Source organism: Lissotriton vulgaris, chromosome 2_2 (assembly GCF_964263255.1).
Source record: "Lissotriton vulgaris chromosome 2_2, aLisVul1.2, whole genome shotgun sequence".
NCBI lineage: Eukaryota > Metazoa > Chordata > Amphibia > Caudata > Salamandridae > Lissotriton > Lissotriton vulgaris.
The window spans coordinates 244,139,458-244,283,636 of NC_141688.1; positions in this window are offsets into that span (position 1 = coordinate 244,139,458).

Here is a 144,179-nt window from a genome sequence, read left to right on the forward strand (position 1 = left end):
TTTTTCAGGAATCCACTCGCTGGAACCTAAAACTAATTTTTTAAAAACATCTTTCTAGGCATCCACTGTCCCTAATCTTGCAAGAAAATTTCAATTAACTTGTTGAAATATTGCAATCACACTTATCCAAAAACGAAATTTAAATCAACTTTTTTGCAGTAACACACTCACATTTTTCAAAAAGAAACACATTTTTGTTCAGGAATCTGCTCTCTGAAACCTAAAACTAATTTTTTAAAAACATCTTTCTAGGCATCCACTCTCCCTAATCTTGCAAGAAAATTTCAATTAACTTGTTGAAATATTGCAATCACCCTTATCCAAAAACGACATTTAAATCAACTTTTTTGCAGTAACACACTCACATTTTTCATAAAACAAACACATTTTTTTTCAGGAATCCACTCTCTGAATCCTTCTACTCATTTTTTAAAAATTTCTTTCTAGGCATCCACTCTCCCTAATCTTGCAAGAAAATTTCAATTAACTTGTTCAAATATTGCAATCACCCTTATCCAAAAACGACATTTAAATCAACTTTTTTGCAGTAACACACTCACATTTTTCATAAAACAAACACATTTTTTTTCAGGAATCTACTCTCTGAAACCTAAAACTAATTTTAAATAAACTTTTTTCTAGGCATCCCTTCTCCCTAATCTTGCAAGAAAATTTCAATTAACTTGTTGAAATATTGCAATCACCCTTATCCAAAAACGAAATTTAAATCAACTTTTTTGCAGTAACACACTCACATTTTTCATAAAACAAACACATTTTTTTCAGGAATCAACTCTCTGAAACCTAAAACTAATTTTTTAAAAACATCTTTCTAGGCATCCACTCTCCCTAATCTTGCAAGAAAATGTCAATGAACTTGTTGAAATATAGCAATCACCCTTATCCAAAAACAAAATTTAAATCAACTTTTTTGCAGTAACACACTCACATTTTTCATAAAACAAATACATTTTTGTTCAGGAATCTACTCTCTGAAACCTAAAACTAATTTTTTAAAAACATCTTTCTAGGCATCCACTCTCCCTAATCTTGCAAGAAAATTTCAATTAACTTGTTGAAATATTGCAATCACACTTATCCAAAAACGAAATTTAAATCAAATTTTTTGCGGTAACACACTCACATTTTTCAAAAAGAAACACATTTTTGTTCAGGAATCTGCTCTCTGAAACCTAAAACTAATTTTTTAAAAACATCTTTCTAGGCATCCACTCTCCCTAATCTTGCAAGAAAATTTCAATTAACTTGTTGAAATATTGCAATCACCCTTATCCAAAAATGACATTTAAATCAACTTTTTTGCATTAACACACTCACATTTTTCATAAAACAAACACATTTTTTTCAGGAATCCACTCTCTGAATCCTTCTACTCATTTTTAAAAAACTTCTTTTTAGGCATCCACTCTCCCTAATCTTGCAAGAAAATTTCAATTAACTTGTTCAAATATTGCAATCACGCTTATCCAAAAACGACATTTAAATCAACTTTTTTGCAGTAACACACTCACATTTTTCATAAAACAAACACATTTTTTTTCAGGAATCTTCTCTCTGAAACCTAAAACTAATTTTAAATAATCTTCTTTCTAGGCATCCCTTCTCCCTAATCTTGCAAGAAAATTTCAATTAACTTGTTGAAATATTGCAATCACCCTTATCCAAAAACGAAATTTAAATCAACTTTTTTGCAGTAACACACTCACATTTTTTATAAAACAAACACATTTTTTTCAGGAATCCACTCTCTGAATCCTTCTACTCATTTTTTTAAAATTTCTTTCTAGGCATCCACTCTCCTTAATCTTGCAAGAAAATTTCAATTAACTTGTTGAAATATTGCAATCACCCTTATCCAAAAACGACATTTAAATCAACTTTTTTGCAGTAACACACTCACATTTTTCATAAAACAAACACATTTTTTTTCAGGAATCCACTCTCTGAATCCTTCTACTAATTTTTTAAAAATGTCTTTCTAGGCATCCACTCTCCCTAATCTTGCAAGAAAATTTCAATTAACTTGTTCAAATATTGCAATCACCCTTATCCAAAAACGAAATTTAAATCAACTTTTTAGCAGTAACACACTCACATTTTTCATAAAACAAACACATTTTTTTCAGGAATCTACTCTCTGAAACCTAAAACTAATTTTAAAAAAACATCTTTCTAGGCATCCACTCTCCCTAATCTTGCAAGAAAATTTCAATTAACTTGTTGAAATGATGCATTCACTCCTATCCTGAAACTAAATTAAAATCAACTTTTTTGCAGTAACACACTCACAATTTTCATAAAACAAACACATTTTTTTCAGGAATCTACTCTCTGAAACCTAAAACTAATTTAAAAAAACATCAATCTAGGCATCCGCTGTCACTAATCGTGCAAGAAAATTTCAATTGACTTGTTGAAATGATGCATTCACTCCTATCCTGAAACTAAATTAAAATCAACTTTTTTGCAGTAACACACTCACATTTTTCATAAAACAAACAATTATTTTTTCAGGAATCCACTCTCTGGAACCTAAAACTAATTTTTAAAATACATCTTTGTAGGCATCCACTCTCCCTAATTTTGCAAGAAAATTTCAATTAACTTGTTGAAATATTGCAATCACCCTTATCCGAAAACGAAATTTAAATCAACTTTTTTGCAGTAACACACTCACATTTGTCATGAAAAAAACACATTTTTTAATCAACTCTCTGGAACCTAAAACAAATTAAAAAAAACATCTTTCTATGTATCCACTCTCCCTAATCGTGCAAGAAAATTTCAATTAACTAGTTGAAATATTGCAATCACCCTTATCCAAAAACGAAATTTAAATCAACTTTTTGCAGTAACACACTCACATTTTTCATAAAACAAACACATTTTTTTCAGGAATCTACTCTCTGAAACCTAAAATTAATTTTTAAAAAAATTCTTTCTAGGCATCCACTCTCCCTAATCAATTAACTTGTTGAAATATTGCAATCACCCTTATTCAAAAACAAAATTTAAATTAACTTTTTTGCAGTAACACACTCACATTTTTTATAAAACAAACACATTTTTTTTCAGGAATCTACTCTCTGAAACCTAAAACTAATTATCCAAAAACAAAATTTAAATCAACTTTTTGCAGTAACACACTCACATTTTTCATAAAACAAACACATTTTTTTTCAGGAATCTACTCTCTGAAACCTAAAACTAATTTTAAATAAACTTCTTTCTAGGCATCCACTCTCCTTAATCTTGCAAGAAAATTTCAATTAACTTGTTGAAATGATGCATTCACGCCTATCCTGAAACTAAATTTAAATCAACTTTTTTGCAGAAACACACTCACATTTTTTTATAAAACAAAAATTTTTTTTTCAGGAATCCACTCTCTGGAACCTAAAACTAATTTTTAAAAAACATCTTTCTAGGCATCCACTGTCCCTATTCTTGCAATAAAATTTCAATTAACTTGTTGAAATATTGCAATCACCCCTATCCTGAAACTAAATTTAAATCAAATTTTTTGCAGTAACACACTCACCTTTTTTTATAAAACAAGCACATTTTTGTTCAGGAATCTACTCTCTGAAACCTAAAACTAATTTGTAAAAAACATCTTTCTAGGCATCCAATCTCCCTAATCTTGCAAGAAAATTTCAATTAACTTGTTGAAATGATGCATTCACGCCTATCCTGAAACTAAATTTAAATCAGCTTTTTTGCAGTAACACACTCAGATTTTTCATGAAACAAACAATTTTTTTTTCAGGAATCCACTCTCTGGAACCTAAAACAAATTTGTAAAAAACATCTTTCTAGGCATCCACTCTCCCTAATCTTGCAAGAAAATTTCAATTAACTTGTTGAAATATTGCAATCCCCCTTTTCCAAAAACGAAATTTAAATCAACTTTTTTGCAGTAACACACTCCCATTTTTCATAAAACAAACATATTTTTTTCAGGAATCTACTCTCTGAAACCTAAAACTAATTTAAAAAAACATCTTTCTAGGCATCCACTGTTCCTGATCGTGCAAGAAAATTTCAATTGACTTGTTGAAATGATGCATTCACTCCTATCCTGAAACTAAATTAAAATCAACTTTTTTGCAGTAACACACTCACATTTTTCATAAAACAAACAATTATTTTTTCAGGAATCCACTCTCTGGAACCTAAAACTAATTTTTAAAATACATCTTTGTAGGCATCCACTCTCCCTAATTTTGCAAGAAAATTTCAATTAACTTGTTGAAATATTGCAATCACCCTTATCCGAAAACGAAATTTAAATCAACTTTTTTGCAGTAACACACTCACATTTGTCATGAAAAAAACACATTTTTTTTAATCAACTCTCTGGAACCTAAAACGAATTAAAAAAAACATCGTTCTATGTATCCACTCTCCCTAATCGTGCAAGAAAATTTCAATTAACTAGTTGAAATATTGCAATCACCCTTATCCAAAAACGAAATTTAAATCAACTTTTTGCAGTAACACACTCACATTTTTCATAAAACAAACACATTTTTTTTCAGGAATCTACTCTCTGAAACCTAAAACTAATTTTAAATAAACTTCTTTCTAGGCATCCATTCTCCCTAATCAATTAACTTGTTGAAATATTGCAATCACCCTTATTCAAAAACAAAATTTAAATCAACTTTTTTGCAGTAACACACTTACATTTTTTATAAACCAAACACATTTTTTTTCAGGAATCTACTCTCTGAAACCTAAAACTAATTATCCAAAAACGAAATTTAAATCAACTTTTTGCAGTAACACACTCACATTTTTCATAAAACAAACACATTTTTTTTCAGGAATCTACTCTCTGAAACCTAAAACTAATTTTAAGTAAACTTCTTTCTAGGCATCCACTCTCCCTAATCTTGCAAGAAAATGTCAATTAACTTGTTGAAATGATGCAATCACCCTTATCCTGAAACTAAATTTAAATCAACATTTTTGCAGTAACACATTCACATTTTTTATAAAACAAACAACATTTTTTTCAGGAATCCACTCTCTGAAACCTTCTACTCATTTTTTTAAAATTTCTTTCTAGGCATCCACTCTCCCTAATCTTGCAAGAAAATTTCAATTAACTTGTTGAAATGATGCATTCACGCCTATCCTGAAACTAAATTTAAATCAACTTTTTTGCAGTAACACACTCACATTTTTCATGAAACAAATAATTTTTTTTTCAGGAATTCACTCTCTGGAACCTATAACGAATTTGTAAAAAACATCTTTCAAGGCATCCACTCTCCCTAATCTTGCAAGAAAATTTCAATTAACTTGTTGAAATATTGCAATCACCCTTATCCAAAAACGAAATTTAAATCAACTTTTTGCAGTAACACACTCACATTTTTCATAAAACAAACACATTTTTTTCAGGAATCTACTCTCTGAAACCTAAAACTAATTTTAAAAAAACATCTTTCTAGGCATCCACTGTCCCTAATCGTGCAAGAAAATTTCAATTGACTTGTTGAAATATTGCAATCACCCTTATCCAAAAACGAAATTTAAATCAACTTTTTAGCAGTAACACACTCACATTTTTCATAAAATGACCAGATTTTATTTCAGGAATACACTCTCTGAAACCTGAAACTAATTTTAAATAAACTTCTTTCTAGGCATCCACTCTCCCTAATCTTGCAAAAAAATGTCAATTAACTTGTTGAAATAATGCATTCATGCCTATCCTGAAACTAAATTTAAATCAACATTTTTGCAGTAACACACTCACATTTTTCATAAAACAAACACATTTTTTTCAGGAATCCACTCTCTGAAACCTTCTACTCATTTTTAAAAAATTTCTTTCTACGCATCCACTCTCCCTAATCTTGCAAGAACATTTCAATTAACTTGTTGAAATGAATCATTCATGCCTATCCTGAAACTAAATTTAAATCAACTTTTTTGCAGTAACACACTCACATTTTTCATACAACAAACAATTTTTTTTCAGGAATCCACTCGCTGGAACCTAAACTAATTTTTAAAAAACATCTTTCTAGCCATCCACTCTCCCTAATCTTGCAAGAAAATTTTTATTAACTTGTTGAAATAATGCAATCACCCTTATCCAAAAACGAAATTTAAATCAAATTTTTTGCATTAACAAACTCACATTTTTCATAAAACAAACACATTTTTTTCAGGAATCAACTCTCTGAAACCTAAAACTAATTTTTTTAAAACATCTTTCTAGGCATCCACTCTCCCTAATCTTGCAAGAAAATTTTAATGAACTTGTTGAAATACTGCAATCACCCTTATCCAAAAACAAAATTTAAATCAACTTTTTTGCAGTAACACACTCACATTTTTCATAAAACAAATACATTTTTGTTCAGGAATCTACTCTCTGAAACCTAAAACTAATTTTTTAAAAACATCTTTCTAGGCATCCACTCTCCCTAATCTTGCAAGAAAATTTCAATGAACTTGTTGAAATATTACATTCACGCCTATCCTGAAACTATATTTAAATCAACTTTTTTGCATTAACACACTCACAATTTTCATAAAACAAACACATTTTTTTTCAGGAATCCACTCTCTGAATCCTTCTACTAATTTTTTAAAAATTGCTTTCTAGGTATCCACTCTCCCTAATCTTGCAAGAAAATTTCAATTAACTTGTTGAAATGATGCATTCACGCCTATCCTGAAACTAAATTTAAATCAACTTTTTTGCACAGTAACACACTCACATTTTTCGTAAAACAAACAATTTTTTTTCAGGAATCCACTCGCTGGAACCTAAAACTAATTTTTTAAAAACATCTTTCTAGGCATCCACTGTCCCTAATCTTGCAAGAAAATTTCAATTAACTTGTTGAAATATTGCAATCACACTTATCCAAAAACGAAATTTAAATCAACTTTTTTGCAGTAACACACTCACATTTTTCAAAAAGAAACACATTTTTGTTCAGGAATCTGCTCTCTGAAACCTAAAACTAATTTTTTAAAAACATCTTTCTAGGCATCCACTCTCCCTAATCTTGCAAGAAAATTTCAATTAACTTGTTGAAATATTGCAATCACCCTTATCCAAAAACGACATTTAAATCAACTTTTTTGCAGTAACACACTCACATTTTTCATAAAACAAACACATTTTTTTTCAGGAATCCACTCTCTGAATCCTTCTACTCATTTTTTAAAAATTTCTTTCTAGGCATCCACTCTCCCTAATCTTGCAAGAAAATTTCAATTAACTTGTTCAAATATTGCAATCACCCTTATCCAAAAACGACATTTAAATCAACTTTTTTGCAGTAACACACTCACATTTTTCATAAAACAAACACATTTTTTTTCAGGAATCTACTCTCTGAAACCTAAAACTAATTTTAAATAAACTTTTTTCTAGGCATCCCTTCTCCCTAATCTTGCAAGAAAATTTCAATTAACTTGTTGAAATATTGCAATCACCCTTATCCAAAAACGAAATTTAAATCAACTTTTTTGCAGTAACACACTCACATTTTTCATAAAACAAACACATTTTTTTCAGGAATCAACTCTCTGAAACCTAAAACTAATTTTTTAAAAACATCTTTCTAGGCATCCACTCTCCCTAATCTTGCAAGAAAATGTCAATGAACTTGTTGAAATATAGCAATCACCCTTATCCAAAAACAAAATTTAAATCAACTTTTTTGCAGTAACACACTCACATTTTTCATAAAACAAATACATTTTTGTTCAGGAATCTACTCTCTGAAACCTAAAACTAATTTTTTAAAAACATCTTTCTAGGCATCCACTCTCCCTAATCTTGCAAGAAAATTTCAATGAACTTGTTGAAATATTGCATTCACGCCTATCCTGAAACTATATTTAAATCAACTTTTTTGCATTAACACACTCACAATTTTCATAAAACAAACACATTGTTTTTCAGGAATCCACTCTCTGAATCCTTCTACTAATTTTTTAAAAATTGCTTTCTAGGCATCCACTCTCCCTAATCTTACAAGAAAATTTCAATTAACTTGTTGAAATGATGCATTCACGCCTATCCTGAAACTAAATTTAAATCAACTTTTTTGCAGTAACACACTCACATTTTTCATAAAACAAACAATTTTTTTTCAGGAATCCACTCGCTGGAACCTAAAACTAATTTTTAAAAAACATCTTTCTAGGCATCCACTGTCCCTAATCTTGCAAGAAAATTTCAATTAACTTGTTGAAATATTGCAATCACACTTATCCAAAAACGAAATTTAAATCAAATTTTTTGCGGTAACACACTCACATTTTTCAAAAAGAAACACATTTTTGTTCAGGAATCTGCTCTCTGAAACCTAAAACTAATTTTTTAAAAACATCTTTCTAGGCATCCACTCTCCCTAATCTTGCAAGAAAATTTCAATTAACTTGTTGAAATATTGCAATCACCCTTATCCAAAAATGACATTTAAATCAACTTTTTTGCATTAACACACTCACATTTTTCATAAAACAAACACATTTTTTTCAGGAATCCACTCTCTGAATCCTTCTACTCATTTTTAAAAAACTTCTTTTTAGGCATCCACTCTCCCTAATCTTGCAAGAAAATTTCAATTAACTTGTTCAAATATTGCAATCACGCTTATCCAAAAACGACATTTAAATCAACTTTTTTGCAGTAACACACTCACATTTTTCATAAAACAAACACATTTTTTTTCAGGAATCTACTCTCTGAAACCTAAAACTAATTTTAAATAATCTTCTTTCTAGGCATCCCTTCTCCCTAATCTTGCAAGAAAATTTCAATTAACTTGTTGAAATATTGCAATCACCCTTATCCAAAAACGAAATTTAAATCAACTTTTTTGCAGTAACACACTCACATTTTTTATAAAACAAACACATTTTTTTCAGGAATCCACTCTCTGAATCCTTCTACTCATTTTTTTAAAATTTCTTTCTAGGCATCCACTCTCCTTAATCTTGCAAGAAAATTTCAATTAACTTGTTGAAATATTGCAATCACCCTTATCCAAAAACGACATTTAAATCAACTTTTTTGCAGTAACACACTCACATTTTTCATAAAACAAACACATTTTTTTTCAGGAATCCACTCTCTGAATCCTTCTACTAATTTTTTAAAAATGTCTTTCTAGGCATCCACTCTCCCTAATCTTGCAAGAAAATTTCAATTAACTTGTTCAAATATTGCAATCACCCTTATCCAAAAACGAAATTTAAATCAACTTTTTAGCAGTAACACACTCACATTTTTCATAAAACAAACACATTTTTTTCAGGAATCTACTCTCTGAAACCTAAAACTAATTTTAAAAAAACATCTTTCTAGGCATCCACTCTCCCTAATCTTGCAAGAAAATTTCAATTAACTTGTTGAAATGATGCATTCACTCCTATCCTGAAACTAAATTAAAATCAACTTTTTTGCAGTAACACACTCACAATTTTCATAAAACAAACACATTTTTTTCAGGAATCTACTCTCTGAAACCTAAAACTAATTTAAAAAAACATCAATCTAGGCATCCGCTGTCACTAATCGTGCAAGAAAATTTCAATTGACTTGTTGAAATGATGCATTCACTCCTATCCTGAAACTAAATTAAAATCAACTTTTTTGCAGTAACACACTCACATTTTTCATAAAACAAACAATTATTTTTTCAGGAATCCACTCTCTGGAACCTAAAACTAATTTTTAAAATACATCTTTGTAGGCATCCACTCTCCCTAATTTTGCAAGAAAATTTCAATTAACTTGTTGAAATATTGCAATCACCCTTATCCGAAAACGAAATTTAAATCAACTTTTTTGCAGTAACACACTCACATTTGTCATGAAAAAAACACATTTTTTAATCAACTCTCTGGAACCTAAAACAAATTAAAAAAAACATCTTTCTATGTATCCACTCTCCCTAATCGTGCAAGAAAATTTCAATTAACTAGTTGAAATATTGCAATCACCCTTATCCAAAAACGAAATTTAAATCAACTTTTTGCAGTAACACACTCACATTTTTCATAAAACAAACACATTTTTTTCAGGAATCTACTCTCTGAAACCTAAAATTAATTTTAAAAAAAATTCTTTCTAGGCATCCACTCTCCCTAATCAATTAACTTGTTGAAATATTGCAATCACCCTTATTCAAAAACAAAATTTAAATCAACTTTTTTGCAGTAACACACTCACATTTTTTATAAAACAAACACATTTTTTTTCAGGAATCTACTCTCTGAAACCTAAAACTAATTATCCAAAAACAAAATTTAAATCAACTTTTTGCAGTAACACACTCACATTTTTCATAAAACAAACACATTTTTTTTCAGGAATCTACTCTCTGAAACCTAAAACTAATTTTAAATAAACTTCTTTCTAGGCATCCACTCTCCTTAATCTTGCAAGAAAATTTCAATTAACTTGTTGAAATGATGCATTCACGCCTATCCTGAAACTAAATTTAAATCAACTTTTTTGCAGAAACACACTCACATTTTTTTATAAAACAAAAATTTTTTTTTCAGGAATCCACTCTCTGGAACCTAAAACTAATTTTTTAAAAACATCTTTCTAGGCATCCACTGTCCCTATTCTTGCAATAAAATTTCAATTAACTTGTTGAAATATTGCAATCACCCCTATCCTGAAACTAAATTTAAATCAAATTTTTTGCAGTAACACACTCACCTTTTTTTATAAAACAAGCACATTTTTGTTCAGGAATCTACTCTCTGAAACCTAAAACTAATTTGTAAAAAACATCTTTCTAGGCATCCAATCTCCCTAATCTTGCAAGAAAATTTCAATTAACTTGTTGAAATGATGCATTCACGCCTATCCTGAAACTAAATTTAAATCAGCTTTTTTGCAGTAACACACTCAGATTTTTCATGAAACAAACAATTTTTTTTTCAGGAATCCACTCTCTGGAACCTAAAACAAATTTGTAAAAAACATCTTTCTAGGCATCCACTCTCCCTAATCTTGCAAGAAAATTTCAATTAACTTGTTGAAATATTGCAATCCCCCTTTTCCAAAAACGAAATTTAAATCAACTTTTTTGCAGTAACACACTCCCATTTTTCATAAAACAAACATATTTTTTTCAGGAATCTACTCTCTGAAACCTAAAACTAATTTAAAAAAACATCTTTCTAGGCATCCACTGTTCCTGATCGTGCAAGAAAATTTCAATTGACTTGTTGAAATGATGCATTCACTCCTATCCTGAAACTAAATTAAAATCAACTTTTTTGCAGTAACACATTCACATTTTTCATAAAACAAACAATTATTTTTTCAGGAATCCACTCTCTGGAACCTAAAACTAATTTTTAAAATACATCTTTGTAGGCATCCACTCTCCCTAATTTTGCAAGAAAATTTCAATTAACTTGTTGAAATATTGCAATCACCCTTATCCGAAAACGAAATTTAAATCAACTTTTTTGCAGTAACACACTCACATTTGTCATGAAAAAAACACATTTTTTTTAATCAACTCTCTGGAACCTAAAACGAATTAAAAAAAACATCGTTCTATGTATCCACTCTCCCTAATCGTGCAAGAAAATTTCAATTAACTAGTTGAAATATTGCAATCACCCTTATCCAAAAACGAAATTTAAATCAACTTTTTGCAGTAACACACTCACATTTTTCATAAAACAAACACATTTTTTTTCAGGAATCTACTCTCTGAAACCTAAAACTAATTTTAAATAAACTTCTTTCTAGGCATCCATTCTCCCTAATCAATTAACTTGTTGAAATATTGCAATCACCCTTATTCAAAAACAAAATTTAAATCAATTTTTTTGCAGTAACACACTTACATTTTTTATAAACCAAACACATTTTTTTTCAGGAATCTACTCTCTGAAACCTAAAACTAATTATCCAAAAACGAAATTTAAATCAACTTTTTGCAGTAACACACTCACATTTTTCATAAAACAAACACATTTTTTTTCAGGAATCTACTCTCTGAAACCTAAAACTAATTTTTAAAAAACATCTTTCTAGGCATCCACTCTCCCTTATCTTGCAAGAAAATTTCAATTAACTTGTTGAAATATTGCATTCACGCCTATCCTGAAACTAAATTTAAATCAAATTTTTTGCAGTAACACACTCACATTTTTCATAAAACAAACACATTTTTGTTCAGGAATCTACTCTCTGAAACCTAAAACTAATTTTTAAAAAACATCTTTCTAGGCATCCACTCTCCCTTATCTTGCAAGAAAATTTCAATTAACTTGTTGAAATATTGCATTCACGCCTATCCTGAAACTAAATTTAAATCAAATTTTTTGCAGTAACACACTCACATTTTTCATAAAACAAACACATTTTTGTTCAGGAATCTACTCTCTGAAACCTAAAACTAATTTTTAAAAAACATCTTTCTAGGCATCCACTCTCCCTAATCTTGCAAGAAAATTTCAATTAACTTGTTGAAATGATGCATTCATGCCTATCCTGAAACTAAATTTAAATCAGCTTTTTTGCAGTAACACACTCAGATTTTTCATGAAACAAACAATTTTTTTTCAGGAATCCACTCTCTGGAACCTAAAACGAATTTGTAAAAAACATCTTTCTAGGCATTCACTCTCCCTAATCTTGCAAGAAAATTTCAATTAACTTGTTGAAATATTGCAATCACCCTTATCCAAAAAGGAAATTTAAATCAACTTTTTTCAGTAACACACTCACATTTTTCATAAAACAAACACATTTTTTTCAGGAATCTACTGTCTGAAACCTAAAACTAATTTTAAATAAACTTCTTTCTAGGCATCCACTCTCCCTAATCTTGCAAGAAAATGTCAATTAACTTGTTGAAATAATGCATTCACGCCTATCCTAAAACTAAATTTAAATCAACTTTTTTGCAGTAACATACTCACATTTCTCATAAAACAAAATATTTTTTTTCAGGAATCCACTCTCTGGAACCTAAAACTAATTTTTTAAAAACATCTTTCTAGGCCTCCACTCTCCCTAATCTTGCAAGAAAATTTCAATTAACTTGTTGAAATATTGCAATCCCCTTATCCAAAAACGAAATTTAAATCAACTTTTTTGCAGTAACACACTCACATTTTTCATAAAACAAACACATTTTTTTTCAGGAATCTACTCTCTGAAACCTAAAACTAATTTTAAATAAACTTCTTTCTAGGCATCCACTCTCCCTAATCTTGCAAGAAAAATTCAATTAACTTGTTGAAATGATGCATTCACGCCTATCCTGAAACTAAATTTAAATCAACTTCTTTTGCAGAAACACACTCAAATTTTTTTATAAAACAAACAATTTTTTTTTCAGGAATCCACTCTCTGGAACCTAAAACTAATTTTTAAAAAACATCTTTCTAGGCATCCACTGTCCCTATTCTTGCAAGAAAATTTCAATTAACTTGTTGAAATATTGCAATCACCCTTATCCAAAAACGAAATTTAAATCAAATTTTTTGCAGTAACACACTCACATTTTACATAAAACAAACACATTTTTGTTCAGGAATCTACTCTCTGAAACCTAAAACTAATTTTTAAAAAACATCTTTCTAGGCATCCACTCTCCCTCATCTTGCAAGAAAATTTCAATTAACTTGTTGAAATATTGCATTCACGCCTATCCTGAAACTAAATCTAAATCAAATTTTTTGCAGTAACACACTCACATTTTTCATAAAACAAACACATTTTTGTTCAGGAATCTACTCTCTGAAACCTAAAACTAATTTTTAAAAAACATCTTTCTAGGCATCCACTCTCCCTAATCTTGCAAGAAAATTTCAATTAACTTGTTGAAATGATGCATTCACGCCTATCCTGAAACTAAATTTAAATCAGCTTTTTTGCAGTAACACATTCAGATTTTTCATGAAACAAACAATTTTTTTTCAGGAATCCACTCTCTGGAACCTAAAACGAATTTGTAAAAAACATCTTTCTAGGCATCCACTCTCCCTAATCTTGCAAGAAAATTTCAATTAACTTGTTGAAATATTGCAATCACCCTTATCCAAAAATGAAATTTAAATCAACTTTTTTCAGTAACACACTCACATTTTTCATAAAACAAACACATTTTTTTCAGGAATCTACTCTCTGAAACCTAAAACTAATTTTAAATAAATTTTTTCTAGGCATCCACTCTCCCTAATCTTGCAAGAAAATGTCAAATAATGCATTCACGCCTATCCTGAAACTAAATTTAAATCAACTTTTTTGCAGTAACATACTCACATTTCTCATAAAACAAAATAATTATTTTCAGGAATCCACTCTCTGGAACCTAAAACTAATTTTTTTAAAACATCTTTCTAGGCCTCCACTCTCCCTAATCTTGAAAGAAAATTTCAATTAACTTGTTGAAATATTGCAATCACCCTTATCCAAAAACGAAATTTAAATCAACTTTTTTGTAGTAACACACTCACATTTTTCATAAAACAAACACACTTTTTTCAGGAATCCACTGTATGAAACCTTCTACTAATTTTTAAAACAACATCTTTCTAGGCATCCACTCTCCCTAATCTTGCAAGAAAATTTCAATTAACTTGTTGAAATATTGCAATCACCCTTATCCAAAAAGGAAATTTAAATCATCTTTTTTCAGTAACACACTCACATTTTTCATAAAACAAACACATTTTTTTCAGGAATCTACTCTCTGAAACCTAAAACTAATTTTAAATAAACTTCTTTCTAGGCATCCACTCTCCCTAATCTTGCAAGAAAATGTCAATTAACTTGTTGAAATAATGCATTCACGCCTATCCTGAAACTAAATTTAAATCAACTTTTTTGCAGTAACATACTCACATTTCTCATAAAACAAAATAATTTTTTTCAGGAATCCACTCTCTGGAACCTAAAACTAATTTTTTAAAAACATCTTTCTAGGCCTGCACTCTCCCTAATCTTGCAAGAAAATTTCAATTAACTTGTTGAAATATTGCAATCCCCTTATCCAAAAACGAAATTTAAATCAACTTTTTTTGCAGTAACACACTCACATTTTTCATAAAACAAACACATTTTTTTCAGGAATCTACTCTCTGGAACCTAAAACGAATTTGTAAAAAACATCTTTCTAGGCATTCACTCTCCCTAATCTTGCAAGAAAATTTCAATTAACTTGTTGAAATATTGCAATCACCCTTATCCAAAAAGGAAATTTAAATCAACTTTTTTCAGTAACACACTCACATTTTTCATAAAACAAACACATTTTTTTCAGGAATCTACTCTCTGAAACCTAAAACTAATTTTAAATAAACTTCTTTCTAGGCATCCACTCTCCCTAATCTTGCAAGAAAATGTCAATTAACTTGTTGAAATAATGCATTCACGCCTATCCTAAAACTAAATTTAAATCAACTTTTTTGCAGTAACATACTCACATTTCTCATAAAACAAAATAATTTTTTTCAGGAATCCACTCTCTGGAACCTAAAACTAATTTTTTAAAAACATCTTTCTAGGCCTCCACTCTCCCTAATCTTGCAAGAAAATTTCAATTAACTTGTTGAAATATTGCAATCCCCTTATCCAAAAACGAAATTTAAATCAACTTTTTTGCAGTAACACACTCACATTTTTCATAAAACAAACACATTTTTTTCAGGAACCTACTCTCTGAAACCTAAAACTAATTTAAAAAAACATCTTTCTAAGCATCCACTGTCCCTAATCATGCAAGAAAATTTCAATTGACTTGTTGAAATATTGCAATCCCCTTATCCAAAAACGAAATTTAAATCAACTTTTTTGCAGTAACACACTCACATTTTTCATAAAACAAACACATTTTTTTCAGGAACCTACTCTCTGAAACCTAAAACTAATTTAAAAAAACATCTTTCTAAGCATCCACTGTCCCTAATCATGCAAGAAAATTTCAATTGACTTGTTGAAATGATGCATTCACTCCTATCCTGAAACTAAATTAAAATCAACTTTTTTGCAGTAACACACTCACATTTTTCATAAAACAAACAATTATTTTTTCAGGAATCCACTCTCTGGAACCTAAAACTAATTTTTAAAATACATCTTTGTAGGCATCCACTCTCCCTAATTTTGCAAGAAAATTTCAATTAACTTGTTGAAATATTGCAATCACCCTTATCCGAAAACGAAATTTAAATCAACTTTTTTGCAGTAACACACTCACATTTGTCATGAAAAAAACACATTTTTTTAACAACTCTCTGGAACCTAAAACGAATTAAAAAAAACATCTTTCTATGTATCCACTCTCCCTAATCGTGCAAGAAAATTTCAATTAACTAGTTGAAATATTGCAATCACCCTTATCCAAAAACGAAATTTAAATCAACTTTTTGTAGTAACACACTCACATTTTTCATAAAACAAAAACATTTTTTTTCAGGAATCTACTCTCTGAAACCTAAAACTAATTTTAAATAAACTTCTTTCTAGGCATCCACTCTCCCTAATCAATTAACTTGTTGAATTATTGCAATCACCCTTATTCAAAAACAAAATTTAAATCAACTTTTTTGCAGTAACACACTCACATTTTTTATAAAACAAACACATTTTTTTTCAGGAATCTACTCTCTGAAACCTAAAACTAATTATCCAAAAACGAAATTTAAATCAACTTTTTGCAGTAACACACTCACATTTTTCATAAAACAAACACATTTTTTTTCAGGAATCTACTCTCTGAAACCTAAAACTAATTTTAAATAAACTTCTTTCTAGGCATCCACTCTCCTTAATCTTGCAAGAAAATTTCAATTAACTTGTTGAAATGATGCATTCACGCCTATCCTGAAACTAAATTTAAATCAACTTTTTTGCAGAAACACACTCACATTTTTTTATAAAACAAACAATTTTTTTTCAGGAATCCACTCTCTGGAACCTAAAACTAATTTTTAAAAAACATCTTTATAGGCATCGACTGTCCCTATTCTTGCAAGAAAATTTCAATTAACTTGTTGAAATATTGCAATCACCCTTATCCAAAAACAAAATTTAAATCAAATTTTTTGCAGTAACACACTCACATTTTACATGAAACAAACACATTTTTGTTCAGGAATCTACTCTCTGAAACCTAAAACTAATTTTTAAAAAACATCTTTCTAGGCATCCACTCTCCCTCATCTTGCAAGAAAATTTCAATTAACTTGTTGAAATGATGCATTCACGCCTATCCTGAAACTAAATTTAAATCAGCTTTTTTGCAGTAACACACTCAGATTTTTCATGAAACAAACAATTTTTTTTCAGGAATCCACTCTCTGGAACCTAAAACGAATTTGTAAAAAACATCTTTCTAGGCATCCACTCTCCCTAATCTTGCAAGAAAATTTCAATTAACTTGTTGAAATATTGCAATCACCCTTATCCAAATACGAAATTTAAATCAACTTTTTTGTAGTAACACACTCAAATTTTTCATAAAACAAACACACTTTTTTCAGGAATCCACTGTATGAAACCTTCTACTAATTTTTAAAAAAAACATCTTTCTAGGCATCCACTCTCCCTAATCGTGCAAGAAAATTTCAATTAACTTGTTGAAATATTGCATTCACGCCTATCCTGAAACTAAATTTAAATCAAATTTTTTGCAGTAACACACTCACATTTTTCATAAAACAAACACATTTTTGTTCAGGAATCTACTCTCTGAAACCTAAAACTAATTTTTAAAAAACATCTTTCTAGGCATCCACTCTCCCTAATCTTGCAAGAAAATTTCAATTAACTTGTTGAAATGATGCATTCACTCCTATCCTGAAACTAAATTAAAATCAACTTTTTTGCAGTAACACACTCACATTTTTCATAAAACAAACACATTTTTTTCAGGAATCTACTCTCTGAAACCTAAAACTAATTTAAAAAAAATCAATCTAGGCATCCGCTGTCACTAATCGTGCAAGAAAATTTCAATTGACTTGTTGAAATGATGCATTCACTCCTATCCTGAAACTAAATTAAAATCAACTTTTTTGCAGTAACACACTCACATTTTTCAGAAAACAAAGACATTTTTTTCAGGAATCTACTCTCTGAAACCTAAAACTAATTTTAAATAAACTTCTTTCTAGGCATCCACTCTCCCTAATCTTGCAAGAAAATGTCAAATAATGCATTCACGCCTATCCTGAAACTAAATTTAAATGAACTTTTTTGCAGTAACATACTCACATTTCTCATAAAACAAAATAATTATTTTCAGGAATCCACTCTCTGGAACCTAAAACTAATTTTTTTAAAACATCTTTCTAGGCCTCCACTCTCCCTAATCTTGAAAGAAAATTTCAATTAACTTGTTGAAATATTGCAATCACCCTTATCCAAAAACGAAATTTAAATCAACTTTTTTGTAGTAACACACTCAAATTTTTCATAAAACAAACACACTTTTTTCAGGAATCCACTGTATGAAACCTTCTACTAATTTTTTAAAAAAACATCTTTCTAGGCATCCACTCTCCCTAATCGTGCAAGAAAATTTCAATTAACTTGTTGAAATATTGCATTCACGCCTATCCTGAAACTAAATTTAAATCAAATTTTTTGCAGTAACACACTCTCATTTTTCATAAAACAAACACATTTTTGTTCAGGAATCTACTCTCTGAAACCTAAAACTAATTTTTAAAAAACATCTTTCTAGGCATCCACTCTCCCTAATCTTGCAAGAAAATTTCAATTAACTTGTTGAAATGATGCATTCACTCCTATCCTGAAACGAAATTAAAATCAACTTTTTTGCAGTAACACACTCACATTTTTCATAAAACAAACACATTTTTTTCAGGAATCTACTCTCTGAAACCTAAAACTAATTTAAAAAAACATCAATCTAGGCATCTGCTGTCACTAATCGTGCAAGAAAATTTCAATTGACTTGTTGAAATGATGCATTCACTCCTATCCTGAAACTAAATTAAAATCAACTTTTTTGCAGTAACACACTCACATTTTTCAGAAAACAAACAATTATTTTTTCAGGAATCCACTCTCTGGAACCTAAAACTAATTTTTAAAATACATCTTTGTAGGCATCCACTCTCCCTAATTTTGCAAGAAAATTTCAATTAACTTGTTGAAATATTGCAATCACCCTTATCCGAAAACAAAATTTAAATCAACTTTTTTGCAGTAACACACTCACATTTGTCATGAAAAAAACACATTTTTTTAATCAACTCTCTGGAACCTAAAACGAATAAAAAAAAACATCTTTCTATGTATCCCCTCTCCCTAATCGTGCAAGAAAATTTCAATTAACTAGTTGAAATATTGCAATCACCCTTATCCAAAAACGAAATTTAAATCAACTTTTTGCAGTAACACACTCACATTTTTCATAAAACAAACACATTTTTTTCAGGAATCTACTCTCTGAAACCTAAAACTAATTTTTACAAAAATTCTTTCTAGGCATCCACTCTCCCTAATCAATTAACTTGTTGAAATATTGCAATCACCCTTATTCAAAAACAAAATTTAAATCAACTTTTTTGCAGTAACACACTCACATTTTTTATAAAACAAACACATTTTTTTTCAGGAATCTACTCTCTGAAACCTAAAACTAATTATCCAAAAACAAAATTTAAATCAACTTTTTGCAGTAACACTCACATTTTTCATAAAACAAACACATTTTTTTTCAGGAATCTACTCTCTGAAACCTAAAACTAATTTTAAATAAACTTCTTTCTAGGCATCCACTCTCCTTAATCTTGCCAGAAAATTTCAATTAATTTGTTGAAATGATGCATTCACGCCTATCCTGAAACTAAATTTAAATCAACTTTTTTGCAGAAACACACTCACATTTTTTTATAAAAGAAAATTTTTTTTTTCAGGAATCCACTCTCTGGAACCTAAAACTAATTTTTAAAAAACATCTTTCTAGGCATCCACTGTCCCTATTCTTGCAATAAAATTTCAATTAACTTGTTGAAATATTGCAATCACCCTTATCCAAAAACGAAATTTAATTCAAATTTTTTGCAGTAACACACTCACATTTTTCATTAAACAAACACATTTTTGTTCAGAAATCTACTCTCTGAAACCTAAAACTAATTTTTAAAAACATCTTTCTAGGCATCCACTCTCCCTTATCTTGCAAGAAAATTTCAATTGTTGAAATATTGCATTCACGCCTATCCTGAAACTAAATTTAAATCAAATTTTTTGCAGTAACACACTCACATTTTTCATAAAACAAACACATTTTTGTTCAGGAATCTACTCTCTGAAACCTAAAACTAATTTTTAAAAAACATCTTTCTAGGCATCCAATCTCCCTAATCTTGCAAGAAAATTTCAATTAACTTGTTGAAATGATGCATTCACGCCTATCCTGAAACTAAATTTAAATCAACTTTTTTGCAGTAACACACTCAGATTTTTCATGAAACAAACAATTTTTTTTCAGGAATGCACTCTCTGGAACCTAAAACGAATTTGTAAAAAACATCTTTCTAGGCATCCACTCTCCCTAATCTTGCAAGAAAATTTCAATTAACTTGTTGAAATATTGCAATCCCCCTTATCCAAAAACGAAATTTAAATCAACTTTTTTGCAGTAACACACTCACATTTTTCATAAAACAAACACATTTTTTTTCAGGAATCTACTCTCTGAAACCTAAAACTAATTTAAAAAAACATCTTTCTAGGCATCCACTGTCCCTGATCGTGCAAGAAAATTTCAATTGACTTGTTGAAATGATGCATTCACTCCTATCCTGAAACTAAATTAAAATCAACTTTTTTGCAGTAACACACTCACATTTTTCATAAAACAAACAATTATTTTTTCAGGAATCCACTCTCTGGAACCTAAAACTAATTTTTAAAATACATCTTTGTAGGCATCCACTCTCCCTAATTTTGCAAGAAAATTTCAATTAACTTGTTGAAATATTGCAATCACCCTTATCCGAAAACGAAATTTAAATCAACTTTTTTGCAGTAACACACTCACATTTGTCATGAAAAAAAAACATTTTTTTTAATCAACTCTCTGGAACCTAAAACAAATTAAAAAAAACATCTTTCTATGTATCCACTCTCCCTAATTGTGCAAGAAAATTTCAATTAACTAGTTGAAATATTGCAATCACCCTTATCCAAAAACGAAATTTAAATCAACTTTTTGCAGTAACACACTCACATTTTTCATAAAACAAACACATTTTTTTCAGGAATCTACTCTCTGAAACCTAAAACTAATTTTAAATAAACTTCTTTCTAGGCATCCACTCTCCCTAATCAATTAACTTGTTGAAATATTGCAATCACCCTTATTCAAAAACAAAATTTAAATCAACTTTTTTGCAGTAACACACTTACATTTTTTATAAAACAAACACATTTTTTTTTCAGGAATCTACTCTCTGAAACCTAAAACTAATTATCCAAAAACGAAATTTAAATCAACTTTTTGCAGTAACACACTCACATTTTTCATAAAACAAACACATTTTTTTTCAGGAATCTACTCTCTGAAACCTAAAACTAATTTTAAATAAACTTCTTTCTAGGCATCCACTCTACCTAATCTTGCAAGAAAATTTCAATTAACTTGTTGAAATGATGCATTCACGCCTATCCTGAAACTAAATTTAAATCAACTTTTTTACAGAAAGACACTCACATTTTTTTATAAAACAAACAATTTTTTTTCCGGAATCCACTCTCTGGAACCTAAAACTAATTTTTTAAAAACATCTTTCTAGGCATCCACTGTCCCTATTCTTGCAAGAAAATTTCAATTAACTTGTTGAAATATTGCAATCACCCTTATCCAAAAACGAAATTTAAATCAAATTTTTTGCAGTAACACACTCAGATTTTTCATAAAACAAACACATTTTAGTTCAGGAATCTACTCTCTGAAACCTAAAACTAATTTTTAAAAAACATCTTTCTAGGCATCCACTCTCCCTTATCTTGCAAGAAAATTTCAATTCACTTGTTGAAATATTGCATTCACGCCTATCCTGAAACTAAATTTAAATCAAATTTTTTGCAGTAACACACTCACATTTTTCATAAAACAAACACATTTTTGTTCAGGAATCTACTCTCTGAAACCTAAAACTAATTTTTAAAAAACATCTTTCTAGGCATCCACTCTCCCTAATCTTGCAAGAAAATGTCAATTAACTTGTTGAAATGATGCATTCATGCCTATCCTGAAACTAAATTTAAATCAGCTTTTTTGCAGTAACACACTCAGATTTTTCATGAAACAAACAATTTTTTTTCAGGAATCCACTCTCTGGAACCTAAAACGAATTTGTAAAAAACATCTTTCTAGGCATTCACTCTCCCTAATCTTGCAAGAAAATTTCAATTAACTTGTTGAAATATTGCAATCATCCTTATCCAAAAAGGAAATTTAAATCAACTTTTTTCAGTAACACACTCACATTTTTCATAAAACAAACACATTTTTTTCAGGAATCTACTCTCTGAAACCTAAAACTAATTTTTTAAAAACATCTTTCTAGGCCTCCACTCTCCCTAATTTTGCAAGAAAATTTCAATTAACTTGTTGAAATATTGCAATCCCCTTATCCAAAAACGAAATTTAAATCAACTTTTTTGCAGTAACACACTCACATTTTTCATAAAACAAACACATTTTTTTCAGGAACCTACTCTCTGAAACCTAAAACTAATTTAAAAAAACATCTTTCTAAGCATCCACTGTCCCTAATCGTGCAAGAAAATTTCAATTGACTTGTTGAAATGATGCATTCACTCCTATCCTGAAACTAAATTAAAATCAACTTTTTTGCAGTAACACACTCACATTTTTCATAAAACAAACAATTATTTTTTCAGGAATCCACTCTCTGAAACCTAAAACTAATTTTTAAAATACATCTTTGTAGGCATCCACTCTCCCTAATTTTGCAAGAAAATTTCAATTAACTTGTTGAAATATTGCAATCACCCTTATCCGAAAACGAAATTTAAATCAACTTTTTTGCAGTAACACACTCACATTTGTCATGAAAAAAACACATTTTTTTAATCAACTCTCTGGAACCTAAAACGAATTAAAAAAACATCTTTCTATGTATCCACTCTCCCTAATCGTGCAAGAAAATTTCAATTAACTAGTTGAAATATTGCAATCACCCTTATCCAAAAACGAAATTTAAATCAACTTTTTGCAGTAACACACTCACATTTTTCATAAAACAAACACATTTTTTTCAGGAATCTACTCTCTGAAACCTAAAACTAATTTTAAATAAACTTCTTTCTAGGCATCCACTCTCCCTAATCAATTAACTTGTTGAAATATTGCAATCACCCTTATTCAAAAACAAAATTTAAATCAACTTTTTTGCAGTAACACACTCACATTTTTTATAAAACAAACACATTTTTTTTTTCAGGAATCTACTCTCTGAAACCTAAAACTAATTATCCAAAAACGAAATTTAAATCAACTTTTTGCAGTAGCACACTCACATTTTTTTATAAAACAAACAATTTTTTTTTCAGGAATCCACTCTCTGGAACCTAAAACTAATTTTTAAAAAACATCTTTCTAGGCATCCACTGTCCCTATTCTTGCAAGAAAATTTCAATTAACTTGTTGAAATATTGCAATCACCCTTATCCAAAAACGAAATTTAAATCAAATTTTTTGCAGTAACACACTCACATTTTACATAAAACAAACACATTTTTGTTCAGGAATCTACTCTCTGAAACCTAAAACTAATTTTTTAAAAACATCTTTCTAGGCATCCACTCTCCCTCATCTTGCAAGAAAATTTCAATTAACTTGTTGAAATATTGCATTCACGCCTATCCTGAAACTAAATCTAAATCAAATTTTTTGCAGTAACACACTCACATTTTTCATAAAACGAACACATTTTTGTTCAGGAATCTACTCTCTGAAACCTAAAACTAATTTTTAAAAAACATCTTTCTAGGCATCCACTCTCCCTAATCTTGCAAGAAAATTTCAATTAACTTGTTGAAATGATGCATTCACGCCTATCCTGAAACTAAATTTAAATCAGCTTTTTTGCAGTAACACACTCAGATTTTTCATGAAACAAACAATTTTTTTTCAGGAATCCACTCTCTGGAACCTAAAACGAATTTAAAAAAAACATCTTTCTAGGCATCCACTCTCCCTAATCTTGCAAGAAAATTTCAATTAACTTGTTGAAATATTGCAATCACCCTTATCCAAAAAGGAAATTTAAATCAACTTTTTTCAGTAACACACTCACATTTTTCATAAAACAAACACATTTTTTTCAGGAATCTACTCTCTGAAACCTAAAACTAATTTTAAATAAACTTCTTTCTAGGCATCCACCCTCCCTAATCTTGCAAGAAAATGTCAAATAATGCATTCACGCCTATCCTGAAACTAAATTTAAATCAACTTTTTTGCAGTAACATACTCACATTTCTCATAAAACAAAATAATTATTTTCAGGAATCCACTCTCTGGAACCTAAAACTAATTTTTTTAAAACATCTTTCTAGGCCTCCACTCTCCCTAATCTTGAAAGAAAATTTCAATTAACTTGTTGAAATATTGCAATCACCCTTATCCAAAAACGAAATTTAAATCAACTTTTTTGTAGTAACACACTCAAATTTTTCATAAAACAAACACACTTTTTTCAGGAATCCACTGTATGAAACCTTCTACTAATTTTTTAAAAAAAATCTTTCTAGGCATCCACTCTCCCTAATCTTGCAAGAAAATTTCAATTAACTTGTTGAAATATTGCATTCACGCCTATCCTGAAACTAAATTTAAATCACATTTTTTGCAGTAACACACTCACATTTTTTATAAAACAAACACATTTTTGTTCAGGAATCTACTCTCTGAAACCTAAAACTAATTTTTAAAAAACATCTTTCTAGGCATCCACTCTCCCTAATCTTGCAAGAAAATTTCAATTAACTTGTTGAAATGATGCATTCACTCCTATCCTGAAACTAAATTAAAATCAACTTTTTTGCAGTAACACACTCACATTTTTCATAAAACAAACACATTTTTTTCAGGAATCTACTCTCTGAAACCTAAAACTAATTTAAAAAAACATCAATCTAGGCATCCGCTGTCATAATCGTGCAAGAAAATTTCAATTGACTTGTTGAAATGATGCATTCACTCCTATCCTGAAACTAAATTAAAATTAACTTTTTTGCAGTAACACACTCACATTTTTGATAAAACAAACAATTATTTTTTCAGGAATCCACTCTCTGGAACCTAAAACTAATTTTTAAAATACATCTTTGTAGGCATCCACTCTCCCTAATTTTGCAAGAAAATTTCAATTAACTTGTTGAAATATTGCAATCACCCTTATCCGAAAACAAAATTTAAATCAACTTTTTTGCAGTAACACACTCACATTTGTCATGAAAAAAACACATTTTTTTAATCAACTCTCTGGAACCTTAAACGAATTAAAAAAACATCTTTCTATGTATCCCCTCTCCCTAATCGTGCAAGAAAATTTCAATTAACTAGTTGAAATATTGCAATCACCCTTATCCAAAAACGAAATTTAAATCAACTTTTTGCAGTAACACACTCACATTTTTCATAAAACAAACACATTTTTTTCAGGAATCTACTCTCTGAAACCTAAAACTAATTTTTAAAAAAATTCTTTCTAGGCATCCACTCTCCCTAATCAATTAACTTGTTGAAATATTGCAATCACCCTTATTCAAAAACAAAATTTAAATCAACTTTTTTGCAGTAACACACTCACATTTTTTATAAAACAAACACATTTTTTTTTCAGGAATCTACTCTCTGAAACCTAAAACTAATTATCCAAAAACAAAATTTAAATCAACTTTTTGCAGTAACACACTCACATTTTTCATAAAACAAACACATTTTTTTTCAGGAATCTACTCTCTGAAACCTAAAACTAATTTTAAATAAACTTCTTTCTAGGCATCCACTCTCCTTAATCTTGCAAGAAAATTTCAATTAACTTGTTGAAATGATGCATTCACGCCTATCCTGAAACTAAATTTAAATCAACTTTTTTGCAGAAACACACTCACATTTTTTTATAAAAGAAATTTTTTTTTTTCAGGAATCCACTCTCTGGAACCTAAAACTAATTTTTAAAAAACATCTTTCTAGGCATCCACTGTCCCTATTCTTGCAATAAAATTTCAATTAACTTGTTGAAATATTGCAATCACCCTTATCCAAAAACGAAATTTAATTCAAATTTTTTGCAGTAACACACTCACATTTTTCATTAAACAAACACATTTTTGTTCAGGAATCTACTCTCTGAAACCTAAAACTAATTTTTAAAAACATCTTTCTAGGCATCCACTCTCCCTTATCTTGCAAGAAAATTTCAATTGTTGAAATATTGCATTCACGCCTATCCTGAAACTAAATTTAAATCAAATTTTTTGCAGTAACACACTCACATTTTTCATAAAACAAACACATTTTTGTTCAGGAATCTACTCTCTGAAACCTAAAACTAATTTTTAAAAAACATCTTTCTAGGCATCCAATCTCCCTAATCTTGCAAGAAAATTTCAATTAACTTGTTGAAATGATGCATTCACGCCTATCCTGAAACTAAATTTAAATCAGCTTTTTTGCAGTAACACACTCAGATTTTTCATGAAACAAACAATTTTTTTTCAGGAATCCACTCTCTGGAACCTAAAACGAATTTGTAAAAAACATCTTTCTAGGCATCCACTCTCCCTAATCTTGCAAGAAAATTTCAATTAACTTGTTGAAATATTGCAATCCCCCTTATCCAAAAACGAAATTTAAATCAACTTTTTTGCAGTATTACACTCACATTTTTCATAAAACAAACACATTTTTTTTCAGGAATCTACTCTCTGAAACCTAAAACTAATTTATAAAAACATCTTTCTAGGCATCCACTGAACCCTGATCGTGCAAGAAAATTTCAATTGACTTGTTGAAATGATGCATTCACTCCTATCCTGAAACTAAATTAAAATCAACTTTTTTGCAGTAACAAACTCACATTTTTCATAAAACAAACAATTATTTTTTCAGGAATCCACTCTCTGGAACCTAAAACTAATTTTTAAAATACATCTTTGTAGGCATCCACTCTCTCTAATTTTGTAAGAAAATTTCAATTAACTTGTTGAAATATTGCAATCACCCTTATCCGAAAACGAAATTTAAATCAACTTTTTTGCAGTAACACACTCACATTTGTCATGAAAAAAACACTTTTTTTTTAATCAACTCTCTGGAACCTAAAACGAATAAAAAAAACATCTTTCTATGTATCCACTCTCCCTAATCGTGCAAGAAAATTTCAATTAACTAGTTGAAATATTGCAATCACCCTTATCCAAAAACGAAATTTAAATCAACTTTTTGCAGTAACACACTCACATTTTTCATTAAACAAACACATTTTTTTTCAGGAATCTACTCTCTGAAACCTAAAACTAATTTTAAATAAACTTCTTTCTAGGCATCCACTCTCCCTAATCAATTAACTTGTTGAAATATTGCAATCACCCTTATTCAAAAACAAAATTTAAATCAACTTTTTTGCAGTAACACACTTACATTTTTTATAAAACAAACACATTTTTTTTCAGGAATCTACTCTCTGAAACCTAAAACTAATTATCCAAAAACGAAATTCAAATCAACTTTTTGCAGTAACACACTCACATTTTTCATAAAACAAACACATTTTTTTTCAGGAATCTACTCTCTGAAACCTAAAACTAATTTTAAATAAACTTCTTTCTAGGCATCCACTCTCCCTAATCTTGCAAGAAAATTTCAATTAACTTGTTGAATTGATGCATTCACGCCTATCCTGAAACTAAATTTAAATCAACTTTTTTGCAGAAAGACACTCACATTTTTTTATAAAACAAACAATTTTTTTTTCCGGAATCCACTCTCTGGAACCTAATACTAATTTTTTAAAAACATCTTTCTAGGCATCCACTGTCCCTATTCTTGCAAGAAAATTTCAATTAACTTGTTGAAATATTGCAATCACCCTTATCCAAAAACGAAATTTAAATCAAATTTTTTGCAGTAACACACTCAGATTTTTCATAAAACAAACACATTTTTGTTCAGGAATCTACTCTCTGAAACCTAAAACTAATTTTTAAAAAACATCTTTCTAGGCATCCACTCTCCCTTATCTTGCAAGAAAATTTCAATTAACTTGTTGAAATATTGCATTCACGCCTATCCTGAAACTAAATTTAAATCAAATTTTTTGCAGCAACACACTCACATTTTTCATAAAACAAACACATTTTTGTTCAGGAATCTACTCTCTGAAACCTAAAACTAATTTTTTAAAAACATCTTTCTAGGCATCCACTCTCCCTAATCTTGCAAGAAAATTTCAATTAACTTGTTGAAATGATGCATTCACGCCTATCCTGAAACTAAATTTAAATCAGCTTTTTTGCAGTAACACACTCAGATTTTTCATGAAACAAACAATTTTTTTTCAGGAATCCACTCTCTGGAACCTAAAACGAATTTGTAAAAAACATCTTTCTAGGCATCCACTCTCCCTAATCTTGCAAGAAAATTTCAATTAACTTGTTGAAATATTGCAATCACCCTTATTCAAAAAGGAAATTTAAATCAACTTTTTTCAGTAACACACTCACATTTTTCATAAAACAAACACATTTTTTTCAGGAATCTACTCTCTGAAACCTAAAACTAATTTAAAAAAACATCTTTCTAGGCATCCACTGTCCCTGATCGTGCAAGAAAATTTCAATTGACTTGTTGAAATGATGCATTCACTCCTATCCTGAAACTAAATTAAAATCAACTTTTTTGCAGTAACACACTCACATTTTTCATAAAACAAACATTTTTTTTAATCAACTCTCTGGAACCTAAAACGAATTAAAAAAAACATATTTCTATGTATCCACTCTCCCTAATCGTGCAAGAAAATTTCAATTAACTAGTTGAAATATTGCAATCACCCTTATCCAAAAACGAAATTTAAATCAACTTTTTGCAGTAACACACTCACATTTTTCATAAAACAAACACATTTTTTTTCAGGAATCTACTCTCTGAAACCTAAAACTAATTTTAAATAAACTTCTTTCTAGGCATCCACTCTCCCTAATCAATTAACTTGTTGAAATATTGCAATCACCCTTATTCAAAAACAAAATTTAAATCAACTTTTTTGCAGTAACACACTTACATTTTTTATAAAACAAACACATTTTTTTTTCAGGAATCTACTCTCTGAAACCTAAAACTAATTATCCAAAAACGAAATTTAAATCAACTTTTTGCAGTAACACACTCACATTTTTCATAAAACAAACACATTTTTTTTCAGGAATCTACTCTCTGAAACCTAAAACTAATTTTAAATAAACTTCTTTCTAGGCATCCACTCTCCCTAATCTTGCAAGAAAATTTCAATTAACTTGTTGAAATGATGCATTCACGCCTATCCTGAAACTAAATTTAAATCAACTTTTTTACAGAAAGACACTCACATTTTTTTATAAAACAAACAATTTTTTTTCCGGAATCCACTCTCTGGAACCTAAAACTAATTTTTTAAAAACATCTTTCTAGGCATCCACTGTCCCTATTCTTGCAAGAAAATTTCAATTAACTTGTTGAAATATTGCAATCACCCTTATCCAAAAACGAAATTTAAATCAAATTTTTTGCAGTAACACACTCAGATTTTTCATAAAACAAACACATTTTTGTTCAGGAATCTACTCTCGGAAACCTAAAACTAATTTTTAAAAAACATCTTTCTAGGCATCCACTCTCCCTTATCTTGCAAGAAAATTTCAATTAACTTGTTGAAATATTGCATTCACGCCTATCCTGAAACTAAATTTAAATAAAAATTTTTGCAGTAACACACTCACATTTTTCATAAAACAAACACATTTTTGTTCAGGAATCTACTCTCTGAAACCTAAAACTAATTTTTAAAAAACATCTTTCTAGGCATCCACTCTCCCTAATCTTGCAAGAAAATTTCAATTAACTTGTTGAAATGATGCATTCATGCCTATCCTGAAACTAAATTTAAATCAGCTTTTTTGCAGTAACACACTCAGATTTTTCATGAAACAAACAATTTTTTTTCAGGAATCCAGTCTCTGGAACCTAAAACGAATTTGTAAAAAACATCTTTCTAGGCATTCACTCTCCCTAATCTTGCAAGAAAATTTCAATTAACTTGTTGAAATATTGCAATCACCCTTATCCAAAAAGGAAATTTAAATCAACTTTTTTCAGTAACACACTCACATTTTTCATAAAACAAACACATTTTTTTCAGGAATCTACTCTCTGAAACCTAAAACTAATTTTAAATAAACTTCTTTCTAGGCATCCACTCTCCCTAATCTTGCAAGAAAATGTCAATTAACTTGTTGAAATAATGCATTCACGCCTATCCTAAAACTAAATTTAAATCAACTTTTTTGCAGTAACATACTCACATTTCTCATAAAACAAAATAATTTTTTTCAGGAATCCACTCTCTGGAACCTAAAACTAATTTTTTTAAAACATCTTTCTAGGCCTCCACTCTCCCTAATCTTGCAAGAAAATTTCAATTAACTTGTTGAAATATTGCAATCCCCTTATCCAAAAACGAAATTTGAATCAACTTTTTTGCAGTAACACACTCACATTTTTCATAAAACAAACACATTTTTTTTCAGGAACCTACTCTCTGAAACCTAAAACTAATTTAAAAAAACATCTTTCTAAGCATCCACTGTCCCTAATCGTGCAAGAAAATTTCAATTGACTTGTTGAAATGATGCATTCACTCCTATCCTGAAACTAAATTAAAATCAACTTTTTTGCAGTAACACACACATTTTTCATAAAACAAACAATTATTTTTTCAGGAATCCACTCTCTGGAACCTAAAACTAATTTTTAAAATACATCTTTTTAGGCATCCACTCTCCCTAATTTTGCAAGAAAATTTCAATTAACTTGTTGAAATATTGCAATCACCCTTATCCGAAAACGAAATTTAAATCAACTTTTTTGCAGTAACACACTCACATTTGTCATGAAAAAAACACATTTTTTAATCAACTCTCTGGAACCTAAAACGAATTAAAAAAAACATCTTTCTATGTATCCACTCTCCCTAATCGTGCAAGAAAATTTCAATTAACTAGTTGAAATATTGCAATCACCCTTATCCAAAAACGAAATTTAAATCAACTTTTTGCAGTAACACACTCACATTTTTCATAAAACAAACACATTTCTTTTCAGGAATCTACTCTCTGAAACCTAAAACTAATTTTAAATAAACTTCTTTCTAGGCATCCACTCTCCCTAATCAATTAACTTGTTGAAATATTGCAATCACCCTTATTCAAAAACAAAATTTAAATCAACTTTTTTGCAGTAACACACTCACATTTTTTATAAAACAAACACATTTTTTTTCAGGAATCTACTCTCTGAAACCTAAAACTAATTATCCAAAAACGAAATTTAAATCAACTTTTTGCAGTAGCACACTCACATTTTTCATAAAACAAACTAATTTTTTTTCAGGAATCTACTCTCTGAAACCTAAAACTAATTTTAAATAAACTTCTTTCTAGGCATCCACTCTCCCTAATCTTGCAAGAAAATTTCAATTAAATTGTTGAAATGATGCATTCACGCCTATCCTGAAACTAAATTTAAATCAACTTTTTTGCAGAAACACACTCACATTTTTTTATAAAACAAACAATTTTTTTTTCAGGAATCCACTCTCTGGAACCTAAAACTAATTTTTAAAAAACATCTTTCTAGGCATCCACTGTCCCTATTCTTGCAAGAAAATTTCAATTAACTTGTTGAAATATTGCAATCACCCTTATCCAAAAACGAAATTTAAATCAAATTTTTTGCAGTAACACACTCACATTTTACATAAAACAAACACATTTTTGTTCAGGAATCTACTCTCTGAAACCTAAAACTAATTTTTAAAAAACATCTTTCTAGGCATCCACTCTCCCTCATCTTGCAAGAAAATTTCAATTAACTTGTTGAAATATTGCATTCACGCCTATCCTGAAACTAAATCTAAATCAAATTTTTTGCAGTAACACACTCACATTTTTCATAAAACAAACACATTTTTGTTCAGGAATCTACTCTCTGAAACCTAAAACTAATTTTTAAAAAACATCTTTCTAGGCATCCACTCTCCCTAATCTTGCAAGAAAATTTCAATTAACTTGTTGAAATGATGCATTCACGCCTATCCTGAAACTAAATTTAAATCAGCTTTTTTGCAGTAACACACTCAGATTTTTCATGAAACAAACAATTTTTTTTCAGGAATCCACTCTCTGGAACCTTAAACGAATTTGTAAAAAACATCTTTCTAGGCATCCACTCTCCCTAATCTTGCAAGAAAATTTCAATTAACTTGTTGAAATATTGCAATCACCCTTATCCAAAAATGAAATTTAAATCAACTTTTTTCAGTAACACACTCACATTTTTCATAAAACAAACACATTTTTTTCAGGAATCTACTCTCTGAAACCTAAAACTAATTTTAAATAAACTTCTTTCTAGACATCCACTCTCCCTAATCTTGCAAGAAAATGTCAAATAATGCATTCACGCCTATCCTGAAACTAAATTTAAATCAACTTTTTTGCAGTAACATACTCACATTTCTCATAAAACAAAATAATTATTTTCAGGAATCCACTCTCTGGAACCTAAAACTAATTTTTTTAAAACATCTTTCTAGGCCTCCACTCTCCCTAATCTTGAAAGAAAATTTCAATTAACTTGTTGAAATATTGCAATCACCCTTATCCAAAAACGAAATTTAAATCAACTTTTTTGTAGTAACACACTCACATTTTTCATAAAACAAACACACTTTTTTCAGGAATCCACTGTATGAAACCTTCTACTAATTTTTAAAAAAACATCTTTCTAGGCATCCACTTTCCCTAATCTTGCAAGAAAATTTCAATTAACTTGTTGAAATATTGCAATCACCCTTATCCAAAAAGGAAACTTAAATCATCTTTTTTCAGTAACACACTCACATTTTTCATAAAACAAACACATTTTTTTCAGGAATCTACTCTCTGAAACCTAAAACTAATTTTAAATAAACTTCTTTCTAGGCATCCACTCTCCCTAATCTTGCAAGAAAATGTCAATTAACTTGTTGAAATAATGCATTCACGCCTATCCTGAAACTAAATTTAAATCAACTTTTTTGCAGTAACATACTCACATTTCTCATAAAACAAAATAATTTTTTTCAGGAATCCACTCTCTGGAACCTAAAACTAATTTTTTAAAAACATCTTTCTAGGCCTCCACTCTCCCTAATCTTGCAAGAAAATTTCAATTAACTTGTTGAAATATTGTAATCCCCTTATCCAAAAACGAAATTTAAATCAACTTTTTTGCAGTAACACACTCACATTTTTCATAAAACAAACACATTTTTTTCAGGAATCTACTCTCTGAAACCTAAAACTAATTTAAAAAAACATCTTTCTAAGCATCCACTGTCCCTAATCGTGCAAGAAAATTTCAATTGACTTGTTGAAATGATGCATTCACTCCTATCCTGAAACTAAATTAAAATCAACTTTTTTGCAGTAACACACTCACATTTTTCATAAAACAAACAATTATTTTTTCAGGAATCCACTCTCTGGAACCTAAAACTAATTTTTAAAATACATCTTTGTAGGCATCCACTCTCCCTAATTTTGCAAGAAAATTTCAATTAACTTGTTGAAATATTGCAATCACCCTTATCCGAAAACGAAATTTAAATCAACTTTTTTGCAGTAACACACTCACATTTGTCATGAAAAAAACCCATTTTTTTAATCAACTCTCTGGAACCTAAAACGAATTAAAAAAAACATCTTTCCATGTATCCACTCTCCCTAATCGTGCAAGAAAATTTCAATTAACTAGTTGAAATATTGCAATCACCCTTATCCAAAAACGAAATTTAAATCAACTTTTTGCAGTAACACACTCACATTTTTCATAAAACAAAAACATTTTTTTTCAGGAATCTACTCTCTGAAACCTAAAACTAATTTTAAATAAACTTCTTTCTAGGCATCCACTCTCCCTAATCAATTAACTTGTTGAAATATTGCAATCACCCTTATTCAAAAACAAAATTTAAATCAACTTTTTTGCAGTAACACACTCACATTTTTTATAAAACAAACACATTTTTTTTCAGGAATCTACTCTCTGAAACCTAAAACTAATTATCCAAAAACGAAATTTAAATCAACTTTTTGCAGTAACACACTCACATTTTTCATAAAACAAACACATTTTTTTTCAGGAATCTACTCTCTGAAACCTAAAACTAATTTTAAATAAACTTCTTTCTAGGCATCCACTCTCCCTAATCAATTAACTTGTTGAAATATTGCAATCACCCTTATTCAAAAACAAAATTTAAATCAACTTTTTTGCAGTAACACACTCACATTTTTTATAAAACAAACACATTTTTTTTCAGGAATCTACTCTCTGAAACCTAAAACTAATTATCCAAAAACGAAATTTAAATCAACTTTTTGCAGTAACACACTCACATTTTTCATAAAACAAACACATTTTTTTCAGGAATCTACTCTCTGAAACCTAAAACTAATTTTAAATAAACTTCTTTCTAGGCATCCACTCTCCCTAATCTTGCAAGAAAATTTCAATTAACTTGTTGAAATGATGCATTCACGCCTATCCTGAAACTAAATTTAAATCAACTTTTTTGCAGAAACACACTCACATTTTTTTATAAAACAAACAATTTTTTTTCAGGAATCCACTCTCTGGAACCTAAAACTAATTTTTAAAAAACATCTTTCTAGGCATCCACTGTCCCTATTCTTGCAAGAAAATTTCAATTAACTTGTTGAAATATTGCAATCACCCTTATCCAAAAACAAAATTTAAATCAAATTTTTTGCGGTAACACACTCACATTTTACATAAAACAAACACATTTTTGTTCAGGAATCTACTCTCTGAAACCTAAAACTAATTTTTAAAAAACATCTTTCTAGGCATCCACTCTCCCTCATCTTGCAAGAAAATTTCAATTAACTTGTTGAAATATTGCATTCACGCCTATCCTGAAACTAAATCTAAATCAAATTTTTTGCAGTAACACACTCACATTTTTCATAAAACGAACACATTTTTGTTCAGGAATCTACTCTCTGAAACCTAAAACTAATTTTTAAAAAACATCTTTCTAGGCATCCACTCTCCCTAATCTTGCAAGAAAATTTCAATTAACTTGTTGAAATGATGCATTCACGCCTATCCTGAAACTAAATTTAAATCAGCTTTTTTGCAGTAACACACTCAGATTTTTCATGAAACAAACAATTTTTTTTCAGGAATCCACTCTCTGGAACCTAAAACGAATTTGTAAAAAACATCTTTCTAGGCATCCACTCTCCCTAATCTTGCAAGAAAATTTCAATTAACTTGTTGAAATATTGCAATCACCCTTATCCAAAAAGGAAATTTAAATCAACTTTTTTCAGTAACACACTCACATTTTTCATAAAACAAACACATTTTTTTCAGGAATCTACTCTCTGAAACCTAAAACTAATTTTAAATAAACTTCTTTCTAGGCATCCACTCTCCCTAATCTTGCAAGAAAATGTCAAATAATGCATTCACGCCTATCCTGAAACTAAATTTAAATCAACTTTTTTGCAGTAACATACTCACATTTCTCATAAAACAAAATAATTATTTTCAGGAATCCACTCTCTGGAACCTAAAACAATTTTTTTTAAAACATCTTTCTAGGCCTCCACTCTCCCTAATCTTGAAAGAAAATTTCAATTAACTTGTTGAAATATTGCAATCACCCTTATCCAAAAACGAAATTTAAATCAACTTTTTTGTAGTAACACACTCAAATTTTTCATAAAACAAACACACTTTTTTCAGGAATCCACTGTATGAAACCTTCTACTAATTTTTAAAAAAAACATCTTTCTAGGCATCCACTCTCCCTAATCTTGCAAGAAAATTTCAATTAACTTGTTGAAATATTGGATTCACGCCTATCCTGAAACTAAATTTAAATCAAATTTTTTGCAGTAACACACTCACATTTTTCATAAAACAAACACATTTTTGTTCAGGAATCTACTCTCTGAAACCTAAAACTAATTTTTAAAAAACATCTTTCTAGGCATCCACTCTCCCTAATCTTGCAAGAAAATTTCAATTAACTTGTTGAAATGATGCATTCACTCCTATCCTGAAACTAAATTAAAATCAACTTTTTTGCAGTAACACACTCACATTTTTCATAAAACAAACACATTTTTTTCAGGAATCTACTCTCTGAAACCTAAAACTAATTTAAAAAAACATCAATCTAGGCATCCGCTGTCACTAATCGTGCAAGAAAATTTCAATTGACTTGTTGAAATGATGCATTCACTCCTATCCTGAAACTAAATTAAAATCAACTTTTTTGCAGTAACACACTCACATTTTTCAGAAAACAAACAATTATTTTTTCAGGAATCCACTCTCTGGAACCTAAAACTAATTTTTAAAATACATCTTTGTAGACATCCACTCTCCCTAATTTTGCAAGAAAATTTCAATTAACTTGTTGAAATATTGCAATCACCCTTATCCGAAAACAAAATTTAAATCAACTTTTTGCAGTAACACACTCACATTTGTCATGAAAAAAACACATTTTTTTAATCAACTCTCTGGAACCTAAAACGAATTAAAAAAAACATCTTTCTATGTATCCCCTCTCCCAAATCGTGCAAGAAAATTTCAATTAACTAGTTGAAATATTGCAATCACCCTTATCCAAAAACGAAATTTAAATCAACTTTTTGCAGTAACACACTCACATTTTTCATAAAACAAACACATTTTTTTCAGGAATCTACTCTCTGAAACCTAAAACTAATTTTTAAAAAAATTCTTTCTAGGCATCCACTCTCCCTAATCAATTAACTTGTTGAAATATTGCAACCACCCTTATTCAAAAACAAAATTTAAATCAACTTTTTTGCAGTAACACACTCACATTTTTTATAAAACAAACACATTTTTTTTCAGGAATCTACTCTCTGAAACCTAAAACTAATTATCCAAAAACAAAATTTAAATCAACTTTTTGCAGTAACACACTCACATTTTTCATAAAACAAACACATTTTTTTCAGGAATCTACTCTCTGAAACCTAAAACTAATTTTAAATAAACTTCTTTCTAGGCATCCACTCTCCTTAATCTTGCAAGAAAATTTCAATTAACTTGTTGAAATGATGCATTCACGCCTATCCTGAAACTAAATTTAAATCAACTTTTTTGCAGAAACACACTCACATTTTTTTATAAAAAATTTTTTTTTCTTTTTTCAGGAATCCACTCTCTGGAACCTAAAACTAATTTTTAAAAAACATCTTTCTAGGCATCCACTCTCCCTTATCTTGCAAGAAAATTTCAATTAACTTGTTGAAATATTGCATTCACGCCTATCCTGAAACTAAATTTAAATCAAATTTTTTGCAGTAACACACTCACATTTTTCATAAAACAAACACATTTTTGTTCAGGAATCTACTCTCTGAAACCTAAAACTAATTTTTAAAAACATCTTTCTAGGCATCCACTCTCCCTTATCTTGCAAGAAAATTTCAATTAACTTGTTGAAATATTGAAATTCACGCCTATCCTGAAACTAAATTTAAATCAAATTTTTTGCAGTAACACACTCACATTTTTCATAAAACAAACACATTTTTGTTCAGGAATCTACTCTCTGAAACCTAAAACTAATTTTTAAAAAACATCTTTCTAGGCATCCAATCTCCCTAATCTTGCAGGAAAATTTCAATTAACTTGTTGAAATGATGCATTCACGCCTATCCTGAAACTAAATTTAAATCAGCTTTTTTGCAGTAACACACTCAGATTTTTCATGAAACAAACAATTTTTTTTCAGGAATCCACTCTCTGGAACCTAAAACGAATTTGTAAAAAACATCTTTCTAGGCATCCACTCTCCCTAATCTTGCAAGAAAATTTCAATTAACTTGTTGAAATATTGCAATCCCCCTTATCCAAAAACGAAATTTAAATCAACTTTTTTGCAGTAACACACTCACATTTTTCATAAAACAAACACATTTTTTTTCAGGAATCTACTCTCTGAAACCTAAAACTAATTTAAAAAAACATCTTTCTAGGCATCCACTGAACCCTGATCGTGCAAGAAAATTTCAATTGACTTGTTGAAATGATGCATTCACTCCTATCCTGAAACTAAATTAAAATCAACTTTTTTGCAGTAACATACTCACATTTTTCATAAAACAAACAATTATTTTTTCAGGAATCCACTCTCTGGAACCTAAAACTAATTTTTAAAATACATCTTTGTAGGCATCCACTCTCTCTAATTTTGTAAGAAAATTTCAATTAACTTGTTGAAATATTGCAATCACCCTTATCCGAAAACGAAATTTAAATCAACTTTTTTGCAGTAACACACTCACATTTGTCATGAAAAAAACACATTTTTTTTAATCAACTCTCTGGAACCTAAAACGAATTAAAAAAAACATCTTTCTATGTATCCACTCTTCCTAATCGTGCAAGAAAATTTCAATTAACTAGTTGAAATATTGCAATCACCCTTATCCAAAAACGAAATTTAAATCAACTTTTTGCAGTAACACACTCACATTTTTCATAAAACACATTTATTTTCAGGAATCTACTCTCTGAAACCTAAAACTAATTTTAAATAAACTTCTTTCTAGGCATCCACTCTCCCTAATCAATTAACTTGTTGAAATATTGCAATCACCCTTATTCAAAAACAAAATTTAAATCAACTTTTTTGCAGTAACACACTTACATTTTTTATAAAACAAACACATTTTTTTTCAGGAATCTACTCTCTGAAACCTAAAACTAATTATCCAAAAACGAAATTTAAATCAACTTTTTGCAGTAACACACTCACATTTTTCATAAAACAAACACATTTTTTTTCAGGAATCTACTCTCTGAAACCTAAAACTAATTTTAAATAAACTTCTTTCTAGGCATCCACTCTCCCTAATCTTGCAAGAAAATTTCAATTAACTTGTTGAATTGATGCATTCACGCCTATCCTGAAACTAAATTTAAATCAACTTTTTTGCAGAAAGACACTCACATTTTTTTTATAAAACAAACAATTTTTTTTTCCGGAATCCACTCTCTGGAACCTAATACTAATTTTTTAAAAACATCTTTCTAGGCATCCACTGTCCCTATTCTTGCAAGAAAATTTCAATTAACTTGTTGAAATATTGCAATCACCCTTATCCAAAAACGAAATTTAAATCAAATTTTTTGCAGTAACATACTCACATTTCTCATAAAACAAAATAATTATTTTCAGGAATCCACTCTCTGGAACCTAAAACTAATTTTTTTAAAACATCTTTCTAGGCCTCCACTCTCCCTAATCTTGAAAGAAAATTTCAATTAACTTGTTGAAATATTGCAATCACCCTTATCCAAAAACGAAATTTAAATCAACTTTTTTGTAGTAACACACTCACATTTTTCATAAAACAAACACACTTTTTTCAGGAATCCACTGTATAAAACCTTCTACTAATTTTTAAAAAAACATCTTTCTAGGCATCCACTTTCCCTAATCTTGCAAGAAAATTTCAATTAACTTGTTGAAATATTGCAATCACCCTTATCCAAAAAGGAAATTTAAATCATCTTTTTTCAGTAACACACTCACATTTTTCATAAAACAAACACATTTTTTTCAGGAATCTACTCTCTGAAACCTAAAACTAATTTTAAATAAACTTCTTTCTAGGCATCCACTCTCCCTAATCTTGCAAGAAAATGTCAATTAACTTGTTGAAATAATGCATTCACGCCTATCCTGAAACTAAATTTAAATCAACTTTTTTGCAGTAACATACTCACATTTCTCATAAAACAAAATAATTTTTTTCAGGAATCCACTCTCTGGAACCTAAAACTAATTTTTTAAAAACATCTTTCTAGGCCTCCACTCTCCCTAATCTTGCAAGAAAATTTCAATTAACTTGTTGAAATATTGCAATCCCCTTATCCAAAAACGAAATTTAAATCAACTTTTTTGCAGTAACACACTCACATTTTTCATAAAACAAACACATTTTTTTTCAGGAATCTACTCTCTGAAACCTAAAACTAATTTAAAAAAACATCTTTCTAAGCATCCACTGTCCCTAATCGTGCAAGAAAATTTCAATTGACTTGTTGAAATGATGCATTCACTCCTATCCTGAAACTAAATTAAAATCAACTTTTTTGCAGTAACACACTCACATTTTTCATAAAACAAACAATTATTTTTTCAGGAATCCACTCTCTGGAACCTAAAACTAATTTTTAAAATACATCTTTGTAGGCATCCACTCTCCCTAATTTTGCAAGAAAATTTCAATTAACTTGTTGAAATATTGCAATCACCCTTATCCGAAAACGAAATTTAAATCAACTTTTTTGCAGTAACACACTCACATTTGTCATGAAAAAAACACATTTTTTTAATCAACTCTCTGGAACCTAAAAAGAATTAAAAAAAACCTCTTTCTATGTATCCACTCTCCCTAATCGTGCAAGAAAATTTCAATTAACTAGTTGAAATATTGCAATCACCCTTATCCAAAAACGAAATTTAAATCAACTTTTTGCAGTAACACACTCACATTTTTCATAAAACAAAAACATTTTTTTTCAGGAATCTACTCTCTGAAACCTAAAACTAATTTTAAATAAACTTCTTTCTAGGCATCCACTCTCCCTAATCAATTAACTTGTTGAAATATTGCAATCACCCTTATTCAAAAACAAAATTTAAATCAACTTTTTTGCAGTAACACACTCACATTTTTTATAAAACAAACACATTTTTTTTCAGGAATCTACTCTCTGAAACCTAAAACTAATTATCCAAAAACGAAATTTAAATCAACTTTTTGCAGTAACACACTCACATTTTTCATAAAACAAACATTTTTTTTTTCAGGAATCTACTCTCTGAAACCTAAAACTAATTTTAAATAAACTTCTTTCTAGGCATCCACTCTCCCTAATCTTGCAAGAAAATTTCAATTAACTTGTTGAAATGATGCATTCACGCCTATCCTGAAACTAAATTTAAATCAACTTTTTTGCAGAAACACACTCACGTTTTTTTATAAAACAAACAATTTTTTTTCAGGAATCCACTCTCTGGAACCTAAAACTAATTTTTAAAAAACATCTTTCTAGGCATCCACTGTCCCTATTCTTGCAAGAAAATTTCAATTAACTTGTTGAAATATTGCAATCACCCTTATCCAAAAACAAAATTTAAATCAAATTTTTTGCAGTAACACACTCACATTTTACATAAAACAAACACATTTTTGTTCAGGAATCTACTCTCTGAAACCCAAAACTAATTTTTTAAAAACATCTTTCTAGGCATCCACTCTCCCTAATCTTGCAAGAAAATTTCAATTAACTTGTTGAAATGATGCATTCACGCCTATCCTGAAACTAAATTTAAATCAGCTTTTTTGCAGTAACACACTCAGATTTTTCATGAAACAAACAATTTTTTTTCAGGAATCCACTCTCTGGAACCTAAAACGAATTTGTAAAAAACATCTTTCTAGGCATCCACTCTCCCTAATCTTGCAAGAAAATTTCAATTAACTTGTTGAAATATTGCAATCACCCTTATCCAAAAAGGAAATTTAAATCAACTTTTTTCAGTAACACACTCACATTTTTCATAAAACAAACACATTTTTTTCAGGAATCTACTCTCTGAAACCTAAAACTAATTTTAAATAAACTTCTTTCTAGGCATCCACTCTCCCTAATCTTGCAAGAAAATTTCAATTAACTTGTTGAAATATTGCAATCACCCTTATCCAAAAACGAAATTTAAATCAACTTTTTTGTAGTAACACACTCAAATTTTTCATAAAACAAACACACTTTTTTCAGGAATCCACTGTATGAAACCTTCTACTAATTTTTTAAAAAAACATCTTTCTAGGCATCCACTCTCCCTAATCTTGCAAGAAAATTTCAATTAACTTGTTGAAATATTGCATTCACGCCTATCCTGAAACTAAATTAAAATCAACTTTTTTGCAGTAACACACTCACATTTTTCAGAAAACAAACAATTATTTTTTCAGGAATCCACTCTCTGGAACCTAAAACTAATTTTTAAAATACATCTTTGTAGGCATCCACTCTCCCTAATTTTGCAAGAAAATTTCAATTAACTTGTTGAAATATTGCAATCACCCTTATCCGAAAACAACATTTAAATCAACTTTTTTGCAGTAACACACTCACATTTGTCATGAAAAAAACACATTTTTTTAATCAACTCTCTGGAACCTAAAACGAATTAAAAAAAACATCTTTCTATGTATCCCCTCTCCCTAATCGTGCAAGAAAATTTCAATTAACTAGTTGAAATATTGCAATCACCCTTATCCAAAAACGAAATTTAAATCAACTTTTTGCAGTAACACACTCACATTTTTCATAAAACAAACACATTTTTTTCAGGAATCTATTCTCTGAAACCTAAAACTAATTTTTAAAAAAATTCTTTCTAGGCATCCACTCTCCCTAATCAATTAACTTGTTGAAATATTGCAATCACCCTTATTCAAAAACAAAATTTAAATCAACTTTTTTGCAGTAACACACTCACATTTTTTATAAAACAAACACATTTTTTTTCAGGAATCTACTCTCTGAAACCTAAAACTAATTATCCAAAAACAAAATTTAAATCAACTTTTTGCAGTAACACACTCACATTTTTCATAAAACAAACACATTTTTTTTCAGGAATCTACTCTCTGAAACCTAAAACTAATTTTAAATAAACTTCTTTCTAGGCATCCACTCTCCTTAATCTTGCAAGAAAATTTCAATTAACTTGTTGAAATGATGCATTCACGCCTATCCTGAAACTAAATTTAAATCAACTTTTTTGCAGAAACACACTCACATTTTTTTATAAAAGAAAATTTTTTTTTTCAGGAATCCACTCTCTGGAACCTAAAACTAATTTTTAAAAAACATCTTTCTAGGCATCCACTGTCCCTATTCTTGCAATAAAATTTCAATTAACTTGTTGAAATATTGCAATCACCCTTATCCAAAAACGAAATTTAATTCAAATTTTTTGCAGTAACACACTCACATTTTTCATAAAACAAACACATTTTTTTTCAGGAATCTACTCTCTGAAACCTAAAACTAATTTAAAAAAACATCTTTCTGGGCATCCACTGAACCCTGATCGTGCAAGAAAATTTCAATTGTTGAAATATTGCATTCACGCCTATCCTGAAACTAAATTTAAATCAAATTTTTTGCAGTAACACACTCACATTTTTCATAAAACAAACACATTTTTGTTCAGGAATCTACTCTCTGAAACCTAAAACTAATTTTTAAAAAACATCTTTCTAGGCATCCAATCTCCCTAATCTTGCAAGAAAATTTCAATTAACTTGTTGAAATGATGCATTCACGCCTATCCTGAAACTAAATTTAAATCAGCTTTTTTGCAGTAACACACTCAGATTTTTCATGAAACAAACAATTTTTTTTCAGGAATCCACTCTCTGGAACCTAAAACGAATTTGTAAAAAACATCTTTCTAGGCATCCACTCTCCCTAATCTTGCAAGAAAATTTCAATTAACTTGTTGAAATATTGCAATCCCCCTTATCCAAAAACGAAATTTAAATCAACTTTTTTGCAGTATTACACTCACATTTTTCATAAAACAAACACATTTTTTTTCAGGAATCTACTCTCTGAAACCTAAAACTAATTTATAAAAACATCTTTCTAGGCATCCACTGAACCCTGATCGTGCAAGAAAATTTCAATTGACTTGTTGAAATGATGCATTCACTCCTATCCTGAAACTAAATTAAAATCAACTTTTTTGCAGTAACAAACTCACATTTTTCATAAAACAAACAATTATTTTTTCAGGAATCCACTCTCTGGAACCTAAAACTAATTTTTAAAATACATCTTTGTAGGCATCCACTCTCTCTAATTTTGTAAGAAAATTTCAATTAACTTGTTGAAATATTGCAATCACCCTTATCCGAAAACGAAATTTAAATCAACTTTTTTGCAGTAACACACTCACATTTGTCATGAAAAAAACACTTTTTTTTTAATCAACTCTCTGGAACCTAAAACGAATAAAAAAAACATCTTTCTATGTATCCACTCTCCCTAATCGTGCAAGAAAATTTCAATTAACTAGTTGAAATATTGCAATCACCCTTATCCAAAAACGAAATTTAAATCAACTTTTTGCAGTAACACACTCACATTTTTCATTAAACAAACACATTTTTTTTCAGGAATCTACTCTCTGAAACCTAAAACTAATTTTAAATAAACTTCTTTCTAGGCATCCACTCTCCCTAATCAATTAACTTGTTGAAATATTGCAATCACCCTTATTCAAAAACAAAATGTAAATCAACTTTTTTGCAGTAACACACTTACATTTTTTATAAAACAAACACATTTTTTTTCAGGAATCTACTCTCTGAAACCTAAAACTAATTATCCAAAAACGAAATTCAAATCAACTTTTTGCAGTAACACACTCACATTTTTCATAAAACAAACACATTTTTTTTTCAGGAATCTCCTCTCTGAAACCTAAAACTAATTTTAAATAAACTTCTTTCTAGGCATCCACTCTCCCTAATCTTGCAAGAAAATTTCAATTAACTTGTTGAATTGATGCATTCACGCCTATCCTGAAACTAAATTTAAATCAACTTTTTTGCAGAAAGACACTCACATTTTTTTATAAAACAAACAATTTTTTTTGCCGGAATCCACTCTCTGGAACCTAATACTAATTTTTTAAAAACATCTTTCTAGGCATCCACTGTCCCTATTCTTGCAAGAAAATTTCAATTAACTTGTTGAAATATTGCAATCACCCTTATCCAAAAACGAAATTTAAATCAAATTTTTTGCAGTAACACACTCAGATTTTTCATAAAACAAACACATTTTTGTTCAGGAATCTACTCTCTGAAACCTAAAACTAATTTTTAAAAAACATCTTTCTAGGCATCCACTCTCCCTTATCTTGCAAGAAAATTTCAATTAACTTGTTGAAATATTGCATTCACGCCTATCCTGAAACTAAATTTAAATCAAATTTTTTGCAGCAACACACTCACATTTTTCATAAAACAAACACATGTTTGTTCAGGAATCTACTCTCTGAAACCTAAAACTAATTTTTTAAAAACATCTTTCTAGGCATCCACTCTCCCTAATCTTGCAAGAAAATTTCAATTAACTTGTTGAAATGATGCATTCACGCCTATCCTGAAACTAAATTTAAATCAGCTTTTTTGCAGTAACACACTCAGATTTTTCATGAAACAAACAATTTTTTTTCAGGAATCCACTCTCTGGAACCTAAAACGAATTTGTAAAAAACATCTTTCTAGGCATCCACTCTCCCTAATCTTGCAAGAAAATTTCAATTAACTTGTTGAAATATTGCAATCACCCTTATCCAAAAAGGAAATTTAAATCAACTTTTTTCAGTAACACACTCACATTTTTCATAAAACAAACACATTTTTTTCAGGAATCTACTCTCTGAAACCTAAAACTAATTTTAAATAAACTTCTTTCTAGGCATCCACTCTCCCTAACCTTGCAAGAAAATGTCAATTAACTTGTTGAAATAATGCATTCACGCCTATCCTGAAACTAAATTTAAATCAACTTTTTTGCAGTAACATACTCACATTTCTCATAAAACAAAATAATTTTTTTCAGGAATCCACTCTCTGGAACCTAAAACTAATTTTTTAAAAACATCTTTCTAGGCCTCCACTCTCCCTAATCTTGCAAGAAAATTTCAATTAACTTGTTGAAATATTGCAATCCCCTTATCCAAAAACGAAATTTAAATCAACTTTTTTGCAGTAACACACTCACATTTTTCATAAAACAAACACATTTTTTTTCAGGAATCTACTCTCTGAAACCTAAAACTAATTTAAAAAAACATCTTTCTAGGCATCCACTGTCCCTGATCGTGCAAGAAAATTTCAATTGACTTGTTGAAATGATGCATTCACTCCTATCCTGAAACTAAATTAAAATCAACTTTTTTGCAGTAACACACTCACATTTTTCATAAAACAAACATTTTTTTTAATCAACTCTCTGGAACCTAAAACGAATTAAAAAAAACATATTTCTATGTATCCACTCTCCCTAATCGTGCAAGAAAATTTCAATTAACTAGTTGAAATATTGCAATCACCCTTATCCAAAAACGAAATTTAAATCAACTTTTTGCAGTAACACACTCACATTTTTCATAAAACAAACACATTTTTTTCAGGAATCTACTCTCTGAAACCTAAAACTAATTTTAAATAAACTTCTTTCTAGGCATCCACTCTCCCTAATCAATTAACTTGTTGAAATATTGCAATCACCCTTATTCAAAAACAAAATTTAAATCAACTTTTTTGCAGTAACACACTTCCTTTTTTTATCAAACAAACACATTTTTTTTTCAGGAATCTACTCTCTGAAACCTAAAACTAATTATCCAAAAACGAAATTTAAATCAACTTTTTGCAGTAACACACTCACATTTTTCATAAAACAAACACATTTTTTTTCAGGAATCTACTCTCTGAAACCTAAAACTAATTTTAAATAAACTTCTTTCTAGGCATCTACTCTCCCTAATCTTGCAAGAATATTTCAATTAACTTGTTGAAATGATGCATTCACGCCTATCCTGAAACTAAATTTAAATCAACTTTTTTACAGAAAGACACTCACATTTTTTTATAAAACAAACAATTTTTTTTCCGGAATCCACTCTCTGGAACCTAAAACTAATTTTTTAAAAACATCTTTCTAGGCATCCACTGTCCCTATTCTTGCAAGAAAATTTCAATTAACTTGTTGAAATATTGCAATCACCCTTATCCAAAAACGAAATTTAAATCAACTTTTTTGCAGTAACACACTCACATTTGTCATGAAAAAAACACATTTTTTAATCAACTCTCTGGAACCTAAAACGAATTAAAAAAAACATCTTTCTATGTATCCACTCTCCCTAATCGTGCAAGAAAATTTCAATTAACTAGTTGAAATATTGCAATCACCCTTATCCAAAAACGAAATTTAAATCAACTTTTTGCAGTAACACACTCACATTTTTCATAAAACAAACACATTTCTTTTCAGGAATCTACTCTCTGAAACCTAAAACTAATTTTAAATAAACTTCTTTCTAGGCATCCACTCTCCCTAATCAATTAACTTGTTGAAATATTGCAATCACCCTTATTCAAAAACAAAATTTAAATCAACTTTTTTGCAGTAACACACTCACATTTTTTATAAAACAAACACATTTTTTTTCAGGAATCTACTCTCTGAAACCTAAAACTAATTATCCAAAAACGAAATTTAAATCAACTTTTTGCAGTAGCACACTCACATTTTTCATAAAACAAACTAATTTTTTTTCAGGAATCTACTCTCTGAAACCTAAAACTAATTTTAAATAAACTTCTTTCTAGGCATCCACTCTCCCTAATCTTGCAAGAAAATTTCAATTAAATTGTTGAAATGATGCATTCACGCCTATCCTGAAACTAAATTTAAATCAACTTTTTTGCAGAAACACACTCACATTTTTTTATAAAACAAACAATTTTTTTTTCAGGAATCCACTCTCTGGAACCTAAAACTAATTTTTAAAAAACATCTTTCTAGGCATCCACTGTCCCTATTCTTGCAAGAAAATTTCAATTAACTTGTTGAAATATTGCAATCACCCTTATCCAAAAACGAAATTTAAATCAAATTTTTTGCAGTAACACACTCACATTTTACATAAAACAAACACATTTTTGTTCAGGAATCTACTCTCTGAAACCTAAAACTAATTTTTAAAAAACATCTTTCTAGGCATCCACTCTCCCTCATCTTGCAAGAAAATTTCAATTAACTTGTTGAAATATTGCATTCACGCCTATCCTGAAACTAAATCTAAATCAAATTTTTTGCAGTAACACACTCACATTTTTCATAAAACGAACACATTTTTGTTCAGGAATCTACTCTCTGAAACCTAAAACTAATTTTAAATAAACTTCTTTCTAGGCATCCACTCTCCCTAATCTTGCAAGAAAATGTCAAATAATGCATTCACGCCTATCCTGAAACTAAATTTAAATCAACTTTTTTGCAGTAACATACTCACATTTCTCATAAAACAAAATAATTATTTTCAGGAATCCACTCTCTGGAACCTAAAACAATTTTTTTTAAAACATCTTTCTAGGCCTCCACTCTCCCTAATCTTGAAAGAAAATTTCAATTAACTTGTTGAAATATTGCAATCACCCTTATCCAAAAACGAAATTTAAATCAACTTTTTTGTAGTAACACACTCAAATTTTTCATAAAACAAACACACTTTTTTCAGGAATCCACTGTATGAAACCTTCTACTAATTTTTAAAAAAAACATCTTTCTAGGCATCCACTCTCCCTAATCTTGCAAGAAAATTTCAATTAACTTGTTGAAATATTGGATTCACGCCTATCCTGAAACTAAATTTAAATCAAATTTTTTGCAGTAACACACTCACATTTTTCATAAAACAAACACATTTTTGTTCAGGAATCTACTCTCTGAAACCTAAAACTAATTTTTAAAAAACATCTTTCTAGGCATCCACTCTCCCTAATCTTGCAAGAAAATTTCAATTAACTTGTTGAAATGATGCATTCACTCCTATCCTGAAACTAAATTAAAATCAACTTTTTTGCAGTAACACACTCACATTTTTCATAAAACAAACACATTTTTTTCAGGAATCTACTCTCTGAAACCTAAAACTAATTTAAAAAAACATCAATCTAGGCATCCGCTGTCACTAATCGTGCAAGAAAATTTCAATTGACTTGTTGAAATGATGCATTCACTCCTATCCTGAAACTAAATTAAAATCAACTTTTTTGCAGTAACACACTCACATTTTTCAGAAAACAAACAATTATTTTTTCAGGAATCCACTCTCTGGAACCTAAAACTAATTTTTAAAATACATCTTTGTAGACATCCACTCTCCCTAATTTTGCAAGAAAATTTCAATTAACTTGTTGAAATATTGCAATCACCCTTATCCGAAAACAAAATTTAAATCAACTTTTTGCAGTAACACACTCACATTTGTCATGAAAAAAACACATTTTTTTAATCAACTCTCTGGAACCTAAAACGAATTAAAAAAAACATCTTTCTATGTATCCCCTCTCCCAAATCGTGCAAGAAAATTTCAATTAACTAGTTGAAATATTGCAATCACCCTTATCCAAAAACGAAATTTAAATCAACTTTTTGCAGTAACACACTCACATTTTTCATAAAACAAACACATTTTTTTCAGGAATCTACTCTCTGAAACCTAAAACTAATTTTTAAAAAAATTCTTTCTAGGCATCCACTCTCCCTAATCAATTAACTTGTTGAAATATTGCAACCACCCTTATTCAAAAACAAAATTTAAATCAACTTTTTTGCAGTAACACACTCACATTTTTTATAAAACAAACACATTTTTTTTCAGGAATCTACTCTCTGAAACCTAAAACTAATTATCCAAAAACAAAATTTAAATCAACTTTTTGCAGTAACACACTCACATTTTTCATAAAACAAACACATTTTTTTCAGGAATCTACTCTCTGAAACCTAAAACTAATTTTAAATAAACTTCTTTCTAGGCATCCACTCTCCTTAATCTTGCAAGAAAATTTCAATTAACTTGTTGAAATGATGCATTCACGCCTATCCTGAAACTAAATTTAAATCAACTTTTTTGCAGAAACACACTCACATTTTTTTATAAAAAATTTTTTTTTCTTTTTTCAGGAATCCACTCTCTGGAACCTAAAACTAATTTTTAAAAAACATCTTTCTAGGCATCCACTCTCCCTTATCTTGCAAGAAAATTTCAATTAACTTGTTGAAATATTGCATTCACGCCTATCCTGAAACTAAATTTAAATCAAATTTTTTGCAGTAACACACTCACATTTTTCATAAAACAAACACATTTTTGTTCAGGAATCTACTCTCTGAAACCTAAAACTAATTTTTAAAAACATCTTTCTAGGCATCCACTCTCCCTTATCTTGCAAGAAAATTTCAATTAACTTGTTGAAATATTGAAATTCACGCCTATCCTGAAACTAAATTTAAATCAAATTTTTTGCAGTAACACACTCACATTTTTCATAAAACAAACACATTTTTGTTCAGGAATCTACTCTCTGAAACCTAAAACTAATTTTTAAAAAACATCTTTCTAGGCATCCAATCTCCCTAATCTTGCAGGAAAATTTCAATTAACTTGTTGAAATGATGCATTCACGCCTATCCTGAAACTAAATTTAAATCAGCTTTTTTGCAGTAACACACTCAGATTTTTCATGAAACAAACAATTTTTTTTCAGGAATCCACTCTCTGGAACCTAAAACGAATTTGTAAAAAACATCTTTCTAGGCATCCACTCTCCCTAATCTTGCAAGAAAATTTCAATTAACTTGTTGAAATATTGCAATCCCCCTTATCCAAAAACGAAATTTAAATCAACTTTTTTGCAGTAACACACTCACATTTTTCATAAAACAAACACATTTTTTTTCAGGAATCTACTCTCTGAAACCTAAAACTAATTTAAAAAAACATCTTTCTAGGCATCCACTGAACCCTGATCGTGCAAGAAAATTTCAATTGACTTGTTGAAATGATGCATTCACTCCTATCCTGAAACTAAATTAAAATCAACTTTTTTGCAGTAACATACTCACATTTTTCATAAAACAAACAATTATTTTTTCAGGAATCCACTCTCTGGAACCTAAAACTAATTTTTAAAATACATCTTTGTAGGCATCCACTCTCTCTAATTTTGTAAGAAAATTTCAATTAACTTGTTGAAATATTGCAATCATCCTTATCCGAAAACGAAATTTAAATCAACTTTTTTGCAGTAACACACTCACATTTGTCATGAAAAAAACACATTTTTTTTAATCAACTCTCTGGAACCTAAAACGAATTAAAAAAAACATCTTTCTATGTATCCACTCTTCCTAATCGTGCAAGAAAATTTCAATTAACTAGTTGAAATATTGCAATCACCCTTATCCAAAAACGAAATTTAAATCAACTTTTTGCAGTAACACACTCACATTTTTCATAAAACACATTTATTTTCAGGAATCTACTCTCTGAAACCTAAAACTAATTTTAAATAAACTTCTTTCTAGGCATCCACTCTCCCTAATCAATTAACTTGTTGAAATATTGCAATCACCCTTATTCAAAAACAAAATTTAAATCAACTTTTTTGCAGTAACACACTTACATTTTTTATAAAACAAACACATTTTTTTTCAGGAATCTACTCTCTGAAACCTAAAACTAATTATCCAAAAACGAAATTTAAATCAACTTTTTGCAGTAACACACTCACATTTTTCATAAAACAAACACATTTTTTTTCAGGAATCTACTCTCTGAAACCTAAAACTAATTTTAAATAAACTTCTTTCTAGGCATCCACTCTCCCTAATCTTGCAAGAAAATTTCAATTAACTTGTTGAATTGATGCATTCACGCCTATCCTGAAACTAAATTTAAATCAACTTTTTTGCAGAAAGACACTCACATTTTTTTTATAAAACAAACAATTTTTTTTTCCGGAATCCACTCTCTGGAACCTAATACTAATTTTTTAAAAACATCTTTCTAGGCATCCACTGTCCCTATTCTTGCAAGAAAATTTCAATTAACTTGTTGAAATATTGCAATCACCCTTATCCAAAAACGAAATTTAAATCAAATTTTTTGCAGTAACATACTCACATTTCTCATAAAACAAAATAATTATTTTCAGGAATCCACTCTCTGGAACCTAAAACTAATTTTTTTAAAACATCTTTCTAGGCCTCCACTCTCCCTAATCTTGAAAGAAAATTTCAATTAACTTGTTGAAATATTGCAATCACCCTTATCCAAAAACGAAATTTAAATCAACTTTTTTGTAGTAACACACTCACATTTTTCATAAAACAAACACACTTTTTTCAGGAATCCACTGTATAAAACCTTCTACTAATTTTTAAAAAAACATCTTTCTAGGCATCCACTTTCCCTAATCTTGCAAGAAAATTTCAATTAACTTGTTGAAATATTGCAATCACCCTTATCCAAAAAGGAAATTTAAATCATCTTTTTTCAGTAACACACTCACATTTTTCATAAAACAAACACATTTTTGTTCAGGAATCTACTCTCTGAAACCTAAAACTAATTTTTAAAAAACATCTTTCTAGGCATCCACTCTCCCTCATCTTGCAAGAAAATTTCAATTAACTTGTTGAAATATTGCATTCACGCCTATCCTGAAACTAAATCTAAATCAAATTTTTTGCAGTAACACACTCACATTTTTCATAAAACAAACACATTTTTGTTCAGGAATCTACTCTCTGAAACCTAAAACTAATTTTTAAAAAACATCTTTCTAGGCATCCACTCTCCCTAATCTTGCAAGAAAATTTCAATTAACTTGTTGAAATGATGCATTCACGCCTATCCTGAAACTAAATTTAAATCAGCTTTTTTGCAGTAACACACTCAGATTTTTCATGAAACAAACAATTTTTTTTCAGGAATCCACTCTCTGGAACCTTAAACGAATTTGTAAAAAACATCTTTCTAGGCATCCACTCTCCCTAATCTTGCAAGAAAATTTCAATTAACTTGTTGAAATATTGCAATCACCCTTATCCAAAAATGAAATTTAAATCAACTTTTTTCAGTAACACACTCACATTTTTCATAAAACAAACACATTTTTTTCAGGAATCTACTCTCTGAAACCTAAAACTAATTTTAAATAAACTTCTTTCTAGAAATCCACTCTCCCTAATCTTGCAAGAAAATGTCAAATAATGCATTCACGCCTATCCTGAAACTAAATTTAAATCAACTTTTTTGCAGTAACATACTCACATTTCTCATAAAACAAAATAATTATTTTCAGGAATCCACTCTCTGGAACCTAAAACTAATTTTTTTAAAACATCTTTCTAGGCCTCCACTCTCCCTAATCTTGAAAGAAAATTTCAATTAACTTGTTGAAATATTGCAATCACCCTTATCCAAAAACGAAATTTAAATCAACTTTTTTGTAGTAACACACTCACATTTTTCATAAAACAAACACACTTTTTTCAGGAATCCACTGTATGAAACCTTCTACTAATTTTTAAAAAAACATCTTTCTAGGCATCCACTTTCCCTAATCTTGCAAGAAAATTTCAATTAACTTGTTGAAATATTGCAATCACCCTTATCCAAAAAGGAAACTTAAATCATCTTTTTTCAGTAACACACTCACATTTTTCATAAAACAAACACATTTTTTTCAGGAATCTACTCTCTGAAACCTAAAACTAATTTTAAATAAACTTCTTTCTAGGCATCCACTCTCCCTAATCTTGCAAGAAAATGTCAATTAACTTGTTGAAATAATGCATTCACGCCTATCCTGAAACTAAATTTAAATCAACTTTTTTGCAGTAACATACTCACATTTCTCATAAAACAAAATAATTTTTTTCAGGAATCCACTCTCTGGAACCTAAAACTAATTTTTTAAAAACATCTTTCTAGGCCTCCACTCTCCCTAATCTTGCAAGAAAATTTCAATTAACTTGTTGAAATATTGTAATCCCCTTATCCAAAAACGAAATTTAAATCAACTTTTTTGCAGTAACACACTCACATTTTTCATAAAACAAACACATTTTTTTTCAGGAATCTACTCTCTGAAACCTAAAACTAATTTAAAAAAACATCTTTCTAAGCATCCACTGTCCCTAATCGTGCAAGAAAATTTCAATTGACTTGTTGAAATGATGCATTCACTCCTATCCTGAAACTAAATTAAAATCAACTTTTTTGCAGTAACACACTCACATTTTTCATAAAACAAACAATTATTTTTTCAGGAATCCACTCTCTGGAACCTAAAACTAATTTTTAAAATACATCTTTGTAGGCATCCACTCTCCCTAATTTTGCAAGAAAATTTCAATTAACTTGTTGAAATATTGCAATCCCCCTTATCCGAAAACGAAATTTAAATCAACTTTTTTGCAGTAACACACTCACATTTGTCATGAAAAAAACACATTTTTTTAATCAACTCTCTGGAACCTAAAACGAATTAAAAAAAACATCTTTCCATGTATCCACTCTCCCTAATCGTGCAAGAAAATTTCAATTAACTAGTTGAAATATTGCAATCACCCTTATCCAAAAACGAAATTTAAATCAACTTTTTGCAGTAACACACTCACATTTTTCATAAAACAAAAACATTTTTTTTCAGGAATCTACTCTCTGAAACCTAAAACTAATTTTAAATAAACTTCTTTCTAGGCATCCACTCTCCCTAATCAATTAACTTGTTGAAATATTGCAATCACCCTTATTCAAAAACAAAATTTAAATCAACTTTTTTGCAGTAACACACTCACATTTTTTATAAAACAAACACATTTTTTTTCAGGAATCTACTCTCTGAAACCTAAAACTAATTATCCAAAAACGAAATTTAAATCAACTTTTTGCAGTAACACACTCACATTTTTCATAAAACAAACACATTTTTTTTCAGGAATCTACTCTCTGAAACCTAAAACTAATTTTAAATAAACTTCTTTCTAGGCATCCACTCTCCCTAATCAATTAACTTGTTGAAATATTGCAATCACCCTTATTCAAAAACAAAATTTAAATCAACTTTTTTGCAGTAACACACTCACATTTTTTATAAAACAAACACATTTTTTTTCAGGAATCTACTCTCTGAAACCTAAAACTAATTATCCAAAAACGAAATTTAAATCAACTTTTTGCAGTAACACACTCACATTTTTCATAAAACAAACACATTTTTTTCAGGAATCTACTCTCTGAAACCTAAAACTAATTTTAAATAAACTTCTTTCTAGGCATCCACTCTCCCTAATCTTGCAAGAAAATTTCAATTAACTTGTTGAAATGATGCATTCACGCCTATCCTGAAACTAAATTTAAATCAACTTTTTTGCAGAAACACACTCACATTTTTTTATAAAACAAACAATTTTTTTTCAGGAATCCACTCTCTGGAACCTAAAACTAATTTTTAAAAAACATCTTTCTAGGCATCCACTGTCCCTATTCTTGCAAGAAAATTTCAATTAACTTGTTGAAATATTGCAATCACCCTTATCCAAAAACAAAATTTAAATCAAATTTTTTGCGGTAACACACTCACATTTTACATAAAACAAACACATTTTTGTTCAGGAATCTACTCTCTGAAACCTAAAACTAATTTTTAAAAAACATCTTTCTAGGCATCCACTCTCCCTCATCTTGCAAGAAAATTTCAATTAACTTGTTGAAATATTGCATTCACGCCTATCCTGAAACTAAATCTAAATCAAATTTTTTGCAGTAACACACTCACATTTTTCATAAAACGAACACATTTTTGTTCAGGAATCTACTCTCTGAAACCTAAAACTAATTTTTAAAAAACATCTTTCTAGGCATCCACTCTCCCTAATCTTGCAAGAAAATTTCAATTAACTTGTTGAAATGATGCATTCACGCCTATCCTGAAACTAAATTTAAATCAGCTTTTTTGCAGTAACACACTCAGATTTTTCATGAAACAAACAATTTTTTTTCAGGAATCCACTCTCTGGAACCTAAAACGAATTTGTAAAAAACATCTTTCTAGGCATCCACTCTCCCTAATCTTGCAAGAAAATTTCAATTAACTTGTTGAAATATTGCAATCACCCTTATCCAAAAAGGAAATTTAAATCAACTTTTTTCAGTAACACACTCACATTTTTCATAAAACAAACACATTTTTTTCAGGAATCTACTCTCTGAAACCTAAAACTAATTTTAAATAAACTTCTTTCTAGGCATCCACTCTCCCTAATCTTGCAAGAAAATGTCAAATAATGCATTCACGCCTATCCTGAAACTAAATTTAAATCAACTTTTTTGCAGTAACATACTCACATTTCTCATAAAACAAAATAATTATTTTCAGGAATCCACTCTCTGGAACCTAAAACAAATTTTTTTAAAACATCTTTCTAGGCCTCCACTCTCCCTAATCTTGAAAGAAAATTTCAATTAACTTGTTGAAATATTGCAATCACCCTTATCCAAAAACGAAATTTAAATCAACTTTTTTGTAGTAACACACTCAAATTTTTCATAAAACAAACACACTTTTTTCAGGAATCCACTGTATGAAACCTTCTACTAATTTTTAAAAAAAACATCTTTCTAGGCATCCACTCTCCCTAATCTTGCAAGAAAATTTCAATTAACTTGTTGAAATATTGGATTCACGCCTATCCTGAAACTAAATTTAAATCAAATTTTTTGCAGTAACACACTCACATTTTTCATAAAACAAACACATTTTTGTTCAGGAATCTACTCTCTGAAACCTAAAACTAATTTTTAAAAAACATCTTTCTAGGCATCCACTCTCCCTAATCTTGCAAGAAAATTTCAATTAACTTGTTGAAATGATGCATTCACTCCTATCCTGAAACTAAATTAAAATCAACTTTTTTGCAGTAACACACTCACATTTTTCATAAAACAAACACATTTTTTTCAGGAATCTACTCTCTGAAACCTAAAACTAATTTAAAAAAACATCAATCTAGGCATCCGCTGTCACTAATCGTGCAAGAAAATTTCAATTGACTTGTTGAAATGATGCATTCACTCCTATCCTGAAACTAAATTAAAATCAACTTTTTTGCAGTAACACACTCACATTTTTCAGAAAACAAACAATTATTTTTTCAGGAATCCACTCTCTGGAACCTAAAACTAATTTTTAAAATACATCTTTGTAGACATCCACTCTCCCTAATTTTGCAAGAAAATTTCAATTAACTTGTTGAAATATTGCAATCACCCTTATCCGAAAACAAAATTTAAATCAACTTTTTGCAGTAACACACTCACATTTGTCATGAAAAAAACACATTTTTTTAATCAACTCTCTGGAACCTAAAACGAATTAAAAAAAACATCTTTCTATGTATCCCCTCTCCCAAATCGTGCAAGAAAATTTCAATTAACTAGTTGAAATATTGCAATCACCCTTATCCAAAAACGAAATTTAAATCAACTTTTTGCAGTAACACACTCACATTTTTCATAAAACAAACACATTTTTTTCAGGAATCTACTCTCTGAAACCTAAAACTAATTTTTAAAAAAATTCTTTCTAGGCATCCACTCTCCCTAATCAATTAACTTGTTGAAATATTGCAACCACCCTTATTCAAAAACAAAATTTAAATCAACTTTTTTGCAGTAACACACTCACATTTTTTATAAAACAAACACATTTTTTTTCAGGAATCTACTCTCTGAAACCTAAAACTAATTATCCAAAAACAAAATTTAAATCAACTTTTTGCAGTAACACACTCACATTTTTCATAAAACAAACACATTTTTTTCAGGAATCTACTCTCTGAAACCTAAAACTAATTTTAAATAAACTTCTTTCTAGGCATCCACTCTCCTTAATCTTGCAAGAAAATTTCAATTAACTTGTTGAAATGATGCATTCACGCCTATCCTGAAACTAAATTTAAATCAACTTTTTTGCAGAAACACACTCACATTTTTTTATAAAAATTTTTTTTTTCTTTTTTCAGGAATCCACTCTCTGGAACCTAAAACTAATTTTTAAAAAACATCTTTCTAGGCATCCACTCTCCCTTATCTTGCAAGAAAATTTCAATTAACTTGTTGAAATATTGCATTCACGCCTATCCTGAAACTAAATTTAAATCAAATTTTTTGCAGTAACACACTCACATTTTTCATAAAACAAACACATTTTTGTTCAGGAATCTACTCTCTGAAACCTAAAACTAATTTTTAAAAACATCTTTCTAGGCATCCACTCTCCCTTATCTTGCAAGAAAATTTCAATTAACTTGTTGAAATATTGAAATTCACGCCTATCCTGAAACTAAATTTAAATCAAATTTTTTGCAGTAACACACTCACATTTTTCATAAAACAAACACATTTTTGTTCAGGAATCTACTCTCTGAAACCTAAAACTAATTTTTAAAAAACATCTTTCTAGGCATCCAATCTCCCTAATCTTGCAGGAAAATTTCAATTAACTTGTTGAAATGATGCATTCACGCCTATCCTGAAACTAAATTTAAATCAGCTTTTTTGCAGTAACACACTCAGATTTTTCATGAAACAAACAATTTTTTTTCAGGAATCCACTCTCTGGAACCTAAAACGAATTTGTAAAAAACATCTTTCTAGGCATCCACTCTCCCTAATCTTGCAAGAAAATTTCAATTAACTTGTTGAAATATTGCAATCCCCCTTATCCAAAAACGAAATTTAAATCAACTTTTTTGCAGTAACACACTCACATTTTTCATAAAACAAACACATTTTTTTTCAGGAATTTACTCTCTGAAACCTAAAACTAATTTAAAAAAACATCTTTCTAGGCATCCACTGAACCCTGATCGTGCAAAAAAATTTCAATTGACTTGTTGAAATGATGCATTCACTCCTATCCTGAAACTAAATTAAAATCAACTTTTTTGCAGTAACATACTCACATTTTTCATAAAACAAACAATTATTTTTTCAGGAATCCACTCTCTGGAACCTAAAACTAATTTTTAAAATACATCTTTGTAGGCATCCACTCTCTCTAATTTTGTAAGAAAATTTCAATTAACTTGTTGAAATATTGCAATCACCCTTATCCGAAAACGAAATTTAAATCAACTTTTTTGCAGTAACACACTCACATTTGTCATGAAAAAAACACATTTTTTTTAATCAACTCTCTGGAACCTAAAACGAATTAAAAAAAACATCTTTCTATGTATCCACTCTTCCTAATCGTGCAAGAAAATTTCAATTAACTAGTTGAAATATTGCAATCACCCTTATCCAAAAACGAAATTTAAATCAACTTTTTGCAGTAACACACTCACATTTTTCATAAAACACATTTATTTTCAGGAATCTACTCTCTGAAACCTAAAACTAATTTTAAATAAACTTCTTTCTAGGCATCCACTCTCCCTAATCAATTAACTTGTTGAAATATTGCAATCACCCTTATTCAAAAACAAAATTTAAATCAACTTTTTTGCAGTAACACACTTACATTTTTTATAAAACAAACACATTTTTTTTCAGGAATCTACTCTCTGAAACCTAAAACTAATTATCCAAAAACGAAATTTAAATCAACTTTTTGCAGTAACACACTCACATTTTTCATAAAACAAACACATTTTTTTTCAGGAATCTACTCTCTGAAACCTAAAACTAATTTTAAATAAACTTCTTTCTAGGCATCCACTCTCCCTAATCTTGCAAGAAAATTTCAATTAACTTGTTGAATTGATGCATTCACGCCTATCCTGAAACTAAATTTAAATCAACTTTTTTGCAGAAAGACACTCACATTTTTTTTATAAAACAAACAATTTTTTTTTCCGGAATCCACTCTCTGGAACCTAATACTAATTTTTTAAAAACATCTTTCTAGGCATCCACTGTCCCTATTCTTGCAAGAAAATTTCAATTAACTTGTTGAAATATTGCAATCACCCTTATCCAAAAACGAAATTTAAATCAAATTTTTTGCAGTAACATACTCACATTTCTCATAAAACAAAATAATTATTTTCAGGAATCCACTCTCTGGAACCTAAAACTAATTTTTTTAAAACATCTTTCTAGGCCTCCACTCTCCCTAATCTTGAAAGAAAATTTCAATTAACTTGTTGAAATATTGCAATCACCCTTATCCAAAAACGAAATTTAAATCAACTTTTTTGTAGTAACACACTCACATTTTTCATAAAACAAACACACTTTTTTCAGGAATCCACTGTATAAAACCTTCTACTAATTTTTAAAAAAACATCTTTCTAGGCATCCACTTTCCCTAATCTTGCAAGAAAATTTCAATTAACTTGTTGAAATATTGCAATCACCCTTATCCAAAAAGGAAATTTAAATCATCTTTTTTCAGTAACACACTCACATTTTTCATAAAACAAACACATTTTTTTCAGGAATCTACTCTCTGAAACCTAAAACTAATTTTAAATAAACTTCTTTCTAGGCATCCACTCTCCCTAATCTTGCAAGAAAATGTCAATTAACTTGTTGAAATAATGCATTCACGCCTATCCTGAAACTAAATTTAAATCAACTTTTTTGCAGTAACATACTCACATTTCTCATAAAACAAAATAATTTTTTTCAGGAATCCACTCTCTGGAACCTAAAACTAATTTTTTAAAAACATCTTTCTAGGCCTCCACTCTCCCTAATCTTGCAAGAAAATTTCAATTAACTTGTTGAAATATTGCAATCCCCTTATCCAAAAACGAAATTTAAATCAACTTTTTTGCAGTAACACACTCACATTTTTCATAAAACAAACACATTTTTTTTCAGGAATCTACTCTCTGAAACCTAAAACTAATTTAAAAAAACATCTTTCTAAGCATCCACTGTCCCTAATCGTGCAAGAAAATTTCAATTGACTTGTTGAAATGATGCATTCACTCCTATCCTGAAACTAAATTAAAATCAACTTTTTTGCAGTAACACACTCACATTTTTCATAAAACAAACAATTATTTTTTCAGGAATCCACTCTCTGGAACCTAAAACTAATTTTTAAAATACATCTTTGTAGGCATCCACTCTCCCTAATTTTGCAAGAAAATTTCAATTAACTTGTTGAAATATTGCAATCACCCTTATCCGAAAACGAAATTTAAATCAACTTTTTTGCAGTAACACACTCACATTTGTCATGAAAAAAACACATTTTTTTAATCAACTCTCTGGAACCTAAAAAGAATTAAAAAAAACCTCTTTCTATGTATCCACTCTCCCTAATCGTGCAAGAAAATTTCAATTAACTAGTTGAAATATTGCAATCACCCTTATCCAAAAACGAAATTTAAATCAACTTTTTGCAGTAACACACTCACATTTTTCATAAAACAAAAACATTTTTTTTCAGGAATCTACTCTCTGAAACCTAAAACTAATTTTAAATAAACTTCTTTCTAGGCATCCACTCTCCCTAATCAATTAACTTGTTGAAATATTGCAATCACCCTTATTCAAAAACAAAATTTAAATCAACTTTTTTGCAGTAACACACTCACATTTTTTATAAAACAAACACATTTTTTTTCAGGAATCTACTCTCTGAAACCTAAAACTAATTATCCAAAAACGAAATTTAAATCAACTTTTTGCAGTAACACACTCACATTTTTCATAAAACAAACATTTTTTTTTTCAGGAATCTACTCTCTGAAACCTAAAACTAATTTTAAATAAACTTCTTTCTAGGCATCCACTCTCCCTAATCTTGCAAGAAAATTTCAATTAACTTGTTGAAATGATGCATTCACGCCTATCCTGAAACTAAATTTAAATCAACTTTTTTGCAGAAACACACTCACGTTTTTTTATAAAACAAACAATTTTTTTTCAGGAATCCACTCTCTGGAACCTAAAACTAATTTTTAAAAAACATCTTTCTAGGCATCCACTGTCCCTATTCTTGCAAGAAAATTTCAATTAACTTGTTGAAATATTGCAATCACCCTTATCCAAAAACAAAATTTAAATCAAATTTTTTGCAGTAACACACTCACATTTTACATAAAACAAACACATTTTTGTTCAGGAATCTACTCTCTGAAACCCAAAACTAATTTTTTAAAAACATCTTTCTAGGCATCCACTCTCCCTAATCTTGCAAGAAAATTTCAATTAACTTGTTGAAATGATGCATTCACGCCTATCCTGAAACTAAATTTAAATCAGCTTTTTTGCAGTAACACACTCAGATTTTTCATGAAACAAACAATTTTTTTTCAGGAATCCACTCTCTGGAACCTAAAACGAATTTGTAAAAAACATCTTTCTAGGCATCCACTCTCCCTAATCTTGCAAGAAAATTTCAATTAACTTGTTGAAATATTGCAATCACCCTTATCCAAAAAGGAAATTTAAATCAACTTTTTTCAGTAACACACTCACATTTTTCATAAAACAAACACATTTTTTTCAGGAATCTACTCTCTGAAACCTAAAACTAATTTTAAATAAACTTCTTTCTAGGCATCCACTCTCCCTAATCTTGCAAGAAAATGTCAAATAATGCATTCACGCCTATCCTGAAACTAAATTTAAATCAACTTTTTTGCAGTAACATACTCACATTTCTCATAAAACAAAATAATTATTTTCAGGAATCCACTCTCTGGAACCTAAAACTAATTTTTTTAAAACATCTTTCTAGGCCTCCACTCTCCCTAATCTTGAAAGAAAATTTCAATTAACTTGTTGAAATATTGCAATCACCCTTATCCAAAAACGAAATTTAAATCAACTTTTTTGTAGTAACACACTCAAATTTTTCATAAAACAAACACACTTTTTTCAGGAATCCACTGTATGAAACCTTCTACTAATTTTTTAAAAAAACATCTTTCTAGGCATCCACTCTCCCTAATCTTGCAAGAAAATTTCAATTAACTTGTTGAAATATTGCATTCACGCCTATCCTGAAACTAAATTAAAATCAACTTTTTTGCAGTAACACACTCACATTTTTCAGAAAACAAACAATTATTTTTTCAGGAATCCACTCTCTGGAACCTAAAACTAATTTTTAAAATACATCTTTGTAGGCATCCACTCTCCCTAATTTTGCAAGAAAATTTCAATTAACTTGTTGAAATATTGCAATCACCCTTATCCGAAAACAAAATTTAAATCAACTTTTTTGCAGTAACACACTCACATTTGTCATGAAAAAAACACATTTTTTTAATCAACTCTCTGGAACCTAAAACGAATTAAAAAAAACATCTTTCTATGTATCCCCTCTCCCTAATCGTGCAAGAAAATTTCAATTAACTAGTTGAAATATTGCAATCACCCTTATCCAAAAACGAAATTTAAATCAACTTTTTGCAGTAACACACTCACATTTTTCATAAAACAAACACATTTTTTTCAGGAATCTACTCTCTGAAACCTAAAACTAATTTTTAAAAAAATTCTTTCTAGGCATCCACTCTCCCTAATCAATTAACTTGTTGAAATATTGCAATCACCCTTATTCAAAAACAAAATTTAAATCAACTTTTTTGCAGTAACACACTCACATTTTTTATAAAACAAACACATTTTTTTTCAGGAATCTACTCTCTGAAACCTAAAACTAATTATCCAAAAACAAAATTTAAATCAACTTTTTGCAGTAACACACTCACATTTTTCATAAAACAAACACATTTTTTTTCAGGAATCTACTCTCTGAAACCTAAAACTAATTTTAAATAAACTTCTTTCTAGGCATCCACTCTCCTTAATCTTGCAAGAAAATTTCAATTAACTTGTTGAAATGATGCATTCACGCCTATCCTGAAACTAAATTTAAATCAACTTTTTTGCAGAAACACACTCACATTTTTTTATAAAAGAAAATTTTTTTTTTCAGGAATCCACTCTCTGGAACCTAAAACTAATTTTTAAAAAACATCTTTCTAGGCATCCACTGTCCCTATTCTTGCAATAAAATTTCAATTAACTTGTTGAAATATTGCAATCACCCTTATCCAAAAACGAAATTTAATTCAAATTTTTTGCAGTAACACACTCACATTTTTCATAAAACAAACACATTTTTTTTCAGGAATCTACTCTCTGAAACCTAAAACTAATTTAAAAAAACATCTTTCTGGGCATCCACTGAACCCTGATCGTGCAAGAAAATTTCAATTGTTGAAATATTGCATTCACGCCTATCCTGAAACTAAATTTAAATCAAATTTTTTGCAGTAACACACTCACATTTTTCATAAAACAAACACATTTTTGTTCAGGAATCTACTCTCTGAAACCTAAAACTAATTTTTAAAAAACATCTTTCTAGGCATCCAATCTCCCTAATCTTGCAAGAAAATTTCAATTAACTTGTTGAAATGATGCATTCACGCCTATCCTGAAACTAAATTTAAATCAGCTTTTTTGCAGTAACACACTCAGATTTTTCATGAAACAAACAATTTTTTTTCAGGAATCCACTCTCTGGAACCTAAAACGAATTTGTAAAAAACATCTTTCTAGGCATCCACTCTCCCTAATCTTGCAAGAAAATTTCAATTAACTTGTTGAAATATTGCAATCCCCCTTATCCAAAAACGAAATTTAAATCAACTTTTTTGCAGTATTACACTCACATTTTTCATAAAACAAACACATTTTTTTTCAGGAATCTACTCTCTGAAACCTAAAACTAATTTATAAAAACATCTTTCTAGGCATCCACTGAACCCTGATCGTGCAAGAAAATTTCAATTGACTTGTTGAAATGATGCATTCACTCCTATCCTGAAACTAAATTAAAATCAACATTTTTGCAGTAACAAACTCACATTTTTCATAAAACAAACAATTATTTTTTCAGGAATCCACTCTCTGGAACCTAAAACTAATTTTTAAAATACATCTTTGTAGGCATCCACTCTCTCTAATTTTGTAAGAAAATTTCAATTAACTTGTTGAAATATTGCAATCACCCTTATCCGAAAACGAAATTTAAATCAACTTTTTTGCAGTAACACACTCACATTTGTCATGAAAAAAACACTTTTTTTTTAATCAACTCTCTGGAACCTAAAACGAATAAAAAAAACATCTTTCTATGTATCCACTCTCCCTAATCGTGCAAGAAAATTTCAATTAACTAGTTGAAATATTGCAATCACCCTTATCCAAAAACGAAATTTAAATCAACTTTTTGCAGTAACACACTCACATTTTTCATTAAACAAACACATTTTTTTTCAGGAATCTACTCTCTGAAACCTAAAACTAATTTTAAATAAACTTCTTTCTAGGCATCCACTCTCCCTAATCAATTAACTTGTTGAAATATTGCAATCACCCTTATTCAAAAACAAAATGTAAATCAACTTTTTTGCAGTAACACACTTACATTTTTTATAAAACAAACACATTTTTTTTCAGGAATCTACTCTCTGAAACCTAAAACTAATTATCCAAAAACGAAATTCAAATCAACTTTTTGCAGTAACACACTCACATTTTTCATAAAACAAACACATTTTTTTTTCAGGAATCTACTCTCTGAAACCTAAAACTAATTTTAAATAAACTTCTTTCTAGGCATCCACTCTCCCTAATCTTGCAAGAAAATTTCAATTAACTTGTTGAATTGATGCATTCACGCCTATCCTGAAACTAAATTTAAATCAACTTTTTTGCAGAAAGACACTCACATTTTTTTATAAAACAAACAATTTTTTTTGCCGGAATCCACTCTCTGGAACCTAATACTAATTTTTTAAAAACATCTTTCTAGGCATCCACTGTCCCTATTCTTGCAAGAAAATTTCAATTAACTTGTTGAAATATTGCAATCACCCTTATCCAAAAACGAAATTTAAATCAAATTTTTTGCAGTAACACACTCACAATTTTCATAAAACAAACACATTTTTGTCAGGAATCTACTCTCTGAAACCTAAAACTAATTTTTAAAAAACATCTTTCTAGGCATCCACTCTCCCTTATCTTGCAAGAAAATTTCAATTAACTTGTTGAAATATTGCATTCACGCCTATCCTGAAACTAAATTTAAATCAAATTTTTTGCAGCAACACACTCACATTTTTCATAAAACAAACACATTTTTGTTCAGGAATCTACTCTCTGAAACCTAAAACTAATTTTTTAAAAACATCTTTCTAGGCATCCACTCTCCCTAATCTTGCAAGAAAATTTCAATTAACTTGTTGAAATGATGCATTCACGCCTATCCTGAAACTAAATTTAAATCAGCTTTTTTGCAGTAACACACTCAGATTTTTCATGAAACAAACAATTTTTTTTCAGGAATCCACTCTCTGGAACCTAAAACGAATTTGTAAAAAACATCTTTCTAGGCATCCACTCTCCCTAATCTTGCAAGAAAATTTCAATTAACTTGTTGAAATATTGCAATCACCCTTATCCAAAAAGGAAATTTAAATCAACTTTTTTCAGTAACACACTCACATTTTTCATAAAACAAACACATTTTTTTCAGGAATCTACTCTCTGAAACCTAAAACTAATTTTAAATAAACTTCTTTCTAGGCATCCACTCTCCCTAACCTTGCAAGAAAATGTCAATTAACTTGTTGAAATAATGCATTCACGCCTATCCTGAAACTAAATTTAAATCAACTTTTTTGCAGTAACATACTCACATTTCTCATAAAACAAAATAATTTTTTTCAGGAATCCACTCTCTGGAACCTAAAACTAATTTTTTAAAAACATCTTTCTAGGCCTCCACTCTCCCTAATCTTGCAAGAAAATTTCAATTAACTTGTTGAAATATTGCAATCCCCTTATCCAAAAACGAAATTTAAATCAACTTTTTTGCAGTAACACACTCACATTTTTCATAAAACAAACACATTTTTTTTCAGGAATCTACTCTCTGAAACCTAAAACTAATTTAAAAAAACATCTTTCTAGGCATCCACTGTCCCTGATCGTGCAAGAAAATTTCAATTGACTTGTTGAAATGATGCATTCACTCCTATCCTGAAACTAAATTAAAATCAACTTTTTTGCAGTAACACACTCACATTTTTCATAAAACAAACATTTTTTTTAATCAACTCTCTGGAACCTAAAACGAATTAAAAAAAACATATTTCTATGTATCCACTCTCCCTAATCGTGCAAGAAAATTTCAATTAACTAGTTGAAATATTGCAATCACCCTTATCCAAAAACGAAATTTAAATCAACTTTTTGCAGTAACACACTCACATTTTTCATAAAACAAACACATTTTTTTTCAGGAATCTACTCTCTGAAACCTAAAACTAATTTTAAATAAACTTCTTTCTAGGCATCCACTCTCCCTAATCAATTAACTTGTTGAAATATTGCAATCACCCTTATTCAAAAACAAAATTTAAATCAACTTTTTTGCAGTAACACACTTCCTTTTTTTATCAAACAAACACATTTTTTTTTCAGGAATCTACTCTCTGAAACCTAAAACTAATTATCCAAAAACGAAATTTAAATCAACTTTTTGCAGTAACACACTCACATTTTTCATAAAACAAACACATTTTTTTTCAGGAATCTACTCTCTGAAACCTAAAACTAATTTTAAATAAACTTCTTTCTAGGCATCCACTCTCCCTAATCTTGCAAGAAAATTTCAATTAACTTGTTGAAATGATGCATTCACGCCTATCCTGAAACTAAATTTAAATCAACTTTTTTACAGAAAGACACTCACATTTTTTTATAAAACAAACAATTTTTTTTCCGGAATCCACTCTCTGGAACCTAAAACTAATTTTTTAAAAACATCTTTCTAGGCATCCACTGTCCCTATTCTTGCAAGAAAATTTCAATTAACTTGTTGAAATATTGCAATCACCCTTATCCAAAAACGAAATTTAAATCAACTTTTTTGCAGTAACACACTCACATTTGTCATGAAAAAAACACATTTTTTAATCAACTCTCTGGAACCTAAAACGAATTAAAAAAAACATCTTTCTATGTATCCACTCTCCCTAATCGTGCAAGAAAATTTCAATTAACTAGTTGAAATATTGCAATCACCCTTATCCAAAAACGAAATTTAAATCAACTTTTTGCAGTAACACACTCACATTTTTCATAAAACAAACACATTTCTTTTCAGGAATCTACTCTCTGAAACCTAAAACTAATTTTAAATAAACTTCTTTCTAGGCATCCACTCTCCCTAATCAATTAACTTGTTGAAATATTGCAATCACCCTTATTCAAAAACAAAATTTAAATCAACTTTTTTGCAGTAACACACTCACATTTTTTATAAAACAAACACATTTTTTTTCAGGAATCTACTCTCTGAAACCTAAAACTAATTATCCAAAAACGAAATTTAAATCAACTTTTTGCAGTAGCACACTCACATTTTTCATAAAACAAACTAATTTTTTTTCAGGAATCTACTCTCTGAAACCTAAAACTAATTTTAAATAAACTTCTTTCTAGGCATCCACTCTCCCTAATCTTGCAAGAAAATTTCAATTAAATTGTTGAAATGATGCATTCACGCCTATCCTGAAACTAAATTTAAATCAACTTTTTTGCAGAAACACACTCACATTTTTTTATAAAACAAACAATTTTTTTTTCAGGAATCCACTCTCTGGAACCTAAAACTAATTTTTAAAAAACATCTTTCTAGGCATCCACTGTCCCTATTCTTGCAAGAAAATTTCAATTAACTTGTTGAAATATTGCAATCACCCTTATCCAAAAACGAAATTTAAATCAAATTTTTTGCAGTAACACACTCACATTTTACATAAAACAAACACATTTTTGTTCAGGAATCTACTCTCTGAAACCTAAAACTAATTTTTAAAAAACATCTTTCTAGGCATCCACTCTCCCTCATCTTGCAAGAAAATTTCAATTAACTTGTTGAAATATTGCATTCACGCCTATCCTGAAACTAAATTTAAATCAGCTTTTTTGCAGTAACACACTCAGATTTTTCATGAAACAAACAATTTTTTTTCAGGAATCCACTCTCTGGAACCTTAAACGAATTTGTAAAAAACATCTTTCTAGGCATCCACTCTCCCTAATCTTGCAAGAAAATTTCAATTAACTTGTTGAAATATTGCAATCACCCTGAAACTAAATCTAAATCAAATTTTTTGCAGTAACACACTCACATTTTTCATAAAACAAACACATTTTTGTTCAGGAATCTACTCTCTGAAACCTAAAACTAATTTTTAAAAAACATCTTTCTAGGCATCCACTCTCCCTAATCTTGCAAGAAAATTTCAATTAACTTGTTGAAATGATGCATTCACGCCTATCCTGAAACTAAATTTAAATCAGCTTTTTTGCAGTAACACACTCAGATTTTTCATGAAACAAACAATTTTTTTTCAGGAATCCACTCTCTGGAACCTTAAACGAATTTGTAAAAAACATCTTTCTAGGCATCCACTCTCCCTAATCTTGCAAGAAAATTTCAATTAACTTGTTGAAATATTGCAATCACCCTTATCCAAAAATGAAATTTAAATCAACTTTTTTCAGTAACACACTCACATTTTTCATAAAACAAACACATTTTTTTCAGGAATCTACTCTCTGAAACCTAAAACTAATTTTAAATAAACTTCTTTCTAGACATCCACTCTCCCTAATCTTGCAAGAAAATGTCAAATAATGCATTCACGCCTATCCTGAAACTAAATTTAAATCAACTTTTTTGCAGTAACATACTCACATTTCTCATAAAACAAAATAATTATTTTCAGGAATCCACTCTCTGGAACCTAAAACTAATTTTTTTAAAACATCTTTCTAGGCCTCCACTCTCCCTAATCTTGAAAGAAAATTTCAATTAACTTGTTGAAATATTGCAATCACCCTTATCCAAAAACGAAATTTAAATCAACTTTTTTGTAGTAACACACTCACATTTTTCATAAAACAAACACACTTTTTTCAGGAATCCACTGTATGAAACCTTCTACTAATTTTTAAAAAAACATCTTTCTAGGCATCCACTTTCCCTAATCTTGCAAGAAAATTTCAATTAACTTGTTGAAATATTGCAATCACCCTTATCCAAAAAGGAAACTTAAATCATCTTTTTTCAGTAACACACTCACATTTTTCATAAAACAAACACATTTTTTTCAGGAATCTACTCTCTGAAACCTAAAACTAATTTTAAATAAACTTCTTTCTAGGCATCCACTCTCCCTAATCTTGCAAGAAAATGTCAATTAACTTGTTGAAATAATGCATTCACGCCTATCCTGAAACTAAATTTAAATCAACTTTTTTGCAGTAACATACTCACATTTCTCATAAAACAAAATAATTTTTTTCAGGAATCCACTCTCTGGAACCTAAAACTAATTTTTTAAAAACATCTTTCTAGGCCTCCACTCTCCCTAATCTTGCAAGAAAATTTCAATTAACTTGTTGAAATATTGTAATCCCCTTATCCAAAAACGAAATTTAAATCAACTTTTTTGCAGTAACACACTCACATTTTTCATAAAACAAACACATTTTTTTTCAGGAATCTACTCTCTGAAACCTAAAACTAATTTAAAAAAACATCTTTCTAAGCATCCACTGTCCCTAATCGTGCAAGAAAATTTCAATTGACTTGTTGAAATGATGCATTCACTCCTATCCTGAAACTAAATTAAAATCAACTTTTTTGCAGTAACACACTCACATTTTTCATAAAACAAACAATTATTTTTTCAGGAATCCACTCTCTGGAACCTAAAACTAATTTTTAAAATACATCTTTGTAGGCATCCACTCTCCCTAATTTTGCAAGAAAATTTCAATTAACTTGTTGAAATATTGCAATCACCCTTATCCGAAAACGAAATTTAAATCAACTTTTTTGCAGTAACACACTCACATTTATCATGAAAAAAACACATTTTTTTAATCAACTCTCTGGAACCTAAAACGAATTAAAAAAAACATCTTTCCATGTATCCACTCTCCCTAATCGTGCAAGAAAATTTCAATTAACTAGTTGAAATATTGCAATCACCCTTATCCAAAAACGAAATTTAAATCAACTTTTTGCAGTAACACACTCACATTTTTCATAAAACAAAAACATTTTTTTTCAGGAATCTACTCTCTGAAACCTAAAACTAATTTTAAATAAACTTCTTTCTAGGCATCCACTCTCCCTAATCAATTAACTTGTTGAAATATTGCAATCACCCTTATTCAAAAACAAAATTTAAATCAACTTTTTTGCAGTAACACACTCACATTTTTTATAAAACAAACACATTTTTTTTCAGGAATCTACTCTCTGAAACCTAAAACTAATTATCCAAAAACGAAATTTAAATCAACTTTTTGCAGTAACACACTCACATTTTTCATAAAACAAACACATTTTTTTTCAGGAATCTACTCTCTGAAACCTAAAACTAATTTTAAATAAACTTCTTTCTAGGCATCCACTCTCCCTAATCAATTAACTTGTTGAAATATTGCAATCACCCTTATTCAAAAACAAAATTTAAATCAACTTTTTTGCAGTAACACACTCACATTTTTTATAAAACAAACACATTTTTTTTCAGGAATCTACTCTCTGAAACCTAAAACTAATTATCCAAAAACGAAATTTAAATCAACTTTTTGCAGTAACACACTCACATTTTTCATAAAACAAACACATTTTTTTCAGGAATCTACTCTCTGAAACCTAAAACTAATTTTAAATAAACTTCTTTCTAGGCATCCACTCTCCCTAATCTTGCAAGAAAATTTCAATTAACTTGTTGAAATGATGCATTCACGCCTATCCTGAAACTAAATTTAAATCAACTTTTTTGCAGAAACACACTCACATTTTTTTATAAAACAAACAATTTTTTTTCAGGAATCCACTCTCTGGAACCTAAAACTAATTTTTAAAAAACATCTTTCTAGGCATCCACTGTCCCTATTCTTGCAAGAAAATTTCAATTAACTTGTTGAAATATTGCAATCACCCTTATCCAAAAACAAAATTTAAATCAAATTTTTTGCAGTAACACACTCACATTTTACATAAAACAAACACATTTTTGTTCAGGAATCTACTCTCTGAAACCTAAAACTAATTTTTAAAAAACATCTTTCTAGGCATCCACTCTCCCTCATCTTGCAAGAAAATTTCAATTAACTTGTTGAAATATTGCATTCACGCCTATCCTGAAACTAAATCTAAATCTAATTTTTTGCAGTAACACACTCACATTTTTCATAAAACGAACACATTTTTGTTCAGGAATCTACTCTCTGAAACCTAAAACTAATTTTTAAAAAACATCTTTCTAGGCATCCACTCTCCCTAATCTTGCAAGAAAATTTCAATTAACTTGTTGAAATGAGGCATTCACGCCTATCCTGAAACTAAATTTAAATCAGCTTTTTTGCAGTAACACACTCAGATTTTTCATGAAACAAACAATTTTTTTTCAGGAATCCACTCTCTGGAACCTAAAACGAATTTGTAAAAAACATCTTTCTAGGCATCCACTCTCCCTAATCTTGCAAGAAAATTTCAATTAACTTGTTGAAATATTGCAATCACCCTTATCCAAAAAGGAAATTTAAATCAACTTTTTTCAGTAACACACTCACATTTTTCATAAAACAAACACATTTTTTTCAGGAATCTACTCTCTGAAACCTAAAACTAATTTTAAATAAACTTCTTTCTAGGCATCCACTCTCCCTAATCTTGCAAGAAAATGTCAAATAATGCATTCACGCCTATCCTGAAACTAAATTTAAATCAACTTTTTTGCAGTAACATACTCACATTTCTCATAAAACAAAATAATTATTTTCAGGAATCCACTCTCTGGAACCTAAAACAAATTTTTTTAAAACATCTTTCTAGGCCTCCACTCTCCCTAATCTTGAAAGAAAATTTCAATTAACTTGTTGAAATATTGCAATCACCCTTATCCAAAAACGAAATTTAAATCAACTTTTTTGTAGTAACACACTCAAATTTTTCATAAAACAAACACACTTTTTTCAGGAATCCACTGTATGAAACCTTCTACTAATTTTTAAAAAAAACATCTTTCTAGGCATCCACTCTCCCTAATCTTGCAAGAAAATTTCAATTAACTTGTTGAAATATTGGATTCACGCCTATCCTGAAACTAAATTTAAATCAAATTTTTTGCAGTAACACACTCACATTTTTCATAAAACAAACACATTTTTGTTCAGGAATCTACTCTCTGAAACCTAAAACTAATTTTTAAAAAACATCTTTCTAGGCATCCACTCTCCCTAATCTTGCAAGAAAATTTCAATTAACTTGTTGAAATGATGCATTCACGCCTATCCTGAAACTAAATTTAAATCAACTTTTTTGCAGAAACACACTCACGTTTTTTTATAAAACAAACAATTTTTTTTCAGGAATCCACTCTCTGGAACCTAAAACTAATTTTTAAAAAACATCTTTCTAGGCATCCACTGTCCCTATTCTTGCAAGAAAATTTCAATTAACTTGTTGAAATATTGCAATCACCCTTATCCAAAAACAAAATTTAAATCAAATTTTTTGCAGTAACACACTCACATTTTACATAAAACAAACACATTTTTGTTCAGGAATCTACTCTCTGAAACCCAAAACTAATTTTTTAAAAACATCTTTCTAGGCATCCACTCTCCCTAATCTTGCAAGAAAATTTCAATTAACTTGTTGAAATGATGCATTCACGCCTATCCTGAAACTAAATTTAAATCAGCTTTTTTGCAGTAACACACTCAGATTTTTCATGAAACAAACAATTTTTTTTCAGGAATCCACTCTCTGGAACCTAAAACGAATTTGTAAAAAACATCTTTCTAGGCATCCACTCTCCCTAATCTTGCAAGAAAATTTCAATTAACTTGTTGAAATATTGCAATCACCCTTATCCAAAAAGGAAATTTAAATCAACTTTTTTCAGTAACACACTCACATTTTTCATAAAATAAACACATTTTTTTCAGGAATCTACTCTCTGAAACCTAAAACTAATTTTAAATAAACTTCTTTCTAGGCATCCACTCTCCCTAATCTTGCAAGAAAATGTCAAATAATGCATTCACGCCTATCCTGAAACTAAATTTAAATCAACTTTTTTGCAGTAACATACTCACATTTCTCATAAAACAAAATAATTATTTTCAGGAATCCACTCTCTGGAACCTAAAACTAATTTTTTTAAAACATCTTTCTAGGCCTCCACTCTCCCTAATCTTGAAAGAAAATTTCAATTAACTTGTTGAAATATTGCAATCACCCTTATCCAAAAACGAAATTTAAATCAACTTTTTTGTAGTAACACACTCAAATTTTTCATAAAACAAACACACTTTTTTCAGGAATCCACTGTATGAAACCTTCTACTAATTTTTTAAAAAAACATCTTTCTAGGCATCCACTCTCCCTAATCTTGCAAGAAAATTTCAATTAACTTGTTGAAATATTGCATTCACGCCTATCCTGAAACTAAATTAAAATCAACTTTTTTGCAGTAACACACTCACATTTTTCAGAAAACAAACAATTATTTTTTCAGGAATCCACTCTCTGGAACCTAAAACTAATTTTTAAAATACATCTTTGTAGGCACCCACTCTCCCTAATTTTGCAAGAAAATTTCAATTAACTTGTTGAAATATTGCAATCACCCTTATCCGAAAACAAAATTTAAATCAACTTTTTTGCAGTAACACACTCACATTTGTCATGAAAAAAACACATTTTTTTAATCAACTCTCTGGAACCTAAAACGAATTAAAAAAAACATCTTTCTATGTATCCCCTCTCCCTAATCGTGCAAGAAAATTTCAATTAACTAGTTGAAATATTGCAATCACCCTTATCCAAAAACGAAATTTAAATCAACTTTTTGCAGTAACACACTCACATTTTTCATAAAACAAACACATTTTTTTCAGGAATCTACTCTCTGAAACCTAAAACTAATTTTTAAAAAAATTCTTTCTAGGCATCCACTCTCCCTAATCAATTAACTTGTTGAAATATTGCAATCACCCTTATTCAAAAACAAAATTTAAATCAACTTTTTTGCAGTAACACACTCACATTTTTTATAAAACAAACACATTTTTTTTCAGGAATCTACTCTCTGAAACCTAAAACTAATTATCCAAAAACAAAATTTAAATCAACTTTTTGCAGTAACACACTCACATTTTTCATAAAACAAACACATTTTTTTTCAGGAATCTACTCTCTGAAACCTAAAACTAATTTTAAATAAACTTCTTTCTAGGCATCCACTCTCCTTAATCTTGCAAGAAAATTTCAATTAACTTGTTGAAATGATGCATTCACGCCTATCCTGAAACTAAATTTAAATCAACTTTTTTGCAGAAACACACTCACATTTTTTTATAAAAGAAAATTTTTTTTTTCAGGAATCCACTCTCTGGAACCTAAAACTAATTTTTAAAAAACATCTTTCTAGGCATCCACTGTCCCTATTCTTGCAATAAAATTTCAATTAACTTGTTGAAATATTGCAATCACCCTTATCCAAAAACGAAATTTAATTCAAATTTTTTGCAGTAACACACTCACATTTTTCATAAAACAAACAAATTTTTTTTCAGGAATCTACTCTCTGAAACCTAAAACTAATTTAAAAAAACATCTTTCTGGGCATCCACTGAACCCTGATCGTGCAAGAAAATTTCAATTGACTTGTTGAAATGATGCATTCACTCCTATCCTGAAACTAAATTAAAATCAACTTTTTTGCAGTAACATACTCACATTTTTCATAAAACAAACAATTATTTTTTCAGGAATCCACTCTCTGGAACCTAAAACTAATTTTTAAAATACATCTTTGTAGGCATCCACTCTCTCTAATTTTGTAAGAAAATTTCAATTAACTTGTTGAAATATTGCAATCACCCTTATCCGAAAACGAAATTTAAATCAACTTTTTTGCAGTAACACACTCACATTTGTCATGAAAAAAACACATTTTTTTTAATCAACTCTCTGGAACCTAAAACGAATTAAAAAAAACATCTTTCTATGTATCCACTCTCCCTAATCGTGCAAGAAATTTTCAATTAACTAGTTGAAATATTGCAATCACCCTTATCCAAAAACGAAATTTAAATCAACTTTTTGCAGTAACACACTCACATTTTTCATAAAACAAACACATTTATTTTCAGGAATCTACTCTCTGAAACCTAAAACTAATTTTAAATCAACTTCTTTCTAGGCATCCACTCTCCCTAATCAATTAACTTGTTGAAATATTGCAATCACCCTTATTCAAAAACAAAATTTAAATCAACTTTTTTGCATTAACACACTTACATTTTTTATAAAACAAACACATTTTTTTTTCAGGAATCTACTCTCTGAAACCTAAAACTAATTATCCAAAAACGAAATTTAAATCAACTTTTTGCAGTAACACACTCACATTTTTCATAAAACAAACACATTTTTTTTCAGGAATCTACTCTCTGAAACCTAAAACTAATTTTAAATAAGCTTCTTTCTAGGCATCCACTCTCCCTAATCTTGCAAGAAAATTTCAATTAACTTGTTGAAATGATGCATTCACGCCTATCCTGAAACTAAATTTAAATCAACTTTTTTGCAGAAACACACTCACGTTTTTTTATAAAACAAACAATTTTTTTTCAGGAATCCACTCTCTGGAACCTAAAACTAATTTTTAAAAAATATCTTTCTAGGCATCCACTGTCCCTATTCTTGCAAGAAAATTTCAATTAACTTGTTGAAATATTGCAATCACCCTTATCCAAAAACAAAATTTAAATCAAATTTTTTGCAGTAACACACTCACATTTTACATAAAACAAACACATTTTTGTTCAGGAATCTACTCTCTGAAACCCAAAACTAATTTTTTGAAAACATCTTTCTAGGCATCCACTCTCCCTAATCTTGCAAGAAAATTTCAATTAACTTGTTGAAATGATGCATTCACGCCTATCCTGAAACTAAATTTAAATCAGCTTTTTTGCAGTAACACACTCAGATTTTTCATGAAACAAACAATTTTTTTTCAGGAATCCACTCTCTGGAACCTAAAACGAATTTGTAAAAAACATCTTTCTAGGCATCCACTCTCCCTAATCTTGCAAGAAAATTTCAATTAACTTGTTGAAATATTGCAATCACCCTTATCCAAAAAGGAAATTTAAATCAACTTTTTTCAGTAACACACTCACATTTTTCATAAAACAAACACATTTTTTTCAGGAATCTACTCTCTGAAACCTAAAACTAATTTTAAATAAACTTCTTTCTAGGCATCCACTCTCCCTAATCTTGCAAGAAAATGTCAAATAATGCATTCACGCCTATCCTGAAACTAAATTTAAATCAACTTTTTTGCAGTAACATACTCACATTTCTCATAAAACAAAATAATTATTTTCAGGAATCCACTCTCTGGAACCTAAAACTAATTTTTTTAAAACATCTTTCTAGGCCTCCACTCTCCCTAATCTTGAAAGAAAATTTCAATTAACTTGTTGAAATATTGCAATCACCCTTATCCAAAAACGAAATTTAAATCAACTTTTTTGTAGTAACACACTCAAATTTTTCATAAAACAAACACACTTTTTTCAGGAATCCACTGTATGAAACCTTCTACTAATTTTTAAAAAAAACATCTTTCTAGGCATCCACTCTCCCTAATCTTGCAAGAAAATTTCAATTAACTTGTTGAAATATTGCATTCACGCCTATCCTGAAACTAAATTAAAATCAACTTTTTTGCAGTAACACACTCACATTTTTCAGAAAACAAACAATTATTTTTTCAGGAATCCACTCTCTGGAACCTAAAACTAATTTTTAAAATACATCTTTGTAGGCATCCACTCTCCCTAATTTTGCAAGAAAATTTCAATTAACTTGTTGAAATATTGCAATCACCCTTATCCGAAAACAAAATTTAAATCAACTTTTTTGCAGTAACACACTCACATTTGTCATGAAAAAAACACATTTTTTTAATCAACTCTCTGGAACCTAAAACGAATTAAAAAAAACATCTTTCTATGTATCCCCTCTCCCTAATCGTGCAAGAAAATTTCAATTAACTAGTTGAAATATTGCAATCACCCTTATCCAAAAACAAAATTTAAATCAACTTTTTGCAGTAACACACTCACATTTTTCATAAAACAAACACATTTTTTTCAGGAATCTACTCTCTGAAACCTAAAACTAATTTTTAAAAAAATTCTTTCTAGGCATCCACTCTCCCTAATCAATTAACTTGTTGAAATATTGCAATCACCCTTATTCAAAAACAAAATTTAAATCAACTTTTTTGCAGTAACACACTCACATTTTTTATAAAACAAACACATTTTTTTTCAGGAATCTACTCTCTGAAACCTAAAACTAATTATCCAAAAACAAAATTTAAATCAACTTTTTGCAGTAACACACTCACATTTTTCATAAAACAAACACATTTTTTTTCAGGAATCTACTCTCTGAAACCTAAAACTAATTTTAAATAAACTTCTTTCTAGGCATCCACTCTCCTTAATCTTGCAAGAAAATTTCAATTAACTTGTTGAAATGATGCATTCACGCCTATCCTGAAACTAAATTTAAATCAACTTTTTTGCAGAAACACACTCACATTTTTTTATAAAAGAAGATTTTTTTTTTCAGGAATCCACTCTCTGGAACCTAAAACTAATTTTTAAAAAACATCTTTCTAGGCATCCACTGTCCCTATTCTTGCAATAAAATTTCAATTAACTTGTTGAAATATTGCAATCACCCTTATCCAAAAACGAAATTTAATTCAAATTTTTTGCAGTAACACACTCACATTTTTCATAAAACAAACAAATTTTTTTTCAGGAATCTACTCTCTGAAACCTAAAACTAATTTAAAAAAACATCTTTCTGGGCATCCACTGAACCCTGATCGTGCAAGAAAATTTCAATTGACTTGTTGAAATGATGCATTCACTCCTATCCTGAAACTAAATTAAAATCAACTTTTTTGCAGTAACATACTCACATTTTTCATAAAACAAACAATTATTTTTTCAGGAATCCACTCTCTGGAACCTAAAACTAATTTTTAAAATACATCTTTGTAGGCATCCACTCTCTCTAATTTTGTAAGAAAATTTCAATTAACTTGTTGAAATATTGCAATCACCCTTATCCGAAAACGAAATTTAAATCAACTTTTTTGCAGTAACACACTCACATTTGTCATGAAAAAAACACATTTTTTTTAATCAACTCTCTGGAACCTAAAACGAATTAAAAAAAACATCTTTCTATGTATCCACTCTCCCTAATCGTGCAAGAAATTTTCAATTAACTAGTTGAAATATTGCAATCACCCTTATCCAAAAACGAAATTTAAATCAACTTTTTGCAGTAACACACTCACATTTTTAATTAAAACAAACACATTTATTTTCAGGAATCTACTCTCTGAAACCTAAAACTAATTTTAAATCAACTTCTTTCTAGGCATCCACTCTCCCTAATCAATTAACTTGTTGAAATATTGCAATCACCCTTATTCAAAAACAAAATTTAAATCAACTTTTTTGCAGTAACACACTTACATTTTTTATAAAACAAACACATTTTTTTCAGGAATCTACTCTCTGAAACCTAAAACTAATTATCCAAAAACGAAATTTAAATCAACTTTTTGCAGTAACACACTCACATTTTTCATAAAACAAACACATTTTTTTTCAGGAATCTACTCTCTGAAACCTAAAACTAATTTTAAATAAACTTCTTTCTAGGCATCCACTCTCCCTAATCTTGCAAGAAAATTTCAATTAACTTGTTGAATTGATGCATTCACGCCTATCCTGAAACTAAATTTAAATCAACTTTTTTGCAGAAAGACACTCACATTTTTTTATAAAACAAACAATTTTTTTTTCCGGAATCCACTCTCTGGAACCTAATACTAATTTTTTAAAAACATCTTTCTAGGCATCCACTGTCCCTATTCTTGCAAGAAAATTTCAATTAACTTGTTGAAATATTGCAATCACCCTTATCCAAAAACGAAATTTAAATCAAATTTTTTGCAGTAACACACTCAGATTTTTCATAAAACAAACACATTTTTGTTCAGGAATCTACTCTCTGAAACCTAAAACTAATTTTTAAAAAACATCTTTCTAGGCATCCACTCTCCCTTATCTTGCAAGAAAATTTCAATTAACTTGTTGAAATATTGCATTCACGCCTATCCTGAAACTAAATTTAAATCAAATTTTTTGCAGCAACACACTCACATTTTTCATAAAACAAACACATTTTTGTTCAGGAATCTACTCTCTGAAACCTAAAACTAATTTTTAAAAAACATCTTTCTAGGCATCCACTCTCCCTAATCTTGCAAGAAAATTTCAATTAACTTGTTGAAATGATGCATTCACGCCTATCCTGAAACTAAATTTAAATCAGCTTTTTTGCAGTAACACACTCAGATTTTTCATGAAACAAACAATTTTTTTTCAGGAATCCTCTCTCTGGAACCTAAAACGAATTTGTAAAAAACATCTTTCTAGGCATCCACTCTCCCTAATCTTGGAAGAAAATTTCAATTAACTTGTTGAAATATTGCAATCACCCTTATCCAAAAATGAAATTTAAATCAACTTTTTTCAGTAACACACTCACATTTTTCATAAAACAAACACATTTTTTTCAGGAATCTACTCTCTGAAACCTAAAACTAATTTTAAATAAACTTCTTTCTAGGCATCCACTCTCCCTAATCTTGCAAGAAAATGTCAAATAATGCATTCACGCCTATCCTGAAACTAAATTTAAATCAACTTTTTTGCAGTAACATACTCACATTTCTCATAAAACAAAATAATTATTTTCAGGAATCCACTCTCTGGAACCTAAAACTAATTTTTTTAAAACATCTTTCTAGGCCTCCACTCTCCCTAATCTTGAAAGAAAATTTCAATTAACTTGTTGAAATATTGCAATCACCCTTATCCAAAAACGAAATTTAAATCAACTTTTTTGTAGTAACACACTCACATTTTTCATAAAACAAACACACTTTTTTCAGGAATCCACTGTATGAAACTTTCTACTAATTTTTAAAAAAACATCTTTCTAGGCATCCACTTTCCCTAATCTTGCAAGAAAATTTCAATTAACTTGTTGAAATATTGCAATCACCCTTATCCAAAAAGGAAATTTAAATCATCTTTTTTCAGTAACACACTCACATTTTTCATAAAACAAACACATTTTTTTCAGGAATCTACTCTCTGAAACCTAAAACTAATTTTAAATAAACTTCTTTCTAGGCATCCACTCTCCCTAATCTTGCAAGAAAATGTCAATTAACTTGTTGAAATAATGGATTCACGCCTATCCTGAAACTAAATTTAAATCAACTTTTTTGCAGTAACATACTCACATTTCTCATAAAACAAAATAATTTTTTTCAGGAATCCACTCCTTGGAACCTAAAACTAATTTTTTAAAAACATCTTTCTAGGCCTCCACTCTCCCTAATCTTGCAAGAAAATTTCAATTAACTTGTTGAAATATTGCAATCCCCTTATCCAAAAACGAAATTTAAATCAACTTTTTTGCAGTAACACACTCACATTTTTCATAAAACAAACACATTTTTTTTCAGGAATCTACTCTCTGAAACCTAAAACTAATTTAAAAAAACATCTTTCTAAGCATCCACTGTCCCTAATCGTGCAAGAAAATTTCAATTGACTTGTTGAAATGATGCATTCACTCCTATCCTGAAACTAAATTAAAATCAACTTTTTTGCAGTAACACACTCACATTTTTCATAAAACAAACAATTATTTTTTCAGGAATCCACTCTCTGGAACCTAAAACTAATTTTTAAAATACATCTTTGTAGGCATCCACTCTCCCTAATTTTGCAAGAAAATTTCAATTAACTTGTTGAAATATTGCAATCACCCTTATCCGAAAACGAAATTTAAATCAACTTTTTTGCAGTAACACACTCACATTTGTCATGAAAAAAACACATTTTTTTAATCAACTCTCTGGAACCTAAAATGAATTAAAAAAAACATCTTTCTATGTATCCACTCTCCCTAATCGTGCAAGAAAATTTCAATTAACTTGTTGAAATATTGCAATCACCCTTATCCAAAAATGAAATTTAAATCAACTTTTTTCAGTAACACACTCACATTTTTCATAAAACAAACACATTTTTTTCAGGAATCTACTCTCTGAAACCTAAAACTAATTTTAAATAAACTTCTTTCTAGGCATCCACTCTCCCTAATCTTGCAAGAAAATGTCAAATAATGCATTCACGCCTATCCTGAAACTAAATTTAAATCAACTTTTTTGCAGTAACATACTCACATTTCTCATAAAACAAAATAATTATTTTCAGGAATCCACTCTCTGGAACCTAAAACTAATTTTTTTAAAACATCTTTCTAGGCCTCCACTCTCCCTAATCTTGAAAGAAAATTTCAATTAACTTGTTGAAATATTGCAATCACCCTTATCCAAAAACGAAATTTAAATCAACTTTTTTGTAGTAACACACTCACATTTTTCATAAAACAAACACACTTTTTTCAGGAATCCACTGTATGAAACTTTCTACTAATTTTTAAAAAAACATCTTTCTAGGCATCCACTTTCCCTAATCTTGCAAGAAAATTTCAATTAACTTGTTGAAATATTGCAATCACCCTTATCCAAAAAGGAAATTTAAATCATCTTTTTTCAGTAACACACTCACATTTTTCATAAAACAAACACATTTTTTTCAGGAATCTACTCTCTGAAACCTAAAACTAATTTTAAATAAACTTCTTTCTAGGCATCCACTCTCCCTAATCTTGCAAGAAAATGTCAATTAACTTGTTGAAATAATGCATTCACGCCTATCCTGAAACTAAATTTAAATCAACTTTTTTGCAGTAACATACTCACATTTCTCATAAAACAAAATAATTTTTTTCAGGAATCCACTCTCTGAAACCTAAAACTAATTTAAAAAAACATCTTTCTAAGCATCCACTGTCCCTAATCGTGCAAGAAAATTTCAATTGACTTGTTGAAATGATGCATTCACTCCTATCCTGAAACTAAATTAAAATCAACTTTTTTGCAGTAACACACTCACATTTTTCATAAAACAAACAATTATTTTTTCAGGAATCCACTCTCTGGAACCTAAAACTAATTTTTAAAATACATCTTTGTAGGCATCCACTCTCCCTAAGTTTGCAAGAAAATTTCAATTAACTTGTTGAAATATTGCAATCACCCTTATCCGAAAACGAAATTTAAATCAACTTTTTTGCAGTAACACACTCACATTTGTCATGAAAAAAACACATTTTTTTAATCAACTCTCTGGAACCTAAAACGAATTAAAAAAAACATCTTTCTATGTATCCACTCTCCCTAATCGTGCAAGAAAATTTCAATTAACTAGTTGAAATATTGCAATCACCCTTATCCAAAAACGAAATTTAAATCAACTTTTTGCAGTAACACACTCACATTTTTCATAAAACAAAAACATTTTTTTTCAGGAATCTACTCTCTGAAACCTAAAACTAATTTTAAATAAACTTCTTTCTAGGCATCCACTCTCCCTAATCAATTAACTTGTTGAAATATTGCAATCACCCTTATTCAAAAACAAAATTTAAATCAACTTTTTTGCAGTAACACACTCACATTTTTTATAAAACAAACACATTTTTTTTCAGGAATCTACTCTCTGAAACCTAAAACTAATTATCCAAAAACGAAATTTAAATCAACTTTTTGCAGTAACACACTCACATTTTTCATAAAACAAACACATTTGTTTTCAGGAATCTACTCTCTGAAACCTAAAACTAATTTTAAATAAACTTCTTTCTAGGCATCCACTCTCCCTAATCTTGCAAGAAAATTTCAATTAACTTGTTGAAATGATGCATTCACGCCTATCCTGAAACTAAATTTACATCAACTTTTTTGCAGAAACACACTCACATTTTTTTATAAAACAAACAATTTTTTTTCAGGAATCCACTCTCTGGAACCTAAAACTAATTTTTAAAAAACATCTTTCTAGGCATCCACTGTCCCTATTCTTGCAAGAAAATTTCAATTAACTTGTTGAAATATTGCAATCACCCTTATCCAAAAACAAAATTTAAATCAAATTTTTTGCAGTAACACACTCACATTTTACATAAAACAAACACATTTTTGTTCAGGAATCTACTCTCTGAAACCTAAAACTAATTTTTAAAAAACATCTTTCTAGGCATCCACTCTCCCTCATCTTGCAAGAAAATTTCAATTAACTTGTTGAAATATTGCATTCACGCCTATCCTGAAACTAAATCTAAATCAAATTTTTTGCAGTAACACACTCACATTTTTCATAAAACGAACACATTTTTGTTCAGGAATCTACTCTCTGAAACCTAAAACTAATTTTTAAAAAACATCTTTCTAGGCATCCACTCTCCCTAATCTTGCAAGAAAATTTCAATTAACTTGTTGAAATGATGCATTCACGCCTATCCTGAAACTAAATTTAAATCAGCTTTTTTGCAGTAACACACTCAGATTTTTCATGAAACAAACAATTTTTTTTCAGGAATCCACTCTCTGGAACCTAAAACGAATTTGTAAAAAACATCTTTCTAGGCATCCACTCTCCCTAATCTTGCAAGAAAATTTCAATTAACTTGTTGAAATATTGCAATCACCCTTATCCAAAAAGGAAATTTAAATCAACTTTTTTCAGTAACACACTCACATTTTTCATAAAACAAACACATTTTTTTCAGGAATCTACTCTCTGAAACCTAAAACTAATTTTAAATAAACTTCTTTCTAGGCATCCACTCTCCCTAATCTTGCAAGAAAATGTCAAATAATGCATTCACGCCTATCCTGAAACTAAATTTAAATCAACTTTTTTGCAGTAACATACTCACATTTCTCATAAAACAAAATAATTATTTTCAGGAATCCACTCTCTGGAACCTAAAACTAATTTTTTTAAAACATCTTTCTAGGCCTCCACTCTCCCTAATCTTGAAAGAAAATTTCAATTAACTTGTTGAAATATTGCAATCACCCTTATCCAAAAACGAAATTTAAATCAAATTTTTTGCAGTAACACACTCACATTTTTCATAAAACAAACACATTTTTGTTCAGGAATCTACTCTCTGAAACCTAAAACTAATTTTTTAAAAACATCTTTCTAGGCATCCACTCTCCCTAATCTTGCAAGAAAATTTCAATTAACTTGTTGAAATGATGCATTCACTCCTATCCTGAAACTAAATTAAAATCAACTTTTTTGCAGTAACACACTCACATTTTTCATAAAACAAACACATTTTTTTCAGGAATCTACTATCTGAAACCTAAAACTAATTTAAAAAAACATCAATCTAGGCATCCGCTGTCACTAATCGTGCAAGAAAATTTCAATTGACTTGTTGAAATGATGCATTCACTCCTATCCTGAAACTAAATTAAAATCAACTTTTTTGCAGTAACACACTCACATTTTTCAGAAAACAAACAATTATTTTTTCAGGAATCCACTCTCTGGAACCTAAAACTAATTTTTAAAATACATCTTTGTAGGCATCCACTCTCCCTAATTTTGCAAGAAAATTTCAATTAACTTGTTGAAATATTGCAATCACCCTTATCCGAAAACAAAATTTAAATAAACTTTTTTGCAGTAACACACTCACATTTGTCATGAAAAAAACACATTTTTTTAATCAACTCTCTGGAACCTAAAACGAATTAAAAAAAACATCTTTCTATGTATCCCCTCTCCCTAATCGTGCAAGAAAATTTCAATTAACTAGTTGAAATATTGCAATCACCCTTATCCAAAAACGAAATTTAAATCAACTTTTTGCAGTAACACACTCACATTTTTCATAAAACAAACACATTTTTTTCAGGAATCTACTCTCTGAAACCAAAAACTAATTTTTTAAAAAATTCTTTCTAGGCATCCACTCTCCCTAATCAATTAACTTGTTCAAATATTGCAATCACCCTTATTCAAAAACAAAATTTAAATCAACTTTTTTGCAGTAACACACTCACATTTTTTATAAAACAAACACATTTTTTTTCAGGAATCTACTCTCTGAAACCTAAAACTAATTATCCAAAAACAAAATTTAAATCAACTTTTTGCAGTAACACACTCACATTTTTCATAAAACAAACACATTTTTTTTCAGGAATCTACTCTCTGAAACCTAAAACTAATTTTAAATAAACTTCTTTCTAGGCATCCACTCTCCTTAATCTTGCAAGAAAATGTTAATTAACTTGTTGAAATGATGCATTCACGCCTATCCTGAAACTAAATTTAAATCAACTTTTTTGCAGAAACACACTCACATTTTTTTATAAAAGAAAATTTTTTTTTTCAGGATTCCACTCTCTGGAACCTAAAACTAATTTTTAAAAAACATCTTTCTAGGCATCCACTGTCCCTATTCTTGCAATAAAATTTCAATTAACTTGTTGAAATATTGCAATCACCCTTATCCAAAAACGAAATTTAATTCAAATTTTTTGCAGTAACACACTCACATTTTTCATTAAACAAACACATTTTTGTTCAGGAATCTACTCTCTGAAACCTAAAACTAATTTTTAAAAACATCTTTCTAGGCATCCACTCTCCCTTATCTTGCAAGAAAATTTCAATTAACTTGTTGAAATATTGCATTCACGCCTATCCTGAAACTAAATTTAAATCAAATTTTTTGCAGTAACACACTCACATTTTTCATAAAACAAACACATTTTTGTTCAGGAATCTACTCTCTGAAACCTAAAACTAATTTTTAAAAAACATCTTTCTAGGCATCCAATCTCCCTAATCTTGCAAGAAAATTTCAATTAACTTGTTGAAATGATGCATTCACGCCTATCCTGAAACTAAATTTAAATCAGCTTTTTTGCAGTAACACACTCAGATTTTTCATGAAACAAACACATTTTTTTCAGGAATCCACTCTCTGGAACCTAAAACGAATTTGTAAAAAACATCTTTCTAGGCATCCACTCTCCCTAATCTTGCAAGAAAATTTCAATTAACTTGTTGAAATATTGCAATCCCCCTTATCCAAAAACTAAATTTAAATCAACTTTTTTGCAGTAACACACTCACATTTTTCATAAAACAAACACATTTTTTTTCAGGAATCTATTCTCTGAAACCTAAAACTAATTTAAAAAAACATCTTTCTAGGCATCCACTGAACCCTGATCGTGCAAGAAAATTTCAATTGACTTGTTGAAATGATGCATTCACTCCTATCCTGAAACTAAATTAAAATCAACTTTTTTGCAGTAACATACTCAAATTTTTCATAAAACAAACAATTATTTTTTCAGGAATCCACTCTCTGGAACCTAAAACTAATTTTTAAAATACATCTTTGTAGGCATCCACTCTCTCTAATTTTGTAAGAAAATTTCAATTAACTTGTTGAAATATTGCAATCACCCTTATCCGAAAACGAAATTTAAATCAACTTTTTTGCAGTAACACACTCACATTTGTCATGAAAAAAACACATTTTTTTTAATCAACTCTCTGGAACCTAAAACGAATTTAAAAAAACATCTTTCTATGTATCCACTCTCCCTAATCGTGCAAGAAATTTTCAATTAACTAGTTGAAATATTGCAATCACCCTTATCCAAAAACGAAATTTAAATCAACTTTTTGCAGTAACACACTCACATTTTTCATAAAACAAACACATTTATTTTCAGGAATCTACTCTCTGAAACCTAAAACTAATTTTAAATAAACTTCTTTCTAGGCATCCACTCTCCCTAATCAATTAACTTGTTGAAATATTGCAATCACCCTTATTCAAAAACAAAATTTAAATCAACTTTTTTGCAGTAACACACTTACATTTTTTATAAAACAAACACATTTTTTTTCAGGAATCTACTCTCTGAAACCTAAAACTAATTATCCAAAAACGAAATTTAAAACAACTTTTTGCAGTAACACACTCACATTTTTCATAAAACAAACACATTTTTTTTCAGGAATCTACTCTCTGAAACCTAAAACTAATTTTAAATAAACTTCTTTCTAGGCATCCACTCTCCCTAATCTTGCAAGAAAATTTCAATTAACTTGTTGAATTGATGCATTCACGCCTATCCTGAAACTAAATTTAAATCAACTTTTTTGCAGAAAGACACTCACATTTTTTTATAAAACAAACAATTTTTTTTTCCGGAATCCACTCTCTGGAACCTAATACTAATTTTTTAAAAACATCTTTCTAGGCATCCACTGTCCCTATTCTTGCAAGAAAATTTCAATTAACTTGTTGAAATATTGCAATCACCCTTATCCAAAAACGAAATTTAAATCAAATTTTTTGCAGTAACATACTCACATTTCTCATAAAACAAAATAATTATTTTCAGGAATCCACTCTCTGGAACCTAAAACTAATTTTTTTAAAACATCTTTCTAGGCCTCCACTCTCCCTAATCTTGAAAGAAAATTTCAATTAACTTGTTGAAATATTGCAATCACCCTTATCCAAAAACGAAATTTAAATCAACTTTTTTGTAGTAACACACTCACATTTTTCATAAAACAAACACACTTTTTTCAGGAATCCACTGTATAAAACCTTCTACTAATTTTTAAAAAAACATCTTTCTAGGCATCCACTTTCCCTAATCTTGCAAGAAAATTTCAATTAACTTGTTGAAATATTGCAATCACCCTTATCCAAAAAGGAAATTTAAATCATCTTTTTTCAGTAACACACTCACATTTTTCATAAAACAAACACATTTTTTTCAGGAATCTACTCTCTGAAACCTAAAACTAATTTTAAATAAACTTCTTTCTAGGCATCCACTCTCCCTAATCTTGCAAGAAAATGTCAATTAACTTGTTGAAATAATGCATTCACGCCTATTCTGAAACTGAATTTAAATCAACTTTTTTGCAGTAAGGTACTCACATTTCTCATAAAACTAAATAATTTTTTTCAGGAATCCACTCTCTGGAACCTAAAACTAATTTTTTAAAAACATCTTTCTAGGCCTCCACTCTCCCTAATCTTGCAAGAAAATTTCAATTAACTTGTTGAAATATTGCAATCCCCTTATCCAAAAACGAAATTTAAATCAACTTTTTTGCAGTAACACACTCACATTTTTTATAAAACAAACACATTTTTTTTCAGGAATCTACTCTCTGAAACCTAAAAACAAATTATCCAAAAACGAAATTTGAATCAACTTTTTGCAGTAACACACTCACATTTTTCATAAAACAAACATTTTTTTTTCAGGAATCTACTCTCTGAAACCTAAAACTAATTTTAAATAAACTTCTTTCTAGGCATCCACTCTCCCTAATCTTGCAAGAAAATTTCAATTAACTTGTTGAAATGATGCATTCACGCCTATCCTGAAACTAAATTTAAATCAACTTTTTTGCAGAAACACACTCACGTTTTTTTATAAAACAAACAATTTTTTTTCAGGAATCCACTCTCTGGAACCTAAAACTAATTTTTTAAAAACATCTTTCTAGGCATCCACTGTCCCTATTCTTGCAAGAAAATTTCAATTAACTTGTTGAAATATTGCAATCACCCTTATCCAAAAACAAAATTTAAATCAAATTTTTTGCAGTAACACACTCACATTTTACATAAAACAAACACATTTTTGTTCAGGAATCTACTCTCTGAAACCCAAAACTAATTTTTTAAAAACATCTTTCTAGGCATCCACTCTCCCTAATCTTGCAAGAAAATTTCAATTAACTTGTTGAAATGATGCATTCACGCCTATCCTGAAACTAAATTTAAATCAGCTTTTTTGCAGTAACACACTCAGATTTTTCATGAAACAAACAATTTTTTTTCAGGAATCCACTCTCTGGAACCTAAAACAAATTTGTAAAAAACATCTTTCTAGGCATCCACTCTCCCTAATCTTGCAAGAAAATTTCAATTAACTTGTTGAAATATTGCAATCACCCTTATCCAAAAAGGAAATTTAAATCAACTTTTTTCAGTAACACACTCACATTTTTCATCAAACAAACACATTTTTTTCAGGAATCTACTCTCTGAAACCTAAAACTAATTTTAAATAAACTTCTTTCTAGGCATCCACTCTCCCTAATCTTGCAAGAAAATGTCAAATAATGCATTCACGCCTATCCTGAAACTAAATTTAAATCAACTTTTTTGCAGTAACATACTCACATTTCTCATAAAACAAAATAATTATTTTCAGGAATCCACTCTCTGGAACCTAAAACTAATTTTTTTAAAACATCTTTCTAGGCCTCCACTCTCCCTAATCTTGAAAGAAAATTTCAATTAACTTGTTGAAATATTGCAATCACGCCTATCCTGAAACTAAATTAAAATCAACTTTTTTGCAGTAACACACTCACATTTTTCAGAAAACAAACAATTATATTTTCAGGAATCCACTCTCTGGAACCTAAAACTAATTTTTAAAATACATCTTTGTAGGCATCCACTCTCCCTAATTTTGCAAGAAAATTTCAATTAACTTGTTGAAATATTGCAATCACCCTTATCCGAAAACAAAATTTAAATCAACTTTTTTGCAGTAACACACTCACATTTGTCATGAAAAAAACACATTTTTTTAATCAACTCTCTGGAACCTAAAACGAATTAAAAAAAACATCTTTCTATGTATCCCCTCTCCCTAATCGTGCAAGAAAATTTCAATTAACTAGTTGAAATATTGCAATCACCCTTATCCAAAAACAAAATTTAAATCAACTTTTTGCAGTAACACACTCACATTTTTCATAAAACAAACACATTTTTTTCAGGAATCTACTCTCTGAAACCTAAAACTAATTTTTAAAAAAATTCTTTCTAGGCATCCACTCTCCCTAATCAATTAACTTGTTGAAATATTGCAATCACCCTTATTCAAAAACAAAATTTAAATCAACTTTTTTGCAGTAACACACTCACATTTTTTATAAAACAAACACATTTTTTTTCAGGAATCTACTCTCTGAAACCTAAAACTAATTATCCAAAAACAAAATTTAAATCAACTTTTTGCAGTAACACACTCACATTTTTCATAAAACAAACACATTTTTTTTCAGGAATCTACTCTCTGAAACCTAAAACTAATTTTAAATAAACTTCTTTCTAGGCATCCACTCTCCTTAATCTTGCAAGAAAATTTCAATTAACTTGTTGAAATGATGCATTCACGCCTATCCTGAAACTAAATTTAAATCAACTTTTTTGCAGAAACACACTCACATTTTTTTATAAAAGAATTTTTTTTTTTTCAGGAATCCACTCTCTGGAACCTAAAACTAATTTTTAAAAAACATCTTTCTAGGCATCCACTGTCCCTATTCTTGCAATAAAATTTCAATTAACTTGTTGAAATATTGCAATCACCCTTATCCAAAAACGAAATTTAATTCAAATTTTTTACAGTAACACACTCACATTTTTCATAAAACAAACAAATTTTTTTTCAGGAATCTACTCTCTGAAACCTAAAACTAATTTAAAAAAACATCTTTCTGGGCATCCACTGAACCCTGATCGTGCAAGAAAATTTCAATTGACTTGTTGAAATGATGCATTCACTCCTATCCTGAAACTAAATTAAAATCAACTTTTTTGCAGTAACATACTCACATTTTTCATAAAACAAACAATTATTTTTTCAGGAATCCACTCTCTGGAACCTAAAACTAATTTTTAAAATACATCTTTGTAGGCATCCACTCTCTCTAATTTTGTAAGAAAATTTCAATTAACTTGTTGAAATATTGCAATCACCCTTATCCGAAAACGAAATTTAAATCAACTTTTTTGCAGTAACACACTCACATTTGTCATGAAAAAAACACATTTTTTTTAATCAACTCTCTGGAACCTAAAACGAACTAAAAAAAAACATCTTTCTATGTATCCACTCTCCCTAATCGTGCAAGAAATTTTCAATTAACTAGTTGAAATATTGCAATCACCCTTATTCAAAAACAAAATTTAAATCAACTTTTTTGCAGTAACACACTTACATTTTTTATAAAACAAACACATTTTTTTTCAGGAATCTACTCTCTGAAACCTAAAACTAATTATCCAAAAACGAAATTTAAATCAACTTTTTGCAGTAACGCACTCACATTTTTCATAAAACAAACACATTTTTTTTCAGGAATCTACTCTCTGAAACCTAAAACTAATTTTAAATAAACTTCTTTCTAGGCATCCACTCTCTCTAATCTTGCAAGAAAATTTCAATTAACTTGTTGAATTGATGCATTCACGCCTATCCTGAAACTAAATTTAAATCAACTTTTTTGCAGAAAGACACTCACATTTTTTTATAAAACAAACAATTTTTTTTTCCGGAATCCACTCTCTGGAACCTAATACTAATTTTTTAAAAACATCTTTCTAGGCATCCACTGTCCCTATTCTTGCAAGAAAATTTCAATTAACTTGTTGAAATATTGCAATCACCCTTATCCAAAAACGAAATTTAAATCAAATTTTTTGCAGTAACACACTCAGATTTTTCATAAAACAAACACATTTTTGTTCAGGAATCTACTCTCTGAAACCTAAAACTAATTTTTAAAAAACATCTTTCTAGGCATCCACTCTCCCTTATCTTGCAAGAAAATTTCAATTAACTTGTTGAAATATTGCATTCACGCCTATCCTGAAACTAAATTTAAATCAAATTTTTTGCAGCAACACACTCACATTTTTCATAAAACAAACACATTTTTGTTCAGGAATCTACTCTCTGAAACCTAAAACTAATTTTTAAAAAACATCTTTCTAGGCATCCACTCTCCCTAATCTTGCAAGAAAATTTCAATTAACTTGTTGAAATGATGCATTCACGCCTATCCTGAAACTAAATTTAAATCAGCTTTTTTGCAGTAACACACTCAGATTTTTCATGAAACAAACAATTTTTTTTCAGGAATCCTCTCTATGGAACCTAAAACGAATTTGTAAAAAACATCTTTCTATGTATCCACTCTCCCTAATCGTGCAAGAAAATTTCAATTAACTTGTTGAAATATTGCAATCACCCTTATCCAAAAATGAAATTTAAATCAACTTTTTTCAGTAACACACTCACATTTTTCATAAAACAAACACATTTTTTTCAGGAATCTACTCTCTGAAACCTAAAACTAATTTTAAATAAACTTCTTTCTAGGCATCCACTCTCCCTAATCTTGCAAGAAAATGTCAAATAATGCATTCACGCCTATCCTGAAACTAAATTTAAATCAACTTTTTTGCAGTAACATACTCACATTTCTCATAAAACAAAATAATTATTTTCAGGAATCCACTCTCTGGAACCTAAAACTAATTTTTTTAAAACATCTTTCTAGGCCTCCACTCTCCCTAATCTTGAAAGAAAATTTCAATTAACTTGTTGAAATATTGCAATCACCCTTATCCAAAAACGAAATTTAAATCAACTTTTTTGTAGTAACACACTCACATTTTTCATAAAACAAACACACTTTTTTCAGGAATCCACTGTATGAAACTTTCTACTAATTTTAAAAAAAACATCTTTCTAGGCATCCACTTTCCCTAATCTTGCAAGAAAATTTCAATTAACTTGTTGAAATATTGCAATCACCCTTATCCAAAAAGGAAATTTAAATCATCTTTTTTCAGTAACACACTCACATTTTTCATAAAACAAACACATTTTTTTCAGGAATCTACTCTCTGAAACCTAAAACTAATTTTAAATAAACTTCTTTCTAGGCATCCACTCTCCCTAATCTTGCAAGAAAATGTCAATTAACTTGTTGAAATAATGCATTCACGCCTATCCTGAAACTAAATTTAAATCAACTTTTTTGCAGTAACATACTCACATTTCTCATAAAACAAAATAATTTTTTTCAGGAATCCACTCTCTGGAACCTAAAACTAATTTTTTAAAAACATCTTTCTAGGCCTCCACTCTCCCTAATCTTGCAAGAAAATTTCAATTAACTTGTTGAAATATTGCAATCCCCTTATCCAAAAACGAAATTTAAATCAACTTTTTTGCAGTAACACACTCACATTTTTCATAAAACAAACACATTTTTTTTCAGGAATCTACTCTCTGAAACCTAAAACTAATTTAAAAAAACATCTTTCTAAGCATCCACTGTCCCTAATCGTGCAAGAAAATTTCAATTGACTTGTTGAAATGATGCATTCACTCCTATCCTGAAACTAAATTAAAATCAACTTTTTTGCAGTAACACACTCACATTTTTCATAAAACAAACAATTATTTTTTCAGGAATCCACTCTCTGGAACCTAAAACTAATTTTTAAAATACATCTTTGTAGGCATCCACTCTCCCTAATTTTGCAAGAAAATTTCAATTAACTTGTTGAAATATTGCAATCACCCTTATCCGAAAACGAAATTTAAATCAACTTTTTTGCAGTAACACACTCACATTTGTCATGAAAAAAACACATTTTTTTAATCAACTCTCTGGAACCTAAAACGAATTAAAAAAAACATCTTTCTATGTATCCACTCTCCCTAATCGTGCAAGAAAATTTCAATTAACTAGTTGAAATATTGCAATCACCCTTATCCAAAAACGAAATTTAAATCAACTTTTTGCAGTAACACACTCACATTTTACATAAAACAAAAACATTTTTTTTCAGGAATCTACTCTCTGAAACCTAAAACTAATTTTAAATAAACTTCTTTCTAGGCATCCACTCTCCCTAATCAATTAACTTGTTGAAATATTGCAATCACCCTTATTCAAAAACAAAATTTAAATCAACTTTTTTGCAGTAACACACTCACATTTTTTATAAAACAAACACATTTTTTTTCAGGAATCTACTCTCTGAAACCTAAAACTAATTATCCAAAAACGAAATTTAAATCAACTTTTTGCAGTAACACACTCACATTTTTCATAAAACAAACACATTTGTTTTCAGGAATCTACTCTCTGAAACCTAAAACTAATTTTAAATAAACTTCTTTCTAGGCATCCACTCTCCCTAATCTTGCAAGAAAATTTCAATTAACTTGTTGAAATGATGCATTCACGCCTATCCTGAAACTAAATTTACATCAACTTTTTTGCAGAAACACACTCACATTTTTTTATAAAACAAACAATTTTTTTTCAGGAATCAACTCTCTGGAACCTAAAACTAATTTTTAAAAAACATCTTTCTAGGCATCCACTGTCCCTATTCTTGCAAGAAAATTTCAATTAACTTGTTGAAATATTGCAATCACCCTTATCCAAAGACAAAATTTAAATCAAATTTTTTGCAGTAACACACTCACATTTTACATAAAACAAACACATTTTTGTTCAGGAATCTACTCTCTGAAACCTAAAACTAATTTTAAATAAACTTCTTTCTAGGCATCCACTCTCCCTAATCTTGCAAGAAAATGTCAATTAACTTGTTGAAATAATGCATTCACGCCTATCCTGAAACTAAATTTAAATCAACTTTTTTGCAGTAACATACTCACATTTCTCATAAAACAAAATAATTTTTTTCAGGAATCCACTCTCTGGAACCTAAAACTAATTTTTTAAAAACATCTTTCTAGGCCTCCACTCTCCCTAATCTTGCAAGAAAATTTCAATTAACTTGTTGAAATATTGCAATCCCCTTATCCAAAAACGAAATTTAAATCAACTTTTTTGCAGTAACACACTCACATTTTTCATAAAACAAACACATTTTTTTTCAGGAATCTACTCTCTGAAACCTAAAACTAATTTAAAAAAACATCTTTCTAAGCATCCACTGTCCCTAATCGTGCAAGAAAATTTCAATTGACTTGTTGAAATGATGCATTCACTCCTATCCTGAAACTAAATTAAAATCAACTTTTTTGCAGTAACACACTCACATTTTTCATAAAACAAACAATTATTTTTTCAGGAATCCACTCTCTGGAACCTAAAACTAATTTTTAAAATACATCTTTGTAGGCATCCACTCTCCCTAATTTTGCAAGAAAATTTCAATTAACTTGTTGAAATATTGCAATCACCCTTATCCGAAAACGAAATTTAAATCAACTTTTTTGCAGTAACACACTCACATTTGTCATGAAAAAAACACATTTTTTTAATCAACTCTCTGGAACCTAAAACGAATTAAAAAAAACATCTTTCTATGTATCCACTCTCCCTAATCGTGCAAGAAAATTTCAATTAACTAGTTGAAATATTGCAATCACCCTTATCCAAAAACGAAATTTAAATCAACTTTTTGCAGTAACACACTCACATTTTACATAAAACAAAAACATTTTTTTTCAGGAATCTACTCTCTGAAACCTAAAACTAATTTTAAATAAACTTCTTTCTAGGCATCCACTCTCCCTAATCAATTAACTTGTTGAAATATTGCAATCACCCTTATTCAAAAACAAAATTTAAATCAACTTTTTTGCAGTAACACACTCGCATTTTTTATAAAACAAACACATTTTTTTTCAGGAATCTACTCTCTGAAACCTAAAACTAATTATCCAAAAACGAAATTTAAATCAACTTTTTGCAGTAACACACTCACATTTTTCATAAAACAAACACATTTGTTTTCAGGAATCTACTCTCTGAAACCTAAAACTAATTTTAAATAAACTTCTTTCTAGGCATCCACTCTCCCTAATCTTGCAAGAAAATTTCAATTAACTTGTTGAAATGATGCATTCACGCCTATCCTGAAACTAAATTTACATCAACTTTTTTGCAGAAACACACTCACATTTTTTTATAAAACAAACAATTTTTTTTCAGGAATCCACTCTCTGGAACCTAAAACTAATTTTTAAAAAACATCTTTATAGGCATCCACTGTCCCTATTCTTGCAAGAAAATTTCAATTAACTTGTTGAAATATTGCAATCACCCTTATCCAAAAACAAAATTTAAATCAAATTTTTTGCAGTAACACACTCACATTTTACATAAAACAAACACATTTTTGTTCAGGAATCTACTCTCTGAAACCTAAAACTAATTTTTAAAAAACATCTTTCTAGGCATCCACTCTCCCTCATCTTGCAAGAAAATTTCAATTAACTTGTTGAAATATTGCATTCACGCCTATCCTGAAACTAAATCTAAATCAAATTTTTTGCAGTAACACACTCACATTTTTCATAAAACGAACACATTTTTGTTCAGGAATCTACTCTCTGAAACCTAAAACTAATTTTTTAAAAACATCTTTCTAGGCATCCACTCTCCCTAATCTTGCAAGAAAATTTCAATTAACTTGTTGAAATGATGCATTCACGCCTATCCTGAAACTAAATTTAAATCAGCTTTTTTGCAGTAACACACTCAGATTTTTCATGAAACAAACAATTTTTTTTCAGGAATCCACTCTCTGGAACCTAAAACGAATTTGTAAAAAACATCTTTCTAGGCATCCACTCTCCCTAATCTTGCAAGAAAATTTCAATTAACTTGTTGAAATATTGCAATCACCCTTATCCAAAAAGGAAATTTAAATCAACTTTTTTCAGTAACACACTCACATTTTTCATAAAACAAACACATTTTTTTCAGGAATCTACTCTCTGAAACCTAAAACTAATTTTAAATAAACTTCTTTCTAGGCATCCACTCTCCCTAATCTTGCAAGAAAATGTCAAATAATGCATTCACGCCTATCCTGAAACTAAATTTAAATCAACTTTTTTGCAGTAACATACTCACATTTCTCATAAAACAAAATAATTATTTTCAGGAATCCACTCTCTGGAACCTAAAACTAATTTTTTTAAAACATCTTTCTAGGCCTCCACTCTCCCTAATCTTGAAAGAAAATTTCAATTAACTTGTTGAAATATTGCAATCACCCTTATCCAAAAACGAAATTTAAATCAACTTTTTTGTAGTAACACACTAAAATTTTTCATAAAACAAACACACTTTTTTCAGGAATCCACTGTATGAAACCTTCTACTAATTTTTAAAAAAAACATCTTTCTAGGCATCCACTCTCCCTAATCTTGCAAGAAAATTTCAATTAACTTGTTGAAATATTGCATTCACGCCTATCCTGAAACTAAATTTAAATCAAATTTTTTGCAGTAACACACTCACATTTTTCATAAAACAAACACATTTTTGTTCAGGAATCTACTCTCTGAAACCTAAAACTAATTTTTTAAAAACATCTTTCTAGGCATCCACTCTCGATAATCTTGCAAGAAAATTTCAATTAACTTGTTGAAATGATGCATTCACTCCTATCCTGAAACTAAATTAAAATCAACTTTTTTGCAGTAACACACTCACATTTTTCATAAAACAAACACATTTTTTTCAGGAATCTACTATCTGAAACCTAAAACTAATTTAAAAAAACATCAATCTAGGCATCCGCTGTCACTAATCGTGCAAGAAAATTTCAATTGACTTGTTGAAATGATGCATTCACTCCTATCCTGAAACTAAATTAAAATCAACTTTTTTGCAGTAACACACTCACATTTTTCAGAAAACAAACAATTATTTTTTCAGGAATCCACTCTCTGGAACCTAAAACTAATTTTTAAAATACATCTTTGTAGGCATCCACTCTCCCTAATTTTGCAAGAAAATTTCAATTAACTTGTTGAAATATTGCAATCACCCTTATCCGAAAACAAAATTTAAATAAACTTTTTTGCAGTAACACACTCACATTTGTCATGAAAAAAACACATTTTTTTAATCAACTCTGGAACCTAAAACGAATTAAAAAAAACATCTTTCTATGTATCCCCTCTCCCTAATCGTGCAAGAAAATTTCAATTAACTAGTTGAAATATTGCAATCACCCTTATCCAAAAACGAAATTTAAATCAACTTTTTGCAGTAACACACTCACATTTTTCATAAAACAAACACATTTTTTTCAGGAATCTACTCTCTGAAACCTAAAACTAATTTTTAAAAAAATTCTTTCTAGGCATCCACTCTCCCTAATCAATTAACTTGTTCAAATATTGCAATCACCCTTATTCAAAAACAAAATTTAAATCAACTTTTTTGCAGTAACACACTCACATTTTTTATAAAACAAACACATTTTTTTTCAGGAATCTACTCTCTGAAACCTAAAACTAATTATCCAAAAACAAAATTTAAATCAACTTTTTGCAGTAACACACTCACATTTTTCATAAAACAAACACATTTTTTTTCAGGAATCTACTCTCTGAAACCTAAAACTAATTTTAAATAAACTTCTTTCTAGGCATCCACTCTCCTTAATCTTGCAAGAAAATTTTAATTAACTTGTTGAAATGATGCATTCACGCCTATCCTGAAACTAAATTTAAATCAACTTTTTTGCAGAAACACACTCACATTTTTTTATAAAAGAACATTTTTTTTTTCAGGATTCCACTCTCTGGAACCTAAAACTAATTTTTAAAAAACATCTTTCTAGGCATCCACTGTCCCTATTCTTGCAATAAAATTTCAATTAACTTGTTGAAATATTGCAATCACCCTTATCCAAAAACGAAATTTAATTCAAATTTTTTGCAGTAACACACTCACATTTTTCATTAAACAAACACATTTTTGTTCAGGAATCTACTCTCTGAAACCTAAAACTAATTTTAAATAAACTTCTTTCTAGGCATCCACTCTCCCTTATCTTGCAAGAAAATTTCAATTAACTTGTTGAAATATTGCATTCACGCCTATCCTGAAACTAAATTTAAATCAAATTTTTTGCAGTAACACACTCACATTTTTCATAAAACAAACACATTTTTGTTCAGGAATCTACTCTCTGAAACCTAAAACTAATTTTTAAAAAACATCTTTCTAGGCATCCAATCTCCCTAATCTTGCAAGAAAATTTCAATTAACTTGTTGAAATGATGCATTCACGCCTATCCTGAAACTAAATTTAAATCAGCTTTTTTGCAGTAACACACTCAGATTTTTCATGAAACAAACACATTTTTTTCAGGAATCCACTCTCTGGAACCTAAAACGAATTTGTAAAAAACATCTTTCTAGGCATCCACTCTCCCTAATCTTGCAAGAAAATTTCAATTAACTTGTTGAAATATTGCAATCCCCCTTATCCAAAAACTAAATTTAAATCAACTTTTTTGCAGTAACACACTCACATTTTTCATAAAACAAACACATTTTTTTTCAGGAATCTATTCTCTGAAACCTAAAACTAATTTAAAAAAACATCTTTCTAGGCATCCACTGAACCCTGATCGTGCAAGAAAATTTCAATTGACTTGTTGAAATGATGCATTCACTCCTATCCTGAAACTAAATTAAAATCAACTTTTTTGCAGTAACATACTCACATTTTTCATAAAACAAACAATTATTTTTTCAGGAATCCACTCTCTGGAACCTAAAACTAATTTTTAAAATACATCTTTGTAGGCATCCACTCTCTCTAATTTTGTAAGAAAATTTCAATTAACTTGTTGAAATATTGCAATCACCCTTATCCGAAAACGAAATTTAAATCAACTTTTTTGCAGTAACACACTCACATTTGTCATGAAAAAAACACATTTTTTTAATCAACTCTCTGGAACCTAAAACGAATTAAAAAAAACATCTTTCTATGTATCCACTCTCCCTAATCGTGCAAGAAAATTTCAATTAACTAGTTGAAATATTGCAATCACCCTTATCCAAAAACGAAATTTAAATCAACTTTTTGCAGTAACACACTCACATTTTTCATAAAACAAAAACATTTTTTTTCAGGAATCTACTCTCTGAAACCTAAAACTAATTTTAAATAAACTTCTTTCTAGGCATCCACTCTCCCTAATCAATTAACTTGTTGAAATATTGCAATCACCCTTATTCAAAAACAAAATTTAAATCAACTTTTTTGCAGTAACACACTCACATTTTTTATAAAACAAACACATTTTTTTTCAGGAATCTACTCTCTGAAACCTAAAACTAATTTTAAATAAACTTCTTTCTAGGCATCCACTCTCCCTAATCTTGCAAGAAAATTTCAATTAACTTGTTGAAATGATGCATTCACGCCTATCCTGAAACTAAATTTACATCAACTTTTTTGCAGAAACACACTCACATTTTTTTATAAAACAAACAATTTTTTTTCAGGAATCCACTCTCTGGAACCTAAAACTAATTTTTAAAAAACATCTTTCTAGGCATCCACTGTCCCTATTCTTGCAAGAAAATTTCAATTAACTTGTTGAAATATTGCAATCACCCTTATCCAAAAACAAAATTTAAATCAAATTTTTTGCAGTAACACACTCACATTTTACATAAAACAAACACATTTTTGTTCAGGAATCTACTCTCTGAAACCTAAAACTAATTTTTAAAAAACATCTTTCTAGGCATCCACTCTCCCTCATCTTGCAAGAAAATTTCAATTAACTTGTTGAAATATTGCATTCACGCCTATCCTGAAACTAAATCTAAATCAAATTTTTTGCAGTAACACACTCACATTTTTCATAAAACGAACACATTTTTGTTCAGGAATCTACTCTCTGAAACCTAAAACTAATTTTTAAAAAACATCTTTCTAGGCATCCACTCTCCCTAATCTTGCAAGAAAATTTCAATTAACTTGTTGAAATGATGCATTCACGCCTATCCTGAAACTAAATTTAAATCAGCTTTTTTGCAGTAACACACTCAGATTTTTCATGAAACAAACAATTTTTTTTCAGGAATCCACTCTCTGGAACCTAAAACGAATTTGTAAAAAACATCTTTCTAGGCATCCACTCTCCCTAATCTTGCAAGAAAATTTCAATTAACTTGTTGAAATATTGCAATCACCCTTATCCAAAAAGGAAATTTAAATCAACTTTTTTCAGTAACACACTCACATTTTTCATAAAACAAACACATTTTTTTCAGGAATCTACTCTCTGAAACCTAAAACTAATTTTAAATAAACTTCTTTCTAGGCATCCACTCTCCCTAATCTTGCAAGAAAATGTCAAATAATGCATTCACGCCTATCCTGAAACTAAATTTAAATCAACTTTTTTGCAGTAACATACTCACATTTCTCATAAAACAAAATAATTATTTTCAGGAATCCACTCTCTGGAACCTAAAACTAATTTTTTTAAAACATCTTTCTAGGCCTCCACTCTCCCTAATCTTGAAAGAAAATTTCAATTAACTTGTTGAAATATTGCAATCACCCTTATCCAAAAACGAAATTTAAATCAACTTTTTTGTAGTAACACACTAAAATTTTTCATAAAACAAACACACTTTTTTCAGGAATCCACTGTATGAAACCTTCTACTAATTTTTAAAAAAAACATCTTTCTAGGCATCCACTCTCCCTAATCTTGCAAGAAAATTTCAATTAACTTGTTGAAATATTGCATTCACGCCTATCCTGAAACTAAATTTAAATCAAATTTTTTGCAGTAACACACTCACATTTTTCATAAAACAAACACATTTTTGTTCAGGAATCTACTCTCTGAAACCTAAAACTAATTTTTTAAAAACATCTTTCTAGGCATCCACTCTCCCTAATCTTGCAAGAAAATTTCAATTAACTTGTTGAAATGATGCATTCACTCCTATCCTGAAACTAAATTAAAATCAACTTTTTTGCAGTAACACACTCACATTTTTCATAAAACAAACACATTTTTTTCAGGAATCTACTATCTGAAACCTAAAACTAATTTAAAAAAACATCAATCTAGGCATCCGCTGTCACTAATCGTGCAAGAAAATTTCAATTGACTTGTTGAAATGATGCATTCACTCCTATCCTGAAACTAAATTAAAATCAACTTTTTTGCAGTAACACACTCACATTTTTCAGAAAACAAACAATTATTTTTTCAGGAATCCACTCTCTGGAACCTAAAACTAATTTTTAAAATACATCTTTGTAGGCATCCACTCTCCCTAATTTTGCAAGAAAATTTCAATTAACTTGTTGAAATATTGCAATCACCCTTATCCGAAAACAAAATTTAAATAAACTTTTTTGCAGTAACACACTCACATTTGTCATGAAAAAAACACATTTTTTTAATCAACTCTGGAACCTAAAACGAATTAAAAAAAACATCTTTCTATGTATCCCCTCTCCCTAATCGTGCAAGAAAATTTCAATTAACTAGTTGAAATATTGCAATCACCCTTATCCAAAAACGAAATTTAAATCAACTTTTTGCAGTAACACACTCACATTTTTCATAAAACAAACACATTTTTTTCAGGAATCTACTCTCTGAAACCTAAAACTAATTTTTAAAAAAATTCTTTCTAGGCATCCACTCTCCCTAATCAATTAACTTGTTCAAATATTGCAATCACCCTTATTCAAAAACAAAATTTAAATCAACTTTTTTGCAGTAACACACTCACATTTTTTATAAAACAAACACATTTTTTTTCAGGAATCTACTCTCTGAAACCTAAAACTAATTATCCAAAAACTAAATTTAAATCAACTTTTTGCAGTAACACACTCACATTTTTCATAAAACAAACACATTTTTTTTCAGGAATCTACTCTCTGAAACCTAAAACTAATTTTAAATAAACTTCTTTCTAGGCATCCACTCTCCTTAATCTTGCAAGAAAATTTTAATTAACTTGTTGAAATGATGCATTCACGCCTATCCTGAAACTAAATTTAAATCAACTTTTTTGCAGAAACACACTCACATTTTTTTATAAAAGAAAATTTTTTTTTTCAGGATTCCACTCTCTGGAACCTAAAACTAATTTTTAAAAAACATCTTTCTAGGCATCCACTGTGCCTATTCTTGCAATAAAATTTCAATTAACTTGTTGAAATATTGCAATCACCCTTATCCAAAAACGAAATTTAATTCAAATTTTTTGCAGTAACACACTCACATTTTTCATTAAACAAACACATTTTTGTTCAGGAATCTACTCTCTGAAACCTAAAACTAATTTTTAAAAACATCTTTCTAGGCATCCACTCTCCCTTATCTTGCAAGAAAATTTCAATTAACTTGTTGAAATATTGCATTCACGCCTATCCTGAAACTATTTTTAAATCAAATTTTTTGCAGTAACACACTCACATTTTTCATAAAACAAACACATTTTTGTTCAGGAATCTACTCTCTGAAACCTAAAACTAATTTTTAAAAAACATCTTTCTAGGCATCCAATCTCCCTAATCTTGCAAGAAAATTTCAATTAACTTGTTGAAATGATGCATTCACGCCTATCCTGAAACTAAATTTAAATCAGCTTTTTTGCAGTAACACACTCAGATTTTTCATGAAACAAACACATTTTTTTCAGGAATCCACTCTCTGGAACCTAAAACGAATTTGTAAAAAACATCTTTCTAGGCATCCACTCTCCCTAATCTTGCAAGAAAATTTCAATTAACTTGTTGAAATATTGCAATCCCCCTTATCCAAAAACTAAATTTAAATCAACTTTTTTGCAGTAACACACTCACATTTTTCATAAAACAAACACATTTTTTTTCAGGAATCTATTCTCTGAAACCTAAAACTAATTTAAAAAAACATCTTTCTAGGCATCCACTGAACCCTGATCGTGCAAGAAAATTTCAATTGACTTGTTGAAATGATGCATTCACTCCTATCCTGAAACTAAATTAAAATCAACTTTTTTGCAGTAACATACTCACATTTTTCATAAAACAAACAATTATTTTTTCAGGAATCCACTCTCTGGAACCTAAAACTAATTTTTAAAATACATCTTTGTAGGCATCCACTCTCTCTAATTTTGTAAGAAAATTTCAATTAACTTGTTGAAATATTGCAATCACCCTTATCCGAAAACGAAATTTAAATCAACTTTTTTGCAGTAACACACTCACATTTGTCATGAAAAAAACACCTTTTTTTAATCAACTCTCTGGAACCTAAAACGAATTAAAAAAAACATCTTTCTATGTATCCACTCTCCCTAATCGTGCAAGAAATTTTCAATTAACTAGTTGAAATATTGCAATCACCCTTATCCAAAAACGAAATTTAAATCAACTTTTTGCAGTAACACACTCACATTTTTCATAAAACAAACACATTTATTTTCAGGAATCTACTCTCTGAAACCTAAAAAAATTTTAAATAAACTTCTTTCTAGGCATCCACTCTCCCTAATCAATTAACTTGTTGAAATATTGCAATCACCCTTATTCAAAAACAAAATTTAAATCAACTTTTTTGCAGTAACACACTTACATTTTTTATAAAACAAACACATTTTTTTTCAGGAATCTACTCTCTGAAACCTAAAACTAATTATCCAAAAACGAAATTTAAAACAACTTTTTGCAGTAACACACTCACATTTTTCATAAAACAAACACATTTTTTTTCAGGAATCTACTCTCTGAAACCTAAAACTAATTTTAAATAAACTTCTTTCTAGGCATCCACTCTCCCTAATCTTGCAAGAAAATTTCAATTAACTTGTTGAATTGATGCATTCACGCCTATCCTGAAACTAAATTTTAATCAACTTTTTTGCAGAAAGACACTCACATTTTTTTATAAAACAAACAATTTTTTTTTCCGGAATCCACTCTCTGGAACCTAATACTAATTTTTTAAAAACATCTTTCTAGGCATCCACTCTCCCTAATCTTGGAAGAAAATTTCAATTAACTTGTTGAAATATTGCAATCACCCTTATCCAAAAATGAAATTTAAATCAACTTTTTTCAGTAACACACTCACATTTTTCATAAAACAAACACATTTTTTTCAGGAATCTACTCTCTGAAACCTAAAACTAATTTTAAATAAACTTCTTTCTAGGCATCCACTCTCCCTAATCTTGCAAGAAAATGTCAAATAATGCATTCACGCCTATCCTGAAACTAAATTTAAATCAACTTTTTTGCAGTAACATACTCACATTTCTCATAAAACAAAATAATTATTTTCAGGAATCCACTCTCTGGAACCTAAAACTAATTTTTTTAAAACATCTTTCTAGGCCTCCACTCTCCCTAATCTTGAAAGAAAATTTCAATTAACTTGTTGAAATATTGCAATCACCCTTATCCAAAAACGAAATTTAAATCAACTTTTTTGTAGTAACACACTCACATTTTTCATAAAACAAACACACTTTTTTCAGGAATCCACTGTATGAAACTTTCTACTAATTTTAAAAAAAACATCTTTCTAGGCATCCACTTTCCCTAATCTTGCAAGAAAATTTCAATTAACTTGTTGAAATATTGCAATCACCCTTATCCAAAAAGGAAATTTAAATCATCTTTTTTCAGTAACACACTCACATTTTTCATAAAACAAACACATTTTTTTCAGGAATCTACTCTCTGAAACCTAAAACTAATTTTAAATAAACTTCTTTCTAGGCATCCACTCTCCCTAATCTTGCAAGAAAATGTCAATTAACTTGTTGAAATAATGCATTCACGCCTATCCTGAAACTAAATTTAAATCAACTTTTTTGCAGTAACATACTCACATTTCTCATAAAACAAAATAATTTTTTTCAGGAATCCACTCTCTGGAACCTAAAACTAATTTTTTAAAAACATCTTTCTAGGCCTCCACTCTCCCTAATCTTGCAAGAAAATTTCAATTAACTTGTTGAAATATTGCAATCCCCTTATCCAAAAACGAAATTTAAATCAACTTTTTTGCAGTAACACACTCACATTTTTCATAAAACAAACACATTTTTTTTTCAGGAATCTACTCTCTGAAACCTAAAACTAATTTAAAAAAACATCTTTCTAAGCATCCACTGTCCCTAATCGTGCAAGAAAATTTCAATTGACTTGTTGAAATGATGCATTCACTCCTATCCTGAAACTAAATTAAAATCAACTTTTTTGCAGTAACACACTCACATTTTTCATAAAACAAACAATTATTTTTTCAGGAATCCACTCTCTGGAACCTAAAACTAATTTTTAAAATACATCTTTGTAGGCATCCACTCTCCCTAATTTTGCAAGAAAATTTCAATTAACTTGTTGAAATATTGCAATCACCCTTATCCGAAAACGAAATTTAAATCAACTTTTTTGCAGTAACACACTCACATTTGTCATGAAAAAAACAAATTTTTTTAATCAACTCTCTGGAACCTAAAACGAATTAAAAAAAACATCTTTCTATGTATCCACTCTCCCTAATCGTGCAAGAAAATTTCAATTAACTTGTTGAAATATTGCAATCACCCTTATCCAAAAATGAAATTTAAATCAACTTTTTTCAGTAACACACTCACATTTTTCATAAAACAAACACATTTTTTTCAGGAATCTACTCTCTGAAACCTAAAACTAATTTTAAATAAACTTCTTTCTAGGCATCCACTCTCCCTAATCTTGCAAGAAAATGTCAAATAATGCATTCACGCCTATCCTGAAACTAAATTTAAATCAACTTTTTTGCAGTAACATACTCACATTTCTCATAAAACAAAATAATTATTTTCAGGAATCCACTCTCTGGAACCTAAAACTAATTTTTTTAAAACATCTTTCTAGGCCTCCACTCTCCCTAATCTTGAAAGAAAATTTCAATTAACTTGTTGAAATATTGCAATCACCCTTATCCAAAAACGAAATTTAAATCAACTTTTTTGTAGTAACACACTCACATTTTTCATAAAACAAACACACTTTTTTCAGGAATCCACTGTATGAAACTTTCTACTAATTTTTAAAAAAACATCTTTCTAGGCATCCACTTTCCCTAATCTTGCAAGAAAATTTCAATTAACTTGTTGAAATATTGCAATCACCCTTATCCAAAAAGGAAATTTAAATCATCTTTTTTCAGTAACACACTCACATTTTTCATAAAACAAACACATTTTTTTCAGGAATCTACTCTCTGAAACCTAAAACTAATTTTAAATAAACTTCTTTCTAGGCATCCACTCTCCCTAATCTTGCAAGAAAATGTCAATTAACTTGTTGAAATAATGCATTCACGCCTATCCTGAAACTAAATTTAAATCAACTTTTTTGCAGTAACATACTCACATTTCTCATAAAACAAAATAATTATTTTCAGGAATCCACTCTCTGGAACCTAAAACTAATTTTTTTATAACATCTTTCTAGGCCTCCACTCTCCCTAATCTTGAAAGAAAATTTCAATTAACTTGTTGAAATATTGCAATCACCCTTATCCAAAAACGAAATTTAAATCAACTTTTTTGTAGTAACACACTAAAATTTTTCATAAAACAAACACACTTTTTTCAGGAATCCACTGTATGAAACCTTCTACTAATTTTTAAAAAAAACATCTTTCTAGGCATCCACTCTCCCTAATCTTGCAAGAAAATTTCAATTAACTTGTTGAAATATTGCATTCACGCCTATCCTGAAACTAAATTTAAATCAAATTTTTTGCAGTAACACACTCACATTTTTCATAAAACAAACACATTTTTGTTCAGGAATCTACTCTCTGAAACCTAAAACTAATTTTTTAAAAACATCTTTCTAGGCATCCACTCTCCCTAATCTTGCAAGAAAATTTCAATTAACTTGTTGAAATGATGCATTCACTCCTATCCTGAAACTAAATTAAAATCAACTTTTTTGCAGTAACACACTCACATTTTTCATAAAACAAACACATTTTTTTCAGGAATCTACTATCTGAAACCTAAAACTAATTTAAAAAAACATCAATCTAGGCATCCGCTGTCACTAATCGTGCAAGAAAATTTCAATTGACTTGTTGAAATGATGCATTCACTCCTATCCTGAAACTAAATTAAAATCAACTTTTTTGCAGTAACACACTCACATTTTTCAGAAAACAAACAATTATTTTTTCAGGAATCCACTCTCTGGAACCTAAAACTAATTTTTAAAATACATCTTTGTAGGCATCCACTCTCCCTAATTTTGCAAGAAAATTTCAATTAACTTGTTGAAATATTGCAATCACCCTTATCCGAAAACAAAATTTAAATAAACTTTTTTGCAGTAACACACTCACATTTGTCATGAAAAAAACACATTTTTTTAATCAACTCTGGAACCTAAAACGAATTAAAAAAAACATCTTTCTATGTATCCCCTCTCCCTAATCGTGCAAGAAAATTTCAATTAACTAGTTGAAATATTGCAATCACCCTTATCCAAAAAGGAAATTTAAATCATCTTTTTTCAGTAACACACTCACATTTTTCATAAAACAAACACATTTTTTTCAGGAATCTACTCTCTGAAACCTAAAACTAATTTTAAATAAACTTCTTTCTAGGCATCCACTCTCCCTAATCTTGCAAGAAAATGTCAATTAACTTGTTGAAATAATGCATTCACGCCTATCCTGAAACTAAATTTAAATCAACTTTTTTGCAGTAACATACTCACATTTCTCATAAAACAAAATAATTATTTTCAGGAATCCACTCTCTGGAACCTAAAACTAATTTTTTTATAACATCTTTCTAGGCCTCCACTCTCCCTAATCTTGAAAGAAAATTTCAATTAACTTGTTGAAATATTGCAATCACCCTTATCCAAAAACGAAATTTAAATCAACTTTTTTGTAGTAACACACTAAAATTTTTCATAAAACAAACACACTTTTTTCAGGAATCCACTGTATGAAACCTTCTACTAATTTTTAAAAAAAACATCTTTCTAGGCATCCACTCTCCCTAATCTTGCAAGAAAATTTCAATTAACTTGTTGAAATATTGCATTCACGCCTATCCTGAAACTAAATTTAAATCAAATTTTTTGCAGTAACACACTCACATTTTTCATAAAACAAACACATTTTTGTTCAGGAATCTACTCTCTGAAACCTAAAACTAATTTTTTAAAAACATCTTTCTAGGCATCCACTCTCCCTAATCTTGCAAGAAAATTTCAATTAACTTGTTGAAATGATGCATTCACTCCTATCCTGAAACTAAATTAAAATCAACTTTTTTGCAGTAACACACTCACATTTTTCATAAAACAAACACATTTTTTTCAGGAATCTACTATCTGAAACCTAAAACTAATTTAAAAAAACATCAATCTAGGCATCCGCTGTCACTAATCGTGCAAGAAAATTTCAATTGACTTGTTGAAATGATGCATTCACTCCTATCCTGAAACTAAATTAAAATCAACTTTTTTGCAGTAACACACTCACATTTTTCAGAAAACAAACAATTATTTTTTCAGGAATCCACTCTCTGGAACCTAAAACTAATTTTTAAAATACATCTTTGTAGGCATCCACTCTCCCTAATTTTGCAAGAAAATTTCAATTAACTTGTTGAAATATTGCAATCACCCTTATCCGAAAACAAAATTTAAATAAACTTTTTTGCAGTAACACACTCACATTTGTCATGAAAAAAACACATTTTTTTAATCAACTCTGGAACCTAAAACGAATTAAAAAAAACATCTTTCTATGTATCCCCTCTCCCTAATCGTGCAAGAAAATTTCAATTAACTAGTTGAAATATTGCAATCACCCTTATCCAAAAACGAAATTTAAATCAACTTTTTGCAGTAACACACTCACATTTTTCATAAAACAAACACATTTTTTTCAGGAATCTACTCTCTGAAACCTAAAACTAATTTTTAAAAAAATTCTTTCTAGGCATCCACTCTCCCTAATCAATTAACTTGTTCAAATATTGCAATCACCCTTATTCAAAAACAAAATTTAAATCAACTTTTTTGCAGTAACACACTCACATTTTTTATAAAACAAACACATTTTTTTTCAGGAATCTACTCTCTGAAACCTAAAACTAATTATCCAAAAACAAAATTTAAATCAACTTTTTGCAGTAACACACTCACATTTTTCATAAAACAAACACATTTTTTTTCAGGAATCTACTCTCTGAAACCTAAAACTAATTTTAAATAAACTTCTTTCTAGGCATCCACTCTCCTTAATCTTGCAAGAAAATTTTAATTAACTTGTTGAAATGATGCATTCACGCCTATCCTGAAACTAAATTTAAATCAACTTTTTTGCAGAAACACACTCACATTTTTTTATAAAAGAAATTTTTTTTTTTCAGGATTCCACTCTCTGGAACCTAAAACTAATTTTTAAAAAACATCTTTCTAGGCATCCACTGTGCCTATTCTTGCAATAAAATTTCAATTAACTTGTTGAAATATTGCAATCACCCTTATCCAAAAACGAAATTTAATTCAAATTTTTTGCAGTAACACACTCACATTTTTCATTAAACAAACACATTTTTGTTCAGGAATCTACTCTCTGAAACCTAAAACTAATTTTTAAAAACATCTTTCTAGGCATCCACTCTCCCTTATCTTGCAAGAAAATTTCAATTAACTTGTTGAAATATTGCATTCACGCCTATCCTGAAACTAAATTTAAATCAAATTTTTTGCAGTAACACACTCACATTTTTCATAAAACAAACACATTTTTGTTCAGGAATCTACTCTCTGAAACCTAAAACTAATTTTTAAAAAACATCTTTCTAGGCATCCAATCTCCCTAATCTTGCAAGAAAATTTCAATTAACTTGTTGAAATGATGCATTCACGCCTATCCTGAAACTAAATTTAAATCAGCTTTTTTGCAGTAACACACTCAGATTTTTCATGAAACAAACACATTTTTTTCAGGAATCCACTCTCTGGAACCTAAAACGAATTTGTAAAAAACATCTTTCTAGGCATCCACTCTCCCTAATCTTGCAAGAAAATTTCAATTAACTTGTTGAAATATTGCAATCCCCCTTATCCAAAAACTAAATTTAAATCAACTTTTTTGCAGTAACACACTCACATTTTTCATAAAACAAACACATTTTTTTTCAGGAATCTATTCTCTGAAACCTAAAACTAATTTAAAAAAACATCTTTCTAGGCATCCACTGAACCCTGATCGTGCAAGAAAATTTCAATTGACTTGTTGAAATGATGCATTCACTCCTATCCTGAAACTAAATTAAAATCAACTTTTTTGCAGTAACATACTCACATTTTTCATAAAACAAACAATTATTTTTTCAGGAATCCACTCTCTGGAACCTAAAACTAATTTTTAAAATACATCTTTGTAGGCATCCACTCTCTCTAATTTTGTAAGAAAATTTCAATTAACTTGTTGAAATATTGCAATCACCCTTATCCGAAAACGAAATTTAAATCAACTTTTTTGCAGTAACACACTCACATTTGTCATGAAAAAAACACCTTTTTTTAATCAACTCTCTGGAACCTAAAACGAATTAAAAAAAACATCTTTCTATGTATCCACTCTCCCTAATCGTGCAAGAAATTTTCAATTAACTAGTTGAAATATTGCAATCACCCTTATCCAAAAACGAAATTTAAATCAACTTTTTGCAGTAACACACTCACATTTTTCATAAAACAAACACATTTATTTTCAGGAATCTACTCTCTGAAACCTAAAAAAATTGTAAATAAACTTCTTTCTAGGCATCCACTCTCCCTAATCAATTAACTTGTTGAAATATTGCAATCACCCTTATTCAAAAACAAAATTTAAATCAACTTTTTTGCAGTAACACACTTACATTTTTTATAAAACAAACACATTTTTTTTCAGGAATCTACTCTCTGAAACCTAAAACTAATTATCCAAAAACGAAATTTAAAACAACTTTTTGCAGTAACACACTCACATTTTTCATAAAACAAACACATTTTTTTTCAGGAATCTACTCTCTGAAACCTAAAACTAATTTTAAATAAACTTCTTTCTAGGCATCCACTCTCCCTAATCTTGCAAGAAAATTTCAATTAACTTGTTGAATTGATGCATTCACGCCTATCCTGAAACTAAATTTTAATCAACTTTTTTGCAGAAAGACACTCACATTTTTTTATAAAACAAACAATTTTTTTTTCCGGAATCCACTCTCTGGAACCTAATACTAATTTTTTAAAAACATCTTTCTAGGCATCCACTGTCCCTATTCTTGCAAGAAAATTTCAATTAACTTGTTGAAATATTGCAATCACCCTTATCCAAAAACGAAATTTAAATCAAATTTTTTGCAGAAACACACTCAGATTTTTCATAAAACAAACACATTTTTGTTCAGGAATCTACTCTCTGAAACCTAAAACTAATTTTTTTAAAACATCTTTCTAGGCATCCACTCTCCCTTATCTTGCAAGAAAATTTCAATTAACTTGTTGAAATATTGCATTCACGCCTATCCTGAAACTAAATTTAAATCAGCTTTTTTGCAGTAACACACTCAGATTTTTCATGAAACAAACATTTTTTTTTCAGGAATCCTCTCTCTGGAACCTAAAACGAATTTGTAAAAAACATCTTTCTAGGCATCCACTCTCCCTAATCTTGGAAGAAAATTTCAATTAACTTGTTGAAATATTGCAATCACCCTTATCCAAAAATGAAATTTAAATCAACTTTTTTCAGTAACACACTCACATTTTTCATAAAACAAACACATTTTTTTCAGGAATCTACTCTCTGAAACCTAAAACTAATTTTAAATAAACTTCTTTCTAGGCATCCACTCTCCCTAATCTTGCAAGAAAATGTCAAATAATGCATTCACGCCTATCCTGAAACTAAATTTAAATCAACTTTTTTGCAGTAACATACTCACATTTCTCATAAAACAAAATAATTATTTTCAGGAATCCACTCTCTGGAACCTAAAACTAATTTTTTTAAAACATCTTTCTAGGCCTCCACTCTCCCTAATCTTGAAAGAAAATTTCAATTAACTTGTTGAAATATTGCAATCACCCTTATCCAAAAACGAAATTTAAATCAACTTTTTTGTAGTAACACACTCACATTTTTCATAAAACAAACACACTTTTTTCAGGAATCCACTGTATGAAACTTTCTACTAATTTTAAAAAAAACATCTTTCTAGGCATCCACTTTCCCTAATCTTGCAAGAAAATTTCAATTAACTTGTTGAAATATTGCAATCACCCTTATCCAAAAAGGAAATTTAAATCATCTTTTTTCAGTAACACACTCACATTTTTCATAAAACAAACACATTTTTTTCAGGAATCTACTCTCTGAAACCTAAAACTAATTTTAAATAAACTTCTTTCTAGGCATCCACTCTCCCTAATCTTGCAAGAAAATGTCAATTAACTTGTTGAAATAATGCATTCACGCCTATCCTGAAACTAAATTTAAATCAACTTTTTTGCAGTAACATACTCACATTTCTCATAAAACAAAATAATTTTTTTCAGGAATCCACTCTCTGGAACCTAAAACTAATTTTTTAAAAACATCTTTCTAGGCCTCCACTCTCCCTAATCTTGCAAGAAAATTTCAATTAACTTGTTGAAATATTGCAATCCCCTTATCCAAAAACGAAATTTAAATCAACTTTTTTGCAGTAACACACTCACATTTTTCATAAAACAAACACATTTTTTTTTCAGGAATCTACTCTCTGAAACCTAAAACTAATTTAAAAAAACATCTTTCTAAGCATCCACTGTCCCTAATCGTGCAAGAAAATTTCAATTGACTTGTTGAAATGATGCATTCACTCCTATCCTGAAACTAAATTAAAATCAACTTTTTTGCAGTAACACACTCACATTTTTCATAAAACAAACAATTATTTTTTCAGGAATCCACTCTCTGGAACCTAAAACTAATTTTTAAAATACATCTTTGTAGGCATCCACTCTCCCTAATTTTGCAAGAAAATTTCAATTAACTTGTTGAAATATTGCAATCACCCTTATCCGAAAACGAAATTTAAATCAACTTTTTTGCAGTAACACACTCACATTTGTCATGAAAAAAACAAATTTTTTTAATCAACTCTCTGGAACCTAAAACGAATTAAAAAAAACATCTTTCTATGTATCCACTCTCCCTAATCGTGCAAGAAAATTTCAATTAACTTGTTGAAATATTGCAATCACCCTTATCCAAAAATGAAATTTAAATCAACTTTTTTCAGTAACACACTCACATTTTTCATAAAACAAACACATTTTTTTCAGGAATCTACTCTCTGAAACCTAAAACTAATTTTAAATAAACTTCTTTCTAGGCATCCACTCTCCCTAATCTTGCAAGAAAATGTCAAATAATGCATTCACGCCTATCCTGAAACTAAATTTAAATCAACTTTTTTGCAGTAACATACTCACATTTCTCATAAAACAAAATAATTATTTTCAGGAATCCACTCTCTGGAACCTAAAACTAATTTTTTTAAAACATCTTTCTAGGCCTCCACTCTCCCTAATCTTGAAAGAAAATTTCAATTAACTTGTTGAAATATTGCAATCACCCTTATCCAAAAACGAAATTTAAATCAACTTTTTTGTAGTAACACACTCACATTTTTCATAAAACAAACACACTTTTTTCAGGAATCCACTGTATGAAACTTTCTACTAATTTTTAAAAAAACATCTTTCTAGGCATCCACTTTCCCTAATCTTGCAAGAAAATTTCAATTAACTTGTTGAAATATTGCAATCACCCTTATCCAAAAAGGAAATTTAAATCATCTTTTTTCAGTAACACACTCACATTTTTCATAAAACAAACACATTTTTTTCAGGAATCTACTCTCTGAAACCTAAAACTAATTTTAAATAAACTTCTTTCTAGGCATCCACTCTCCCTAATCTTGCAAGAAAATGTCAATTAACTTGTTGAAATAATGCATTCACGCCTATCCTGAAACTAAATTTAAATCAACTTTTTTGCAGTAACATACTCACATTTCTCATAAAACAAAATAATTTTTTTCAGGAATCCACTCTCTGGAACCTAAAACTAATTTTTTAAAAACATCTTTCTAGGCCTCCACTCTCCCTAATCTTGCAAGAAAATTTCAATTAACTTGTTGAAATATTGCAATCCCCTTATCCAAAAACGAAATTTAAATCAACTTTTTTGCAGTAACACACTCACATTTTTCATAAAACAAACACATTTTTTTTCAGGAATCTACTCTCTGAAACCTAAAACTAATTTAAAAAAACATCTTTCTAAGCATCCACTGTCCCTAATCGTGCAAGAAAATTTCAATTGACTTGTTGAAATGATGCATTCACTCCTATCCTGAAACTAAATTAAAATCAACTTTTTTGCAGTAACACACTCACATTTTTCATAAAACAAACAATTATTTTTTCAGGAATCCACTCTCTGGAACCTAAAACTAATTTTTAAAATACATCTTTGTAGGCATCCACTCTCCCTAATTTTGCAAGAAAATTTCAATTAACTTGTTGAAATATTGCAATCACCCTTATCCGAAAACGAAATTTAAATCAACTTTTTTGCAGTAACACACTCACATTTGTCATGAAAAAAACACATTTTTTTAATCAACTCTCTGGAACCTAAAACGAATTAAAAAAAACATCTTTCTAGGCCTCCACTCTCCCTAATCTTGAAAGAAAATTTCAATTAACTTGTTGAAATATTGCAATCACCCTTATCCAAAAACGAAATTTAAATCAACTTTTTTGTAGTAACACACTAAAATTTTTCATAAAACAAACACACTTTTTTCAGGAATCCACTGTATGAAACCTTCTACTAATTTTTAAAAAAAACATCTTTCTAGGCATCCACTCTCCCTAATCTTGCAAGAAAATTTCAATTAACTTGTTGAAATATTGCATTCACGCCTATCCTGAAACTAAATTTAAATCAAATTTTTTGCAGTAACACACTCACATTTTTCATAAAACAAACACATTTTTGTTCAGGAATCTACTCTCTGAAACCTAAAACTAATTTTTTAAAAACATCTTTCTAGGCATCCACTCTCCCTAATCTTGCAAGAAAATTTCAATTAACTTGTTGAAATGATGCATTCACTCCTATCCTGAAACTAAATTAAAATCAACTTTTTTGCAGTAACACACTCACATTTTTCATAAAACAAACACATTTTTTTCAGGAATCTACTATCTGAAACCTAAAACTAATTTAAAAAAACATCAATCTAGGCATCCGCTGTCACTAATCGTGCAAGAAAATTTCAATTGACTTGTTGAAATGATGCATTCACTCCTATCCTGAAACTAAATTAAAATCAACTTTTTTGCAGTAACACACTCACATTTTTCAGAAAACAAACAATTATTTTTTCAGGAATCCACTCTCTGGAACCTAAAACTAATTTTTAAAATACATCTTTGTAGGCATCCACTCTCCCTAATTTTGCAAGAAAATTTCAATTAACTTGTTGAAATATTGCAATCACCCTTATCCGAAAACAAAATTTAAATAAACTTTTTTGCAGTAACACACTCACATTTGTCATGAAAAAAACACATTTTTTTAATCAACTCTGGAACCTAAAACGAATTAAAAAAAGCATCTTTCTATGTATCCCCTCTCCCTAATCGTGCAAGAAAATTTCAATTAACTAGTTGAAATATTGCAATCACCCTTATCCAAAAACGAAATTTAAATCAACTTTTTGCAGTAACACACTCACATTTTTCATAAAACAAACACATTTTTTTCAGGAATCTACTCTCTGAAACCTAAAACTAATTTTTTAAAAAATTCTTTCTAGGCATCCACTCTCCCTAATCAATTAACTTGTTCAAATATTGCAATCACCCTTATTCAAAAACAAAATTTAAATCAACTTTTTTGCAGTAACACACTCACATTTTTTATAAAACAAACACATTTTTTTTCAGGAATCTACTCTCTGAAACCTAAAACTAATTATCCAAAAACAAAATTTAAATCAACTTTTTGCAGTAACACACTCACATTTTTCATAAAACAAACACATTTTTTTTCAGGAATCTACTCTCTGAAACCTAAAACTAATTTTAAATAAACTTCTTTCTAGGCATCCACTCTCCTTAATCTTGCAAGAAAATTTTAATTAACTTGTTGAAATGATGCATTCACGCCTATCCTGAAACTAAATTTAAATCAACTTTTTTGCAGAAACACACTCACATTTTTTTATAAAAGAAATTTTTTTTTTTCAGGATTCCACTCTCTGGAACCTAAAACTAATTTTTAAAAAACATCTTTCTAGGCATCCACTGTGCCTATTCTTGCAATAAAATTTCAATTAACTTGTTGAAATATTGCAATCACCCTTATCCAAAAACGAAATTTAATTCAAATTTTTTGCAGTAACACACTCACATTTTTCATTAAACAAACACATTTTTGTTCAGGAATCTACTCTCTGAAACCTAAAACTAATTTTTAAAAACATCTTTCTAGGCATCCACTCTCCCTTATCTTGCAAGAAAATTTCAATTAACTTGTTGAAATATTGCATTCACGCCTATCCTGAAACTAAATTTAAATCAAATTTTTTGCAGTAACACACTCACATTTTTCATAAAACAAACACATTTTTGTTCAGGAATCTACTCTCTGAAACCTAAAACTAATTTTTAAAAAACATCTTTCTAGGCATCCAATCTCCCTAATCTTGCAAGAAAATTTCAATTAACTTGTTGAAATGATGCATTCACGCCTATCCTGAAACTAAATTTAAATCAGCTTTTTTGCAGTAACACACTCAGATTTTTCATGAAACAAACACATTTTTTTCAGGAATCCACTCTCTGGAACCTAAAACGAATTTGTAAAAAACATCTTTCTAGGCATCCACTCTCCCTAATCTTGCAAGAAAATTTCAATTAACTTGTTGAAATATTGCAATCCCCCTTATCCAAAAACTAAATTTAAATCAACTTTTTTGCAGTAACACACTCACATTTTTCATAAAACAAACACATTTTTTTTCAGGAATCTATTCTCTGAAACCTAAAACTAATTTAAAAAAACATCTTTCTAGGCATCCACTGAACCCTGATCGTGCAAGAAAATTTCAATTGACTTGTTGAAATGATGCATTCACTCCTATCCTGAAACTAAATTAAAATCAACTTTTTTGCAGTAACATACTCACATTTTTCATAAAACAAACAATTATTTTTTCAGGAATCCACTCTCTGGAACCTAAAACTAATTTTTAAAATACATCTTTGTAGGCATCCACTCTCTCTAATTTTGTAAGAAAATTTCAATTAACTTGTTGAAATATTGCAATCACCCTTATCCGAAAACGAAATTTAAATCAACTTTTTTGCAGTAACACACTCACATTTGTCATGAAAAAAACACCTTTTTTTAATCAACTCTCTGGAACCTAAAACGAATTAAAAAAAACATCTTTCTATGTATCCACTCTCCCTAATCGTGCAAGAAATTTTCAATTAACTAGTTGAAATATTGCAATCACCCTTATCCAAAAACGAAATTTAAATCAACTTTTTGCAGTAACACACTCACATTTTTCATAAAACAAACACATTTATTTTCAGGAATCTACTCTCTGAAACCTAAAAAAATTTTAAATAAACTTCTTTCTAGGCATCCACTCTCCCTAATCAATTAACTTGTTGAAATATTGCAATCACCCTTATTCAAAAACAAAATTTAAATCAACTTTTTTGCAGTAACACACTTACATTTTTTATAAAACAAACACATTTTTTTTCAGGAATCTACTCTCTGAAACCTAAAACTAATTATCCAAAAACGAAATTTAAAACAACTTTTTGCAGTAACACACTCACATTTTTCATAAAACAAACACATTTTTTTTCAGGAATCTACTCTCTGAAACCTAAAACTAATTTTAAATAAACTTCTTTCTAGGCATCCACTCTCCCTAATCTTGCAAGAAAATTTCAATTAACTTGTTGAATTGATGCATTCACGCCTATCCTGAAACTAAATTTTAATCAACTTTTTTGCAGAAAGACACTCACATTTTTTTATAAAACAAACAATTTTTTTTTCCGGAATCCACTCTCTGGAACCTAATACTAATTTTTTAAAAACATCTTTCTAGGCATCCACTGTCCCTATTCTTGCAAGAAAATTTCAATTAACTTGTTGAAATATTGCAATCACCCTTATCCAAAAACGAAATTTAAATCAAATTTTTTGCAGAAACACACTCAGATTTTTCATAAAACAAACACATTTTTGTTCAGGAATCTACTCTCTGAAACCTAAAACTAATTTTTTTAAAACATCTTTCTAGGCATCCACTCTCCCTTATCTTGCAAGAAAATTTCAATTAACTTGTTGAAATATTGCATTCACGCCTATCCTGAAACTAAATTTAAATCAAATTTTTTGCAGCAACACACTCACATTTTTCATAAAACAAACACATTTTTGTTCAGGAATCTACTCTCTGAAACCTAAAACTAATTTTTTAAAAACATCTTTCTAGGCATCCACTCTCCCTAATCTTGCAAGAAAATTTCAATTAACTTGTTGAAATGATGCATTCACGCCTATCCTGAAACTAAATTTAAATCAGCTTTTTTGCAGTAACACACTCAGATTTTTCATGAAACAAACATTTTTTTTTCAGGAATCCTCTCTCTGGAACCTAAAACGAATTTGTAAAAAACATCTTTCTAGGCATCCACTCTCCCTAATCTTGGAAGAAAATTTCAATTAACTTGTTGAAATATTGCAATCACCCTTATCCAAAAATGAAATTTAAATCAACTTTTTTCAGTAACACACTCACATTTTTCATAAAACAAACACATTTTTTTCAGGAATCTACTCTCTGAAACCTAAAACTAATTTTAAATAAACTTCTTTCTAGGCATCCACTCTCCCTAATCTTGCAAGAAAATGTCAAATAATGCATTCACGCCTATCCTGAAACTAAATTTAAATCAACTTTTTTGCAGTAACATACTCACATTTCTCATAAAACAAAATAATTATTTTCAGGAATCCACTCTCTGGAACCTAAAACTAATTTTTTTAAAACATCTTTCTAGGCCTCCACTCTCCCTAATCTTGAAAGAAAATTTCAATTAACTTGTTGAAATATTGCAATCACCCTTATCCAAAAACGAAATTTAAATCAACTTTTTTGTAGTAACACACTCACATTTTTCATAAAACAAACACACTTTTTTCAGGAATCCACTGTATGAAACTTTCTACTAATTTTAAAAAAAACATCTTTCTAGGCATCCACTTTCCCTAATCTTGCAAGAAAATTTCAATTAACTTGTTGAAATATTGCAATCACCCTTATCCAAAAAGGAAATTTAAATCATCTTTTTTCAGTAACACACTCACATTTTTCATAAAACAAACACATTTTTTTCAGGAATCTACTCTCTGAAACCTAAAACTAATTTTAAATAAACTTCTTTCTAGGCATCCACTCTCCCTAATCTTGCAAGAAAATGTCAATTAACTTGTTGAAATAATGCATTCACGCCTATCCTGAAACTAAATTTAAATCAACTTTTTTGCAGTAACATACTCACATTTCTCATAAAACAAAATAATTTTTTTCAGGAATCCACTCTCTGGAACCTAAAACTAATTTTTTAAAAACATCTTTCTAGGCCTCCACTCTCCCTAATCTTGCAAGAAAATTTCAATTAACTTGTTGAAATATTGCAATCCCCTTATCCAAAAACGAAATTTAAATCAACTTTTTTGCAGTAACACACTCACATTTTTCATAAAACAAACACATTTTTTTTTCAGGAATCTACTCTCTGAAACCTAAAACTAATTTAAAAAAACATCTTTCTAAGCATCCACTGTCCCTAATCGTGCAAGAAAATTTCAATTGACTTGTTGAAATGATGCATTCACTCCTATCCTGAAACTAAATTAAAATCAACTTTTTTGCAGTAACACACTCACATTTTTCATAAAACAAACAATTATTTTTTCAGGAATCCACTCTCTGGAACCTAAAACTAATTTTTAAAATACATCTTTGTAGGCATCCACTCTCCCTAATTTTGCAAGAAAATTTCAATTAACTTGTTGAAATATTGCAATCACCCTTATCCGAAAACGAAATTTAAATCAACTTTTTTGCAGTAACACACTCACATTTGTCATGAAAAAAACAAATTTTTTTAATCAACTCTCTGGAACCTAAAACGAATTAAAAAAAACATCTTTCTATGTATCCACTCTCCCTAATCGTGCAAGAAAATTTCAATTAACTTGTTGAAATATTGCAATCACCCTTATCCAAAAATGAAATTTAAATCAACCTTTTTCAGTAACACACTCACATTTTTCATAAAACAAACACATTTTTTTCAGGAATCTACTCTCTGAAACCTAAAACTAATTTTAAATAAACTTCTTTCTAGGCATCCACTCTCCCTAATCTTGCAAGAAAATGTCAAATAATGCATTCACGCCTATCCTGAAACTAAATTTAAATCAACTTTTTTGCAGTAACATACTCACATTTCTCATAAAACAAAATAATTATTTTCAGGAATCCACTCTCTGGAACCTAAAACTAATTTTTTTAAAACATCTTTCTAGGCCTCCACTCTCCCTAATCTTGAAAGAAAATTTCAATTAACTTGTTGAAATATTGCAATCACCCTTATCCAAAAACGAAATTTAAATCAACTTTTTTGTAGTAACACACTCACATTTTTCATAAAACAAACACACTTTTTTCAGGAATCCACTGTATGAAACTTTCTACTAATTTTTAAAAAAACATCTTTCTAGGCATCCACTTTCCCTAATCTTGCAAGAAAATTTCAATTAACTTGTTGAAATATTGCAATCACCCTTATCCAAAAAGGAAATTTAAATCATCTTTTTTCAGTAACACACTCACATTTTTCATAAAACAAACACATTTTTTTCAGGAATCTACTCTCTGAAACCTAAAACTAATTTTAAATAAACTTCTTTCTAGGCATCCACTCTCCCTAATCTTGCAAGAAAATGTCAATTAACTTGTTGAAATAATGCATTCACGCCTATCCTGAAACTAAATTTAAATCAACTTTTTTGCAGTAACATACTCACATTTCTCATAAAACAAAATAATTTTTTTCAGGAATCCACTCTCTGGAACCTAAAACTAATTTTTTAAAAACATCTTTCTAGGCCTCCACTCTCCCTAATCTTGCAAGAAAATTTCAATTAACTTGTTGAAATATTGCAATCCCCTTATCCAAAAACGAAATTTAAATCAACTTTTTTGCAGTAACACACTCACATTTTTCATAAAACAAACACATTTTTTTTCAGGAATCTACTCTCTGAAACCTAAAACTAATTTAAAAAAACATCTTTCTAAGCATCCACTGTCCCTAATCGTGCAAGAAAATTTCAATTGACTTGTTGAAATGATGCATTCACTCCTATCCTGAAACTAAATTAAAATCAACTTTTTTGCAGTAACACACTCACATTTTTCATAAAACAAACAATTATTTTTTCAGGAATCCACTCTCTGGAACCTAAAACTAATTTTTAAAATACATCTTTGTAGGCATCCACTCTCCCTAATTTTGCAAGAAAATTTCAATTAACTTGTTGAAATATTGCAATCACCCTTATCCGAAAACGAAATTTAAATCAACTTTTTTGCAGTAACACACTCACATTTGTCATGAAAAAAACACATTTTTTTAATCAACTCTCTGGAACCTAAAACGAATTAAAAAAAACATCTTTCTATGTATCCACTCTCCCTAATCGTGCAAGAAAATTTCAATTAACTAGTTGAAATATTGCAATCACCCTTATCCAAAAACGAAATTTAAATCAACTTTTTGCAGTAACACACTCACATTTTTCATAAAACAAAAACATTTTTTTTCAGGAATCTACTCTCTGAAACCTAAAACTAATTTTAAATAAACTTCTTTCTAGGCATCCACTCTCCCTAATCAATTAACTTGTTGAAATATTGCAATCACCCTTATTCAAAAACAAAATTTAAATCAACTTTTTTGCAGTAACACACTCACATTTTTTATAAAACAAACACATTTTTTTTCAGGAATCTACTCTCTGAAACCTAAAACTAATTATCCAAAAACGAAATTTAAATCAACTTTTTGCAGTAACACACTCACATTTTTCATAAAACAAACACATTTGTTTTCAGGAATCTACTCTCTGAAACCTAAAACTAATTTTAAATAAACTTCTTTCTAGGCATCCACTCTCCCTAATCTTGCAAGAAAATTTCAATTAACTTGTTGAAATGATGCATTCACGCCTATCCTGAAACTAAATTTACATCAACTTTTTTGCAGAAACACACTCACATTTTTTTATAAAACAAACAATTTTTTTTCAGGAATCCACTCTCTGGAACCTAAAACTAATTTTTAAAAAACATCTTTCTAGGCATCCACTGTCCCTATTCTTGCAAGAAAATTTCAATTAACTTGTTGAAATATTGCAATCACCCTTATCCAAAAACAAAATTTTAATCAAATTTTTTGCAGTAACACACTCACATTTTACATAAAACAAACACATTTTTGTTCAGGAATCTACTCTCTGAAACCTAAAACTAATTTTTAAAAAACATCTTTCTAGGCATCCACTCTCCCTCATCTTGCAAGAAAATTTCAATTAACTTGTTGAAATATTGCATTCACGCCTATCCTGAAACTAAATCTAAATCAAATTTTTTGCAGTAACACACTCACATTTTTCATAAAACGAACACATTTTTGTTCAGGAATCTACTCTCTGAAACCTAAAACTAATTTTTAAAAAACATCTTTCTAGGCATCCACTCTCCCTAATCTTGCAAGAAAATTTCAATTAACTTGTTGAAATGATGCATTCACGCCTATCCTGAAACTAAATTTAAATCAGCTTTTTTGCAGTAACACACTCAGATTTTTCATGAAACAAACAATTTTTTTTCAGGAATCCACTCTCTGGAACCTAAAACGAATTTGTAAAAAACATCTTTCTAGGCATCCACTCTCCCTAATCTTGCAAGAAAATTTCAATTAACTTGTTGAAATATTGCAATCACCCTTATCCAAAAAGGAAATTTAAATCAACTTTTTTCAGTAACACACTCACATTTTTCATAAAACAAACACATTTTTTTCAGGAATCTACTCTCTGAAACCTAAAACTAATTTTAAATAAACTTCTTTCTAGGCATCCACTCTCCCTAATCTTGCAAGAAAATGTCAAATAATGCATTCACGCCTATCCTGAAACTAAATTTAAATCAACTTTTTTGCAGTAACATACTCACATTTCTCATGAAACAAAATAATTATTTTCAGGAATCCACTCTCTGGAACCTAAAACTAATTTTTTTAAAACATCTTTCTAGGCCTCCACTCTCCCTAATCTTGAAAGAAAATTTCAATTAACTTGTTGAAATATTGCAATCACCCTTATCCAAAAACGAAATTTAAATCAACTTTTTTGTAGTAACACACTAAAATTTTTCATAAAACAAACACACTTTTTTCAGGAATCCACTGTATGAAACCTTCTACTAATTTTTAAAAAAAACATCTTTCTAGGCATCCACTCTCCCTAATCTTGCAAGAAAATTTCAATTAACTTGTTGAAATATTGCATTCACGCCTATCCTGAAACTAAATTTAAATCAAATTTTTTGCAGTAACACACTCACATTTTTCATAAAACAAACACATTTTTGTTCAGGAATCTACTCTCTGAAACCTAAAACTAATTTTTTAAAAACATCTTTCTAGGCATCCACTCTCCCTAATCTTGCAAGAAAATTTCAATTAACTTGTTGAAATGATGCATTCACTCCTATCCTGAAACTAAATTAAAATCAACTTTTTTGCAGTAACACACTCACATTTTTCATAAAACAAACACATTTTTTTCAGGAATCTACTATCTGAAACCTAAAACTAATTTAAAAAAACATCAATCTAGGCATCCGCTGTCACTAATCGTGCAAGAAAATTTCAATTGACTTGTTGAAATGATGCATTCACTCCTATCCTGAAACTAAATTAAAATCAACTTTTTTGCAGTAACACACTCACATTTTTCAGAAAACAAACAATTATTTTTTCAGGAATCCACTCTCTGGAACCTAAAACTAATTTTTAAAATACATCTTTGTAGGCATCCACTCTCCCTAATTTTGCAAGAAAATTTCAATTAACTTGTTGAAATATTGCAATCACCCTTATCCGAAAACAAAATTTAAATAAACTTTTTTGCAGTAACACACTCACATTTGTCATGAAAAAAACACATTTTTTTAATCAACTCTGGAACCTAAAACGAATTAAAAAAAACATCTTTCTATGTATCCCCTCTCCCTAATCGTGCAAGAAAATTTCAATTAACTAGTTGAAATATTGCAATCACCCTTATCCAAAAACGAAATTTAAATCAACTTTTTGCAGTAACACACTCACATTTTTCATAAAACAAACACATTTTTTTCAGGAATCTACTCTCTGAAACCTAAAACTAATTTTAAAAAAAATTCTTTCTAGGCATCCACTCTCCCTAATCAATTAACTTGTTCAAATATTGCAATCACCCTTATTCAAAAACAAAATTTAAATCAACTTTTTTGCAGTAACACACTCACATTTTTTATAAAACAAACACATTTTTTTTCAGGAATCTACTCTCTGAAACCTAAAACTAATTATCCAAAAACAAAATTTAAATCAACTTTTTGCAGTAACACACTCACATTTTTCATAAAACAAACACATTTTTTTTTAGGAATCTACTCTCTGAAACCTAAAACTAATTTTAAATAAACTTCTTTCTAGGCATCCACTCTCCTTAATCTTGCAAGAAAATTTTAATTAACTTGTTGAAATGATGCATTCACGCCTATCCTGAAACTAAATTTAAATCAACTTTTTTGCAGAAACACACTCACATTTTTTTATAAAAGAAAATTTTTTTTTTCAGGATTCCACTCTCTGGAACCTAAAACTAATTTTTAAAAAACATCTTTCTAGGCATCCACTGTCCCTATTCTTGCAATAAAATTTCAATTAACTTGTTGAAATATTGCAATCACCCTTATCCAAAAACGAAATTTAATTCAAATTTTTTGCAGTAACACACTCACATTTTTCATTAAACAAACACATTTTTGTTCAGGAATCTACTCTCTGAAACCTAAAACTAATTTTTAAAAACATCTTTCTAGGCATCCACTCTCCCTTATCTTGCAAGAAAATTTCAATTAACTTGTTGAAATATTGCATTCACGCCTATCCTGAAACTAAATTTAAATCAAATTTTTTGCTGTAACACACTCACATTTTTCATAAAACAAACACATTTTTGTTCAGGAATCTACTCTCTGAAACCTAAAACTAATTTTTAAAAAACATCTTTCTAGGCATCCAATCTCCCTAATCTTGCAAGAAAATTTCAATTAACTTGTTGAAATGATGCATTCACGCCTATCCTGAAACTAAATTTAAATCAGCTTTTTTGCAGTAACACACTCAGATTTTTCATGAAACAAACACATTTTTTTCAGGAATCCACTCTCTGGAACCTAAAACGAATTTGTAAAAAACATCTTTCTAGGCATCCACTCTCCCTAATCTTGCAAGAAAATTTCAATTAACTTGTTGAAATATTGCAATCCCCCTTATCCAAAAACTAAATTTAAATCAACTTTTTTGCAGTAACACACTCACATTTTTCATAAAACAAACACATTTTTTTTCAGGAATCTATTCTCTGAAACCTAAAACTAATTTAAAAAAACATCTTTCTAGGCATCCACTGAACCCTGATCGTGCAAGAAAATTTCAATTGACTTGTTGAAATGATGCATTCACTCCTATCCTGAAACTAAATTAAAATCAACTTTTTTGCAGTAACATACTCACATTTTTCATAAAACAAACAATTATTTTTTCAGGAATCCACTCTCTGGAACCTAAAACTAATTTTTAAAATACATCTTTGTAGGCATCCACTCTCTCTAATTTTGTAAGAAAATTTCAATTAACTTGTTGAAATATTGCAATCACCCTTATCCGAAAACGAAATTATATCAACTTTTTTGCAGTAACACACTCACATTTGTCATGAAAAAAACACCTTTTTTTTAATCAACTCTCTGGAACCTAAAACGAATTAAAAAAAACATCTTTCTATGTATCCACTCTCCCTAATCGTGCAAGAAATTTTCAATTAACTAGTTGAAATATTGCAATCACCCTTATCCAAAAACGAAATTTAAATCAACTTTTTGCAGTAACACACTCACATTTTTCATAAAACAAACACATTTATTTTCAGGAATCTACTCTCTGAAACCTAAAACTAATTTTAAATAAACTTCTTTCTAGGCATCCACTCTCCCTAATCAATTAACTTGTTGAAATATTGCAATCACCCTTATTCAAAAACAAAATTTAAATCAACTTTTTTGCAGTAACACACTTACATTTTTTATAAAACAAACACATTTTTTTTCAGGAATCTACTCTCTGAAACCTAAAACTAATTATCCAAAAACGAAATTTAAAACAACTTTTTGCAGTAACACACTCACATTTTTCATAAAACAAACACATTTTTTTTCAGGAATCTACTCTCTGAAACCTAAAACTAATTTTAAATAAACTTCTTTCTAGGCATCCACTCTCCCTAATCTTGCAAGAAAATTTCAATTAACTTGTTGAATTGATGCATTCACGCCTATCCTGAAACTACATTTTAATCAACTTTTTTGCAGAAAGACACTCACATTTTTTTATAAAACAAACAATTTTTTTTTCCGGAATCCACTCTCTGGAACCTAATACTAATTTTTTAAAAACATCTTTCTAGGCATCCACTGTCCCTATTCTTGCAAGAAAATTTCAATTAACTTGTTGAAATATTGCAATCACCCTTATCCAAAAACGAAATTTAAATCAAATTTTTTGCAGTAACACACTCAGATTTTTCATAAAACAAACACATTTTTGTTCAGGAATCTACTCTCTGAAACCTAAAACTAATTTTTTTAAAACATCTTTCTAGGCATCCACTCTCCCTTATCTTGCAAGAAAATTTCAATTAACTTGTTGAAATATTGCATTCACGCCTATCCTGAAACTAAATTTAAATCAAATTTTTTGCAGCAACACACTCACATTTTTCATAAAACAAACACATTTTTGTTCAGGAATCTACTCTCTGAAACCTAAAACTAATTTTTTAAAAACATCTTTCTAGGCATCCACTCTCCCTAATCTTGCAAGAAAATTTCAATTAACTTGTTGAAATGATGCATTCACGCCTATCCTGAAACTAAATTTAAATCAGCTTTTTTGCAGTAACACACTCAGATTTTTCATGAAACAAACAATTTTTTTTCAGGAATCCACTCTCTGGAACCTAAAACGAATTTGTAAAAAACATCTTTCTAGGCATCCACTCTCCCTAATCTTGCAAGAAAATTTCAATTAACTTGTTGAAATATTGCAATCACCCTTATCCAAAAAGGAAATTTAAATCAACTTTTTTCAGTAACACACTCACATTTTTCATAAAACAAACACATTTTTTTCAGGAATCTACTCTCTGAAACCTAAAACTAATTTTAAATAAACTTCTTTCTAGGCATCCACTCTCCCTAATCTTGCAAGAAAATGTCAAATAATGCATTCACGCCTATCCTGAAACTAAATTTAAATCAACTTTTTTGCAGTAACATACTCACATTTCTCATAAAAGAAAATAATTATTTTCAGGAATCCACTCTCTGGAACCTAAAACTAATTTTTTTAAAACATCTTTCTAGGCCTCCACTCTCCCTAATCTTGAAAGAAAATTTCAATTAACTTGTTGAAATATTGCAATCACCCTTATCCAAAAACGAAATTTAAATCAACTTTTTTGTAGTAACACACTAAAATTTTTCATAAAACAAACACACTTTTTTCAGGAATCCACTGTATGAAACCTTCTACTAATTTTTAAAAAAAACATCTTTCTAGGCATCCACTCTCCCTAATCTTGCAAGAAAATTTCAATTAACTTGTTGAAATATTGCATTCACGCCTATCCTGAAACTAAATTTAAATCAAATTTTTTGCAGTAACACACTCACATTTTTCATAAAACAAACACATTTTTGTTCAGGAATCTACTCTCTGAAACCTAAAACTAATTTTTTAAAAACATCTTTCTAGGCATCCACTCTCCCTAATCTTGCAAGAAAATTTCAATTAACTTGTTGAAATGATGCATTCACTCCTATCCTGAAACTAAATTAAAATCAACTTTTTTGCAGTAACACACTCACATTTTTCATAAAACAAACACATTTTTTTCAGGAATCTACTATCTGAAACCTAAAACTAATTTAAAAAAACATCAATCTAGGCATCCGCTGTCACTAATCGTGCAAGAAAATTTCAATTGACTTGTTGAAATGATGCATTCACTCCTATCCTGAAACTAAATTAAAATCAACTTTTTTGCAGTAACACACTCACATTTTTCAGAAAACAAACAATTATTTTTTCAGGAATCCACTCTCTGGAACCTAAAACTAATTTTTAAAATACATCTTTGTAGGCATCCACTCTCCCTAATTTTGCAAGAAAATTTCAATTAACTTGTTGAAATATTGCAATCACCCTTATCCGAAAACAAAATTTAAATAAACTTTTTTGCAGTAACACACTCACATTTGTCATGAAAAAAACACATTTTTTTAATCAACTCTGGAACCTAAAACGAATTAAAAAAACATCTTTCTATGTATCCCCTCTCCCTAATCGTGCAAGAAAATTTCAATTAACTAGTTGAAATATTGCAATCACCCTTATCCAAAAACGAAATTTAAATCAACTTTTTGCAGTAACACACTCACATTTTTCATAAAACAAACACATTTTTTTCAGGAATCTACTCTCTGAAACCTAAAACTAATTTTTAAAAAAATTCTTTCTAGGCATCCACTCTCCCTAATCAATTAACTTGTTCAAATATTGCAATCACCCTTATTCAAAAACAAAATTTAAATCAACTTTTTTGCAGTAACACACTCACATTTTTTATAAAACAAACACATTTTTTTCAGGAATCTACTCTCTGAAACCTAAAACTAATTATCCAAAAACAAAATTTAAATCAACTTTTTGCAGTAACACACTCACATTTTTCATAAAACAAACACATTTTTTTTCAGGAATCTACTCTCTGAAACCTAAAACTAATTTTAAATAAACTTCTTTCTAGGCATCCACTCTCCTTAATCTTGCAAGAAAATTTTAATTAACTTGTTGAAATGATGCATTCACGCCTATCCTGAAACTAAATTTAAATCAACTTTTTTGCAGAAACACACTCACATTTTTTTATAAAAGAAAATTTTTTTTTTCAGGATTCCACTCTCTGGAACCTAAAACTAATTTTTAAAAAACATCTTTCTAGGCATCCACTGTCCCTATTCTTGCAATAAAATTTCAATTAACTTGTTGAAATATTGCAATCACCCTTATCCAAAAACGAAATTTAATTCAAATTTTTTGCAGTAACACACTCACATTTTTCATTAAACAAACACATTTTTGTTCAGGAATCTACTCTCTGAAACCTAAAACTAATTTTTAAAAACATCTTTCTAGGCATCCACTCTCCCTTATCTTGCAAGAAAATTTCAATTAACTTGTTGAAATATTGCATTCACGCCTATCCTGAAACTAAATTTAAATCAAATTTTTTGCAGTAACACACTCACATTTTTCATAAAACAAACACATTTTTGTTCAGGAATCTACTCTCTGAAACCTAAAACTAATTTTTAAAAAACATCTTTCTAGGCATCCAATCTCCCTAATCTTGCAAGAAAATTTCAATTAACTTGTTGAAATGATGCATTCACGCCTATCCTGAAACTAAATTTAAATCAGCTTTTTTGCAGTAACACACTCAGATTTTTCATGAAACAAACACATTTTTTTCAGGAATCCACTCTCTGGAACCTAAAACGAATTTGTAAAAAACATCTTTCTAGGCATCCACTCTCCCTAATCTTGCAAGAAAATTTCAATTAACTTGTTGAAATATTGCAATCCCCCTTATCCAAAAACTAAATTTAAATCAACTTTTTTGCAGTAACACACTCACATTTTTCATAAAACAAACACATTTTTTTTCAGGAATCTATTCTCTGAAACCTAAAACTAATTTAAAAAAACATCTTTCTAGGCATCCACTGAACCCTGATCGTGCAAGAAAATTTCAATTGACTTGTTGAAATGATGCATTCACTCCTATCCTGAAACTAAATTAAAATCAACTTTTTTGCAGTAACATACTCACATTTTTCATAAAACAAACAATTATTTTTTCAGGAATCCACTCTCTGGAACCTAAAACTAATTTTTAAAATACATCTTTGTAGGCATCCACTCTCTCTAATTTTGTAAGAAAATTTCAATTAACTTGTTGAAATATTGCAATCGCCCTTATCCGAAAACGAAATTATATCAACTTTTTTGCAGTAACACACTCACATTTGTCATGAAAAAAACACCTTTTTTTTAATCAACTCTCTGGAACCTAAAACGAATTAAAAAAAACATCTTTCTATGTATCCACTCTCCCTAATCGTGCAAGAAATTTTCAATTAACTAGTTGAAATATTGCAATCACCCTTATCCAAAAACGAAATTTAAATCAACTTTTTGCAGTAACACACTCACATTTTTCATAAAACAAACACATTTATTTTCAGGAATCTACTCTCTGAAACCTAAAACTAATTTTAAATAAACTTCTTTCTAGGCATCCACTCTCCCTAATCAATTAACTTGTTGAAATATTGCAATCACCCTTATTCAAAAACAAAATTTAAATCAACTTTTTTGCAGTAACACACTTACATTTTTTATAAAACAAACACATTTTTTTTCAGGAATCTACTCTCTGAAACCTAAAACTAATTATCCAAAAACGAAATTTAAAACAACTTTTTGCAGTAACACACTCACATTTTTCATAAAACAAACACATTTTTTTTCAGGAATCTACTCTCTGAAACCTAAAACTAATTTTAAATAAACTTCTTTCTAGGCATCCACTCTCCCTAATCTTGCAAGAAAATTTCAATTAACTTGTTGAATTGATGCATTCACGCCTATCCTGAAACTAAATTTTAATCAACTTTTTTGCAGAAAGACACTCACATTTTTTTATAAAACAAACAATTTTTTTTTCCGGAATCCACTCTCTGGAACCTAATACTAATTTTTTAAAAACATCTTTCTAGGCATCCACTGTCCCTATTCTTGCAAGAAAATTTCAATTAACTTGTTGAAATATTGCAATCACCCTTATCCAAAAACGAAATTTAAATCAAATTTTTTGCAGTAACACACTCAGATTTTTCATAAAACAAACACATTTTTGTTCAGGAATCTACTCTCTGAAACCTAAAACTAATTTTTTTAAAACATCTTTCTAGGCATCCACTCTCCCTTATCTTGCAAGAAAATTTCAATTAACTTGTTGAAATATTGCATTCACGCCTATCCTGAAACTAAATTTAAATCAAATTTTTTGCAGCAACACACTCACATTTTTCATAAAACAAACACATTTTTGTTCAGGAATCTACTCTCTGAAACCTAAAACTAATTTTTTAAAAACATCTTTCTAGGCATCCACTCTCCCTAATCTTGCAAGAAAATTTCAATTAACTTGTTGAAATGATGCATTCACGCCTATCCTGAAACTAAATTTAAATCAGCTTTTTTGCAGTAACACACTCAGATTTTTCATGAAACAAACAATTTTTTTTCAGGAATCCACTCTCTGGAACCTAAAACGAATTTGTAAAAAACATCTTTCTAGGCATCCACTCTCCCTAATCTTGCAAGAAAATTTCAATTAACTTGTTGAAATATTGCAATCACCCTTATCCAAAAAGGAAATTTAAATCAACTTTTTTCAGTAACACACTCACATTTTTCATAAAACAAACACATTTTTTTCAGGAATCTACTCTCTGAAACCTAAAACTAATTTTAAATAAACTTCTTTCTAGGCATCCACTCTCCCTAATCTTGCAAGAAAATGTCAAATAATGCATTCACGCCTATCCTGAAACTAAATTTAAATCAACTTTTTTGCAGTAACATACTCACATTTCTCATAAAAGAAAATAATTATTTTCAGGAATCCACTCTCTGGAACCTAAAACTAATTTTTTTAAAACATCTTTCTAGGCCTCCACTCTCCCTAATCTTGAAAGAAAATTTCAATTAACTTGTTGAAATATTGCAATCACCCTTATCCAAAAACGAAATTTAAATCAACTTTTTTGTAGTAACACACTAAAATTTTTCATAAAACAAACACACTTTTTTCAGGAATCCACTGTATGAAACCTTCTACTAATTTTTTAAAAAAACATCTTTCTAGGCATCCACTCTCCCTAATCTTGCAAGAAAATTTCAATTAACTTGTTGAAATATTGCATTCACGCCTATCCTGAAACTAAATTTAAATCAAATTTTTTGCAGTAACACACTCACATTTTTCATAAAACAAACACATTTTTGTTCAGGAATCTACTCTCTGAAACCTAAAACTAATTTTTTAAAAACATCTTTCTAGGCATCCACTCTCCCTAATCTTGCAAGAAAATTTCAATTAACTTGTTGAAATGATGCATTCACTTCTATCCTGAAACTAAATTAAAATCAACTTTTTTGCAGTAACACACTCACATTTTTCATAAAACAAACACATTTTTTTCAGGAATCTACTATCTGAAACCTAAAACTAATTTAAAAAAACATCAATCTAGGCATCCGCTGTCACTAATCGTGCAAGAAAATTTCAATTGACTTGTTGAAATGATGCATTCACTCCTATCCTGAAACTAAATTAAAATCAACTTTTTTGCAGTAACACACTCACATTTTTCAGAAAACAAACAATTATTTTTTCAGGAATCCACTCTCTGGAACCTAAAACTAATTTTTAAAATACATCTTTGTAGGCATCCACTCTCCCTAATTTTGCAAGAAAATTTCAATTAACTTGTTGAAATATTGCAATCACCCTTATCCGAAAACAAAATTTAAATAAACTTTTTTGCAGTAACACACTCACATTTGTCATGAAAAAAACACATTTTTTTAATCAACTCTGGAACCTAAAACGAATTAAAAAAACATCTTTCTATGTATCCCCTCTCCCTAATCGTGCAAGAAAATTTCAATTAACTAGTTGAAATATTGCAATCACCCTTATCCAAAAACGAAATTTAAATCAACTTTTTGCAGTAACACACTCACATTTTTCATAAAACAAACACATTTTTTTCAGGAATCTACTCTCTGAAACCTAAAACTAATTTTTAAAAAAATTCTTTCTAGGCATCCACTCTCCCTAATCAATTAACTTGTTCAAATATTGCAATCACCCTTATTCAAAAACAAAATTTAAATCAACTTTTTTGCAGTAACACACTCACATTTTTTATAAAACAAACACATTTTTTTTCAGGAATCTACTCTCTGAAACCTAAAACTAATTATCCAAAAACAAAATTTAAATCAACTTTTTGCAGTAACACACTCACATTTTTCATAAAACAAACACATTTTTTTTCAGGAATCTACTCTCTGAAACCTAAAACTAATTTTAAATAAACTTCTTTCTAGGCATCCACTCTCCTTAATCTTGCAAGAAAATTTTAATTAACTTGTTGAAATGATGCATTCACGCCTATCCTGAAACTAAATTTAAATCAACTTTTTTGCAGAAACACACTCACATTTTTTTATAAAAGAAAATTTTTTTTTTCAGGATTCCACTCTCTGGAACCTAAAACTAATTTTTAAAAAACATCTTTCTAGGCATCCACTGTCCCTATTCTTGCAATAAAATTTCAATTAACTTGTTGAAATATTGCAATCACCCTTATCCAAAAACGAAATTTAATTCAAATTTTTTGCAGTAACACACTCACATTTTTCATTAAACAAACACATTTTTGTTCAGGAATCTACTCTCTGAAACCTAAAACTAATTTTTAAAAACATCTTTCTAGGCATCCACTCTCCCTTATCTTGCAAGAAAATTTCAATTAACTTGTTGAAATATTGCATTCACGCCTATCCTGAAACTAAATTTAAATCAAATTTTTTGCAGTAACACACTCACATTTTTCATAAAACAAACACATTTTTGTTCAGGAATCTACTCTCTGAAACCTAAAACTAATTTTTAAAAAACATCTTTCTAGGCATCCAATCTCCCTAATCTTGCAAGAAAATTTCAATTAACTTGTTGAAATGATGCATTCACGCCTATCCTGAAACTAAATTTAAATCAGCTTTTTTGCAGTAACACACTCAGATTTTTCATGAAACAAACACATTTTTTTCAGGAATCCACTCTCTGGAACCTAAAACGAATTTGTAAAAAACATCTTTCTAGGCATCCACTCTCCCTAATCTTGCAAGAAAATTTCAATTAACTTGTTGAAATATTGCAATCCCCCTTATCCAAAAACTAAATTTAAATCAACTTTTTTGCAGTAACACACTCACATTTTTCATAAAACAAACACATTTTTTTTCAGGAATCTATTCTCTGAAACCTAAAACTAATTTAAAAAAACATCTTTCTAGGCATCCACTGAACCCTGATCGTGCAAGAAAATTTCAATTGACTTGTTGAAATGATGCATTCACTCCTATCCTGAAACTAAATTAAAATCAACTTTTTTGCAGTAACATACTCACATTTTTCATAAAACAAACAATTATTTTTTCAGGAATCCACTCTCTGGAACCTAAAACTAATTTTTAAAATACATCTTTGTAGGCATCCACTCTCTCTAATTTTGTAAGAAAATTTCAATTAACTTGTTGAAATATTGCAATCACCCTTATCCGAAAACGAAATTTAAATCAACTTTTTTGCAGTAACACACTCACATTTGTCATGAAAAAACACCTTTTTTTTAATCAACTCTCTGGAACCTAAAACGAATTAAAAAAAACATCTTTCTATGTATCCACTCTCCCTAATCGTGCAAGAAATTTTCAATTAACTAGTTGAAATATTGCAATCACCCTTATCCAAAAACGAAATTTAAATCAACTTTTTGCAGTAACACACTCACATTTTTCATAAAACAAACACATTTATTTTCAGGAATCTACTCTCTGAAACCTAAAACTAATTTTAAATAAACTTCTTTCTAGGCATCCACTCTCCCTAATCAATTAACTTGTTGAAATATTGCAATCACCCTTATTCAAAAACAAAATTTAAATCAACTTTTTTGCAGTAACACACTTACATTTTTTATAAAACAAACACATTTTTTTTCAGGAATCTACTCTCTGAAACCTAAAACTAATTATCCAAAAACGAAATTTAAAACAACTTTTTGCAGTAACACACTCACATTTTTCATAAAACAAACACATTTTTTTTCAGGAATCTACTCTCTGAAACCTAAAACTAATTTTAAATAAACTTCTTTCTAGGCATCCACTCTCCCTAATCTTGCAAGAAAATTTCAATTAACTTGTTGAATTGATGCATTCACGCCTATCCTGAAACTAAATTTTAATCAACTTTTTTGCAGAAAGACACTCACATTTTTTTATAAAACAAACAATTTTTTTTTCCGGAATCCACTCTCTGGAACCTAATACTAATTTTTTAAAAACATCTTTCTAGGCATCCACTGTCCCTATTCTTGCAAGAAAATTTCAATTAACTTGTTGAAATATTGCAATCACCCTTATCCAAAAACGAAATTTAAATCAAATTTTTTGCAGTAACACACTCAGATTTTTCATAAAACAAACACATTTTTGTTCAGGAATCTACTCTCTGAAACCTAAAACTAATTTTTTTAAAACATCTTTCTAGGCATCCACTCTCCCTTATCTTGCAAGAAAATTTCAATTAACTTGTTGAAATATTGCATTCACGCCTATCCTGAAACTAAATTTAAATCAAATTTTTTGCAGCAACACACTCACATTTTTCATAAAACAAACACATTTTTGTTCAGGAATCTACTCTCTGAAACCTAAAACTAATTTTTTAAAAACATCTTTCTAGGCATCCACTCTCCCTAATCTTGCAAGAAAATTTCAATTAACTTGTTGAAATGATGCATTCACGCCTATCCTGAAACTAAATTTAAATCAGCTTTTTTGCAGTAACACACTCAGATTTTTCATGAAACAAACAATTTTTTTTCAGGAATCCTCTCTCTGGAACCTAAAACGAATTTGTAAAAAACATCTTTCTAGGCATCCACTCTCCCTAATCTTGGAAGAAAATTTCAATTTACTTGTTGAAATATTGCAATCACCCTTATCCAAAAATGAAATTTAAATCAACTTTTTTCAGTAACACACTCACATTTTTCATAAAACAAACACATTTTTTTCAGGAATCTACTCTCTGAAACCTAAAACTAATTTTAAATAAACTTCTTTCTAGGCATCCACTCTCCCTAATCTTGCAAGAAAATGTCAAATAATGCATTCACGCCTATCCTGAAACTAAATTTAAATCAACTTTTTTGCAGTAACATACTCACATTTCTCATAAAACAAAATAATTATTTTCAGGAATCCACTCTCTGGAACCTAAAACTAATTTTTTTAAAACATCTTTCTAGGCCTCCACTCTCCCTAATCTTGAAAGAAAATTTCAATTAACTTGTTGAAATATTGCAATCACCCTTATCCAAAAAGGAAATTTAAATCATCTTTTTTCAGTAACACACTCACATTTTTCATAAAACAAACACATTTTTTTCAGGAATCTACTCTCTGAAACCTAAAACTAATTTTAAATAAACTTCTTTCTAGGCATCCACTCTCCCTAATCTTGCAAGAAAATGTCAATTAACTTGTTGAAATAATGCATTCACGCCTATCCTGAAACTAAATTTAAATCAACTTTTTTGCAGTAACATACTCACATTTCTCATAAAACAAAATAATTTTTTTCAGGAATCCACTCTCTGGAACCTAAAACTAATTTTTTAAAAACATCTTTCTAGGCCTCCACTCTCCCTAATCTTGCAAGAAAATTTCAATTAACTTGTTGAAATATTGCAATCCCCTTATCCAAAAACGAAATTTAAATCAACTTTTTTGCAGTAACACACTCACATTTTTCCTAAAACAAACACATTTTTTTTCAGGAATCTACTCTCTGAAACCTAAAACTAATTTAAAAAAACATCTTTCTAAGCATCCACTGTCCCTAATCGTGCAAGAAAATTTCAATTGACTTGTTGAAATGATGCATTCACTCCTATCCTGAAACTAAATTAAAATCAACTTTTTTGCAGTAACACACTCACATTTTTCATAAAACAAACAATTATTTTTTCAGGAATCCACTCTCTGGAACCTAAAACTAATTTTTAAAATACATCTTTGTAGGCATCCACTCTCCCTAATTTTGCAAGAAAATTTCAATTAACTTGTTGAAATATTGCAATCACCCTTATCCGAAAACGAAATTTAAATCAACTTTTTTGCAGTAACACACTCACATTTGTCATGAAAAAAACACATTTTTTTAATCAACTCTCTGGAACCTAAAACGAATTAAAAAAAACATCTTTCTATGTATCCACTCTCCCTAATCGTGCAAGAAAATTTCAATTAACTTGTTGAAATATTGCAATCACCCTTATCCAAAAATGAAATTTAAATCAACTTTTTTCAGTAACACACTCACATTTTTCATAAAACAAACACATTTTTTTCAGGAATCTACTCTCTGAAACCTAAAACTAATTTTAAATAAACTTCTTTCTAGGCATCCACTCTCCCTAATCTTGCAAGAAAATGTCAAATAATGCATTCACGCCTATCCTGAAACTAAATTTAAATCAACTTTTTTGCAGTAACATACTCACATTTCTCATAAAACAAAATAATTATTTTCAGGAATCCACTCTCTGGAACCTAAAACTAATTTTTTTAAAACATCTTTCTAGGCCTCCACTCTCCCTAATCTTGAAAGAAAATTTCAATTAACTTGTTGAAATATTGCAATCACCCTTATCCAAAAACGAAATTTAAATCAACTTTTTTGTAGTAACACACTCACATTTTTCATAAAACAAACACACTTTTTTCAGGAATCCACTGTATGAAACTTTCTACTAATTTTTAAAAAAACATCTTTCTAGGCATCCACTTTCCCTAATCTTGCAAGAAAATTTCAATTAACTTGTTGAAATATTGCAATCACCCTTATCCAAAAAGGAAATTTAAATCATCTTTTTTCAGTAACACACTCACATTTTTCATAAAACAAACACATTTTTTTCAGGAATCTACTCTCTGAAACCTAAAACTAATTTTAAATAAACTTCTTTCTAGGCATCCACTCTCCCTAATCTTGCAAGAAAATGTCAATTAACTTGTTGAAATAATGCATTCACGCCTATCCTGAAACTAAATTTAAATCAACTTTTTTGCAGTAACATACTCACATTTCTCATAAAACAAAATAATTTTTTTCAGGAATCCACTCTCTGGAACCTAAAACTAATTTTTTAAAAACATCTTTCTAGGCCTCCACTCTCCCTAATCTTGCAAGAAAATTTCAATTAACTTGTTGAAATATTGCAATCCCCTTATCCAAAAACGAAATTTAAATCAACTTTTTTGCAGTAACACACTCACATTTTTCATAAAACAAACACATTTTTTTTCAGGAATCTACTCTCTGAAACCTAAAACTAATTTAAAAAAACATCTTTCTAAGCATCCACTGTCCCTAATCGTGCAAGAAAATTTCAATTGACTTGTTGAAATGATGCATTCACTCCTATCCTGAAACTAAATTAAAATCAACTTTTTTGCAGTAACACACTCACATTTTTCATAAAACAAACAATTATTTTTTCAGGAATCCACTCTCTGGAACCTAAAACTAATTTTTAAAATACATCTTTGTAGGCATCCACTCTCCCTAATTTTGCAAGAAAATTTCAATTAACTTGTTGAAATATTGCAATCACCCTTATCCGAAAACGAAATTTAAATCAACTTTTTTGCAGTAACACACTCACATTTGTCAGGAAAAAAACACATTTTTTTAATCAACTCTCTGGAACCTAAAACGAATTAAAAAAAACATCTTTCTATGTATCCACTCTCCCTAATCGTGCAAGAAAATTTCAATTAACTAGTTGAAATATTGCAATCACCCTTATCCAAAAACAAAATTTAAATCAACTTTTTGCAGTAACACACTCACATTTTTCATAAAACAAAAACATTTTTTTTCAGGAATCTACTCTCTGAAACCTAAAACTAATTTTAAATAAACTTCTTTCTAGGCATCCACTCTCCCTAATCAATTAACTTGTTGAAATATTGCAATCACCCTTATTCAAAAACAAAATTTAAATCAACTTTTTTGCAGTAACACACTCACATTTTTTATAAAACAAACACATTTTTTTTCAGGAATCTACTCTCTGAAACCTAAAACTAATTATCCAAAAACGAAATTTAAATCAACTTTTTGCAGTAACACACTCACATTTTTCATAAAACAAACACATTTGTTTTCAGGAATCTACTCTCTGAAACCAAAAACTAATTTTAAATAAACTTCTTTCTAGGCATCCACTCTCCCTAATCTTGCAAGAAAATTTCAATTAACTTGTTGAAATGATGCATTCACGCCTATCCTGAAACTAAATTTACATCAACTTTTTTGCAGAAACACACTCACATTTTTTTATAAAACAAACAATTTTTTTTCAGGAATCCACTCTCTGGAACCTAAAACTAATTTTTAAAAAACATCTTTCTAGGCATCCACTGTCCCTATTCTTGCAAGAAAATTTCAATTAACTTGTTGAAATATTGCAATCACCCTTATCCAAAAACAAAATTTAAATCAAATTTTTTGCAGTAACACACTCACATTTTACATAAAACAAACACATTTTTGTTCAGGAATCTACTCTCTGAAACCTAAAACTAATTTTTAAAAAACATCTTTCTAGGCATCCACTCTCCCTCATCTTGCAAGAAAATTTCAATTAACTTGTTGAAATATTGCATTCACGCCTATCCTGAAACTAAATCTAAATCAAATTTTTTGCAGTAACACACTCACATTTTTCATAAAACGAACACATTTTTGTTCAGGAATCTACTCTCTGAAACCTAAAACTAATTTTTAAAAAACATCTTTCTAGGCATCCACTCTCCCTAATCTTGCAAGAAAATTTCAATTAACTTGTTGAAATGATGCATTCACGCCTATCCTGAAACTAAATTTAAATCAGCTTTTTTGCAGTAACACACTCAGATTTTTCATGAAACAAACAATTTTTTTTCAGGAATCCACTCTCTGGAACCTAAAACGAATTTGTAAAAAACATCTTTCTAGGCATCCACTCTCCCTAATCTTGCGAAAAAATTTCAATTAACTTGTTGAAATATTGCAATCACCCTTATCCAAAAAGGAAATTTAAATCAACTTTTTTCAGTAACACACTCACATTTTTCATAAAACAAACACATTTTTTTCAGGAATCTACTCTCTGAAACCTAAAACTAATTTTAAATAAACTTCTTTCTAGGCATCCACTCTCCCTAATCTTGCAAGAAAATGTCAAATAATGCATTCACGCCTATCCTGAAACTAAATTTAAATCAACTTTTTTGCAGTAACATACTCACATTTCTCATAAAACAAAATAATTATTTTCAGGAATCCACTCTCTGGAACCTAAAACTAATTTTTTTAAAACATCTTTCTAGGCCTCCACTCTCCCTAATCTTGAAAGAAAATTTCAATTAACTTGTTGAAATATTGCAATCACCCTTATCCAAAAACGAAATTTAAATCAACTTTTTTGTAGTAACACACTAAAATTTTTCATAAAACAAACACACTTTTTTCAGGAATCCACTGTATGAAACCTTCCACTAATTTTTAAAAAAAACATCTTTCTAGGCATCCACTCTCCCTAATCTTGCAAGAAAATTTCAATTAACTTGTTGAAATATTGCATTCACGCCTATCCTGAAACTAAATTTAAATCAAATTTTATGCAGTAACACACTCACATTTTTCATAAAACAAACACATTTTTGTTCAGGAATCTACTCTCTGAAACCTAAAACTAATTTTTTAAAAACATCTTTCTAGGCATCCACTCTCCCTAATCTTGCAAGAAAATTTCAATTAACTTGTTGAAATGATGCATTCACTCCTATCCTGAAACTAAATTAAAATCAACTATTTTGCAGTAACACACTCACATTTTTCATAAAACAAACACATTTTTTTCAGGAATCTACTATCTGAAACCTAAAACTAATTTAAAAAAACATCAATCTAGGCATCCGCTGTCACTAATCGTGCAAGAAAATTTCAATTGACTTGTTGAAATGATGCATTCACTCCTATCCTGAAACTAAATTAAAATCAACTTTTTTGCAGTAACACACTCACATTTTTCAGAAAACAAACAATTATTTTTTCAGGAATCCACTCTCTGGAACCTAAAACTAATTTTTAAAATACATCTTTGTAGGCATCCACTCTCCCTAATTTTGCAAGAAAATTTCAATTAACTTGTTGAAATATTGCAATCACCCTTATCCGAAAACAAAATTTAAATAAACTTTTTTGCAGTAACACACTCACATTTGTCATGAAAAAAACACATTTTTTTAATCAACTCTCTGGAACCTAAAACGAATTAAAAAAAACATCTTTCTATGTATCCCCTCTCCCTAATCGTGCAAGAAAATTTCAATTAACTAGTTGAAATATTGCAATCACCCTTATCCAAAAACGAAATTTAAATCAACTTTTTGCAGTAACACACTCACATTTTTCATAAAACAAACACATTTTTTTCAGGAATCTACTCTCTGAAACCTAAAACTAATTTTTAAAAAAATTCTTTCTAGGCATCCACTCTCCCTAATCAATTAACTTGTTCAAATATTGCAATCACCCTTTTTCAAAAAC